This window comes from Pollicipes pollicipes, unplaced genomic scaffold (assembly GCF_011947565.3).
Source record: "Pollicipes pollicipes isolate AB1234 unplaced genomic scaffold, Ppol_2.1 Scaffold_3447;HRSCAF=4054_pilon_pilon_pilon, whole genome shotgun sequence".
Classification (NCBI taxonomy): domain Eukaryota; kingdom Metazoa; phylum Arthropoda; class Thecostraca; order Pollicipedomorpha; family Pollicipedidae; genus Pollicipes; species Pollicipes pollicipes.
In genome coordinates, this window is record NW_023596297.1 from 25439769 (window position 1) to 25547306 (window position 107538).

The following is a 107538-nucleotide window of genomic DNA, read 5'->3' on the forward strand; positions in this document are numbered from 1 at the left end:
GCTGGAAAAGCCGGCGGCTGGGGTGCCCGGCCGCCGACGGAAAGACTGCGTTCATACTCATATCGCACATGGGGTATCGAGGTGAGGTGCCTTGCCGTAGCCCAGATAGGTAGATGTTACGTACTGAGGTCGTTTGCACCAGATATTCCCCATGGATAGCACCACGGGTCGCAGGTAGATGCGATCAAGAATGGTGTCTCACGTTCTGAAGTCGCGTGTACCAAAAAGCTATTACGGTAATGCCATAGGTTACAACTGGGTGCCACCCCAACCGTTCCTCGCGAATAAACAGGGCGCCGAACCGGTTCATGTGGCCTTCGTCCGTCTGTCCATGCCCAAACAAGAACACGGGCCAAGTACGGTAATATATTGCGGCGCAGTTGGCAAGAGCTAAGCAACAGAGTCCTTGTCTCCAGGCCGCCATGTCGCGAGTCCCGGCTTCACTCAGCGTGTCGCGGCGAGAGGAAGACAAAAATAACCGCCGTCTTCTGCAGCGCGGCCGAGTATGTACAGGGTGCGGCAGTGCGGCTGAGCGTTGCGAGAGCGGTGCGTCCGTCTGTCTCTGTCTCCCGAGGACGGCGGACCGGCAGCCGGCCGGGCGGCGCTGGCCGCGCCCCTCCAGGGCGGACGGCCTCCAGCACAGCCTGGGTCACCGCTCCGTCCCGCCTCGCCGGTCACACGACCAATCCAAGCCATGGAATCGCGCCGGCCGATCGCGCGCGCAGCTCTTTGGAAGCGGAGGCAAATAATCATCTGCGGGGCACCTGAATGAGATGGGTAAAATGCTACCAGCAGCATTTCAATGTCGACGCGGTCCGCCTCCTCGCCTTGTACCACGTAACTCAAAACAAGCGACGAACACAAAATGCAGTGGACAGCAGGCGCTGCATGTGACCCGACACATGCATCTGATTTTGTAACCGCAATAAAGACCAGTAAACAAAACAGCACACCTCAAGACCACGGCATAAGTACATAAAGCCCTACGTAATATCTTAAAACATATGAACACGCCACGTATAAAACGAGAATGAAGGCGCATATTTCAAACAGCTCAGAAGTTCGTTTCACATCTCACAACCAAGTAAACGGTGATGGTGAACAAGCGGTGCACTAAAAACGTCGGATGAAAAACGCGACTTAATGAAGGATCAGGCTTTAGACGCGGGAACAATGGTGGCTAAAACACAACGGAACGTGGTGGACATCCAATGGAACCATCTCTGGAAACCTAGAGAACGACCATCTTTGCGAAGGCGTAACTACGGGAAATGTCTTAAAACACCCAACAATGTTTCGAATTATCTCCGAAGATACTGACGATTGGAAGAGATTCTTAGCCATCATTCCGTACAAAATGTTTTAATGCTATTTACCAACGTTTTTGGTTCATTAACTTGAAACCACTTGGAGCTGATATTCGAGCGTCTTTTTCTGAAACATTTCAAAAGTCTTAACACATTTCGCGCGGCAAACCTTCGTGCAAACGGTTAAAACTCTGCTCCATCGCCGTACCAGCGGAGACGCACGGCCAATGCCTGCATTGCATAATACCTGGAAAGATGCGGCCACCAGAGACAGCAACGCAATAACACAAAGAGGCGCGAGCAAAGCGACGCTAGCCATGACTAAGAGCGCCGCGGCGGCCGCAGCGGGCGCGGCCGTGCCGCCCCTCCCCCTGGCCAAGCGAGCTCAGTGGCGCGCCGGCCGACCTGACCCCGCCGCGTCCCGCGCCGCTTTGGCTTCATCATTGCAGGTGGGCCGGCTGGGCCCGTCTCTCGGATGCGGCGCGCGCCGCTGGCCGGGCCGCTATCACAGTGTGGTGCGCCGGGCGCCGGCCGCCCGGCGTCCCCCTGAGCTGGGCTGGGCGCCGGCGGCGCTACACGAACGGGCTGGTCTTGAGGTGCGTGGCCGGCACCAGCTCCCGGGACCGGCTGCAACAACGACCCACGGCGGCGGTCAGCACTCGACTCGCGCTCGCCGGCTGGGGCCGACGCACCGGCGCTCACGCCGCCGGAGCGCGAGCGACACCCGGTGACGGTCACAGCCACGTGGCCATGGGTTCAACAGAGCACGGACGACCACGCTCCTGCTGGTGACAACCAAAACACAAGTACATAGGCAGCGGTGACAAACATCGGCGTGCAATTCAAATTTACAGCTCGTTCAACCCCACCCAGACCACATTTTCTTCAAAATAAACTGTGAACCAGCGCAGCCTTAGACCACGCTATGCCAACCTACCGGCTGAAGACGGCAATCCGACTTCACCTCTCGATTGCAGTCAGTAATGAATAGGACGTGCCTGCGGAGCTAGAGCACGGTCCGTCTGCGCACGTGTGCACTCGTCTACGGTCATAGGTGACAGCCAGCGTTCAGATCAGGCAGGGCATGGAAATGCATGGTTCTATGTCATGCCGTAGCGACAAGGCGCCGACCAATCAGCACGGGACTAAAACCGTCACTGATGGTTTTATGGAGATCAAAATGCTTACCAAAGCCATTCGCGAAGCTTTGGATGATCGCGACAGCCTTGAATATGCGCAAATGCGTCACGTGCAGCCGGATCCACGGTTTGCCCACCCCCCATCAACCAATCTTAATATTACATTTCATGACAAGCGTAAATAGCAACACTAACTGCAAACTAGTGATGTCCCCTCACAAACCGAAGGCTCCCACGGTACACAATTAATGTCGATGCCCGCTGAGCTCGACTATCAATAAGCTCGACGACGGCAGCCCGGTCGGATGGTGAGTGGCAACGAATAGTAACTAGGTAAGTAATGAGTATCACAAGCACTCCTCAAGACACAAACATCGATGCAGTTTAATATGAAAACTCTATATGATGCTTCAAAAACCGCATTTGCTAGTGTACTCTATCAACAACTTCACAATGTTTTGAAAATGAGCAACATTTATTACGCTGAGATGCGTACCAATTTGCGACACGACAGGGTGATAGCTGCTGCTGCAGAAATTCCAAAGAGTTTTGCCCCTGTCCGTCCAATTTCCAAATTGGACTTGATACATTTTTTGAACTTCCAAAAGTTTGGAATCCGATCGGCACCTCTAGTATGGTCCCCCTCACCATTCCTACGAAGACAAAGTACCTACTGCCTGAACCGCCCCCGGCTCCCTACACCACCTTAGAGGCTCCCGGCTCGGCCTTGTCCTGAGACCGCACCTCCTATATTGTGATGGACGAGTTTACTCTTTCCGGCAGCACTTCTGGAACCATCTGCAGTTTCATGGCCAATTCACGGTTTTCCCCGTTCTAAGCATCCTAATGTGAGCAGAATGCCTCTTCTCCCCCTTCCCCCCCCCCCCCCCGCCGCTGAACAAGCCACCCTCGACATGCTTCGAGAGTCACCACGACGAATGCCGATTCGGTTGAAATGTTCTCATTCTCAACCATTCTACGGACGACGTTTCCAGTCGGCCCTATCACCTCTGTCCCTGCCATGAAGTACAGGGCGGCCGGCGGCCGATGGGACGCAGCCGGCCACCGCGCTATCGAGCGGACCGGGCGGCAGCGGGCGGCGGTAGGAGCGGCGGCCGACGCCCCAAGGCCGCCCGGCCGAGCCTAGCATCGGCGGGCCACACAGTAACTCACGACCAGCTCAATCAGAGGCCAGGCTCACCTCAGAGGCCGTGCACGTTCAGGTAGCTGGCAAACGGATGGCCAAACTGTCCATCATGACAAACCAACCTACAAAAATGGGAATAACAAATAGTGGGAGCGCTTCGGGAACTCTACTACCAAAACACATAGTGCGCACTTGCGACAGTTCAAATGTGGTTGCCACACGTGACTTACCCGCCAACTTCGCACGTCTACGACCTTTCATTCTGCGGTATCTTCAAGGTGTGAAAGTATGCATACATACATAAAGAAGTTGGCCGACGCTGGTTATTTTCAGCGCCCTTTCCGGACCGCGACCACAAGAAACCGACACCCGCGCTGCCCTGTCAGCTGCTTAAGCATGGCTTTCAGACCAGGCGGCCGGCGTGACTCAGCAGCCGCTGTTTTGCCCATTCGGTCCGGTCACGGCGCGTACCCCGCCCGAGGCCGCCGACCGGCAGAGGGTGGAGCGAGCAGCCGAGGACACCATGACACTACCCAGACGGACACCTCTGCACACCAGCAGCGGCAGGGCGGGCCTCGCCACAGACACCAGCGGCGCCAGGCCGGCGGCGTGGACAGGACGACACACAGAGGCCAGCAAGCAAGCGCTGCGAGCGTGCTGGGCGGCGCGGCGCGGCCATGCCAGCGGCGGGGCGAGCCATCGACATACCGTGCCCGCGGGGCCCGACCGCCAGCTCACTAGAGACGCTGCCGCCTAAAACAGAACACGGGCGCACCGTCAGGCGGGCGGACGGCGTCGCGCGAGACCAGGTGTCGCGGGCGCGAGCCGAGCCCGGTCAGTCCCCGGCCCGGCCCGAGGGGCGGGGCCTGCCGACCGGCGCCAGGTGTCGGCCTGAAAACCAGCAGGCCGGGCCCATGTGCGAGCTTGAAGGCAGACCCGGGCCCCCGCCTCGGTCTGAAGGTAACAGATGCTGGGTGGGGGAGACTCCTGCGCAGTCGAGCCAAGTTGAGACAGATGCTTTTGTTAGAGCGACTTCTAGCCCACTAAGTGTTAACTAGTGTTAAGTAGTGTTAACTACTTCTAAGCTACTTTGTCACAAGCATGCACCGCCACCGCAGTCCCCAACAACCAGCAGACTATTAGTGCACGTGCTTCTACCGAAGCCACTCATCGGGCACAGAACAGTTCACAAACAACCCAAACATGCACCACAACCAGCGCAAACAAGACTGATGAGCCAGCCAGTGCTCGCAGGACCTCACTGCATGCTGTGCTGGCAGTACGCAAACCTTCCAGCTACTTTGCCAGCTCCGCGGATGTCTCAGCATTCGCGCGGCACATCGGCTGCGGCAAAATCAAAAGCAAAGAGCGCCTACTGCAGTGAAGATGGCCGCCAACGAGCGCGCCACGGTCGCAGGGCTGGACGGGATACGGCCGTACCTCTTGGAGAGCGTGAGCGTGTGTGCCTGCCGCGCGGAGATCATCGGCTTCAGCTTGTCGGCGAAGCGCTGGTAGTTCTTCTCCAGCTCCTTCTGGTACTCGGCCTGGTCCGGCTTGATCAGGTTGCGGTTCTTGCGCAGCGCGTCAGTGCACCTGGGGAGCAACGAGCCGAGCATTAGTGGCACAAGTCGAGCGGTAGTGGGACAGATCGTCAGTGCACCTGGGGAGTAACGAGCCGAGTAGTAGTGGCACAGGTCATACAGTAGTGGCACAGGTCGTCGGTGCACCTGGGGAGCAACGAGCCGAGTATTAGTGGCACAGGTCGAACAGTAGTGGGAAAGATCGTCGGTGCACCTGGGGAGCAACGAGCCGAGAAGTAGTGGCACAAGTCATACAGTAGTGGCACAGGTCGTCGGTGCACCTCGGGAGCACCGAGCCGAGTAGTAGCGGTACAGGTCGAGCAGTAGTGGCACAGGTCGTGCAGTAGTGGCACAGGTCGTCGAAGTGCCTCGGGAGCACCGAGCCGAGTAGTAGTGGCACAGGTCGTGCAGTAGTGGCACAGGTCGTGCAGTAGTGGCACAGGTCGGCGGTGCACCTCGGGAGCAACGAGCCGAGTTGTCCTGGGAAAGCTCGCGGGCCGCTCCGAGGTGCGCTGGGACAACATCAGGCACGATAAATGCTTGGTATCGGGTCGCTTCAGCGTTGGGCGCTTCCGCAAGGTCAAGGGGCCGCGACATGTTCCGGTCACGTTCTGGCGCACATCCGAGCTAATAAGTACGCTGAGTGCAAATTAAGTCCGAGGTCTTTCCCATCGATTTTAGCGGAAGTAGACGCCTCTACTTTCTAGTCTTTACTTTTAGACATACTTCTTTGGTTAGTGCTGGCAATTTACGGCGTGCAATGTACATCGGGAAAGGGAGATGACAGCTCACGAGGTCCAGATGTCCTTCAGAAGAAAAAAAACTGAGCGGGGCTTATTTCCAAGACGCCATCATCGGCGCTTACGACACGTGCTTGCTGGGTGAAGAGCCTCTCAGTTTACTAGTACAGCGTCCATAAAGAGCCAGCTTTTCCTGCAGGTTTCTCCTATGCATTCATTTCCATTGGCTACAATACGGGCCCTAATGGAGCATGAATGGGCGGAGCAAGCCGTCAACCAAGTTAATCCAGCGTTACAAACACAAGCATAACTCATCCCTCTTTCAAACTGCTGCCGCATGGAAGACTTGGTATGTTCACTTTGAAACGTGCACGATATGCACCACAAATATAGGGCATTCGTAAGCCACACAGGCTCGCATCAGATACAACTATCAAGTGTAAAGTAAGAACGAATGCAAGCCAATTAAGAAGCATGTGACTGAATACAACCATTTGCAGAATCCTATCATGAATTTACTCACATCCTTACCATTCAATGGGTATAATTCACATCCAATGCAAAAACCATCACAGCTCGCCGGGGCGTAGTGACGAGTAAACAGTATGAGGACCCTACACCGCGTACATACCAGAGCTCTGGTCGGCGGGGCGTTTTGTTTACAGCGGCGGTACCCTTGACCCTAGCGCTCACACCATAACCGAACGAGCGGGCACCGAGACGGACGGCAACGTCATAGGTGAAACAGGTATATTATGATATTTTCATTTGACCTGAGATGCTGCTAATCCCCACAAGGTTCGAAACAAAATGAGCCACGGCGCCATTATCAGCGTGTCTGCTTTAGTCAAACTTAGATGCTTCTTTCAATCAAAACGACGCCGGCGGTCAGATCCAGCTCGTTGTAGTGCGACTCCATGCTCAAGTGGTAACGTCAAAATCCGAGAATCCTCATCATACTACGTCTCCACTAGTCCCGACATCGGAGAACAAAGCAGGACCGCCGCTGTCGGCGGCCGGCGCCGTTTCCGCGGTGTTTCCGCGCCATCGCGCGCCACCGCCCGCGCCACACAATCCGGCAGTTGGCGCGCCCATAAGCCGTAATCCAATCAATTAACGCTATCTCTCGGGAGCAGCGGGAAGTGATTGTCTGCAGGGTCTGACTGATGGCCGGCCGAGCGGGCGGGCGGGGCTGGCAGCCGGGGAGGGGAGTGGAGGGGCGCCGCACCAGCCAACCCCGGCGACCGGGCCGACCTCGCGGTCGTCGCGCGCCGGCGTGCAGACACGCCCAGAGGCCGGACGAACCGCCGAGCTCCGGCCGGAGCCGGCCGACGCGCATCCGGTGACCGTGAGCGGATGGCGGACGGGGCGGCGGGGCGCCGGGGCGGCGGGGCGGCGGGGCGCCGGGGCGGCGGGGCGCCGGGGCGCCGGGGAGCCGGGGAGCCGGGGAGCTGGGGAGCTGAGGAGCCGAGGAGCCGGGGAGCCGGGGCGCCGGGGCGCCGGGGCGGCGGGGCGGCAGGATTCGCGGGCCAGCAACAGCCGCTAACCGGACGGCATTTACAAGACGAGCGCGGCCGAAAATACATAAAAACAGCCGTCTGCGCCGCCTGGAGCCACTGAGCGGTCCTGGACACGCTGCACCGAGCGCCGTCAAGACTGGATAAGAGTATTGACACAGGCTTGAGGGTGTCCACAAACCTCGGAACGGAGCGTGCCAGCACGCGCCTGCGTTAACGCTTCTAAACGCCCCACTCACGGCCATCACTACTGACTTTTTGGAGAAGTCCTTGAAGCAGATGCGAAGCTTGTTCTGCAGGTCGGTCGGCTCCTGTCCGGAGAACAGGTCGGAGAGGAACACGTTGGCCACTTCCATCGGGCCCTGGTTGACGGTCGTGCCTGAGGGCGGCGTCAAGCTCGGTGAGATGGGCGTCTGTAGCAGACCGCCCGGCCCGCCTCGTTCCCGGCGCCGCGGGCGACCTCCGGCTGGCGCTGGTATCTGGTGTATGGAGCGTGAGTCGGCACGTGGACGGCGCAAAGAAAAACGGAGGCGCACATCATCAAAGCGGCTTTACCGCCCGCCGGACGGGTTGAAGGGACACACACTTGCTGTGCAAATATACGGACAATGTGCCGGTTTGTTATTTTCTCAAGCGATGACTTCAGCGCGGCGGCCTATACTGAGAGATGACAACCACGCACCCAAGCATCGCCCTCCTCCGCTTATGCTGTTTGTCATCTTAAGATAGTCCAGAGCTCCGCACGATTTCTTCCGCCTATTTCACTCCTACGTAAACTGCAAGCGAACAGGGGTGGAAGGGGAAAAAATTATCAAGCTTATTCCTTGTTTCCCTTTTGCTACCTTCTGACGCTCACCAGCGCACGGACCCGTTGATACTACCCGGAACTACGTTGAGGAGCGGAGGAGAACAGACATCACCCGCTCGCACGAGGTATCCGGACCGGTGAGCTCCGGCGGAGCGGTCGCCTGGTCAGATGACCCGGCCAGCGCCCTCACCGATGCAGCCCTGCAGCACCATCTGCAGGATCTTGGTGTCGGGAGGCGTCTGGGAGATGGCCGCCGCCAGTTCTGCCGTCTTCTTCCGAATGTCCTCGATGGCCACCTCGATCGGGGTCAAGGTCACCTGAAATCGGCCAGGTCAAAAGTCAAACGACACGTGGGGACGGCCACTGCGCAGTGTGGTCAGTGCCGACCCGAACGGACCAAGTTCACATTTCAGTGCGCGCGACCCCACTTCCTACAGTGCAAGAACTGAGGTTCTCATGAGCGAGGGCAGTGAGATAAGAGGACGCCCTCGTCCGGTGGCGCACCTCCTCGTCCGCCCACCCGTCTCGTCCACCCTTTGTCAGGCCTCGTGGCGGCGATTTTGCAGATTCAGGGCGGTAACTGACGGCAACTGAGCAGTTCCAGGCAGTAACTGACACCGGCCGAGCTGCGAGACACAGCACTTCTCCACGCCGTGCCCGCCGACGGCGCCGCCTGCCCAGCGTGAACGCAGGCCGCCGCCGGATCCGCGGCCACCGGGAATGTGCCTGACGTCGACATGGACCGACCGCCTGAGGCCCGCCCACGCCCCCCCCCCCCCCGGAGGAGAGGGGACCGGAAGCGACAGAGACGTCTCAGGGTCGCCGCCGACCGAGCAGAACGGCGTGGAGCGAACGGCAGGCGGGGGTGCATAAAGAGGAAAGAGCACGGACAGGCGGGAGACGGAGCGAGCAAGTCGTGGAAGAGCAGTGGGAGGCGCGGAACACCGCATTACGCAACCAAAAACAAATCGGCAGCTTCCACCCATGCCGCTCATCCATCGACCTCGCCAGCCCCGTAAACCGGCCGGCACTAAAAGGCACTCAGGCCCAATCGACTGGCCGGCCCCCGCGCTAGACTTAACAAGGCACAATGATTGTTAATGGTGCGGCTGACAAGCGTGACATCAGGCACGAGAGACGCGCCAGTCAGCTCATCTGCATCTGCCCGGGAACGGTGCTGGCGCTGCCGGCCGGCCGTCGGTTCGGCCAGGGGCGTCAGGTCCGGACCACGCGACCGCGCAAAGCTCGTGCCGTGGAGTCAAGTGGTATTCCCGAGAGACCAGGATCGCAAGGCCTGGAAGCGCGCCGACCAGCAGCACGGCAACGCCAAGCGACGCGCCCGCAGTACCCCCAGTTTGTCCTGAGAACCGCGCGAGGGCACACAACTCGAGCGGGCTGCGCGCGGCGCCAACGCTGAGGGGCGCGTGGCCCGCGCCAGGCCGCGGCCCGGCGCCGGGCCTGACACCGCCGCCGCCGCCACCACCCACCTCCTTCCGCGCCGTGACGGGCACGCGCGTCTTGACGTATGGCAGGCTGTTGGCCACGGTCAGGATGGTCTTGCGCTTGTGCTGTTCGTGCAGCTCGCCGTGCGCCCGGCCGTCCAGCGTGTACGGCGTGGCGAACATGAACGTGCCTGCCGGCGCGGAACGGGTCACCGCCAGCCGGGGTGTCACCGGGGCACGGGATGGTTCGGCAGACACCGCCGGCCGGGGCATCACTGGGGCTGGGGCCGGTCCGGCAGACACCGCCAGCCGGTGTGTCACTGGGGCTCGGGCCGGTCCGGCAGACACCACCAGCCGGGGCATCAGTGGGGCTCGGGCCGGTCCGGCAGACACCGCCAGCCGGTGTGTCACCGGGGCTCGGGCCGGTCCGGCAGACACCACCAGCCGGCGCATCAGTGGGGCTCGGGCCGGTCCGGCAGACACCACCAGCCGGGGCATCAGTGGGGCTCGGGCCGGTCCGGCAGACACCACCAGCCGGTGTGTCACTGGGGCTCGGGCCGGTCCGGCAGACACCACCAGCCGGGGCATCAGTGGGGCTCGGGCCGGTCCGGCAGACACCACCAGCCGGTGTGTCACTGGGGCTCGGGCCGGTCCGGCAGACACCACCAGCCGGGGCATCAGTGGGGCTCGGGCTGCTCCGGCAGACCCACCAGCCGGCGCATCAGTGGGGCTGGGCCGGTCCGGCAGACACCACCAGCCGGTGTGTCACTGGGGCTCGGGCCGGTCCGGCAGACACCACCAGCCGGGGCATCAGTGGGGCTCGGGCTGCTCCGGCAGACACCGCCAGTCACACGGCAGCCAGCTGCGCCTGGGACGAACTCGAAGGCACTCCACCAATTGTACACGTTAAGACAATCCGCTCGCTGTCGTGGACAATGTACAGCCCAGTAGCTACATCACAGTCTCAACATTGAGCACGTCTGCCCAGACAACCACCCGGAAGGGCCCAAGCCCGGCCCGCTTGGTCGCGCGTCGCGCTCCCACTCACGGACGTCGAAGTTGCGCTCGAAGGCCGTGGCGCGCGTGCGCCGCTCCCACATGTCGAAGTGCGGCTCCACGTAGGTGATCTGGATGTAGGCCATGTCCGGGTCCAGCTTGTGCGGCTCCACCTTGTTGGAGCCCCTGATGGTGTGCACGTTGGCCGCGCCGAACCGGTCCGAGTAGAAACTCTGCACGACGGCGCGCTACGTCAGCCGGCGGGCAAACAAATCATCATACACGCTCTTTAAGCAGGACAGGTGTTATACACGGATGTTAATTCATGGCAGTCGTCACGAGGGTTATTGCGTGCTGCATCTGTAACTTATACTGAGAGTGCCCGGGCGTTCACAGCATTCTGAGGGCTTCATTGAAGCGCTTGTGGAAACACAACATTCTGTGGAGCTCTCCGCATTACGCCCGACCCGCACGTGATGATTCCATCAGGCAAATCACGGCTTTCTCGAGACAAGAGATGTCCCATCAGACCGCGTTAAACACGAACATCGTTACGGGATGCTCAGGCATATTCTAACGGCAGGAAAAGTTCATCAGGAAGCTCTTGCGGAAACGACCACCCTTTATCACTTGCAGCACTGAGTTTGTTGATACAAGCTGAGATGGTTGTTTGCTCATTTAAAGCATAAGCCTTCCACCGGCTAAAAGTCCAAATATAGAGCCCGTCCAGTTTGAAAAGCAATAAACTTACGAGACGCACACATACTATCAATTAAACATACACAGTACACATTCAGGCAAAACGGCAAGGGCCGACAGAAGTCCTCTCAAGTTTGGGGGGGGGGGGGAGGGGTGGAAGGCGATGACCAGTTTCGGTTATTTCGTCCAGTCAGCGCGAAGCAGTTCCATTTTTAACTTGTTTAATTTCCGAGCCCCCTCCCGCCCCAGTTTCCGCGCCCTGTACGGCGACTCTCAAAGGCACGCTCCCGGGGCACCGGTGAACCGGAACACATCCGACTGGAGGGAATTTGTTTGCTGGGAAAAGTCGGGTGCGGGAGGAGCCCGGAGAAAACGATCGCAGGTAACGGACGCAGCAACCCCCTTTCACCAGAATGACCCATTGTCAATGGCTCTTGCGAAAGAATGGTGTGCCAACAGTTCTGGGCAAGATGTGCAGACAGACCTAACAGGAGCATCAGGCGAGCACAGCCAGCCCTCTGGTGTTAAACATTGTACAAAAATATGCAGGGCCCAGTACAACGTGCTTTGGCTATGTTTTAAATCAGCGAGACGTTCATATTCCAGTGCAAACGGCAGCGAAGCTGAGTGCTGCAACCCGGCCGGGTGAGAAATCGGTGCTGCAATCTTTTACGCCCGACGAGCTGTGAAACGGCACCGTCCCAAATAACGGCGCCGTGCTCAATCAATGACCTTACAGGGCACAGAACACAGTCCCATGATCGACTCGCGCCTGATGAGGCCCGACGGCGTTTTCACGCTTTGCATGAGACTACCCGGTGTCCTATTTGATTTCGAGATCGTCACGTCAATGTGATTGGCCCGCACGGGGTTGGTGCTCAGGAAGACGCCAAGGTCACGGACCTGCTGGCAGCATATCCGAATGGTGACCTCTAGTGTATGCGAGCAGTGAGCAGGTGACGTACGGGGGAGAGTGAGACGGGTTTGCGCTTATCTGGGTACAATTCCAGTCCTTCATAGTTCTCACACTTTCACGGGAGCAGACCATAATGATACGGAGAAGAGCAGTCTCTCGTGTTGCAACAGGATCCACGCCAAAATTAGCTGCGTCACGAAACACTTGGTCCATGGTCTCTACGTCACACAGTTCGGCTCCGTCCCCCTGACACCAGACGGCGGGCACAGCCCGGCACCCGGAGCCGGAACCGGAACCGGAGCCGGAACCGGAGCCAGGGCCGGGGCCGGATCCGGGGCCGGAGCCGGATCCGGAGCCCTGCCCGCCCGCCAAACACCGCACCTCCAGCCGGTTGGAGATCTCGGCCAGCTTGGTGAGCGCCGGCTCCTTGTAGAGGAACTCCTCGCCGTTCAGGTCGCCGAACTTGAAGCCGTAGAAGCCGACGCGGAAGTGCGAGCCGAACAGGCGCTTGCCGTCCGCCGAGATCACCTTGCTGAACGAGTCCTGCAGCTTCCTGCGGAGGGCACGCACGGGGCCGTGAGCTCGCGTCGACCTTCGCCGTCATGTACTGACGCATGTAAATCCCCGTATCAGTGGCGCGGGGAGTTCACGCAACAGATGACGAGACGCGGTCGGCCAAACATGAACAACGTGGAACGTGACTCTGTGACCGCCAGAAAAGCTTCCAGCAGACTGGGTCATATTACAGCCACGGGCGACCGCAAGCAGCCACTATCTTTCTAGGCAGCCCCTATAACACGGAGTATCGGATTCTCCCGTGACACAATCGCAAAGCGCGGCTCTCCTGCCGTGGAGGTATCCGGCGTAAAGCACGCCGTGACGGCCTCCAAAGGTCAGCCCGTAGGTCGTCACCCCGTCTTCCGTCAGGTCTGCCAAGGCCCGGCTCTCCGCGGGACGCCACGCTCACCCGTGGATGGCGCTCAGTTTGCGGTAGTCGCGCGCGTTCTCGAAGATCGGGATGAGCAGCTTGTACACGTCGTTGACCGCCTCGTGCATGAAGGCGTTGTCGAAGGCGTTGACGGCCTGCTCGAGCAGCGCCACCAGTCCGGGCTCGGTAAAGCTCTTGCCCGTGCAGATGCCCTCCTCGTCCGGACTCACCACGTCGTCGGAGACTGCGGGCGGCACCGACGCTTCGGTCACGGCCCCGTTCGGATGACGCGGCCACGGCATTAGCATTCACAGCACAGGTGGGGCCGCAGCAGGGACGCGGCGATACCGCCGCGAAGTGGACGCGTCGTTCTGGTCCGTGCTTCACAATAGGAACCGACGTTCGCCCCTGTCCTCCCCCTCACAGAACCTTCCACCCGAGCCTGCGCACGCCAGCGGCGCCACCCACCGGCGCTCTCCTCCAGCACGTTGGGCGAGATCTTCTCGAAGGCGGTGGCTCCCAGCGGCAGGTACGACTTGGGCTCCAGCATGCTGAGGTACTCGGAGACGAGCGCCGCGCTGTGGATGTAGCACATGCCTGCCTCGGCGTACTGGCCCCGCTGTGGACAGAGGAACATCACACTGCGGCAGGCGGGCGGTGGTTGGTGGCCGGCTCCGCGCGCCTCCGGAGGCCGTCACCTGGACCCTACCTCGGCGGAGCTCCCAGTCCCACCCGGGCCCATGTGGCCAGCGGTGCAGCCTACGGGAGAGTGCTGCTCCAAATCACACACATCTCATTCACGGCTGTCGCTGGCTGCAGTATGGGTGTTGTGCCGCGTTTTTGCCTTCTACCCCAAACTCTCAGTGCAAAGCTACCTCGATGTTGCAATACAATTGCGAGAGCCGAGCCTAGAAGGAAACAAACTTGAAAGAAGGCAACTCCGGACGATGAGCTCGTCACGCGCACAGCTTACTGCCCCACGTCTCTCCTCGAAACGGTGGGCGAAATTACGAGCGAGCCCAATACCTTCAGAGCTTCCGTTATGCAGCAACGAGCGAGGGTATCGAAGTGTAAAGGCCGCCAGCGAGCCGACAAAGGGGCGCCGCCGTCGGGGGTTATCAACACACGACGGAGAGCCTCATCAGCGCGCAGGCGGCCCGCTCTCCGCTCGAGGCGAGGCGAGCGATCGGAGCCCCGGCCGTTGGTTCCCGGAAGAGTCAATTTCGCGCTGGCAGCTAGATAACGAAGCTCGCTCGGCTGGCGCGCAGTGAGGAGTCAAGTTTCAGTCAGGCGTCAGCGCCGTCAGCGGAGCAGGGACTATCGCGTGTCACAAACTCAATATAGTTTCCTGATGGCCATGCGCACATCTTTACCAGGAACCCTCACCATCCTGTCAAACATCTGAGCGTGTAAAATAAGGTAATTGCTAAAAAATCCGAAGCCAGAGTAAAACCCAATCCGTGCCACTTCTCCATCCGGAGAAATGTAGTCGAGTGGGCAATACTGCAGCGCAGTCACGACCAGCCCAACGTGTGCTTTCGTCCCGACCACAAACAACCACATCAATTCTCCAACTGACAAAACTGTGAGACGAGCGCCCCGGCCCCGCATGCAACGGCTCGCGTGCACTCCAACGCTGGGCCTAGCCGCCCCCTCGCCGCGCCTGCCGCCCGGGCGCGCGGCGCGCGGAGGCGGCCCGCCGCCGCCGCCGCCGGTGGGACCCACGCACCTCCATGTGCTTCTTGGCCATGTTGTCCAGCCAGGTGAGCCGCAGGTCGGGCGAGTTCTGGTAGCCCTTGGCGATGCGGTACATCAGGTCCAGCAGCATCTCGTGGTCCTCCTGGAACTCCTTCATCTTGACCGTGTCGGAGAGGATCATGTGCAGGTTGAACACCAGGTCGCTGACCTGCCGGCCGCGGCGGGATCTCGTCAGGGCGCGTGACATGCTGGCTTCTGCGCTGGCGACGGGACGGACACTGTGACTCAGAGCACAACGTCGGTCCGCCGACGGCAGCTGACAGCCCTCACCTTTGAGCCGGACAACCGACGCGTGCAAAAGTCACGCGACCCGAAACATCCACCGCAATGCGAACCACCCGCGGCTGTGATTCTCATTCGGGTTGGGCCCGCCGACAAGCCTAACTAAATGCATAAAACCCTTCACGACGGTGACGCCACGCCAACACTAGACTGGAAGCGGCAGCCAGTGCGTGCTGCTGAGGAGCGGAGCGGAACACAGCCGCTACTCCCTAAACAAAAACGGCAAGTAGGAACTCGAGCCGGCGGCGTCTTATACAGATGCAGTGAGCTTAATTTCGTCCAAAGCAACATCTGAATCAGGAGCAGCACATTTTAGCGGTAAATGCAAACGTGTTTACGACATTTGACACTTGTTCATTCATTTGCGTGACCTGTTGCGTTCTTGCACACTACCATCCCACAACTACAATGGATCAGACCTGCACGAAAAAGTTCAACACAGAATGAATCTGAACCTGAAACGTGCGCACCTTTCCAAGCCCCGCGTCCTAGTTTCCAATTCACTACAAGACGTCAGTGTCTCAACATTACTTTGAACTGCTTAGTCGCTCTACGACACATAGCAGTAAGCCACCGCAAACACACGGGCCGCAAGCGAAGTCTGCGGGCTGCGTCGGTCACCTGCACGGGGAAGGTGGTCTCCTCCAGCTCGCGGTCCTCGGCGGCGTACTCGAGGATCGTCTTCAGCGAGCGACGCAGGTAGCCCTCGTTGAAGTCCTGGCTGGTGCCCACCAGCGAGCTGAGCGACATCGTCACCTGCATCTTCACCCGGGCGAAGTTCTGCGGCATGGGCATCCCGGTCCGTTCAGTGTGCACCACGTGACATGCATGTGTACGATGGCACCGCGGTGATGCGGTGCACGTGACATCCAACGCAGGCTGGGGTATCGACGCGGGCATGCATGTCATGTCAATGAATGGGTCAACACCTATTGCTCTGTGCACATGCCAGGCTGCTGACTGAAATACACCATCTTAGCATGACACAAAGGCATCCACCGGCCACCGCACAAGGCCACAAGCGCCGGTCCGTCGCCCGTGCACGCTGGCTTCGCGTGTCGCGCAGGCGCCTTCAGACCGGCCCGCCCCACCCGCACCGGGCAGCGGGCTCCGCCCGGCTCGGCCAGTCGCCGGCGCTCAGTTCGTACGTTGCCGATCTCGAAGTTCTGTCGCATGAGCAGGTAGAGCGAGGCGGACGCCTGGCTGCGCGTGCCCGACACGGCGCTGCTGCAGTGCTCCAGCAGGCGCAGGCACAGGTCGGCGCAGTGCTCCGCCTCCTCGACGAACAGCAGCGACGAGTACTGTCCGGCGGCGCGGGCGCGCGTTAGTTCGTGCGAGGCCGGCGTCAGCTCGACAACCGCCAGACAAGAGGTGAACGGAGTGTGGCTACAACGCGTCCCGATCGTGTCAAATGGAGCCATGCCGCTTCGACCCACTCTCGATTGTCCGCAGGCGTTTCTGAATCGTCCTCGCGGCGAAAAAACATACTCTCTACGCAGCGCTACGCGTCGACATGGGCCATCTGAGCGAAGAGTACGCGCGACGGTGATGGGGCAAAACGGCCACACAAAGCTGCGGGAGCGCCACACAGCGCCTGCCCCAGCGGTCTGCCTATGCCACTGGCCAGGTGACAGGAGTGCCCAGCTCCGCACTACGACGCGGGTGGCCGCCGCAGACAACTGCGCACTGGGAGGGGGTCGCCCACGGCCCGTGCCAACCTTTGTGACTAGGGAGCGCTGCGTGGCGAACATGTTGGCGATGACGGCCGTGCTCTGGTTGCAGGAGAGCGCGTGCAGCAGCACGCGGAACGCCATGCCCAGCAGGCCGTGGAGGCCATCCTGACTAGACAGCACCTGGACGAACAGGCGTCAGAACAGCCATCAGGCGTCAGAGCAGTCATTAGGCGTCAGAATACAGCCATCAGGTGTCGGAACAGCCGTCAGGCGTCAGAACAGCCCTCAGTACGGCAACTTGAAATCGTAACGAAAACAACAACTACATCGTCAGAGATGTCGGCGCTTCGACTCCATCAAACGCCTCGGTGATTTCAGCCGCCGCCATCCTTCCGGCGTCCCACCCTGCCCTCGGCGGCGGCCGCCGCCAGCGGCTGCGGACGCACCTGGATGACCGTCTCGAGCGCGCTCAGCACCACCATGCTGGCCTCGGCGGCCAGGCTGCGCTCGGCGGCCGGGTCGGCGGGCTCGGCGTCCGCTCGGCCCGGCCGCTCCGGGTCCAGCCGCCACTGCGGCGCCGTCTGCTCCTTGCGCCAGCGCAGCCGGTCGGGCGTGGCGGCGGCGGCCGGCGGCGGCGGCGTGGGCGCGGCCGGCGCCGGCGACGCCTGCAGCTGCGAGCGCCGCCGCATCAGCTCGCTCCGCGCCGAGCCCTGGCCCAGGATCATGTCCTCCAGCCGCGACTTGGCCTCGACGGCGCGCGTGGAGCCGCGCAGGCTCGGCTGGCTCGCCAGAGGTGACTGGCGCCGGCCCTGACGGCGGGGACGGCGCGTCAGTCCGGCGCCTAGCTACGGACGGCGGCCGAACGGGTCAGGTCAACTCAGCGCATCAGTACTCAGCGACAGCCGACAAAAAGCAATGCAGGGCCACCACGCAAAAGTGCTAGTGCCCGTGCCACTCGGTCAAAACCTTCATCCAAGGCTGAATTACACGTAGTCAGCGGCACGTCCAGAAACATCTGAATGATCATTCAATTTCCTCAGCAAGCACCAACGACAGAAGCGCCTCCGGTTTCATGAACATTACGACAGGACATAACACCCAATCGCGAAGCTTTCCGGCGCCGATGGCCCTGCCGCCTCCCGCGCAAGAGCAGTGGCCTTGCCGCGTTCGTGCAGGCCGCTGCAGGATCACTTCCGCCCAGTTCCAGGAAGAGGGTCCGGAAAACACAGGCCGCCGCGGTGGCTGGCCGGAAGTGTCCACTCCGCCGAGCCGCGCGCCGCCCACCTCATGGCCGACGGGCTGCCCACCTTGTACTCGAAGCAAGACACGGCCGTGTGCAGCAGCCGCAGCAGCAGCTGGATGCGCGACGGTCGATACTCGGCCCAGGTGGCACGCAGCACGTCCGCGCGCGTGTTTTTCAGCACCCACAGTACGCAGGTCAGCAGGTCGCGGCTCGTCTCCGGCCGAATACCCGACAGGCCGCTCTGGGGAGCAGCGGACGTCAAACAGGCCGATCTGGGGAGCACCGGACGTCAGACAGGCCGCTCTGGGGAGCACCGGACGCCAGACAGGCCGCTCTGAGAAGCACCGGATGTCGGACAGGCTCCTCTGGGGAGCACATGTCATACAGGCTGCTCTGGGGAGCACCGGACGTCAGACAGGTCGCTCCGAGGAGCACCGCGCGTCAGGCCGCTCAGGGGAGTACTGGGCGTAAGACAGACCACTTGGAGGAGCACAAAATGTGCGACACCCCGACGCACAAGTCAACAGGTCTGCATATCCGCGATGAAATACGCGGCCGCACAATGCAATTCGCTGCCTGTACCGAGACTTACTCAACAACTGTTGACTAAACCGCAACATCCTGCCTCAAAGAGTACATCCCCTAATATCGCCTGATCGCAACCAACTGTGATACATGCAATGTCTCTTGTCTAGGCAATGAGTGACAAAAGCAAGCTATCACACATGCCTGCTTCTGCTATCTGTAACAGCTATATGTACACGTGTACGAACTACAGTGTGGTGCAACTAACAAAAGCGGGCATTGGGTGACAATATAACGTGCAGACATCACAGCCAGATTGTGTCAGAATTTTAAAAAGTGCAGCTAAACCAAATTCATGACGATAAAATTGTGAAGAATGACCCGAAACAACAGATGCTCCAACCGTAAACCGGGGAGAACTTACGAAGTAGGACATGTCCGGAGTGATGGTACTCGACATATCCAGCTGCATGAAACGAGCATCACCCCTGAGCAGAGCCTCACAACGGTCCACGCGCTTAGCCACAATAACAGCTGGTCAGCGACGCGTTACCACAGCCCTGACCACCCACGCCCTGCTCGCCGCACCACTGTCCTGTGTAGCCCGACCTTCCCAAACACCACACAGCAGGGGCCGCCAGCCCGCCCGAGGCCACTGTCCAGCACACGGGGTGCAGACGGCGGCGCGTCGGCGCTCACCTGGGCATCGCGAGCGGCGTCGTCACCGGCCGCGTCCCGGCCCCCGTTCAGCAGCTGGGCGCCCAAGGTGCCGCCCTCCCGGGACAGGTAGCCGCCGCGACCTGTGCCGGCCCCGTTAGAGGTCAGAGCTCGCCGGTCGGCCCGGCGGCCGCGCGGCCCGGCAGATCACCGCGCGGACGGGAGTAGTGTGCGACAAGCCCGCTCACGAACACGCTCTGCCGAGGATGTACTCTAGTGCGGATCTGGTTCAAGAGCAAGCTGACTGCGCTGGCATTCAATAATGTGTCCAAATAGGAACCTGACAGCTCTCACGTCCTTCGCAAATGCATGTTGTGCTCTTCATCAATGTCCCGAACAGTATCTGCAGTTTGTCATGTCGTCAGCACGACCAGGCGCGAGGAGTTCGACGAGGAGTTCCAGGCTCGAGGAGCGCACGCAATCACGCACAGTTCCCGAGACAACGCGTCAGCTCGGCGGCCAGGGCAGCGTGTGAGACGATGCCCAAGGGCGGCGCTCTGCACTGGCGAGCGCGCCTCCCCGCATGCGCCTCTCGTCGTTTCTGTCGCTCTCTGCGCAGCCCGGCCGGCCGGACTCGGGCACGGCCGGGGCGAACGAGAGCCGGGCGGCCGGCCGCCGGCGCCCCACTCACCTTGCGCGCTCCAGTCGTGCACGTGCTCCAGGTTGTCCAGCACGACGGGCAGCAGTGGCAGGTAGAGCAGCGCCACGCGCGCCTTGGCCGTCGGATCCTGGAAGCGCGGGTCGGCGTCGTGCCAGGCCAGCAGGTTGCGCACCACGCTCACCGACTTGCTGTGCGTGCCCGAGTTGCTGGAACGACGACGATACCAGTCACGGACAGGGCGACGCTCGCTGGGACGACCACGAAGCAAGGGACTGCAGCACGTGGCGGCGGTCTCTGCCCGGCGGATGAAAGAGCAAACACCGCGTTCAAGTCAGGACGACGAGCGAGCCCCCAGCGGCGACTTCGCGTGCCGTTACTCTGTAACCAACAAACACATCGAACCCGGACTAGACACCCCACAGCCCGAGCACCCGGGCGCGTCGTTGCTCCACCCGCCGTCTGCAGACTGACCCGTCTTACTGAGGACCAGTCAGATCTGTCCGACCTGCGACGCCTGCGGACTGACCTGTCTGACACGCCGACAGGCCTGCCGCGCAGCACCAGGTCCAGCTCGCTGAATACCAGGCTAATCTGTCTGAACTGCGACACCTGTCGACCCACCTGTCTGACATGCCGACTGACCTGCCACGCAGCACCAGGTCCAGCTCGCTGAGCACGAGACTGGCCTGTCTGACACGCTGACTCACCTGCCGCGCAGCACCAGGCCGACCTGCCTGACACTCCGACTGACCTGCCGCGCATCAGCAGGTCCCGCTCGCTGAGCACGGGACTGGCCCGTCTGACACGCCGACTGACCTGCCGCGCAGCACCAGGTCCAGCTCGCTGAGCACCAGGCCGGCCAGGAAGTGCTGCTGCCGGAACTCGGCGCTCAGCTCGGCGAAGCGCGGCCGCTCGTTGGCCACCAGCGTGGACGACAGGTAGGACGACTGCGAGCTGGCCGAGCCCACCGACGGCGTCGGCGAGGCGGCCGGCTGAGCGCTGCTCAGCGGGGTGGCCAGCGGAAGGTTCAGCGAGAAGTAGTGCTCGTGCGAGCACACGATCCGCAGGAAGTCCAGCTGCGGCGGAGGCGCGGCGTCAAGAGGCGGCCTCACGTACGCAGTGACGCCATGCACACGAGCTCCAGAGACGCGAAACATTTACATTTGTATTTGCCTGAGACTGAGAGATGCAATCAACGCTGGCATTACTTTCTTCAGCAGGCTCAACTGCCAAGCAAACTGTAACAACCTGAGCACCAATACCACATCAATGCTGTCCTCCGACCGACTTACTAAGTTCTCACCTCACCAGATACCAGCTGCGTGTGCGAGCCGAGAGACTGGCGCACGTGATCTGGTTGGTGAAGGCCAGGGGGGCGCCCACCTTGAGGTGTGTCAGCTGCGCGTGCGAGCCGAGGCACTGTGCGCGCGCGTGCCCCGGCTGGTGACGGACGGGGGGATGGGCTGCCCACCTTGAGGTGTGTCAGCTGCGCGTGCCCCGGCTGGTGACGGACGGGGGGATGGGTCGCCCACCTTGAGGTGTGTCAGCTGCGCGTGCCCCGGCTGGTGACGGACGGGGGGATGGGTCGCCCACCTTGAGGTGTGTCAGCTGCGCGTGCCTCGGCTGGTGACAGACTGGGGGATGGGCTGCCCCCGTTGAGGTGTGTCAGCTGCGCGTGCCCCGGCTGGTGACAGACTGGGGGATGGGCTGCCCACCTTGAGGTGTGTCAGCTGCGCGTGCCCCGGCTGGTGAAAGACTGGGGGATGGGCTGCCCACCTTGAGGTGTGTCAGCTGCACGTGCCCCGGCTGTTGACGGACGGGGGGGGGGCTGCCCACCTTGAGGTGCGTCAGCTGCGCCGGGTCGGCGGCGAGCGCGCGGCGGGACGACATCTCGCGGCAGTAGAGCCGCACCAGGCCCAGCAGGAACGTGCGGTCCATCACCGACAGCAGATCGTTGATGAAGAAGGCCAGAGCCGCGTTCAGTCGACTCACGTCCTGAAGGCCGCCGTCCGGTCAGACGCCACCAGGCACGTCACAGGGCGTCGCCGAACACACAGGATCTGTGCCAGACGCAGGCCACCGCTGCCACCGATCAGTCAGCTGCTGTCGTGCAACACTACAGACACATTTCGCCCGGGTACGTGCTAGATAGACCTTACCACACGCCAGAGACACATACCACTCGGATACATGCTGTACAGACCTTGTCAGACATGAATGGGCATCAGTTGAGACGACTGCAAGGCATTAAAATCCCCATGAACTGCCTCAGTGACGAGTTTTCAATAGTTTTTAAGTTTTCAGCAAAAGTGGGACAGTATACATAGCACTGTGCACTAAAACAGGGGAGCAGCACCTAATATTGTAAAATGTCAATATTCCATTCAGTCTCATCACGGCCACATGTTTTCACTGCAACCAGCGTTGCACTACAAGGCAAAATGGACATACCAACACCCTAATAGCTAGGTTGATACGGGTGTGCAGTTCACGTAAGGACGAGACTGTTCAAGAGCAGCACACACAATTCTGACGAGCCCCAGCCGTGGCCTTCGGCAGGAGGCGGCAGCGGGGGCAGGGGTGGGGCCTGACGGCGGACGCGGCGCTGACCCCGGGTCGGATGGCGTCGGCGGCGGCCAGCGGGGCGGCCCCGGGCGAGCCGGGCCGCTCGGCGCACTGAGCCGCCCTGCAGCGCGGGTGGCGCGGCGGCAGCGTGGCGCTCCGCTTGGGGGAGCGCAGCGTGCGCGGAGGCGTCGGCGGGTCCGGGGTGGCGGCGCGCTCCTTCGGCAGGTCCGCCACAGGACAGGTCAGGGATCAGGGACACAGGACTGGTCACCGGACGGGAGCCTTATCTGGAGGCAGCCACGGACAGGGCAGGCACCGCGGTTGAACCGGTCATCGCTGCTCTCGCGAGTCCAATCGAACGCGCGCGGTTCGCAAAGCTCTGTCTATCCAGCAGCTGTGCGGCTAAAGCAGACATTGCTAGATCGCACCGTTTGCGTGCCTTATAAACAACGCAATTATGATGAAAAAGCAAAAGCGATTCCAGGTCTTCGATCCACACGATCCACATCTACACAACCTAAAACGCCGCGGCGCCGCACACAACCACCGACGTCACGGTAGGGCGACTGCGGGCACACACGGTCTGTCCCAGCTGGGGTTGCACGGTCGCCAAACGCCACCACTGCTCCGCGCCCGGCATACCAAACCACGGCGGCCGACTCAAGCACCGGTAGCGCTCGCTCCCAGCCGCAGGCACCGGTCGAAAGAGCCCCAGTCCGGGCGGTCGAACGCACTCACCCGCGTCACCTCGCGGTTGTCGCGTGTCTGCCGGCTGACAATGTCGTTGGTGATGCTGGTGACCAGCGTGGTGACGTCGTCGGCGAAGCGCTCGGGGAAGCGGTAGCGGCGCGGCGCCTCCATGCGGCCGCTCGACGCCAGGTGACACAGCATCGACTTGAACATCAGCTCGAAGAAGAACCTGCCGGACGCGGCGGCGGCTGAGCCACGCGGCGACGGGTCGGTCGATGCGCAGCCGCCACATGCGAGCGACACGCGACGCTGGCGGGGAACACGCCGCGGCTTCGGCCTTTCATACAGAAGAGAACGCGGCGCGCCGCGTCGTCCGCCCCTTATCAAGCACCAGCTACCACTGTACGTTGCTCACACCAGCGCACCCAGGCCGTTGTCCGGCACGTATTCCCACGTGGTTAGAACATCGATTGCCGCGCGGGGACCCGGTGCTGACACGAGCGCTCGGCGCCGTTGCTCACCAGGGGTTGAGCATCGCCAGCTCTCGCGAGCGGCCGCTGGACACCACCCACTGCAGCGCCAACTCCTCGTGCACCACCTTGCGGGTAGTGGCCGTGCGGCTGGACACCAGCAGCTCCTGACTCACGCCTGTGGCGGCGGGAGGCGAGGTGTCATCGGCGGCAGCGGTCGGAGCGAGCGGCGAGCCACACTGCGAGCGAGCGAGCCGGCCGCTACGCCGGACGCCGGCGTCACCGGCCGCAGCGGCCGGAGCGAGCGGCGAGCTACACTGCGAGCGAACGAGCGAGCCGGCCGCTACGCCGGACGCGAGCGTCACCGGCCGCCTTCACAGCCCACACATCACGCTCAGGGAGCACCCCGCCCCCAGCCATCCCGGCAGGCGCCGAGGGCGAGCGGCTTCGCAGCGGCAGCGGCGTGGAGCGGCGGATGTGGGCCGAGCCGCGGGCGTGCGCTCGACAGTACGCGTGACGGTTTCAGGCAGCGGCAGGCGGCGTGACGGCGACAGCAGGGCGAGCGCGGGGACACGGACTGGTGACGAGGGCGGGTCAACGTGTGGGGCGCCGCGGGTCGGGCGGGCATCTGGCGCACATGTGACGCGCCTATGCCGTTCCCATACACGCGCAGGCAGGCGGACGCGGAGAAAACGGATGCAGGACCACTGGACCGGGGCGAGCGAAAAGCCGTTCGCAGACACAAAGCGATAAGCCACAGACAACGCGACACGGCGACAATCAACACCAGCGATGCGACCAGCCAAACCGACGCGCCTCCCGCCAGGGCCGGCGGGCCGCATCGACTTCGCTCCGTACCTTCGTGCAGCTCTTCCAGCACTGAGTATGCGCCCAAGGGCAGTCACGGTTAGCCTCAACGACTGGTCGACAAGCCATCGTGTCACCGTTAGATAAGACCCGCTGCAGGCGACTGTCACTGAGCGCGGGCCGCGGTCACCAGTGGCATGTTGTCCTGATTTGCTCCCGGTGGCCGCTTTACGAAGGCTAAGCAAAAGAGGTCTAATTCTAACCGTTTGCTATCCACAAAACATACTGGAAAAATATCATGCCCGTCACATACAAAACCTAAGAAGCTGCTTAGATGTTTCACAGCACAAAAGGCCGGGAGAGCGCGCCAGTCCACCTCCCCACCCCCATCCGGGCGTGGACCGGTGCAGCCTCCACAGCACGGGACCGCCTGAGAGGACGCAGAGCTTCCCCTCATCGCCCTTCCTCCGTCGGTCGGCCCCAAGCTGAGCGGCGGCTACTGACCGGTGCGAAGGCTGGCAGTCCGATCCAGGGCGCGACTCAGGATCTGCCCAACCTCCGAGTCGGCGTCCAGCGGCGCCGCCATGTTCGGGTTACTCGTGCTCCTGGCCGGACGACGGAGAGACGGGTCAGGTCACAGTGGGACCCCACCGAGTCACTGACGGACGGAGGCACCCGAGACGGGTCACAGAGGTACCCGAGACGGGTGGCGGCGCGTCAGGAGGCAGGTGACGGCGAGTCAGAAGGCACGCGATGGCGCATCAGGAGGCAGGTGACGGCGAGTCAGGAGGCAGGTGACGGCGAGTCAGGAGGCAGGTGACGGCGAGTCAGGAGGTAGCTGACGGCGCGTCAGGAGCCAGGTGACAGCGAGTCAGGAGGCAGGTGACGGCGAGCCAGAAACCAGGTGCCGGCGAGTCATGAGGCGGGTGACGCCTATTCAGTTGGCACCGCGCATAACCTCGCAAGTTGTGCGTTATTACATAAAACATTCACGAGCTTCCCGTGACATAAAGACCTCCATCCTCACCTACACAACCCGACTCTGCCAACCGGCTATCAGACCCTGCTCCAATCCCCAGAGTCCAGAATCCCGCCAAATGCCTGGACGGGCTGCCGGCTCTCGGCGGCGGCCCCAATGGTACCCTCCGCCGGGTCGCGGCGAGGGCTGACGCAGACAGTCTGCGTCTCCGCCCCCGTCTCGGAGCGTCCCGGCCCGCGCGCGAGCGTCTCCCACCTGCTGAAGGTGCGGGCGCGCGGCAGCGAGGAGGCCCGGCCGACGTAGGCGGGGCTGTGCGGCGGCGAGAGGCCGCCCAGCACCGGCTCGGCCGCGCCCTGCGGCAGCGTGCACTGGTACCGCACGTACGTCATCAGCAGCGCGTTACGGCCGTGCTGATCGTTACGCGACTCCAGCAGGTCCTGCCGGCGGGGAGGGCGGATGTTAGCGGGACGCCCGCAGCCGGACGTCCGGCGCCACACACCAGCCAGGCCGCAGCCGTTGCGCGCAGCCGTTCACTGTTGTGAAGAACCCGCTTAGAAAGAATTGCAGAGCCACCAGAACAGCGACAGACCAGTTGGAAAGCGAAACGAAAAAGAATCGGTGTCTGTTCTGCTCGGCCTGCTTTCTATTCAATGAAACGTACGCCACCTCGTGGAAGCTGCTTATATTTTATAGCCAACATCAGTTTGTAAGCCACAGAGCAAGAGGCACAATCCAAAATTATCCTGGCCAGCGCCGCGGCTGCGGTGGGCGGCTCTGGGCGCCGAGCCGCGCCGGACGCGACCGGCCGTCCGGCGGAGACCGGCAGGCACGCACCGAGACCCGCTGCACCAGCTGTCCGATGGCCTGGAAGCACGGCTGGCCGGTGTTGATGACCTGGCCGGCGACGATCGGCGGCCGCACCAGCAGCTGCAGCAGCCGGTCCAGCAGCAGCGGCAGCAGGCGCACCAGCCGCTCCGGATCGCTCTCGCTCAGCTGCTGGATGCTGGGCGGCGGGAGGGGACGGGACGCGTCAACCCCGCGTCCACGCGCTCGACTAACGGCCAGTCAGCGCTGAACCCCGGACAGCTCTGCTGACGGGCTGAGCGGCGCGCCACTCTGGCACGCCGGGCGAGCTGGACCCGTCAGAGACCTGGCGCGTGGGGGCTCGCGGCGCGTGTGACGCGTAAGTGAGACTGTGAATAGTCCAGCGAATGGCAAGAGTTGAGCGCGACTGTGCTGACTGTTACAATAGATGCACTGTGACCAGTTGTCCCCCACACGTCAAACGTGCCACAGTGTGAACCGTCAAACCTTAGAGAACGCGCAAAACATGTACGCGACGAACGAAAAACTATTGTCTCCCTCTCCTCAGCAGGTGATACTGGGTAATCATGGTCTACCAATGGACCGGTCGTGCCTGAGCGCGGACCACCGGCCGGCTCTCCGGCACCCACCTGCGGTTCAGCTCCGCCTCGACGTTGTTCTCTCCGATGCGGGGCGGCACCACGCCACTCTCCACCACCCGACACATGGAAAGGAAGCTGTCGATGCCCTTGTCCTGAAACACACCACAGCACAGTCATGCATCCCGCAGTGCAAATATTAACAGGCGCAGCACGAATGACGGGCTTACGCGGCTGACAACTCATGTCACTTTCTCTCCTTTCAGAAACAGGCGATTTATCAGGAAAGGACTCGTTCAAGCCCTAAGCTGGTTATGTTAACTGGCATAATAAAACCGCTGATTTTTTAATGGAACAGATGACAGGCTCACACAGCATACGGCTAGCTTAAAAAACTAGGCTTTGTTTACGCATGTGTGTAGTGCAAGACCTAGTCACGAAGAAACTAGTATTAGCACAGCGACTAAACGTGATCAGAGCCCCTCGACGGGTTAACTGACACGGTAACAAGCCATCTATAACAACGTAGCAACTAAGACACCCAACCGAGTCACCCAGCATCACCGTATGGCAGCACAGCGCGAGAGACGTCTCCAAAAAATCCGTGTTGCCCCATTCAGTTCTAGCGAGGAGCATCGAAAGCAGCGAACGTCCAGCGAGTTCGTCCGCTGCCCCCTCACCACCTGTGCTGACGGCGGCAGGGCCCGCCCGGATCCCTTCACGACGACACATCCGCCGTGCCCCCGCCCGTCACTCACCTGGGCGTGCACGGACGTCTCGGCCGTGATCGAGACGGAGAAGAGCGGCCGGTGGTTGTCGACCCACTTGACGCCGGGCAAGTTGATGTCGGGCGTGATGTAGGGGTAGTTGGGCGGCGGCGGCTCCAGCAGCACCGGCAGGCACGCGTCGCCCGTGTTCAGGCGGCCGTCTCGGAACACCGGCAGCCACTGGAGCAGGACGGCGTCACACGGCGTCACACGGCTGACGTGACGCTGGGTCACAGAGCGGCCACTCGGCGGCAGGCAGCGGCGGCCAACGTCACAGGACGTAACGCTGGGTCACACAACGGCCACTCGGCGGCAGACAACAGCGCACGTCATCACACGCTGGGTCACAGAGCGGTTACCGGCACAGGACAGGGTCACGGCGCCACGCCCGGAGGCACTGGCACCGGGCACAACGTAACGTTACGTGGGGACGCACAGGTGGCCGCCTCCCCGGAACAAAAGACCAGCACCTACCAACATGCCACCTCCCCACACGGACAGCCATTGGCACAGCTCGGTGCACACAACGCCACATGACAGAAGCAAACGGCAGCCGAACATCACTGGCATGCTCTTATGAAATTGGGCAATCGTCGGTGGGTGCTTCCACGTCGCGGCAAGGAAAGACGAAGTGCAGGCAGCCAGACTCCGGACGTTACCGTGTATCCGATCGGGGTGGCGGCGCTGGTCTGCTCCTGCTTGCGCGGCTGGCAGCTGATGTGGAAGAAGGTGAACAGCAGGTGGTGCGCGTCCGTCAGGTTAGCCGGCAGCTTCAGCTTGATCTCGTCGTAGAAGTCCGGCATCCTGGGAGGCAGGGCGACCACCTTGTCAACCAGACGGCCACCAGTCTCACTCGCAGACCTGGCACAAAAATGGCCAGACAACTGGCGTCCACGCAGCACGGCAAAGGAGCCGATAACGTACCCTCGCGAGGATCCTGCCCAGCGTCTTGGAATCTACCGACAACGCGCCCCAAATTATCAGCCACTCCACCTCAGGATGGCGCTCCAACAACACGTTAGAATAAGGCAAGCGTGCACAACGGCGCAGTGTTCCGTCATCTCCCCTCGCGTCCGACGTCCCATCCACCGTTCGACTCCGCAAGAGCTCTTCCCAGAGCGGCGCCTCACTGGACTGCCGCGCCGAGCACACCACACCCATGTGAGCGCATGCTGGGTACAAGCGGCGCCTCACTGACTGTCGCATCGATCACACCACGCCCGTATGAGCGCGTGCTGGACGCGGACGGCGCCTCACTGACTTGTTGTGGTAGCTGACGGCCGTGTGCGCCTCGCTGACGAACTCTGGCATGGAGGAGCGGCCGAAGATAACCGGCATGGGCGCGCCCGCACCCTCGCCGTTCAGGAACTGCACGCGCACGGCGATGTTGCGGGCTGATATGCCTGCGGGCGCGGCACACCCGGGATTGGGGTGAACAGCACCAACCCATAGAGAACGGGGCGAAGCGGGAACGGACAGCTTGTCAGAGCTGCGCCAGGTCAGACGACAGACAGAGCATGTGGACCCGCATAGTTCACGCTGACGGAGCTGCTGACAGGCAACCACGCTGGTAGAAGGCATGCAATAGGAACATGTCAGGCAGGTACAAACGGTTTGAAAATCCCAATGAGTGCATCGGAACGCACGCTACAACTGAATCAACAGCAGCTCCAATTGCAGTTGAATAGGGACCCCGCCAGGGGTGCGTGTTTCAAGCCAGCTGCGACGGCGCGGGCCGCGTTACCTGGCTTGTTCGGGTAGTTGGTGAAGTTGACGCTCTTGGGCGACACGAACAGCACGCTGCGGTAGAGGAAGTGCGGCTCGTACACCGCCTGCGAGGGGAACTCGAGCAGCTCCTTGCAGGGCCGGCACTTGTCGTCTGGCGGACGGGCGGGGCGACGGTCAGCACGGCACGGTACACTGGGCACGAGGGGCGCCGCCAGCGCCGCACGGTCACGCCGACGCCGCCGGTTCGGCGGAAGACGGACGCGCAGCGTCCGCGCACACCAGCACGCCTGCCGCATACGGCAGGCAACACAGCGATGCGAACCGAAAAAGATGATAGGTTTGTAGAAGAGATGATGAAATTGAAATGAATGATACGAAGTGAGACTGAATGTAAGCACTAGCATCCTGACGCCAGAAATGAAACCGGGGAAAATCTACGAACGATTGGCAGTACAATATTATCAGCTATCGGCCTCCAGAATTACGGGAAGCCAACATGCAATGTTGTGATGCCTCAGGATTCAGGATCGTGCCAAGGATGGTGACAAAAGCGGACAAGCCACTCAGAGACAGAAGCAAGCCAGACGACCACCACTAGAAAAAACACACAAATAAAGAAAATGTCGAAGTCCCTACAAATAGCTCGCGATGGTAATTAGCTGATTAACAAAGGTGACGAAGCATCAAGCACCAGCTCAACGTCGCAAAACGGGCTGGCAGAACGCACAAACCCACGCACAAACGCAACCGAATACCCCTACAAATGACGGCCGAGTGAGCCAGGCGACTCACAGGTGTCTGGAAACAAAACCAAGCGGTCAGCGCGGCCGGCGGGCGCCGCCGACTACTCACAATCATCACCCTCCAGCGGAACGGCTGCGTGCAACGGAGCGCGCGGGCCGTGAGACAGTGGCGGCGCCGGCCGGTCGCCTCACATGCAGCGTCCTACGGCCAAATATAACGGCGTGTGTGACGGACGAGCCTTGGTCACGCGGCGGTGGTCAATAGCCCGCCCTCACCCGCTGCGGCCCCCCGGACGCGCCTGCCTTACCGGGATACGGCCTGATTTTGGCCAGCTCCGGCGTCAGGCAGTTCTTGACCTCGTCCGGACACGGCGATATGTCCAGCTTGAGCGTGCCGCCGATGCACTTGAGCTTCTTCAGCCCGCTGCTGGGCCGCTTCAGGTCCTGCAGGTGCTTGAACAGGTCCTCCTCCTTCAGCCGGTCGCTCTCCTGCAGGCGCGACGAAAGCGCGGCGTTACGCCTCTCCGACCCGTTCGGCGTTCTACAGACACGCTCGCACGCAGTCGCCCTTGAACACGCTCCAGATCACGGGCCGGGCCCATTCTCGCGCGACGCTCAACGCTGCCGGTGCGCGGGCGGGAGACGCACCACCTTGTCCACATATCGCGCGCGAGAGGCGAAGCGCGGCGGGCTCACCGCGCAGCGACGGCACCCCGCAGCCGGCGCACGCCCCGCTCATCCTGCTCTCACCTGCTTGAAGAAGCTGGCGACGGTGAGCGTGACGGGCCGGAACGTCTGCAGACTCTGGCCGAACTGCTCGGGCGTGAGCGTGCGCCGTTCACTGAAGCTGCGCCGCTCGAACGAGCCGCGCCGGCCCAGGCCGCCGCTGCCGCCGCCGCCCTCGCCCGCCGCCGGCCGCTTGCGGAACTGGTCGAAACTCGACTGGGAGGACTTGCGCTCTGCCGGCGCCAGAGACAACGTGCGTACGACGTACGTTGCAATTACGTCATGTATCTAATTTAACGATGTGTACTAGCCATTTGTCTCGTTCGCCGCAATTTGTCGGCGGCATTTTGGTTGTATGTTTGATTAGGTTAGAAGATGCTACTGCGGGCTGCAGCGTCAAACACGGCGTTGGATGGTTAGATGGTCAAACATGGTTACGTTAGAAATTAAATGGGATTATGTAGGTGGCACTTATTTTCAGCAAACGTGAACTACTTCTGTCGCCCTATGGATGCGTTCGCAAAAGATCAAGTCAGATCATTAGACACCTCAAGAAGGGCTGATGTTGAAAAACACTGTCGAACTACAAAGGGACAGTGCTGGACACAAATCCCGCTGAGTGCACGTTTGCGACTCGAGAGCAAATGTCGCGCGTGAATTTTTCAGGGAGTCACCAGAGATGTCCAAGGCTGCCGGAGCGCCCTGTCCGCACCCACCGAGACTGTTGGGGTTGCTGGACGTGTCTCTGTCGCCGGCCTCCCGCTCCAGACTGTTGATGCCGTCCACGATGTTGGTCAGGAAGATGGCCGTCCAGGCGAACGGCATGCGATACTGGCCGAGCCGCTCGCAGAAGCCGGCCGCCACGGCGTGTGCCTTCTCCCGGCTCTGCGGCGGATGGAGCGCGGCATTAGCGGCGTTAGCGGCGTCAGCGGCTCCGGCCACGACAGCCGTGCGCCACTCCAGCGGCACGTGGCCTGTCTGGCCCGCTCGTGTCCGCTGGGGTCCAGTCAGTGCGCGGCACGAGCGCCGACCGACCGGAAGTCGGGGAAGTCGATGTCCCGCTGATGGGTTGAGTCAGGCCCGTCGCACTGGCGTCGCAGCGGCATTCTCTCTACTGAGTGCAGCACATGCCGCGGTGGACCCAATGCCAGCCCATGTCAGTGGTTCATAATGAGGAAATAGTTCAGGGTAGGTACTGTAGTCAACTCTTTAGGCGACAGACCAGCGGTGCGACCTCCATTGTGACCCACCTTATCATTGATGTACGGCTCGGCGCACTCGTTGATGTCGCCCTGCATCACCTTCTCCAGCTTGATCACAAGGAATAGGTCCGCCGAGGGGTAGGTGATGTCAAAGATGCAGCTCTTGCTGAGTGTGCTGATGTCGACGTAGGGCACGTGGTCGCGCATCATGCTCTTCATCTGCTCCGAGTTCATGTCGAAATAGAAGTTCTCCGATATCTTCTTCTTCCGGCCGGCGTCGTACAGGGCCATCGAGGCGAAGATGGGCTCGATCGTCACCTCCAGCCTGCCAGGACGCCAGCCTCGTCACGACAGCCGACGACAGCCGCGTGACGCCACCTCACACTGCGGGCTTCTCGGTGACGTCACACCGCCACGCGTCTCCGCACCTCGGCGCCGGGCACCGTGACTGGCGCCGCCACGCGAGACGACACTGCACACGTGACTGGGTCCGCACAAAAGAGCGAGATGTTACAGAGAGATCCGGAGCCGCAAGACGCTACTGCGTCGCGGGCGAGATGCTGAACTGCCGTTAGACGTTGCTGCGGTCACGCTCCCAGACCAGGCAGGAGCTGAGCCTTCAGAGCGCAAACACAGTCACCTATCGTCCCAAAACGTACACCACAAGCTGCCCACGGGTTCAAGACAGCGGCTCGGCTCGCCACGCGGGTGGCGCTGGCGCCCGGGCCGGCCAGCCTGCGCCGCCCCAGGTCACCGCGAGCGCGTCTTACTTGAGCTGGAGACACTTGACGAGGATGCGGTGGCCACGGTGCTCGGCCGGCAGCGGCGGCGCGGCGCGGCGCTCTATCACGTCCTCCTCGTCTCGGGCGGGTACAGTGAGAACAGCGAGCCCTGGCCACAGACAGAAGTAGTACGTACGCGTGTGGTACAGCGAAAACAGCGATCCCTGACCACAGACGGAAGTAGTACGTACGGGTGTGGTACAGTGAGAACAGCGATCCCTGACTACAGACGGAAGTAGTACGTACGGGTGTGGTACAGTGAAAACAGCGATCCCTGACCACAGACGGAAGTAGTACGTACGGGTGTGGTACAGCGAGAACAGCGATCCCTGACCACAGACAGAAGTAGTACGTACAGGTGTGGTACAGCGAGAACAGCGATCCCTGACCACAGACGGAGGTAGTACGTACGGGTGTGGTGCAGCGAGAACAGCGATCCCTGACCACAGGCAGAAGTAGTACGTACAGGTGTGGTACAGCGAGAACAGCGATCCCTGACCACAGACGGAGGTAGTACGTACGGGTGTGGTACAGCGAGAACAGCGATCCCTGACCACAGGCAGAAGTAGTACGTACAGGTGTGGTACAGCGAGAACAGCGATCCCTGACCGCAGACGGAGGTAGTACGTACGGGTGTGGTACAGCGAGAACAGCGATCCCTGACCACAGACGGAAGTAGTACGTACGGGTGTGGTGCAGCGAGAACAGCGATCCCTGACCACAGACGGAAGTAGTACGTACGGGTGTGGTACAGCAAGAACAGTGTGCCCTGACCACAGACGGAAGAAGTGCGTAAGGGTGTGATACAGCACGAACAGCGGGCCCTGACCACAAACACGGGTGTGGCACAGCACATCAGAGCCATGGTCAGACACGGCATTTTCCGGTTGGCTTCCAATACACCCACCCACTCGATCCTGTGCCCAGACGTGACGCCCCCGCCCCATCGGGCATGTACTGGTCTTCACACCAGTTGACCTTGGCACAGGCTGGGCTAGTGCCACAGAACCACAAGGCCCGATGCTCTCACACAGATAAATCGGACTATGGGGACGCCTGGATCCGCGCCGCGACCGTGTCATTGTCATCACCCTGGCCTGACCCCGGCCGGCCCCAGCGACCAGCGGCGGCGGCGGTGGCCGGCCGGCGGGCGGGGCGTCTCACCAGGCGGCCCTGCTGACGGCGCGCCTCGTTCAGCCGGTCCAGCGTGTCCGTCGGCACGCGGTCCAGCAGCGACGGCAGCAGCGCATCGGCCGTCGAGTTCTTCAGGTCGAAGTGGGAGGCCCAGCTCCCGCGAGGCGTGTCGGCCATCAGCATGCTGCTGCGGGCCGAGCTGGACGGCGTCGACTGGGAGCGGCCGGGGGACGGAGTCAGCGGCCGGCCGGCCCTCAGGAGGGCGGTAGCCGGCCGAGGAGGTCGGTACCTGGGCTATCTCTGCTCAGGACTGTCGACACTGCGCCACCTGAGCTATATCATGACAGTGTTCTACGTGGGACTGTCGAAAACTGCGCTCCTTGAGCTATCTCGCGACAGTCCTCGGCATAGGACTGTCATCCGATAACTGAAACTTATCACGGCCAGCAGACAACTGAAACAGTACAAAGTGACTGACTGAGCAGTAAAAATGGCTTCAGCAGCGCCCCATTGTTCTACACGCGCTTGAATGGTTACCTTGCTGGCGCCATTAGAGATGGAAAATTCCACTACGCCGTCAACCTCGTACTCCTGATACAGCTCGGCAGATGTCTGCACTTGTGCTTCTAGCGAGCGCTGGTAGATGCCAGCACTGCCGAACTCCGAGTACCGCCGATGGGCGTACACCCAGTCGGACAAGTAGTGGCGCACGCACTCCTGTACATGCAGGTCTAGCGATCTGAGGTAGGAATGAGAAGGCCAAATCAGTATGCCATATATCATACATGTACATAAATCTGAGTCTGGCAGGGTCATGCAACTGGCAATGTCTCATTCGGCTTGAGCATTAGCACATTACCACGACCAGCGTTGTTTGCATTACCCAGCACGCAGCACGTCCATAGGGTGCAGCTACCACTGGCTACAGAAGCAAAGGGAAGAGGGAGAGGGAACAGCTGCTACTCCTCCTCGAACTTTGTCCACAATTAGCACCAAGCCGAAGATGTTACAAGAAAAGAAACAACTCAAACTACTTTGACCCTCACTTATAGCTTTCATCAGCTGGCCTCAGCTACTCCTTTGATGATTCAATGGTATCGGGTCCCTTCGATCACACAAACACTTGGTGGATTCGCGGAATGACACCATCTCATGTGGGGGGGGGGGGGGGGGGGAGGGGGAGCAGCGGGAAAACGGTGCAGCGTCGGCGGTGGTGGTGGCAGGGGGACGGGAGCACACTGACCCGATCTCGTGTTTGTCGGGCGCCAGCGGCCGGACGGTGCGGTATCGGCGCTGTATGATGCCCACGTCGATGTCGTCCGGCGGCGAGTCGAGCAGGTCGCGCAGCTCGTCCGAGGCCAGCTCCAGCTGGTGCGCCTCCAGGAATTCTTCGAAGTCAAGCGGCTCCACCACGTCGCTGCAGCATGTCTGCGACACAGCCGAGGAGTGTGATCGTCATCGAGCCGAACAAACATAGGGGATCGGCGCACGGGGTAGAGGTCATCGCAACACACGGCAAAGGGCGCCGGTCTAACGTATATGAGACGGAGTGGCGGTGACAAGAGGATGGTCCACAAGTCATTGTTCATGTCATATATCTGGGGCTGGGTCTATGACAGAGTTCACGAATAACAAACATGTTTATTTTGTCATCAGCACATCCAAACATCATGGTGCCTTCTGTATTCCCAGCCACAATCAGCCATGACAAATGTAGATGAGTGGATAGCTGCGCCCAGCTGAGCAGCTGCCCACGACGCCCGGTTGACAATAAGCGAGCGGTAACGGGCGGTACAGAGGAGGGGCACCGTCAGCGGACCCTCTGGAGGGTTGAGATGGAGGCCCATACCGAGGAGCTGGGCGACGTCTGCACGCCGGCGATGGTGCGCGCGTCGCGGGTCGTACTGAAAGACACGGTGGAGGAGGCGGCAGAGGCCGCCTGGCGCCGCCGCTCCACGGCGTCATGTCTGAAACAAACCCACAGGAGTTTGCTGCGAGCGGGGCTCCAGTCAGGGTGAAGCACTTGTACGAGGTCAGGCATGGTCTTGGGGGCAATGTCAGGAGCAGGTCATGCTCATCAGACTGCCATGGCATCATATGATTGTAGGGTTCAATAGTACTCATCCTATCTGTCTATTTGACATACATAACCAGGTTACACTGAGAGAAGGGAAAAACAAACAAGAAAACTCTTAGCCCAATTCAACCATGCTTTTGCACCACATTGCACCACATCCTTCTGAGTCTTGCTGCTTTCAGAAAGATGAGACTGCCATGAATCAGCTCACCACAGTAAAAATTGGCAGCAATCCTACACAAAGTTGCAAATGGTTGCAATAAATGTGCATAACAAATACAATTTTTATTCACACCAGCAAGTTTTAGATGATACACCAAGGTCATCATGGCTGTGTGGACATTTGATAACGGACAACAGCATGTTTCCAATGGACGTCAAAGGTGGTTTTGAGTGTCTAAGAGTTTTAGCATTTTAGAAGCATGGTGTAGGATCTCCAAAGAAAAAACTGTCCACAATTAGCAGTGGGTTCTAATAGTTTCTTGACATTTTGTCCAAAATGATCAAAACATATTTATGGAAAGATAAGCTAAGAGTGCAATGGTAAGCAGCATACACAACAAAACTGAAACAATTTAACAATTATTATGGTGTAGTATAGCCATGACTATTTGTCACAGCATATATCAGTATCTTACAGAGAACAGCTGTATTAAGGATATATGAGATGCTGTAATGGAACACCTGCATCTAGCACTCATGGCACATGTGATAAAACTTAAGTAGGATAAAGGACAGTGGTTTTCTAAAAAAAATACACAGATCATTTTCATTAGATGGCTGAACCTTCACTTTTGCTCACATGATTTCAGGCATCTTACAGGTAAGAGCAGGTAACCCTACTCTTATGGTATCAAAATCTAAGCATACAATGATGATTTTGGATGAAACCTGGACAGCCCATTAACCATGGCCTTCCCAAACACCAGGAGCTGCAAAAGAGGTGGAGCGGAACCAGGACATTGAATAATTTATCAAAGTATAACTTCTTTGCAGCACATGATGACTGGCTGATGACCTCAATGTCATTCCTTACAACATGTCAAAATTTTAACACTGAATCAGTATACAAAAGTCCATACACTGCAGATGACATTCATGTGATGTAAGTGCACTGGAACTGGTGCATGCATGCACCAAGTTTAACAATGAGTCTTTTTGGGATGATGATGGTGATTTGGGCTTTGGGGCGCACTGACCACGTAGGTCATGTGGTGAATCTATATGCACTGCTACCAGGGGTGTTCATGCACTTAACTGTGAGCACAGAAATTATTATGTACATGCATTGATATTGCTGCTGTGATTTTGCTGGGATAGTGGGATAGGCACTCCTGGTCACCCATTCATGGGTGGCAGTTGGAAAGTTGCTCCTACGGTGGACACGTTTGCCACAATCTGCATGTTTCAGGCTAGTTTGTAGGTTTTACTCAGTGATATAATTATTACATAACTTTCCAAATTAACAAAAATACAAGTATGGCATGGCAGCAGTGAAAAATTCATGAGCAGCATGCAGTGAAAGGAAAATGTGTATTAGTGCCATCAAACAATACACATTATTGTTAACTTGCAAAACATGTTATGACATTCTTGCCGTGAATTCAACTTTTGTTAAGCCAGCAATCGCAACATTGATATATGTTCTTTTTCTTCCTGATGCAACACACAACTTTATATACAATGAAATCAACCAACAGTGAACAATTTCAATCCTGACAGCTGCCCCACTACCGAAGGGGGGGGGGGTAGAATTGAAAAACAGCCATGAGTGGATATGCAAAACTCACTTGGGAAGTTTTTGAGCAAATGCTCTCCTCTCGTTGCCACCTATGCCTGAGTGGTACATCAGTCAATCACGTCGTAAGAAAATAGCGCTCAAATAGGGAATCACGGTGCGGCTGTCCAGTCTCACACCCCAAACGCAGAGCATTTGGTGGGTGCCAATCACATAACTTGCAAGAATGAACCGATACTTCTAATTCAGCTAGACATGTATCGCCAACGGCTAGAAACAAAGCCAATACATTCTCGGCCACTACCCATAACGATGCGACACCGCTGATAGCGTTATCGAATCCCCGCATCAGAGGCAGAATGCGAAGGGCGGACGTCGACAATTGCAGCGCATGCATCTAAATAACAACGGTGGTCTTAAAACACTGACATGTAAAGAGACGTCACTACTATTACGAGAATATCTCTTTGAGCGCTCAATTTGTGGAAATGTAAATGCACAGAATGCAATCAAAACGCTATATTTCCATGTTTATCACAAGTTTCGTGCTTTGAGCCATGTACACTCCGATTACAGCAGAGGTGAAAAAGGTGATATGGAATTTGCTGCTTGTAAATGAATCGTGAACGTCCCTCTGCGGTTGTGCAGGACATGCACGACGCGCAAGGCGTCATTTGCTTTCCCTTCATGCACGATGTTTCAGTTTTATCAACGCTTAAGCCACTGTCGCCAAGAAGGAAGCGGTGCATTGGCTTTAACATAAGTCCGGTTTTTATGCCGGTTGGTACAGAGCGGGGAAGTCACTGGAGCTGAAACTTCAATGCGCCGCGAACCGCATGACGCCGCTCGTGATGCTGAGGACAGGGGCGTCACTTTATGTATTTCCCGATGGGCTTTAGCCCCTCTTCACCCATGGTGGAGCGAGTCCATCAATACTGCACCGAGCCCTCTCTCGATTGTTGGTACACGAAGTCGTGGGTGTCGATTTCTGAACATGGTTTGGGAGGGGGGCAGATTCGAGGAAGTCGTCGTAAGGGGACGAGCCAAAACCTCTCCGGATTTGTTTCCTAATGTTTTGGTTATATATATAATATGTTTTGGTTATATTTATATATATATATATATATATATATATATATATATATATATAGGTGTGTGTGTGTGTGTGTGTGTGTGTGTGTGTGTGTGTGTGTTGTGTGTGTGTGTGTGTGTGTGTGTGTGTGTGTGTGTGTGTGTGTGTGTGTGTGTGTGTGTGTGTGTGTGTGTGTCTGTGTGTGTGTGTGTGTGTGTGTGCGATGCTTACAGGCTTTTTTCAAGCTCGTATGCGTAGCCACAGCAATCACGCATGGAAGCCTCGCATATTGCATCTGCTTCTCATAAATGGGCCTGTTGTGTGAAGCTGAAGGGATGCGGTCGCAGCCCTCGTTCCATACGAAACAAATATGGTTGTGTATTATTTGTCTATTATGTGCTTAGGATGTCTGTATTCGGGCATTCGTTTACAAGAATTGATTGTCCAGTGCAATGCCCGTGAAGTTAGCGATTTATTCAGCGATTTTTTTCAGCGACGAGCTCCGATTTCCCTAAAGTATGGTTACAAGGTCAATTGTGGCATGAAAACGCTAAAGACGACTCTTATTTTGCAACATCATGTGACCTTCAAGGTCAAAAGCTGAGTCAAAGAACGGCGAGCTCGATATCACCCAAAAATTACCGGCCGATTTTCAACTTGCAAATGTCAGAATATTCAACCATGATTCACGGACATCCCAGTGTACACAATATGTGTGGCTATCATAGCACATTTACACACAAGTTCTCACTACAACGAAATTTCACCGTTGAAACTTATGCATTTAGTGTCAATGTTAACGAATTCATGTAAAATACCGTTGATATTCATTCCAGCATAAGTTAGAAGTATGGTTTTCAACCTTTCCGCAAATACGCCGAGGCAGATGCTCTCCTGTTGAGAATCTTCTTTCCACGTTATCTTCAATGAAAACGGAATGCAAGGCAGCCATACAACTGGGGGACATTCTTCTAAGCTGTTGTGCCTCTGAAGGGAAAGCAACTCTCACCCGTTTCACTTCTAGCATGTGAAAATGAAGCACCCGTCATTTCAATGTCATGCTAAATGCGGGTTGATTGTCGCTGGTTGCTGGGTTGCTGGTTGAGCTGGGTTTTCAGTTATCTTAACTTACGTACGGATACTCGATGCTCAATGAGCGTACCGACGCAGGGACGCAGACAGCCTTGGTAACTGTGGGGTGGGACACAGGGCTGACCAAGCCCTACCCCTGGGAAAAGGCCCCACCCAAAATAAAAGAAGTCATCGGATACGGCCCACTTGATTTCGAAGGGAGCCCTGCTCTTCTTAAAAGCCAGAAGTCACCGATAGATACAATGCTGTTTGTATTTTTAATTAAATTAACAACAGGAAACACGCCGGTGTCATCCATTCTACAATGATTCGGTGGACTCTTTCTAAGCCAATAGCACTCAGGGGCTGAACCGGATTTTTTTTCTGGGTTGTACAGGGCATCGTGCACGTGGATCTTAGATCAAAATAAGGCAATGAATTTGCATTCACATCAAGCTGCTTTGGTCTCAGAATGCTGAACCTTGCTCAGAATGAAGTAAGGGAAGAATAGCATAGCCCAGTTTTAGTCACGTGCGCCCGCAAATCGTACAACAAAAACCCCGACGCCAAGCGTTCCCGTCTCCAGAGGCCGTGCCGCGTTGGTTCCGTGTCTAACACTAGGCGGTGGCCACGGACGGACGAAAACGGCAACGTTTACGAAGCAAGTACCTTTGAACGCGTAAGGATGTCAATTGGAACGCTTGGAAGGTGTTCCGAAAGTATTTGCCATCTCTGCAATTATTCGATTTATGATATAAACGGATTAGCATTATAGGACCCTCGATCCGTTGCAAGAACTGGATGGTAGAACTACACAAGTAAACGTGAAATCTGTATATTCGTGCTGCTGTCGCTGTTGATCTCTTCATAGGATAAGCTCAAATATTAATAGCGGGTTCCCACCTTGTCCCTGCTTAGGAAATGACCCCCCATGGCTTAGATCGGCACAGAGCCGACCGTTGATCTTTGACCGAAATAGAGGCCCGCACTGTCCAAGGGTGTCCCTAATCGGTGCAAGGGGCCCCTTAACTGACATTTGATGGTCCGGCCCTGCATTTATGCCCCCCCCCCCCCAATCGGGCACTTGATCATCGGTCCTGGGGACCCTTCGGATCCTCTGTGGGCTCCTCGAACGCCGTCCCAAGTCGACGCTGGTCTCATTGTCAATACTGGACCCATATTAGGCACTGTGGTCCCCTTGACCGACACAGGAGCCACTTATTGACTTAGGGAGCTCGACTAATGTAAAGCGCGGATCGCAGCCCTTTCTCTGCTTGGTAAATGAGCCCTATGTTCCAGACCTGATACCGGAGTATAATGTGGAGACGAATTTTCGTGTGTCACGATGGTTAAAATTACCACGGTAGTGAGTTTCGTAAAACATGACTGGTTAGGTTGAACGGGAAAAACAGACGTCAAATATACTAAAAAATTGATAACCTCTTGAATTTGCTCCAATTTCCCCCCAGTGATGTTATGGATCTGTAGTCCCCTCCCCACAAACAGAATAGACAGACCTCGTCTCATCCGTTTGCTTGCTTTGTCTCGGCGAAAGACATTGCCGTCGGGCATCATCATGATTTTGTTGACGTCGATCGTCGAAGCCAGATTTCGTTAATGGGTGTAGAGTCGATGTTATGTGGTTTCAAACGTTGTTGGACGTAAACGGCTTCAGGAGCACAGTTGTGTTGATTTGCGTGACTGACAATGTCTGCCATGAAAATCCCATCCGACTGCCGCAAGGTGGGGTGCAGGTGCATCACTCCCGTTAGGCATGTTCGACACGGCTAGTGTTGGTGGTCATGGTCGGACGATTACCGCTATCGATGTCGTCGGCTGGGGTTGATCGTCAGGTTTTGCAACTGTTTGATTGGATATGCATGTTGAAGTGGAGGTTGACACATTGCAACGGTTCCTCCGAATGTAGACGGCTTGTAGCTTGCTTTGTTTTCATTTTCCGATAAAACGTCGTAGCCAAGCAACACAGCTTGCCGCGGTTTGTGTAACTTAAAATCGCTGAATAATGACAAAATATGTCTACAATAGCACAAAACTAGACTACTTTTGGCCATAGCTTTAAATCGCGTGATTAAAAACACGAAAAGTACGGGCAAAAAAACAACAAGAGAACTCAAGTAAACGCGGAACAACCGCGCAGTTTTAAAAGTGCGACTGACGTAGTCAGGCGCACTTAACTGGAAGTGGTATCGCAGTCTTCATTTTCCTTGGTTCTTCTAGCTGTGAAGCAGCAAGTAGAAGCCTTCTTCAAATCTTATATAATTTCGAGCTGTTATTCGTTATGTCCTACATGAACTTGGGCCCCAGAAGGTTGGGGGAGGCAAACTCGGCTTTTTGTGGGGTTGAACATGGGGGGGGGGGCAAACTCGCCATTGAGGGGCCGATTGAACATTGGGGGGCAGTGGCCCACCCAAAAGAATACAAATCGACACCCGTGCACTAAATGCCTAGACGCATCACCGTAAGTAGCATGTTCAGTTGGCACCAAACAGCATCCTGAATGTGGCTAATGTTACTGTCATGCCAACTCAATCATTTGTTTGGACAGTTTGCAAATGTTTGGCAAGCTTTCACATGATACCCGGGTTGGGATAAAGAACAATTGACGGCCATATGCGGCAACTTTTGAAAGTACCGATTGACCCTGAAAAGTTGGCCCACGTCCCCCTCAACGGCGACAATTGCATTTATCGCACAATCGTCACTGCCAGTTGAATGGAGAACACGATCAGCGCCAGCAGAAGCCATCAGTGAGTCTGCACCAATAGGTACCTCGCCTCACCAATTGGTGTGGCAATAGGAACCGGTTTTAGCAAACGAGAAAGCACCAGTTTTGTTTGTATATAAAGGTACGCGATGGTAGTGTAACTGCAAATGTTGCAAAGGCTCTCGTCCGTATGAGGGGAATCCGAGGGGGAACAGAGTTTTGGGGCTAGGTTACGTCGACCTTGTCAGCTTAGTCCCCTAACCGATTTAACAAAGGGAGATCCGTAGCTGCAGGACAGCCAGCATATCGGAAATATTCCCACAGGCATCACGGCTGTTAGGTCATGGGGGCAATCACGGATTAATAATAACCTTGCCCATTTGTTTGGGCGCTGCATTGCGATTGTAGTGTCCATGGGTATCACTGGTTTCATGGGTTGGAAGGGTTTTGGTACCGGGCGTTGGCATCCGTTTAGACTGAGATTTGAGACCGAGTTCAATATCCTACGATAACCGCATGACAAAGTCCAGGATACATTAATGTTGCGAACTTAGTTCGGGAAACATCTATTGGACACGGCTGATAAAAACTTGTATTTCACGCTTCCATTGTCAGGGATTTCGCATTTTGTCAAGAGCCAAATATTCGGAATAAAATACCAACGTCGCTAAAAAACATAACGACATTCGCATGAGCGATGCATCGCGAACAAAGTATTTGCAACCTTTGCATTGTAAGTGATTTCACATTGCGTTTCACAAAGCTACGGAAAATTTGTTGCCGCCAATGAAAGACTACTGTGTTGACAACGGCAACAACTTTGCCGTCCACGCATAACAACACTGCCATAACGACTTGACAGATCCAACAGATCAGTAACCCCGCGATATGACAGCGACAGACGGATTAGAGCAGCAGTAACTTGGCGGCAGACGTGGTCAAGACCTATCGTTTGTTTCGGGGCGACGAGACACGAGGGCAGCGGCAGCTCTCGCTGGTGTACGGTGACGGCGCTCCGCAGCTCGGGCGCAGCCCTCCTCGGCCGAGGGTTGGGACCGTGCCGTCATGCGGCGCCGGGGGGCGCGCGGAGGCCGTCAGCCGTGCAGGGGCGGCGGCCGGCGGCGCGGCCCCGGCCCGGCCGGGACCGCGCGGCGCCGGCGACACTAGCCTCAGCAGCCCGTCGACTTGCTGCTGGCGCCCGACGACTTGGTGATGAACATGAACGTGAATTGCTGCGGACAGGGATCAGGCTGTCGGTGAATTGGTGGCGCAATGGCCCCGGGGGCCAAAATGTCGTATTTACGGCCGTACCCATTTGTCGTCAGTCCTTGACAGTAGTAGAGAGTAAAAAGACCGACGAGGCTCATCACGATGATAAAAACGACATCACGAATCCCACAGAAACACCTCAATAAAATCCGCGACAAAATTAGCACGGTCGGACCACATCCATCAGCTGACCGGACCGTGAACTGAACCCTGTCCGGCCGTCGCGCCGCAGCGCCGGCCAGTCGGCCGACTCCGGACCGGGGGACCCACCTCCGCCACGGTCGGGTGGATGCCCACGGCGCCGTCCAGATCAGCCTTGGTGGCGCCCAGCCGCATGGCCACGGCGTAGCCCTGCGTGACCTCGCCGGCGTGCGGCGCCACCAGGTGGAAGCCCACCACGCGCTCCTGCTGGCCGGTGGCAGGGCTCAGTTCTGGGCCGGCCGGTCGGCCGCCAGACGGCTCGGCCGACCCGCGGAGGAACGGCGGCGTCGCGGCAGGCAGATATCTCTACGTTCTCACACGCCCCGTGCAGCTGCTGGCCGCACGTCAGCCGCTCTGGATTACGCTCTTACCACGCCTAGCCCGACATTACACCCGTATAGTATGGTGTGATCGATGAGGAGCATCGATCCATTCCGACCCCAAACGCCACCAAACATACACGGGTTTCGCATCGATGTTGTGCTGTCGTACGAGCTAAATCTGAGCATATGAAGGACTACAGTCATCACGGTCCAGACTTTAAAGGCTGATCGCGTGTGCAGCAGACGGCCCTCCACTCCGCCCGTCGTCCGGGCCCGCGCCTACCTCTGCCCCGCCCGGCGCCGTCCGTGACTCACCTGCTGGCTCTTGACGCACACCAGCTTGCCGTAGGAGGCGTTCTCGTCACGCTGCGGCACCGTGTGCTCGAGCGGCGTGAAGTACTGGTGGTACACCTCGACGTCGTGCTCGCCGTAGCGCTCGACCGCCGCCTCCTCCGAGAGACCCACGCAGCCGTACTCGACCGGCGTGAACACCGTGGTCGGTACGTTGGTGTAGTCGGTGAGCGCGGTGGCGCCGGTCACCAGCCGCTGAGGGGGTGGGGGCTCAGTGTCCGACCAGTCGTGACGGCGCGGTGAGGCGACGGCCTGGCTGGTTCAAACAGGGGCCCGCAAAGGAAGGGAGGCATGGACAGTAGCTAGCGAGGTGCGCTCCTACGCTTGCAATGCCACAGTCCAATGGTGCAAGAAAGCATTCATCCATGCTCACAAACACGCATTCCCCTGGTGCCAATGCCGGCGCACGCGGATCATTGGACGGAAAAGCTAGACTGGGGGCAACGACGGTCACCGCTGCCGGAGGCCCCGCGCCACCGCACTAACGGCGGCGGCTACACCATTGGCTGCGAGTTCGGAGGTAGGGCTTGCCAATTAGACGTCGCCGACCCCGGCGAGCTAGCCGACTTTGCCAATAAAGGGCGGGGGTAGGCCGCTGTTGGACATTGCATGGCACCAACTGCATACTGCCTTTATCGTTCCTCATATTTTGGAGACATTTCTGGAAGCTAGTGGCCAGAACTCGAGACAAATAGAGCACCAGTAACAGAGGCCGTAGACGCTTTGACAAGTCCCTCAGCAAAGTGTCCTTTGGCGGCTTACGATCCGCACAAAACTAAGCAGAACATCAGACATTATAGAGCTGAAGTCTATTTCGGCCATGATAAAATCACATGCTCTGAGTTTTTTTAAAATCAGTACAACATATCTGACCTCGTGGCCTTAGCTTATATGACTTTAATGGGTTAGGTTGCATTACATTAAGTCAGGTAGGAGTACATCCAATGTGATCACGAACATCAACGATCCGGCCTGGCTCGACTCGTCATTTAACACCGACCCTGTACGCACCACACCGTATCGGCTGTCCACGGCCGCGCCTGGCGGCGTGCTCACCCTGGCCAGCAGACGGCCGGCCTGTATGGCCACCGGCGTCAGCTCCGGCCGGCCACTCAGCATGTCGCCGACGGCGTACACATGCGGCACGCTCGACTGCTCCGCCTCGTCGCACAGCACCTTGCCGTCCCTGCCGGGGTACGGCACGGCACGCTCGAGCCGCCGCGTGCCAGCGTGCACACGCCTCCCCACTCGCAGCGCTCGGCGAATGATCGCCGCGCGCTGGACGCCGTTACATGCTGGACGGCGACACAGCGCTGTGCACTCCCCAGACCGCAGCGGCGATCATTTCCCAACGTCCGCGGGGGGGGGGGGGGGGGGAGTAAAACATCTGAAACCCAACAGCCACCCGAGACGCCGCACGGTTTGCTGGTTCGTATGAGCCCGCGATCCACCGGCGCGCCAGTCGACGCCCCGCCGAGCGCAGCGGGCGACCCCGTCCCTGCACGAACCGCCGCGCCGGCCGCGTTGGCGGCCCGTCTGGCGGCGCGCGCCTCTCACTTGGCCGCCAACTGGACGCCCAGCTTGTCGAGGCCGATGTTGGCCGTGCAGGCGGTGCGTCCGATGGCGAACAGCACCGTGTCGTACTCCTCGTGCAGCGTCTCGCCATCGGCGGTCTGAGCCGCCACCTGACGCCAGCGGGAGCCGGACTGCATTTTTCAACCGGATTGTACGGTGCGGGGCGGATGTTGCAGACAAATCATGCCATCAACCATGTCTGCTCTAACGTGCTATATGCGGAGACCTTCCTTCCAAATTATACATCATAGCTTTCCACGAATAGTATCTTTTAGTGGTAAAGACTACATGAAGGTACCATCCGTGAACGCAGAATCGTAAGTGTCTGCACTGCATGACGGTCAGGTCGGGCCGGGCCCCTCATGTTGAGAACGAGAGAAGTAGTGTCCTATTCATTTTGGGCGTGGGTGACGCATCTCCAAGTTGAGCTTCAGACCCTCCCCCAACTTTGAGAAAAACGGGGGGCAAGTCCGAGGAGAAACTCGCTTATTAGTGTAGTTTGTGAATGCGGTTCTCCGTTGTTTTATGTTCAGCCTCCTCCCTCGTCCCCAATCATTTGCGAAACTACACCCTTGTTGATAGCTGTCTCGCTGCTCAAGTGAAATCCGTCCGGCCTGGCTCACAATACATCGACCGTCCTCGGCATTCTCAAAGCTCGCTCCGGGTAAGGAGAGGGCGGCCGGCCGGTGGGCGCGCTCACCTGGATCTGTCCGTCCGGGTCGGGCCGCTCCAGCTGCGTCGGCACGCACGGGCGCAGCAGGCGCACGCCCCGCCGCACCAGGTGCTCGCCCACCAGCTCGGCCATCTGCTGGTCGAAGCCGCGCAGCAGAATGGAGCGCACCATGACGGTGACGTCGAGGCCGAGGCCGCGCAGGAACCCGGCGCACTCGAGCGCGATGTAGCTGGCGCCGACGACCAGCGTGCGGCCGGGCGAGCTGGGCAGTGAGAAGAGGTCGTCGCTGGTGATGCCGAGCTCGGCCGCGCCCGGGATGTCCGGCAGCCGCGGCCGGCCGCCCGTCGCCAGCACCACGTGCTTCGCCGTGATCAGACGCTCGCGAGACTTCTTGTCGACCGTCTGCGGCGGCGGAAGAGGAAGGGGAGGGGGGGGGGGGAGGGGCGCTCACGTCACCGTTTGACCGTGTACGCAGCGCATGCGCGGGATTTGGTGAATGCAAGTCTTGTGAGACCCTGACGGAATTCACCTTAGTGCGTGCGTGGACGGAGGCTCCGTCCCGATGCGAGTTCCTGTCACGAACGGGTTCCTTAAGTGAGTGATGAACGTGGTCGTCGTCATAGCCAACGTTTGACATCATACCTCAGCCAGGACACCGGCATGTACAAGAACATTGAGCTTAAGTGAAGAATAACTTCAAGTGATGAAGTGAGACACCTTCACAAAGCTCTGGCGCATATTATTTTTGGAATCATTACAAAATGTTCCAGGACTGTATGAGTGTCTTGTAGGAGTGCCTTAAGTTGAAGGTACGAAAACCATGGTCTAACTTGTGAAATGAGACACTTCCGCAAGTGTCAAGCGAATGTTATTTTTTAGCCATCACAAGACGTTGCGTAAATGTCGTAGTGCCTTGGGCTGAAGTTACGAAAATCATAGTCTAAATTGTGAACCGAAACGCCTCCACATCGCCAAGCGCGTGTTATCTTTGAATGATTGCAAGATGCTTCGAAAATATTGAGAGGAACTTCATTTTGCTTCAAGTGGATTTCAGAGCAGCTTGCTTGAGCTGGGAAATATCCATTGCCACGCGAATGATAGGAAATATCTATCTAACAACTATCATAAGTGTATCTAACGATTGTTTTAATATCATAACTATCCCACATAACATTACTTATTATCAAGAGACACGAGACGACACATTCGGAAGATTTAAAAACTCATTACGAAAGGGTGCTTTGGAATGCTGGCTGTTACTTGGGCACATATTTTATCTTAATCGAACGTTGCCGGAGGTGAGAGAAAAGGCATAAAGGCGTTTTAGTTGTATGGCTGGACAGGTGAGCGTCTCTACAGAATTCGATATATATATATATATATATATATATATATATATATATATATATATATATATATATTCAAGTGTTTTCATTCAAAACTAAGCTCGCGTAGTCGAGATCAGCAAAATTTCTGCGGGCAAAATAATTCTGACAATCAGCCCCTTCGCGTTTGCCACCAATCACTACAAACATTTTATCATCACATGTGTTTCAATTCCCGCGGTTCCCGCTCTCCCGCCAGGGCAAGAGGCAGGCAACGTCAAATGGCCTCAGTAGCTGAGTGCGCCGTAAACCCACGACTCGCACACTTAGTGCATACTGCGACTGCAGCAGGCCTACCCGAAGCGTGTGGGCGTCCACGAACTCGGCGTATGCGTTCAGGTACGTGACACGCCGCTCGCGCAGCTGCACCTTGTAGCCCCCAGTTGAGTGACGCGATGTGCGCGTGAATGGCCTCCACCATCTTCTCCCAATTGTGCTGGTCTGGAAACGGCATCACGGATGGTGGTTTTGTCAGTGGCTGCTGCTTCGTCTTGACCAATCGAGATCATTTAATTATGCGGATATCCGAGGCTAGGGGAAGGCGCATGCTGTGAAGCTGCTCCACTGCGAGAAACGCAACAAGTGTTGTATAAACATGCGAATCTTTCGTTGATTCAATAGCTTATGAAGTTAACAAGCAACGAAGGAATAATCTTGGAAACGAATGGGCGGAATGGAGAGGGCATTGAATTTCGTTTCAAAAGCTGTTTACACGAAGAGCCCCGGGTGTAAAGGACTGCTCGCTCCTGAGTTGGCACCACCTAAACAACGCTGCTTATTGACACGGCCGTCTGTTTTGCGCTGCTGCCAGGCGATGTCAAGCGCGCACAACTCACGGGCATCGACCGACCATCCGAACTTCTCGGCGTCGCCCATCGCCTCGCCTAGCAGGCTGGCCTGGTGCATCAGCTTCTTGGGGATGCAGCCGACGTTGACACACGTGCCACCTAGCCCCCAAGTGGTCCCCTATGACGGGCACGGGGGAGGGAGGATGAGGAACATGGGGAAGAAGGGGGCGCCAGAACAACACCGCGGCTAAAATATTTTCCTCTGTAGGCAACGCTGGCAACTGCACTAAGCAGCGTCACATGTAGAAGCCAGAGACAGTCTCTCACAAGGCTCAAGTACAGCCGCACCCGCTGCCGCGGTCAAGCTGACCCCCCGGGCCGTCCCGGCGGCCGGAGGACAGCGCGCCCACCTGCGGTGAGGGCTTGACGAAGTCGCAGAGGGCGACGCGCGCGCCCAGCCGGGCCGCCTCCTTGCTGCAGGCCAGTCCGCCCGAGCCGCCGCCGATCACCACCAGGTCGTAGTCGTACTGGGCGTCGCCGGCGCCGGCGTTCAGCAACGCCTGCAGCCGGCCGTCCGCCTGCGCCTGCCAGGCGCACACGCCGTGCAGTCAGCACACTGATCGGACACACAGCGGTGCCACGACACCGCTTAGGCTGGGTTGGATGGGCTCGCAGCGGAGCGTTTTTAGTTTGCTCCTAGTCTGTCGAAATTAGCCTGCGTCTGTCAGGCGGGCTTGTCTCGCCGAAACGTGCCAGCCGCGGCTGGTGAGGTGGTGACATCACAGCGAGCGGTCACACTGCGCTCGGAGCGTACGGATGGTCCACGGTGCGAGTGAGCCGTGCTGGGTCTGCCGTCTGTCGGGCCCACCAAGTGCATGACGCGAGTCTACAAAGCAGATATGCTGTCAACTGGAGACCCTTTGTCTTGCCGTTTATTTATAAATTTATTTATTTGTGTGTGTTTAGGGGGGGGGGGGGGTTGAAGCTGTGGCTAATTGTTTTGCGTCAGGTAGGCTACAATAGACCTGCCTGAACTTCTTTAGAGACGGCCGACAAGAATCAAACGGACGGTGATCACCGAAAAGCGTCATGCAAGCGTTCGACTTACCGGAATAAAGGTTAGCGTTGGCCGGCCCCACACTTCGCACACTACCGGGACCGGTGTAGCAGTGACCCTGGTCAATTCACTCAGTCCCCAGGCCGTTCTCGTGCTGATCGATTCTGACAGGACTTTTGAAAAAGTCATCGCGGCCGTTGTTACATTTTAAGCTTCAGATTCAATGTAATCAAGTCAAAACATAGCGGATTTTCAATCCCCTCCCGCCGTTCTCAAACGGTGACAGGCTAGGCGCCGGCGTTCCAGTAACGCCCCACCCGCCGGGCAGCGGTGTAATGCGGCGCAGTCTGCCCCACACTAGAGCCGCTCCGCGAGCTGCCAGCGTGACCTCAGTCCCCAATGAAACCAGCTCGAGTACCAGTTCAAGACAGAAGCTCCGTGAAATACCACACGTGCATGCCTGCCGCGTATGACTCTGGCACGAATACCGCACTGTGTCATATTTTCACTGACTGTACCAGATGGCACCGAAGTTCCATCAAACACCAGCTGCAACACCGTCAAACACCAGCACCAGCAGGCATCAGCTGCAACTTGCGTAGGGATTTAGCTGTCAGCATACCTGACACTGCCGGTCAAGGCCAGAGACGACCCTGCCCGTCCTCACCTGGATTGTTGTGTCGCAGCCGCCCAGATGTCGGCCGTTGATGAACACGCTGGGGACCGACTTCTGGCCCGTCCGCTCCAGCAGCACACTCTGGATGGCAGCACCATTCTCTGTCGGCAGTGACACCTTGCAGTGCTATGGGTCTGTGCGGCCTCCTATTTATGATGGCCAGGTTCCCTCCGAGCGCTCTACCAGAATCTTCTAAATGGACTTAGTAACAACAGTTTTGCTCCCTAGTTCCGCACCCAAATGGATCCGTGGTTCCCGTAACCAAGGCAGAGACAAGACCACATTACCAAGTCGTGAGCCGAACCGAAACGAGCAAAACCGCAACATTTCGGTTGTTCTTTGTTGTTTTTATGAGCCATTTAATATCAAAATTTCGTCATAGTGGTGCAAATCAAATTATCAACGCACTTATTCGTGGGGATGGAGTCAGCTGCCAAGCAAACGGGACAGTGCGCAACGCAAGAAAACTCACGTCCCGACCACGACGCAAGGGCCCGGGGGGATCAACTCCCCCAAAGGGTATCGGCCATGAGCGGCCGTTTCGTGTGTTGTGCGCACGCAGCAGGAGCAGAACGCACGCGTACAACGGTAGTGCATTATGCAGCGCAATGACCGGGACACGCGACATTTCGTGACTAAAAGATTATGATCACCTTCTGCTACCGACAGTGACACAGCCAGGAGGTGGCATGCCCCCCCCCCCCCCCTCCTCCAGGCTTTCATATTTACTCGTTACGATGGTTTACAAATCACATCAAGGGACCGCTGACCGGTAAACCACGATGTTATGCTCTGTCTAAGCATCAGCATAGCCTTGAAATGTCGAGAATCCGGATCAATGTCATTCACAGCGCCACACTGTTGAGGGCAAACGTAGACATGTCGACGTCTCTTCGAGGTGAAGTGTGACATTAGGACTTGAGAAGCTGGTCGAGATGATCTAAGGCAGACAGGCTTTCGTGCTAATCTATTGCGACGGTCATAACGATCCATGAGCGACCAAATAACTATATCCTACATTTTGCTCTCATCTCTTGATCAAACGTCGACTTCTCGAGTTCGCGTATTTTGAGGGAGTACACGTCTCGCCGTGAGCTTTTAACAAGCGTGACAAAACATTTTTGAAACTTATCGTCGTAGATGTCCCACATATTGCTGCAGATATTGTTCAGTTTATGGGCTCCGTTCAAGAAGCATTTGTGCCAGTTCAAGCGGTTCTATTTCTAATAGACAACTCTTGGTAACGTGCTCCACTTACCGACAACGTCTAGCTCGAGTGCTTCGTATGGTATATTATGGTTTCTGAACAATTCCTTCACCTGCGAAAGAAGACAAAAACTAAATTTCCAGTGGCCTTAAAATGTAATTCAAATATAAAAACTCCATGCCGTCAAAAGCTCAGAACAGGTCACGGGCTGAGAGACACCCTAGGCGCCATCGAAGTTACCGTGGCCGACTGTGCACTACCAAGTCATGACACGACCACAAGCCAACCGTCAGATCATGTCACCGAGGCAGCTCAAGATCCCTTGACCAATTCGCCGTAAAGGTCAGGTGCCTGTCGGAACACACAGTCCAGCTGTGGGCATCGCGTGGGCCTTACAGGAATGGCAGGAAAGAATCCGGCGGTCTGGTACCACACAGTGCGAAAAAAGACGCTTGTAGTTGTGGCGAGGTCAAGGAATGAGATATGATAAGTGTGAGGGCTGCCTACCTGTTCACAAAATGGACAATATGATTTGCTGAACACCGCCACCCTGTTTTCTTTGATGAAGTTATCAGTCACATTCTCCTGGCCCGGAGTCTGGAGCCGGTGTCATCCCGACCGGTTTGTTCACGCCAAGCTCGACTGAAAGAGACAGACTCGTCAACATCGCGTGCCAGAAATGCAAGCTGAAACGTCAGATGGAGGAGAGTCTCACTATTTCATCCTTTAGTAGCAGCAGTTTAGAAATTAGTTTTGGAATCCATCTTTTCGTCGAGTAGATGTTGGGTCTCTTCCATCGTTTTCTCGGTATCTCATTTACATGTTTCCAGGACCCATTTGCAAGTTTCAAAACCCCACGGATGTCATAAACCGTCAAAATCCACGCCCAACCATCTCCGGGGGCATGACCCAAAAAGCTTCGTCCCGCAGGCAACTTTATTAATCTATCATCATTAGGACCGTGGACTCCCACGCTAGGACACAACCTCGTATCAGGTATGAAAACCTGGCAGCGGCCATCCATATATTACGTTGTGCATGGGGCGGGCAGGGAGTTTGATGGAGCTTAAACGAAGCATCACAATGTGAAGTGGGCAGCGTTTAAACAGCGTAAATTTACGCTGTGGGCCCAAACGGGCGTTACCTTTCAGAGACGTCAGATCTATTCATATTTTTGTGACAGGCTTTGCCATGGGAACGTTCATCCGGCATAACCGGTGCGCAACTGGAGGGCTGAAAATGGCAAAAAATGCGTAACGTAACTTATTAGCAACCCCCGTGCGTCAAAATTTCCGCGCCCCACCCCGCATCAACGCCGCGCCGAGGGAACGCAGGCTTCATTACATGGCATGCAAATGTTGTCTAACCGGTTGAAATGCTGCCCGGTTCGCAAAGGTAACCAACAATAGTATATTTGGGTCGAGTTGTAGATCGCGTTTGTCCCTGTGCTGGATAAAACATTCCAAACTCCGAACCACTGCACTGCACAAATTGACGAAAGACCACCATTATGAACGGTAGAGGCTTGACAGCGCGGAATCTTCTCCCGTCCCTCCCCTCTTACACACATGCTACTTTGGAAAAATTTGACATCAAGGGCACATACAGGAATTTAGAAGATAAGACGCCGCATTTTTGTTGAAAACCTAGTTAATTCCTCTTAATTAGATTCCGTGTATGGCATAAGCCAATGCATGTTCTCGATTTATTCGATTTTACGTGTCTAGGTCGAATTTCAGTTTTAAACATGTCTTCACAAAAACATGAATGTACGCAATGTTTCCAATAACGGGGGGAGGGGGCGTACCAGTGCACTACGTGAATGTCTACTTCGCATCGCACTATGGCGTTGTATGGAAGGAAACGGAGGAAAAACAAAATCTTTCAAGTGCAATTCTTCATCAGCTCCAAAAAGAATATTTCAATCTAGTGTTCAAGTTCATGTGCTTGAGAACGCAACAAACGATCCAAGACCCGGCGAAGCTGCACACGCGTGTTGTGTGATGTAAACAACGCCTGCCGACGATTCAGACGCCCCTCGGTCATTTGCGACGAAGCTCCACAGTTTTCGAAATATATATTTTCAGAACATAAGCACAGCAATCAATTGTCGCAGTCTGATGGAAAAGTAAATGCAAAATTGTTTTAGTACCTACTTGGAAAAGACATATTTCGTGTTAACTTTCTTTGCCAGAGCGATTGTTTGATTAGCTAAGTAATGTCTTGTAGGCGCAAGTAGAGCCGGAAAACTAAAACGCGGTAAGATTTTTGGAAACAAAGTGTAGAAATATAACGCAGCGAGCGTGTCAACTAACGCTTAAGTGTCAGAAAGTAACTAATTTTGGAACGGATACATGTCTTTAATGATCAATTACATGGCTTTGTTTCGTCGCAGTCTTGTAGCACGGAATACCTTATGATTGATGCGCTGCAAAGCAAAGTAGCTGTACTTTAACATGAATCTTATGTCAATTATTGCGCACATAGGGCGCTGTTGATGCGAGGTCTGTGTTGTGTGCTGTGAGGGTTCAGTGAGGGGGTACGTGGGGATGGTGAATGTGGGCTGAGATTCTATATTTAATAATGACGTTCATCATTGTCGAAAATTTTATCGTGAAGTGCTTTTAGTGCTAACGCCTTAACTAGCGTGTGTGGGTGTGTGTGCACGGTTAGCTATGGCAAAGCTTGCTGTCTGCTCATCGCAAATGGTTGACGTCAGAATGTGAATTCACCTTGAGCGCGCTATGTTTCATCTTGCAGCTTATAATATGTCACTAAATGGAATCTGATCATGGTGCTGTAGCTGAGGTCCATGGTCATCAGTTACTTCTTTCAGTAATTCTCCAGTGCAATGCAATCAGCTTCCATTTTGGGTAATATGGGCCATAGGATACAGCCATGCACTAAATTACATAGGTGTATTTCATTTCCCTTTCCTGTATTTTTGTGTCACAACCAGTGATTTTATTTCCACTGATGCACAAATTTTTGATGGCTCTAGTGCATTAAACCTTAAGTCATTTCAATTTTGCTTCCCACAGAGGTCCACAATAGTGGGGCAATGATACCCAGATTCCCCAGATTTGGTTGTCCTAGTATTGGCAATGTTTCAAGGGTGCATGGAAGTGTCATGCTTAATACTCACTGTGCCTTGTCAGTGTTCCAATTTTTGGCCAGTTGGGTGGCAGGCATGTCAATATTTTGTTGTGCTATACATGTGGGGTGAGGCTCACTGCCTGTTGTCCATCCCCTTGCCTAAAATCAGCCAATCAGCATCAAGCTGGGCAGCTGGAAACCCTGTATGTAAGCACCTTAGGCTTAACAAATGGGCTGGGCAGGTCAGATGTCTGGACTGGCATCAAAGGGCAATGGATTGGTGCCAACAAATTGAGTTTGGGGGCTGCCAGAGAGCCATGATTCCTGTAGATGAATCCATATTTATATGCTGCATACCCTACTGGATGCATTTTGAGATGTTGTGCATTGTATGTCTCATTGTGTTATCTCTCTTCCAGGTTTGACAGCACCTGCAGTCTGCCATAGTTTAATTGGACTGTATACCCTTATAAACTGTCATGCCTGAAAGTAAGTAATTTCTTCTGGGATCAATAGACTATATTTTCCATATTAACATTGATATTTTATTAAATCAAGATATAGAAGGCTGTGGCAATCATGTGAGGTCTCACACATGGACTGCCATTACAAATCTTGTTAGTCTGACAGGCCTGAACCCATAATTTTGAGCCCAGCATTGGCAAATGCCTCAGTCATTTGCACTCTCCCTGATCACTAAATAATTTTTGTTTGCTCATATTAGGAGTGCTTCATTTCATCCAGGTCATTGATCAGCTGGTTGTGGTATTTTTCCCCTTGCTGCTCAAAGAACAGCATTCCACGCATAAGTTTGGCCTGCCAAAGAGTTTTTAGTATGCAGACATTTGTAGTGCATTGCTCTGATCGATTTGAGTTAGTTTTTAGGTCCATTAGAACAGCTTTAGATCATAGCACATTGAGCCAGAGTGTTTCTGTCCATTAGAACAGCTTTAGATCATAGCACATTGAGCCAGAGTGTTTCTGTGACCAGTCCCTTTGTTTCCACAGAGGAGGAGCCATTTGCGAACCCGGCAGCACCGCCGGGTGCCGCACAACATAACGTCGAATCTACGTGAGAGCTGGGGATACATTGCCTTTTTTCTTATTCATGCTAAGTACACTGACACTTGGTAGAACGAAGTCTTTTGTTAGCTCTGGCAATTTTTTTCATTGCTTGGATCATGTTGTGGTAAAGTTGGATTTGTGCACTGCACTTTTTCATGTGCTTCAATTGTTATAACTATCTTGTACCTGATTTTTTAAATTCAGGTGACTGTGGACACATAGATTGTGTTCCTTTAGAAACATGAGAGCTGATAACATGCAACACATGTGTCCCAAGATTCAGCTGAAGTCTTATTAACCTAAATCTTATATGTAAGCTTCTGAGTCCCAGCATGACAATGCCAAGAAAGCATGCCATGTGTCGGAAACGTGATGGCACGTCCTGCTGGTGCAGCCATGCCTGCTCACCCGCCTCCTGCCTATCCTGTCTGTATCTGGTGTGGTCGCGTCCGGCCTCTATCTGATGTTTGCGACCTGCGAGGGTGCGTCGGTGCCGCGCGCGATGTGGCGCCCTGCCGTGACGCAACGTCTGTCGGCAGGCCGGCCCGGCTCACCAATGCCGACTTCCGCAAGCTGCTGATGACGCCGCGGGCCGGGCCGGCGACGGCACCGCCCGCCGCCACGCCGGCCGCCGCCCGGCCCGACACCTCGGGCAAGATCGACAAGGCCGAAGAGCGACGCAAGAAGAAGAGGTGAGTGTGCCAGTGGCCGGGGCGGCTGGCGTAGGCCTGTATGGACGCGGTTGGCGCATGACGACCGGTGATATGCCGGCTGTTGGTATGGGCTGGTAGAGCGTCTTGGGGTATATCAGAGATGGGGCCGCATTTCTTAAGTGTGCGTCTGTGTATCAAATCTGGAGGATATGTTCGCGATGGCATAGGGCGTAGGCGACAATCGTTTCTAGGTGTATGCAGGTGATGACGGTTTGATGAGGCTGATAACCGGTTAATTAATTATGCTCCATCCGCACCAAAAAGATGGCTTGTTTTCCCGACCACAGACCTCGTTGTCATTCAGCACCTTCCATTTTCCACTTGCGTCACGTGATACGAAGCGCTGCCACTGCAGTCAGCTGGCACTCAGCCCGCGAGCGGCCCCTGGGCTTGCCCGTCCGATCACCGGCCCACCTCCCCCCAGCTACTACGCCAAGCTGAAGCGCGCCGAGGACGACATTATGGCGGAGCTGGCCAAGAAGTACCGCGACCGCGCCAAGGAGCGTCGCGACGGCGACGAGGGCGCGGGCGTGCCGGACTTCCCGCACCAGACCGAGGACGCCATGGCCACGGCCAGCGCCTACCGTGCCGTCGCGCCCGACCTCAAGTCGTGAGTGGGCGCGTCCCTGGCGCTGCCCGCCGGGCATGTCGGTGTCGTGTCCTGCCTGCAGTGTTAGGCGGCAGGTTGTGAGCGACTCGAGCTGTGAGTCGTGGGATAGCTTTTTTCTCTCGCAGCATACACAGTTGGCAGCAACTTTGTTGGTCCGTTGTTGTTGCCGTTTTCTTTCTGTTCAGGCAGCTGACCGCCAGGGCAGTTTTTTTTCTCGGCTATTGCTTGTTGCAAAAATGAATAACTTATCGAGATGTCAATGGGATTCAGGGCTTGTGGTGTCGGCACCTGTCGCGCCTGCACTTACCATTGGTGTCAGTCTCCGCCCTGTACTCGAGTTAGCTGGTCCAGCCAGTACAGTCGCCCTGTAGCAGTGTTGTCTGCTGACTGGACTGTGACATTCAGCTGAGTGACGGTGACCCGTCGGCAGGGGCCTGGACGCGGCCGAGCGTCGACGTCAGCAAATCCAGGAGTCCAAGTTCCTCGGTGGTGACATGGAGCACACTCACTTGGTGAAGGGTCTCGACTACGCTCTGCTACAAAAGGTGTGCACCGCTCCTGCCCACCGCGCTGGACGGCCAGCGGACCGTCGGCGTCCGCCCTGACTACCTCAGGTGGACTGCGTTAAGCTAGATCTAGCTGTATTGGGCTCAGCCGGACTGATGGGTGGCTGGGTGGCCCGGCCCCTCCAGCGGGCTCGGCTCCAGGGCGGCTCTGGGTCGGCTCTGGGTCTGTCGCGCTACAGTCCAGCGCCGGCCCTTCGTATTGAGCTGCTGCCCGAGATCGAGCGTACTATGTATGCCACAGTCAGTTTGGGCGAGCCGCCTACTGGGCATTTCCGCGCGTAAGCCGCGTGACACGGAGTCGCCGCCCACAGGACTGTGCCGGCGCCGGCCGTGTCGATCCGGCCGTGGCTGATGGGACTGTGGCTGGTGACGTGTGTCACCTCTCACCAGGCCCACAGGGGGCTGACGGCCGAGCCCGTGACCTGACCTGCGCCGTTCCGAACCGCATGACCGGTGCTGTGCTGAACCGCCTGACCTGTGCCGCCCTGAAACGCCTGACTTGTGCCGTCTGCCCCGGCCCGTCGCAAGCCTCACCTATCTGGTCCGGGAACCAGGCTGGGTCTCTCGTCCGGGGACCAGGCTGTGTACGGTCCGTGGACCAGGCTGCGTCTGTGGTCCGAGCCCGGGCCGAGTCTGTGGTCCGTGGACTAGGCTGGGTCTGTGGTCCGTGGACCAGGCTGGGTCTGTGGTCCGGGGACTAGGCTGGGCCTGTGGTCCGGGGACCAGGCTGGGTCGGTGGTCCAGGGACCAGGCTGTGTCTGTGGTCCGTGGACCAGGCTGGGTCTGTGGTCCGGGGACTAGGCTGGGCCGGTGGTCCGGGACCAGGCTGGGTCGGTGGTCCAGGACCAGGCTGGGTCTCTCGTCGGGGACCAGGCTGGGTCTGTGGTCCGAGGACTAGGCTGGGCCGGTGGTCCAGGACCAGGCTGGGTCTGTGGTCCGTGCACCAGGCTGGGTCTGTGGTCCATGCCTCTGGCTGGGTCTGTGGTCGGGATGGCGTTAGCAGTGCCGGTGGGGAGCAGACCACCATCGTCGGGCGTCGTGAGGTTCGTATTGAGATGTGCGGGGCGGCGCGCGGCTGGGACAACAACGTGGCAGACCTGACGGCCGGATGGAGAGAGGGCTGCGGTTGAGGTTCCGCGTCTGCGGCCAGGTGAGGTCCGAGATCCAGGCCATGGAGCTGGAGCACGAGGACGAGATGGAGCAGCTGGCCGACGGCGTCGACAACAAGAAGAAGGAAGAGGCCAAAGAGGAGGAGATCCTCTTCAAGACCAAGATGGGCAAGAACGTGCACAGGTCAGCCACTGTTCCTCTTTCTCTTTCGAGCTTATCAACTTCAATCGGCACCAGTATTTAAGGCTGCCGATACGTTGGTGGGGATTGTCATTTGCGGTGTTTGCTTGGCCATTTCTAACTATATTGGTGATGGCACCATTGTCAAAAATATCCAGCGCTGTTAAGAACACAAGCACATTTGGCGTGACTGATGTTGAAGGCCCGGACGTCGTGCGTGGCGGCACGTTGGGACGTCACTGGGAGTGCCTGGGTGGGTCTGGCTCGTCGCTGGCGATCGACCGTGTCCCTGTCCCGCTGCTGGGGCCCGGTCCCGTTCCGATCGCCGCCGCCCGGTCGCAGGGTACTGTTTCGGGACAAGCCGCCGCTGCGCAACGAGCTGTTCCTGCCGGGCCGCACCGCCTACCGGATCGACCTGGACGAGGAGTACGTCGACTTCGACATCCCGACCACGGTGGTGCGCAGCAAGGCCGACTGTCCGCAGGTGGAGGTGAGCTGACGCCCTCTGTGGTGTACACCCTATCGAGGAGGGGGGGGGGGGGGAGGGGGGACGCAGCAAGGCCGACTGTCCGCAGGTGGAGGTGAGCTGACACCCTCTAGTCTGCGCCCTATGGAGGGGGGGGGGGGGGGGGGGGGAGAGGGATGGAGACGCAGCAAAGCCGACTGTCCGCAGGTGGAGGTGAGCTGACACCCTCTGTAGTCTGCACCCGATCGGGGGATGGGGGGAGGGGACGCAGCAAGACCGACTGCCCGCAGATGGGCTGGCGCCGTGCCGGTACGGGCAGGGTTGCGTCGCCCCGCGGCGGCTGACCGCGGCCCTGTTCACCGCAGTCAGTCACGACGTACCCGGGACTGCCGCGGTGCTCTAAAATTGCTTTCTCCTCGGGTGAGCAGATGCTAAAAAAGAAATGAACTCTGCAGATAAGGCGCACGGAGGATGTTTTTTGTGGTCCATAACACAGAGCACATCCGTTATTGCACTTTTATTTTGCTTCGGCATGAGTACATTCAAATGTAGTGGAGTACATGCCGCTGAATTTTGAAAAGCAAATGCCATGCTGCTTGAGCTATTTGTGGAAGATGTAAAAAAGTTCCAAGGCAATGTGTGAATCTTTTTAATTTTCCCATTATTTTCATGAGTATTGCCGCGCTAGACAGCCCCTTTCCTCCACGCGATAAGGCCGTGGTAAACCAAGACATTGGTGATTTCACGTCGTACCTGACAACCCTGAGGGACGATATCGTAGCCTGGTTACTCGACATAGTGTACACTTGAAGTATTTGTAGAAATGCCCGTCTTGAAACAGTTCAAGCATGGATTTACGAATTTCCCACGCTCTCGTTAAGAGCTTTGCAAGACGACCCCCCAAAACCGAAAATTTGTACCAACAGTCCTGCGCGACACGTTAAACACTGTGGGGTTGTAAATGATCATTAAGTATGCTTAAACAACACAGCAAGTACCACTTGCTGTAGTTGCGTCGCTTTTGACTTTCGGCAATGCCCCCACCACATTAACGCCTCTCTTCTCGTCCTCTTCAGACAGCTACAACGCTGACCACCAACGACATCGTCATCAACAAGCTTACGCAGATCCTGTCGTACCTGCGTCAAGGCCGTACCGGCCGCCGCCTCAAGAAGAAAGACAAGCAGCGGGCCGCCGAGGAGAAGAAGATGGCCGGCGAGGACATCTACGGCGAGGTCGGCGAGTACGTCCCGGGCCCGGCTAACAAGGACCGCGCCCGCGACGGCGACAAGCCCAGGTGAGCCCGGCGGAACTGTCGGCGAGGTCGGCGAGTACGTCCCGGGCCCGGCTAACAAGGACCGCGCCCGCGACGGCGACAAATCCAGGTGAGCCCGGCGGAACTGTCGGCGAGGTCGGCAAGTACGTCCCGGTCCCGGCCAACAAGGACCGCGCCCGGGACGGCGACAAATCCAGGTGAGCCCGGCGGAACTGTCGGCGAGGTCGGCGAGTACGTCCCGGTCCCGGCTAACAAGGATCGCGCCCGGGACGGCGACAAGTCCAGGTGAGCCCGGCGGAACTGTCGGCGGGTCAGAGGGCAGGGCGGTACCAAGTCGGCGGGGTCAGAGGGCGGGACAGTGTCAAGTTCAGGTGAGTTCGGCAGGACTGTCGGCGAGGTCAGCAGGGGGGGGGGGGGGGGGGGCGACGAGGCCTTATGTCTTGAAGTCGAGGCCATCAGCTTTGAGCTCTTTTTACTCACATGTGTTTTGGGTCCCAACTGATTTATGGATAAGATGTTGAGGCTCTGCGTTGAGGGCTTATGTTGGCGACTGGTAACTGCTGAGTCTTTGATTCTTTGTCCGGTTACGAGGGCTTACCGGCGCGCTTGGGCGACGAGGTTGCGCCCGTGGCCCGCTTGGCCCCATCCCCTCCCCCAGCCCTGATCGCTATCCCTCCCCAGCCCTGACATTCATCCCTCCCCCAACGTACAGGAGGGGGGGGGGGGGACAGGGAGCGTCGACTGTCGCTTCCACTCACCTGATCGCCCTCCTTCCCCAACCGACAAGAGAGTGGACAGTGAGCATGGAATGTCGGTTCCTCCCTCGGGTGGCCGCCCTCCTACCTCAGCCGACAGGAGGGGACAGTGAGTATCGAGCATCGTTTCCTCCCACGGCTGACCGTCCTCCTTCTCCAGCCGACAGGAGGGGGAGCGGGAGCGCCGGCCGCGCTCCTACTTTGACCGGCCGGAGGAGGAGACCCGCCGCGACCGGGACAAGCGCCACGACCGCGAGCGTGAGAGGTGAGGCGCCGCACAGCCGCCACCAGGGCCCGGTTCTTTCCGGACTCTTCGAGTAAAAGGTGGCTTGGGCCAGCGTCGGCCGCGAGCTAATAAACAATGTAGCGCAGGCTGTTTCCACATGCTGATGCCGCTGAATTAATTACTTGGAGAGTGTTGACTGTTCTTTGCTGCAGGCGAATAACCACACATCGAAGGATGCTGAGGCTGGGATACACTGTCCTTGTTCATTCAAATCTGTTTTCAACCCGATTGTTTGGGAAAAGCACAAAGTGCTTGCAGTGTGCCAAATATCAGCACGGAATGTGCCCAGAGGTTGACGTCAGTCTGGTATATACGGCTCAGAGTGCACAGCGCTGGGGCATTCTGTGATGGGTGCACAGCTGTGGTGTGTCCACGGTGCGCTCCTGACCGTCCCTGACACACGGCAGGGGACGGGAGAAGGAACGCGACAGGGAGCGGGAGAAGGAGCAGGAGGAGCGCGACCGCGAGCAGGCCGAGCGGGACAAGCGCGACAAGGAGAGGTGAGCGGGCTGGGCTCGGCCGGGGCGGCAGCTGGCGGCCGGCGCTCCCCCGCGCGGCCTCCGCTGCGTCCGGCAGATGGCAGACGTCTGGTAGGCGGCGCTTGACTGCGCCGGACGCGTGAACAGGAGGCTGGGGACGACCAGGGTTGAGCTGATGACGGCAACGGCCCGCTGCCAGTGAGTCGCGGACAGACGAGGGCTGAGGCACTGGAGCTGAAAAACAGTAGTAACAATGTTTCTAGTGCTTTAACACAGAAAAACACCAGAAACAATGCTTGTAGTGTTTTTCTAATACACTAGTAACGCTATGCATCACTGCATATGCAAACCATTATGAATATATTAAAGTGGCCAGAATACAGAACACTGGCGCAGCACATATGAGGCGGGCCCTAGATGACGTCGGGGGTCGGACTTGGTGACGCCTGGAGCTAGTGTGCCTCAGCCATGCCGTCGGTGACCCGTGCATGCGCGGCTGTCAGGTCTGCAGGTCTCTGGCGCCGAGTTCGTTTTCACTGCGATGAATCCCTGACCGGCAGTGGTTCGCCACAGTCTGTCTTTCCGTGTGAGGCCGTGTTGTGTGCGCGGTGATGATGGCTGGTGGCAGCGCAGGCTGCGGCACTCCGCTGTCTGTTCTGGCCAGAATGTGAGAGATGAGTGCTTTGGGACGGCTCTCATCTTCCGCAGCGGGCATCAATATTGCAGGCGGGTTCACGCAGCCTATCTCTGCTCCTAAATTACATCCGATCGACAAAGCGCGGGCATGGGCCCGAGGTCGGTCGAGTGTCGAGAAATGGGGGATCAGTTGGTGGCAGTTTGCCACGATTGGCGTGGGTGTGAATGTAGGCGAGCCCGCTTTAACGGAATGAACTTTCGGAGCCTAAACACCGCAATGGTCATGACTGAGCACCGCTGACTTAACGTGGGGGCTCGAAGAGATTTGGCTCAGTCAGAAATCTCCCGGCTGTGATGCATTGTGTTACCCTTTATACTGCATTTGCGCGGAATATTTCGGCTTCGAGCCCATTAAGTGCCCCCCAGATTTGTTTGTTGTGTTTGGACGCTCGGCCGATCGGTGGCAGTTCTGGACTCGGTTTTGACCGTACAGCCTGTCCCGCTCTTAAACTGTATCAACCACCGCGGAGCGCGATGTTGGACATAGGGTTTTCTGGTCACGTGGTCTGGCGCATGGCGCGGTTTGTTTACGTGGCTGATGGTATCCACGTGCTTTGCGACTTGCGGTTGCTTCCCGGAGCACGATCTCATCACCTTTCGTTCCTCCGTGCCCCCCCCCCCCCCCCCGCTGCAGTCGCGCTCCACCGCGTCACCGCTCTGGTGCACGATGAGACATCTTCAGGCCGATGGCACCGGAGTAAGGGAGTGGCTCCTGGGGTGCCGGCCTTCTTGGGATGCATCCTGGCGGTAGATGACAATGTGAATGTCAAGCTGAACTGATGGGCTCTCAGTTTGGGTTGAGTATTTTGCGTGGGTATGCATCATTGTAACACTCTGAGCGTTGTGGTGTTGGTATTGTGCCAAGACACATTTCTTTAGTCTCGTCCATTTTGACCCGTTCCTCCAATTTCACTTTGGTTTAATCCATTATATGCGTGAGGATCTTCTAAAACGCGCGAATCTGCGTTCTGAGCCCAAACTTCCCCGAGGTAATTTGTTGTCACGAATGGAATAATTGTTCAGACTGTCGTCCCGTCTGATGTATGTACACAACGTGTGTACCAATTAATTCTCGGGCCGTCGCCAGGTGTGAGTTCTGAAAAAGCGGGATAATGCTTGGCTATCACGTACGCATATGTCACAATCCGAATTCTCCCCTCGGAGTTGCTGGAGTTCTAACCTGGGTCTTCTTGATTGTAAGCCCAGTGCTATATAAATTGAGCTGTTGGCAAAGCACTGGTATCGCAATCAAGAGGACCGTGGTTCGAATCCCGGCCATTCCAGGAAAATGATCATGGTTGTGGCACATACATGGCTGAAAGTCACGTATCATTCAGTCCTTCTCAGGACTCCATAACGCCTGACGACGGCCGTGGAGTCGAATGACCGAAATGTTGTGTACATGCTAACACAATAAACAAGGACGCTGGTCCAAATAATTGTTCCGTCCGTCCGTGATACTGCTGCCCCGTTTCAATCCTTCGACAAAACCGTAATGTATCGTGTTCATGTCGTGCCATTGCCGTGCGTTATGCCTTCTGGCTGTGAATGGCCCCTTGGCTTGCGACAGGTTCGAGCGGGAGAAGGGCCGCGAGTCGAACTGGCTGAGCGTGGACGCCGCCGCCGCTGCCAGCAAGCGCAGGTGAGCGTCACACTCCTCTCGGCCCGTCACAGCAGGCGAGCGGCGTCACGGCCGTCTGTGACCCGTTACGGCTGGGACATGGCCACAGCACGGTCAGCGGGCCGACCGAGGTCTCCCAATGCGCGTCGTCGTTCGCAGCGAAGCGTGCTGTAACGCGTAGGCCATGCGCTGTTTATGTTGGGAGGCACGGGGATAATGGCACCGGTCGACTGCGACAAGTAGGCAGCTAATGTGGCTGCGAACTGTGCGGTACGATCAGCTAATGCTCCGATCAGGTGTCGCGCGGCGATCGCAATGCTCTTACCAGCCGGTGTGCGGCACTCTGCCGTGATTGCACGTGGCCACCGCCGTCTCGCTCGGGGTCATGGGGCCCAGCTTTCAAGACGGCGCTGGCCGGGTGGCCGCCCGCCCGCCGGGGGCCGTGACCCGGCCTGGTGCGGACCGCCGGCCGATGGGGCCGGGCGGCCGGGCCCTGACGCCCCTCCCCCCCCCCCCCCCCATGCTGCAGTAAGGACATGGGCACGGCGCTGAACGGCTACGCCGAGTGCTACCCGGGCCTGGAGGAGATGGCCGACGCCATAGACGACTCGGACGACGAGGCCGACTACTCCAAGATGGACATGGTGAGCAGCGGCCGCTCGTCTGGCCAGGGCGGGTCGGTCGCCGGCCGGCGCGGTGCTCGTGGCGCGCGCGCTCCCCACGGCGGCGTCGAAATGGAGGCGCTTGAAAATGCCTTGAATGTTCTCACTTCCGGGCAGCAGCTATTCAGATGCAGGCTATCTGTCGGCGATTTGTTGCAGGCCTGTGTGTCTGAGCCTGTTTATTGGCCATGAACGAGAGTAGGTGGGGTTTGGTGCGCAGCTGGTTGTCTCCATGGCCTGTGTGGGCGCGGTCATACTGGCTTCGTCTCTCTGTGCGCTCGAAATAGCTTTAGTGATCTTATCCCTGGTTGAGATCGACTGCACATGGTCCCCTGATGACTGGGTTCTCTCACCTCTGTTTCTCAGTGGGCGGTCGTGTTGTGTCAGTCGGCATAGGGACAGCGTGGCTTTCGTGGTGGGATGGTCGTGTGACTGAAAGTGATCAAGTTTTGGTTTATGTTTGGTCAGTGCTAGGTTTGTCGGGACACTCAAGGGCGCTTCAAAAAGATAGTGCTAGTTCCAGTAGGCGGAGACAGCAGTTCTGGCGTTCGTCGCGTGTGCAAAGCAACATGCATAAATATCTACCGAGTTGATATTTTGACCGTTTTCACATGCAATCGCCTTGCACCAAAACCGCTGACTTCGAGCGCTTCATTCTCCTTGGTGTGAACTTGGTGTTAGCTGCAGGGAAAATTGTCCGATATTACCCGACACTAAATGTGATTTTGAGCGTCATATGGGCAGAAGTGGTGTCACTGCTGCCAGTACTGCACAGGGGAGGAACTTAATGTGTTACCTTCAAGAAACATGGTGGGGTCTCAGGGTAGATTTTTCATGCACCGAAATGGGTTTCCATGTGCCTGTCAATATGAGCCTGTGTGTATAAAAGTGAGGTGGGTCGGATTGTAAGCTACAGTGGCTGAAGTAACTCAATGAAGCCCTACGAAACCTCACGGTATTCAGGTTAGGTCAACTGGATCAATTTGACTGCCGCCCCCTAGTTTATCAATGAAAGATGCTGTAGGCGGTAACCTGCGTCGTGAGGTAGGATGAAAGCTTAGAGTGGTCCTCCATGTTAGCATGTGGTTCAGGTCAACAAGCAGCTTCATGTTCTGTATCAGCATGGTTGGCTCGACAGTGAAGGAAAACCCCGGATACTACACCTTGATCCGGGGCATCATGTCCTAACTGGTCGTCGCCTCCGCGCTTGCTCCAAGGGGGGGGGGGACATTAAATATCGTTCAGCGTCTGCAGCGGTATGTTTATCTTGCTCCGACGGGCTTTGGTTCAGATGATAACGCTCATGTGTGATAGGCTCAGCCAGCTTCGGGCGGCATCAACCGCTGCTTACCGCGGCACTGTCCAGCAAAAGGTTGAACGATGCGTTCAAGGCCTTTAAGGTCACGGAACACCATCTCGTCAACGGAAGATCGGCCGTGATGGGCGCGTCTGGTGTTCATGTGCCAACCAAGACGAGCCTAGCTGAGATATCCTAAGTGCTCGGAGCGAGAGCAATCAGCGAAACTTCGTTTGCTTAGCATAGCGGGCAGCATTCTAATGAAGGCACGCGCTGGCACCAGGTTGAAGCAGTGGAGGCTTTAGCACCTGAAACCGGCCTCCATACTTCCAAACGTTGTCGTTGTGCATGGTCCAACGTTCTCGTTCTATTTTTAATAGCTTTCGTGAGGATAACACACGTATAGTTAAGTGTGCTTTGCTAACTAAAAAATGTTGGCCCCCTTTGCGAAGCACTGTGCATGACACAAGCCTATTGGAAAACCTCACAGGAAGCTGTTTTGTATAAACACCGTGCGTGAGAATCTGTCCCGGTGTATTTACGTTGGAATGGCCGAACCGGCCTCGACATCCACACGGGATTGCAGTCGTCTTGTGTTGCGCCGGTGTGGAGTAAGCGTTTGTCGCACGGCAACGGAGGCGCTTGACGCGTCGGTGGCGTCGGCAGGGCAACAAGAAGGGCCCGATCGGGCGCTGGGACTTCGACACGCAGGAGGAGTACAGCAACTACATGAACCAGAAGGAGGCGCTACCCAAGGCGGCCTTCCAGTACGGCGTCAAGATGGCCGACGGCCGCAAGACGCGCCGCATCCCCAAGGAGAAGAACGAGAAGGCCGAGCTGGACCGCGAGTGGCAGAAAATATCGGCCATCATCGCCAAACGCAAGTCGGCCGGCGAGGACGGGTGAGTTTGGGTCGGGATGCCTTGGATGTGCCGCCTGCAGGCTCCGCTCTTCGGCGCGGTATCATGTGTGATTGTCTATGAACACATGTGATGCATAGGGTGATTTGAGGATACCAGACAGGTGCTGAATTCTCGCCTGATGTCGGTGCCATTGCGTCCACCAGCCCCGTAGAGCCGTGGGCGCAACAGCGCCGTGGCCGCAGAGTCTGCGACATGCCGGGCGCGCAGCTCTTAAACCGTTTTGTCCGAGTTTAGGGGTGGGGTGGGGAGGGGGGCTGCGTCGCCGGACCTTCCCACCCACGGCCGCTGTGATGACGTCACGCGGCCCGGCGGCCGGCCGGCACCTGGCCGGCACCGGCCCGGCTGCCGCCCTCGTGGAGATCCTGCGGGGACATCGCTCACAATCAGCCGAGAGCCGCGCCCGAGCTGGACGGCCGGCCGCCCGCCCATTAGGTCGGCGTTTGCAGTCGCTGGGCGTGCGCGGCGGCGCCGCCGGCTTGGTCGGCGCCGCCGCCCCACTTAGGGCACGGCGGCTGGACGCCCCCGGCCGGTCGGGCGGCGGGACGGAGGTGGATGCCCGGGGGCGTGACGGCCGCCCGACAGACCGGCCTGACTGTCACTGAGTATCAGTGCTGACTATCCTGGCCGCAGCAGCTGTGGGGCTGACTGGTGATGACTGACAGCGAGTGCGTTATCCAGAGCGGTGCGTTTGGAGGTCACCGGCCACCGCGCACAGACAACTAAGACTCACTGCATGACAATATGAATGCATAACTATATGTAAATATCTATACTTGTATGAACAACAATGTAGACATGCATTTATATTTGGGCATATATATATATATATATATATATATATATATAAAGACGGTCGTCTTTGTGATTAATGGCCGGCTTTAATTATCGTCTATGGGTGACCGGACGAGGAGCATTCAGGTTAGCGGCCCACAGCTGTCAGTGACCGAGCTAGGTCAGCTGACCACGGCTGGCTGTTATTGGCTGGGCCAGGTAACCAGTTGGAGATGCGACCGACGTATTAAAACACGATGAGGCAGAACAACTGGATAGCAATGGGGCTGACCCAACCTGAAAGGTTAACTGTAAGGGATAATTTAAAATTAGCGAAGTGGTAGTTGTAGACGAAATACGTTGCTACTGCCCCTTTTCAATAATTCATTTGGCACTTTGTCGCCTGGTAGTTTACCTCCATAACTCTCACGTGATCGTATAAATCGTACTCTATGATGACATAAAAAGTTGCTTGTTTCTTATGTGCCCGAAACGTTTCGTGGCCTGGTTACCGCCTGTGTCTTATCTCAGAACGCTGAGAACGCCGAGAGCCCTTTTGCAGACGCAGACACAAAGAGGAACAAACGCACACACAGACATAAACTTCACAATACATGTGCAGACTGCGTGTAACAAGAGTGTGCACCAAACTTCAAGGCCTTCGTGCTTTGCCTTGGCAGGCTTCGTAAATGTTTCCACGGAATAGTGTAAATGACTCATAAACGGATGGAGAATGCAGGTTATGACTCGGTGCATACGGTGATGTAAATGATGATGACACGGTGATGCTCTAGTTGATGTGTGAACGGAATAGTGTCGGCGACGAATAATCGGGCGGTAAATGCGGGTAATAACTTGGTGCACACGGTAATATAAAGTTCGCCACTGCCGTGGGCACAGTTTCGACGACAGTGTGCCGACAGTCCCAAATGTCCCGGCGATTCATTGCACAGCCGTACATTCAGCCAATACGTGATGGCCACACAGTTGGCAGCTGGTACGTTGGTCGACGTTTTGAAGCTGGATTCAGGCCTCCGTTGGCCCTGACTGCTGACATGTGTCGTGACGTGAAAAAAAAACCTTTTGGGAACGGGCAGGTCTATCTGCGCTGCCCGCGTGCGTGCCCCACGTGGCAGCTGTAATCCCACACATGAAACGATGTAATTCGCGATGCCCCTTGCACTTCCTTAACGAGACGTGCCGATTTGGCGTCGCTCCGGTCTGCGGTTGCCGGAATGTGGGCACAGTTCCGAACAGCTGTCCGCCCGCTTTGGCGCGGATCACGTGTTTAGGTCACCAATGTAAAACCAATTGGTTGGAAACACAGTTTGCAACACGAGCCACGCGCTGTACGCTGACCGCACCGCGCTCCTACAGCTTGTCAAAGGAATTCCGTGTGCATAAGCAAAGTATTAAGCAAGGTACGCCGTAAAGTATTGCCATGGGTCAGGCATCAAAACTTCCATGTCAAAAGCCAAACTGTCAAATATTCGCGTGTCAAAGCTTCGAGCGAGCCGCTGTTTGACCTGCACACGGACCAAGGGGCGAAAGACGAGAATGAAACAGGTAAGACAGGCAGACAGGCACGCCCACATCAGTTAGGTATATAGACCAAGTGACCGCCCACTTCGGCGGGCGACTGTTTCGAAAATATAGTACTTTTCGTCTTAAATTAGTAATGACAATATTGTTATTGTCTATATTTGGTGGCGCAACAGCCGTGTTTTTTTAGTTTCCGTTGTCCTTATTTCTCCATTTTCTCCCATCCATGTATCCTAATTGGACCTCATTCATGCCATTCTAGTATGATTTTTGCGTGACTGTTAGATTTTCCTATTTTGCCGCATTATTCTTTGAAAAATGCCGCCTTGTATCACCCGCTTGACGCCTCGTGGCGGTTTAATCCTTCGTTATCTTAGAGGGAATTGTCTGCATAATTTTCCTGCTTGGCACCATGAGGTGAATCGCTAACAGCTTCGACGGAAATAGGCCAGCGGGCGCTGGCCGTCCTTCCCATGCCCTTCATCTCTCATGCTCAAAGTAGGATGTCCCACGGATTATGACATGGACTTCACAGAGGCAGACTTACACACACGAAGGATGGCATGCTGATAACATGATACAAATTAAAAGCACCGAAAACAAACAATTTCTATCTTGATTGGTCCTGTGTGTAGCCACGTGGCCCGTAAAATCGCATACGTGACGCCTCGCAATTTCTCTATAATTTCCCTCTCAAGAAGCGATAATTTTGCGTTGCTTCGACCCGCAGTTTCTGAGATGTAGCCAGTGCTTGGAGCAGCTGCGCACCGGTTTTGGTACGCTTTGCGTTTTCAGGCCACTCATGCAAGTTGTAGCGGGCTAGAAACGCTCTTAGCGACACGAGCCATGCGCTGTCAGCTGACGGCATCGGCACGAAATTTGCCATAGTAGGCCATGCCGTGCGCACCTGCACCTTGTCAGAATTACAGCGTCGGGCGTCCCGCTGTTTGATTTGCACACGGGCTAAAAGGCAAAAGGCTGCAAACAGATCAGCAAACAGACTTGAGCTTCGTGGAAATTTCGAGTGTGTTTATAAGCATGTCCCAAGGGTGCCTTGATATCCTCGACTTTTTTCGTCCTCGTGTAGCGAAGGTCGGTTATTTTCCGCTCAAGGACTTATGGTGCTTGAAATTTGTCGGTCTTTTGGCTGGTAAAGCAAAATATTTAAATCGACGAAAAGAGGAATTTAGAGTGCCTCATGCTTTGGTGACTGGCCAAGCTGTTTGAAAGACACGTATATTTCGGGTGAATATTGGTTATGGTTGGATGTATTTTATGCAGTTTTTACAGTCCAGTCTCGCGTCTGGGGATAAAGCGCGTTGTATCCGGGGGTAGTTGCGAAAAGTGGCGTAGGTCGGTTCTCGGTTCATTATTAAGGTGCCTATGGTTCGGACAGTGTTCATATCAGTGAACGGTTGGTAGGTTATATTCGCTGACAACGTGTTGTTGTTTTCAGGACTTCATTTGCTCTAGCTGCTAAGGCGTGCCACTTGATGTATAGCAATCAAATCTGATCGAAGTTTGATTTATGACTTCGTTGTCTTTCCCAATAGCTCAGTTGCTTAGAACGCTTGCCTTCCGATCCGCCCACCCGTGGCCGGGTGGGTTCACGGCGCTTTAGGGGCTCTGCGCTCTTGACTGGGATAACCAGCGGCCGGTGGGAGCGGCCGCGCTCAAGGTCACGTGACGTCAGCGGGTGGGGCGGACCTTGCCGAGCACCGCGGCACGTTAAAGTTTAAAGTAACCCGCAACTGCTAGGCCGTGGCTATTTGCGTTTTGAAGTTGCTGCGAAAGCACGACGTTGAAAGTGGTGATAGCAAGTGATGGTCATTGACGGAGAGCGTACAGAAATAGCAGTCGTACCTGGGGAGTTATGGATATCGCATTGTAATACGTATGCTACGAGTCGACATCAGTTTTCACCTTACTGTATAAGGAATGTCTAACATCTATAGGTGGTAGTTCCACATTGATCTAATCACGTCGTAATCCGGCTTGAAATGCAGGGAAGACGCTGGACGTGCTCGGTTAGTATAGGCAAAATATCGCTCAGCGGTGTTTTGAGTTTGTAGTCTGTAGCATCGCACTGTAGCAATGCAGACCTATGAAGGTGAGGGAACTTAAGTATGGTAGGAAAGTTAAGAATATGGGGCTAGTAGTGGAAGTATGTACGAAGAACATCTTTCATCCTGAAAGAAAAGTGTTAGGATAGGGATAAGAAAGTTTTCCCCTCGTATTCAACAATGGAGGGAAACGTGCCCCCCTCTCCTAGGTGGCGCAGCTCTGGTTGTATTCATATTAATTTATTTCAAATCCATCCATGCATTGGTTATCACGAACCCAGTCAGGTGTTGGAGCACACTCAAAGTGACGTCATTGATAGCAGCACGATAAAAAGACACATTCAACAGCAAGCATCTCAAGATTACAGATTGTTCTGCTTTGGCATAGCTTTGGTGCCCGAATCTCATTGATTTGCTTGCCGCACAGCACGCAATGAGGCCGCGCGACCCGTGTCCCAGTGATGGCATCGAGCAAGTCATTCCACGCGCACGCGGCCGGATAAGGGAAGGTTTCTGCGGGGCTGAGAGGCGGCGTCTGTTACGCGGCACCTCGCCGGCGGTGGACGTCCTCGTTGCTGGCCGTGACACCTGAGAGGGAGACCTTTAAAGACGGGCGGACTGTCGTGGCCACCTAACGCAGCAAACACCTAGAGGCAGTTTCAATTAAAGGGAAGCCTTGAAGTGAATGCACGCTCGCTGGCCTGACTTGCTAAAACCTTAGAAAAACAGCCGTGCCACGTCGAGTGAAAACTATAGGGCTCGCTAGCGCTGTTCCGCGATTGTTTGTAATGAAAGTGGCGGTGATTTCCTGAAAGCGTTTGACACGGTCCGTATCTTAACGCTGTTGGCTTGCAGGTAGACCAGTAATTAAATGTAACTAACTTTAACGCGGCCAGTATATCGTCGAGTAACGTTGATGTCGTTTCGACTCAGTGCAAAGTATGAACGATAGACAAACAGCGAGTGTTCGCTTGAAATAAAAAACCACTTGTCCCTCACCAATGGCCCGCTTCATCCCAACAAAAGGAACCCCATTTCTAGCTGGCAGTAAGCCCATTGGCCGCAGGACCGAGCGAAGTTGCCATATCAAAGCCCACTCCCTGCTTGGTCGGCATTTCGCTCATAAGTAGCTGTGTGGTGCTAACAACGCTTCATGTCATTACGCAACAAAACGGTACGTGAATCAGCTAATTTTAGCCATGGCACTGTCGTTTTCAAAAAGGTAGTAGAGTTTGAACGTCTCTTATTGCCGGCCGTTCGCTCTCTGCACCACGATCTGTCTGAAAAGCTTTGATGTCCATCGTGAACTCCTCAGGAGGCTGGCACGCGAAGGTCATGGCGGTGAACATGGCGTCGCAGTATTGGTGGCTTAGCGTCACTGTGGGGTGAGCCGATGACCTCCTCACACAAACATCGAGACCTCTGCTCTGCATTTGATGGGAATGAAAATCTGCGTTGGGAGATGGCAGTTTTCCCATCGTGTCATGAAAAATTAAGTTTGAGATAAGTTTCGGTGGCACCGATTTTTTAAAATGTAGTCTGAGCTGCTATCCACTACTGAGAGACTGAGTTACTATCTATCGCCTAGTTCCTGGAGACCAAAGCCGTCTTTTCAAGCTCACTCTTTCCATGACGCCTCATGTTATAAGACGTCACCCATGAACGGGCGACAATAAGTGCCCTTTCTTGGACTTGTCTTGGACTTGTTTAGTTTGAAAGACGTTTCCACGTGTGCCTCTTCATTCCGCGGTGTTTGCAATCCATTTTGTATAGCCTGAGGAATAGGCTGACTGACTTTTCTTTCAAGTGATGTCATGTTTGATCGGTGAAAGAAGAATGGACGTTGTCATGTATTACGAGCTACTGTTCTACATGGCAAGTTTTCGGACTAAAAATGGCAGGTTTTCGGGGAATAAAATGGTAACGTGCGTTTATTTTAAGCGGCAACGTGCGTTCATTTTAAGCGGCAACGTGCGTTCATTTTAAGTGGCAACGTGCGTTCATTTTAAGCGGCAACGTCCGTTCATTTTAAGTGGCAACGTGCGTTCATTTTAAGTGGCAACGTGCGTTCATTTTAAGCGCTTGTCATGCCATTTTGTAGAAATTTAGGATCGCTCTCACTTGTGAGTCCGGTAACTTTGTTCACCAGAAATTGCTCCAAATTCTTAAGGCGTTCTATCCGTGCCGCTTCATCAGTCAGACGCTCGCTACTCTCCCGCCGCCGATGCCGTCCTAACCTCGTTCGTCCCGCAATGCATGAAGCGAGAGCGGTCGCTGTCTCGCTGCAGACCGCAGGGGCAGACGAGTGCGGCGTGGGACCGCGCTGCGAGCGGCGCGAGCCCGGCTGCGGTCCACAGGAGCCGCCCCCACCGTCCAGCCATCCGCGCGTCGTCGCGGCCGACCGCCCCATGCATCTCATACATCTGAGCGTGGTGTTTGTCCGCTGTCACATTCGTTATGTATGGACGTTGGCATGTATCGCCGCCGGCCCCGTGGGGCGTCGTTGCCCCGCCCGAGCTCGCGAGGGTGCCGCACCGCCCTGAGCCGCGCGGGGGCGCAGCCGTGCTATCCTCGCACGCACCCGCTGAACGGTCTGAGCCGCGCGGGGGTGCAGCCGTGCTGTCCTCACGTGCGCCCGCTGACCGCCCGGAGCCGCGCTGGGGCGCAGCCGTGTTATCCTCACGTGCGCCTGCAGACCGCCCTGAGCCGCGCGGGGGCGCAGCCGCGCTATCCTCGCGCGCGCCTGCAGACCGCCCTGAGCCGTGCGGAGGCGCAGCCGTGGTGTCCTCACATGCGCCTGCAGACCGCCCTGAGCCGTGCGGGGGCGCAGCCGCGCTATCCTCGCGCGCGCCCGCTGACCGCCCGGAGCCGCGCGGGGGCGAAGCCGTGTTATCCTCACGCGCGGTCGCTGAACGGTCTGATTCGCACGGGGGCGCGGCCGTGCTATCCTCGTGCTATCCTCGTGCGGCCGCTGGTCGGTCTGAGTCGCTTTCAGCGTCGCATGCCGGTGCGGGCGCCGGTGTCTCTCGAAACCGTTCTCCCGCCTACGTTAACGGCTGGCTCCCCAACCAGCTTCTCGCTGGCGTTCTTTCCTAATGTCGCACGCTCACCGTGCCGCGTTCGCTGCCGCCCGCTGGTTCCTGGCCACGTACAGCCCACATTCGCACCGCTTATCGTCTCGGCCGCTCACACCCCGCTCACCGCCACCGGTGACGGCGGTGCGTGCGTCCTGTGGAAAACGGCGCTGATTGCACAGTTCCGGTCTGATGTCTTCATGCCCCGCGCCGTAATGTCGGAGGGTCATTCGCCACGCGGCCGCCGAGGCCCCGAGCGTCGCTAGTGGCCGTATCCATTGCCTGGGACGAATCAACGAGCCATCGTAAACGGCGCTGCCAGCGGCCGACCGCGCCTCCTGTGTACAATTGCCATCGTGTCGGTGCGCCGATGCATTCGTTATGCACTGTCTGATGTCCGAACGCGATGGCGGCGGCGCGCAGCTGCGGCGCATTGTCGGCCGCCGCTGCGGCTCCCAGGGCGACGCGCGGCACGCCCGACGCTCCCAATTACGGCACGCCCGTGTCGATCACCGGTGGCGGCAGCCCACTCCCCTGTCCGGACGCCCGGGGGTCCCCGCCTGCGCCCAATCCCCTGTGTGGACGCCCGGGGGTCCTCGCCTGCGCCCACTCTTCTGTCTGGACGCCCGAGGGTCCTCGCCTGCGCCCACCTCCCTGTGTGGATGTCGGCGATCTCTGCGACCACCGCGCGATCGTCCAGTGGACGCCGGACCCGTTCGGCCTGCCCTTTCCCCCACCCCTACCTGTGTGCATGCCCGGCGAGCTCTCGTGGAAAGTGCGATTGACGCACGCCGCGTTTCGCGATGGCGTCGATGGAATGACGTCGGGTCGAATCTAGTCAAGGGTACGCCGTGTGCGGGCTCGCGCTCCTTAGTTTTCTCGTTAGCTCAAGCTGGTGTAGAGGCGCGATGATTGGAACCCGGAATGGACTCCGTGCCGACTTCACGCGCCAAAGCTGCCGGATCGGCGCCGATTGATTGATAACCGTGAGCTCATCGACCAGGCTGGTGAAAGGAACTGACGCGATGTATGTCATCCATTTCCATTGCGTGCGCGCCCCGAAGCAAGCTCTGTTGCCTTAATAGTGACTGTTGCTCGATGTGGAGGTTAGCGTTGTTCCGCTTTCAATGGCCGCCTTTTGTGTCATGTAGGGACGCTATTTGCCCCTGCAGTGCGCATGTATCACTGTCTTTTTTCGTTTCAGTGGAGACAAGGCCAAGCGGACAAAGACCCAGTGACTGACGCGGACCTGGTCCAAGCGGCAGAACGGACTTCATGGTCTCGGGACGCGGTACTTGTGAGTCGTGTCCGCCGTGCTGGCTGGGTCTGCCAGTCTGCCGATGTCACGGTCTGGTGTGCCAGTCTGGTGACGTCACGGTCTAGTCTGTCAGTCTGGTGACGTCACGGTCTGGTCGGGATGACATCCCCTCTCGGCCGGGCCCGCTTCGCACCTGGCGCGCTTACTGGGCGTAGCTCTCGGACGGGCGCGGCCCTGACCGCGGCCAAGCGAATGAAGTGTGTTGAAGTGTGCGAGCGCGCTGGTCCAGTGCAGGGGTGGCGCGGCTCGGGAACTCTCGTGCTGCTGAAGTGAATGGCTCCTTGTCTAATGCTGTACATACACCTGTTTAATGTGTGCGTGTGTATGTATTCGTATCGTCTGTTCAGATGACGAATGTGAGATCAGGTGTGATGACGTTCGGATCAAGAGTCGGTGCATGTAATAAAGTATGTGCCTCATTGTGGCCAGATTGAAACGAGTTTGTTGCCCACTCCGAGGATGAGCCATGGTCGGGTGGTGCATTTGGGGATCGTGTTCGGTGATCGATCGGTGATTGTGATCACCAACGCGCGTGATCCCGACAGGGACGGTCTAGAAAATGCAAAGACAGTGCTGCCAGGACTCACTCTCGTCATCTGACCTGATGATCAGCCGGGCACTGCCCGAACGTCACTATCACAGTCACAGCCGGGCACTGCCCGAGCGTCACTATCACAGTCACAGCCGGGCGCCGCCCGAGCGTCACTATCACAGTCACAGCCGCGCGTTGCCCGAGCGTCACTATCACAGTCACGGCCGGGCACCACCCGAGCGTCACAGTCACAGACGGACACTGCCCGAACGTCACAGTCACAGTCACAGCCGGGCGCCGCCCGAGCGTGGCAGTCACAGCCGCGCGTTGCCCGAGCGTCACAGTCACAGCCACGGCTGGGCACCACCCGAGCGTCACAGTCACAGACGGGCGCTGCCCGAGTGTCACAGTCACAGTCAGCCGCGCCGCCCGAGCGTCACGCAGGGGGTGCCGGTAGTGTAGTGGTTAACGCGTTTGCGTTAACCACTGCGCGTCTGGGAATCAAGAGATACGGGGTTCGATTCCCCGCGGTGCCCGCCCCTCCTGCCAGGGTGAGAGGCAGGCGATGTCATATAGCCTCAGTAGCAGAATGCGTCGTAAAGCCCCAGTGACCCCCCCCCCCCCCCCTTCTCCTCCCGAGCGTCACAGCCGGGCGCCGCCCGAGCATCATTGTCTCGCCGCTTGAGCCCAGTAGAATGAGCTCGGGCGCCGTGTTGGTGACGGCCTGGCGCCGGATCGGGGAGAGCCCCTGAGCGAGACCTCTGTGGGGGGAGGGGTAAGCCAACAGGCCCGTTACAGCTGAAGCGCGCTACTGTGCCATGGGTGCCGACACTTCACACGCTGCCGTTCACGACTGCATGGAACACGGGTGACGATGGCACCGATGGCATGAATGAGACAGTGGCTGCACTGGTGTGTATTCATCATGCACATTGAGATCAACATATGCGGTCGGTTGGCAGGGACGACCGCGTGGGTACAGTCTGGCGCAGCTGGGCAGAAAACGAAACCCATCTCTAGCCGTCGTCACTCAACGAGGGGCACACCAAATATCCACAAGTTTTTTTATTATTTTGGTTTTGCAGTCCTTAACGCAATAAATGCTGACGCGGTGGAGTGGGCACAAAATATCAAGTGTCTGTCGTTACATACGCTTTTATCTGGCCAATTATTAGTTTGCTGCCCACATTTTTTCGCCTAATCCGACCTAAATAATGCAGTACATCCCGTGTCTCACACATGATCTTCATGGCACATCACAACATGCTGCATGACATATATACATATTATATATATATGCTGACAAAAAGGGCTCCGCAAAAATATGGTTTGACATGCCCTGCCCGTACCTTATGCAAGTGGGGCGGATTTGTCACTCTGTACACGCAGCAAGGGACAGTTAATGCGAAGAAAGTAAGCAATCATCTAGGCAACAAACGATATTCTGTACCAATTGCTAACAGTAGGGCAGCCCCATTAACATTGCGTCCACTTGCAAACAGGGGCCCGCACTGTCACCGGTCGCCGTGTTCGCTCGGCCACGTCTCGCGTCACGTTAGTATCGCTTGTCAGGATTGTCGGCTTCACGACCCCCGGTTCGCCTCGGCGGGGTCACGTGGTCGCGGGGTCACAGCGCCGCGGGGTGACGCCGCCGGCCGCCGGCGCGCCGCGCTCTGCGTCGGCCGGCGGGTGCGGCGGCGCGCCACGAGACGATCCGGCAGGAGCCGCTTCTGGCGGCGCGGTCATGACAGCCAGGCAGCGGTGCCTGCGGCGCAGACTCAGTGGCCGCCAGTCTCCGGCTGCGACTCGCCGACGGCAGCGACTTGGGCGGCGAGCTGGTGGAGCGTAGCCAGCTACAGCGCGCGCTTCAGCCGGATCTGGTAGCGCTTGTAGCCGCGCGACGAGCCGCGCGCGTGGGAGCGGCCGAGCCGTATGCTGCTGGCGCGAACCTGGCGCGGGTAGAGCTGACGGCCGAGCCGCAGGAAGCTGGCACGGTCGGAGCGCTCGATCCAGGGCTCGTCGGCATCGTCCCAGACGGGCCGGCCCCGGCCCAGGCGCACGAACGGCGCGCGCCTGGCGGCCGGCGGGCTGAGAGAGAGGAGCGGCCCGGCCCGGCTCTGACCGAGCGTCGCCAGCAGCGCCGTCAGGCTCAGCCACAGAAGCCGCCACCTCATGCCGGACAGCCTGTGGACAGCGGGCCGCGCCGGTCAACACCGGCGGACGCCGGCGGCCCGGTTAGCCAGCCCGGCTCAGGCGGACAGCACGGTATAAAATCGTTACCTACTGATGTTTTGGCCACTTACGCGAGGCAAACTGCCCAGCTGATTTGTGTATTAAAAACCTAGCCTACATTTAGAGCTATAATAGATGCATGCATTCTTGCATTGGAATAAAACACCGGAACGCCGCCGGTCCTAAATGATTTCCCACCCTAGCATCGCTGTACGTTGGTTTCCTGCACGCGAACTGTATTAAGTTCTGTGCGTTCTGCAAGCACTACGTTACTAGTACGAGTGCTACGTTCGCGAGTGCTGGCGCTCGGGGTGAGGGAACAGAAACAGTGTCCTCAGCGAGACCTGCAGCGGCCAGCGCAGTCCTCGGGGGGGGGGGGGGGGCATCAGAGGCTGCGCGCTGCCGATTCATCATTGCGCCTCTGCACTGCTGGGATTCGGCCCGGCGCCCGACTGTCTCGGCGAATTTCCCCGCAGCCGCCGGCCCGCTCCGTTCATCATGTGCAGGCTTAGCGCCCAAATGCAATATTTATTCCCCAGTTAGCGGGCGGTGGAGCCGTGCTCTCGCCGGCTGAAGTGAGCCCGAGGCTGGCGCTGCTGCTACCTGTTGGGGGCGATCGACGGGTGTTTTCCGCGACGCGGTTATGTGGTCCCGGAGGTTCCTTGTCATCACGCGAGGCGCATGCAAGAGCTCCGTAACATGTGTGCATCGGTAAATCACCCACAGCTTGGTTCGGATAGGCTGGAGGTCTCACAGCTAAAACCGACCATTTCGGAGCTGTGGCATTGAGAAGACGAAGGAGAGTGGGACATTGCTGTGGCGGTGCTGGCTTAGTTCGGCCGCCGAGGCTAACCCAGAACCGACAGGGATACACCAGGGTTAGCGGGCTCCTGGACAGGTTTGGCGGCCGGTCGGACCGGCTGACTGTGGACGACCCGAGTTTAGGCGCTCCCTGCAAGACAAGGCGTGGAGAGCGGGCAGCATGAAGCCGGAAGTGGGGTCCAAATGATGAATGGCTTAGCGTCCGGAAACTGTTGTCCAAAACCTCGCGCGGGCAGCTCGAAGCACATCTCGATCACCTACAGTTTCCTTTCTGATGCTTTTCCACATGGTTATTGGCTACGATGGCTGAAGGGCCCGAAATTCATGAAAGCACAGTTAGGGGCTTTGGCCACCATTCACTTCCAATGACAGCATGACGTTATCTGATGACCTATTGTGGCATTGACTAACCCAGGAGACATGTACCCCGGCCGCATCGGCAATGACTAGTTCTATGTAGTTCTATGTTCTACATAGGACGCTTAGTAACAATATCTGCTTTGGGTAATTTTCTAAACAAAGCTTGTCCTGTATTGGTCAAGAATGGTCTTCACCGCCTCCGGGTCATTTACTTCCACTCGCGTCCTCGGCCAGGGATGGTGTGCACCTATCCCGCCATGCGCACCCAAACTGAGCTACAGCCACGAGGCAAAAACCAGTGGATAGCGCAGCGCGTAAGGAATTTTTATATTTCCAGTTTGATATATAGATGTTTGCCGGTGGCCGTCCTGCTTGGGTCAGCTGTGATGTCTGAGATGGGTCAGAACTCGACAAAATCTTCCGGAGAGGGGGACGGCTCCGTCATGCCCATACAAGCTGAAAGCCGTATTGAAAATCAGATTAATTGCAAGACAGTAACATACGGCTGATGTAAGGTCAACAAGCCCATCATGGACCATCGACCAAAAAGACCTTAGGTAAGGCCTAAGTTTACCTTGAAAAGGTCACCGACCGTTCACTGACCTATCACAAGTGAGCTCTGTGCCCGTTTACTGCTATTCCACGTTAACCTTGTGGCCAACGTTATTACAGGCTTGCCATGGGCAATGCAAAAGATGGGATTTGTGTTGTAAATAACTGCAAACCATCCGAAATAGTGTCATAGCTCAATGGCCAAACGAGACATAGGACGATTTTTGCAACACCTGTGCTGCAATGAATTTAGTATAAAATGTTAAATAATACTGCACCCCTTCCCGCTGTTTTCCCCTAGTCTCTGAACTTCTGTTCTTGTGGGAGGCATTCACCTTTGCTCGGCGAATGTTGAAGCCAGCATTGGTAGGCTCTTGTATCCAAGTGAAAGGATTCATCGGGCCATTTTGATGTTAGCACCAGTAGCTACTAATAGCTAGCTAATAGCTAAAATATACTTTTTGGATTGATCTACGCCATGTAATATTGCTCACTTCATGCCTCAAGTTATTCGATATCTCATTACATATCTACCAAGATATAAATAAACAAGACAAGAAGACAATCACGAGGTCCAATGGCTAAAAAGGTAATGGCTTCGCCTGGCGTTTTGTTATTTTTTTGCGTTAACTCCAGAGGCAATACCGTCATATATTTGTAATTGCGGGTTTAAACCCATGATCTTCGCGAGACGCCCGCCTTTTGCAAATATCAAAATATACCAAATCTCAGCATGTCTTGAACAAGATATTAGAAGTAGCCGCAGCGGGCCATTTTCTCCCCGTGCCTGTTCAATATCATCTTCTGTTCCTTCGGCACTGCGGTGTGTAAGCCCCATTCCTATGTGCGTTGTGAGTTCATGAAGGGTAAGCTACACGCCCAAGCCACCCAAGTCCACGTCACAAATGCCCCATGAAAACGGCCTCTGGCGACGGGCGTGCTTCTGACATGTTTTACGTAAATACGCGCCCGGGTGGCCGGTTGAATACCCCTCGTTCGGGTGCGGGGTCAGTTTGACCCCTTCCTTAAAATCCTAATACTAAGAGAGATATAGACAACGAATTCACCAAGTAGTTCAGCCTTCATGTGAACTTACTTGTGTCAACGTTTGAGGCACATAGGTTTCTTCCACCTTCGGGTTAAACAAGGTCAAATAAGGTCAAACTCAATAGTTTGCTTAAAGTGTCCCAGACTTTCTCCTGCAACCGCCTTGAACTTAGACACTAGATAACTGTTCTAAGAAAAAGGTCACTGGTATTCATTTTAGGTCGGTGACATTGTTTAGGTCAGAGACATTTTCACTTTTAGACAGTCATAGGGACCAAAAGTGTATAGACTGTTTTTGGTTTTTCTAACTTATATAGGCGTTAAGTACTACGCTAGGCGTCGCGTTTCTAAAACAAGTTGATCTGGGTCATTTTGGGCCAGTAGCATTTTCTCACCTTTAGGATCTGCATGGACGATGTCTATCGCGGTCTCTCTTATCAAGAAATTTGAAATGGTCATCAAAGTGTAACGTATATAGAAAGCTCTCCAGTCAAAAGGCAGGTTGACCTTGACCCCGGCCTGACCCTCATATCTGACCCTAGGCCAACGCAATATGTTTTAAGTTAACTCCAATGATTTTATTGCATAAGAAATTATCTCAGAGACTAGGAGAGATCCCAGAGTCAGCAGGTTGCTAGGCTTCGTCTAACACTGCTGACCCAACAGTTCGAACGATTCGCTAGAAATCGTGTTCGCTGACAGCCACGTCCTGGCTCTGATCCGCCATAGGTCAGTGATCTTAACAGATACATCCAATTTCCCTTCACAAAAGATCCGCTATTCGATTGTCTACGGCTATGCAAAGTTCGGCGCCATTACACCGTGCCGTGGAGAATTATTTCGTAAAAAACCTTCTGGGATCAAACTGGTACCACGCGGATGCGTGTAAGGTTAACCTTGTTGGTGGTCCGCAGGTCGCGTTCATATCATGTTAAATCAACACAATCTTTGGGTTACCCTGAGTCGGTTCGGGCCCCGTGTCGTGCCCTGCGCCCCGTCTCCCTCCCACTCGGTCCTCTCTCACCTGTAGCGTGCAGGCAGCGGGTCTGTCACGGAGCGGCGCTGGTCGGGCGGCAGAGGTCAGTGCCGCTGCTGGAGAACAGTCTGCGCGCCGCTGCGTGCCGTCGGCGGTTTTGTAGCGCGGCGTGGGGTGTGCGCGCGCGGTTTAGACACCACCGGAGGGCCTCGGTCATCGTCACATCCCACACCGCAGTAGATCAGGTGTGCAGACAGTCACATGCACAGCAAGCACGTGTTCATCATGTGGTCAATGTAAGCGTCGGCTTCGTCGGAATTACCTCTCTGCCTCACCTGTGCCAGATTGCATTATAATAATAGATGGGACATCCGGTGAACCCAGGTAATGAAGTAATCTATGATGCAAAGCAACAATTTAAAAATGTTCGCTTGGTTTTATCATCGTAATTGAGTTGACGCGTGTTTTAGGTATTCGTCTTTATCATTAGATACGCTCCAACGAAGTTATAGGCTTATCTGAGTATAAATCATTCACGGAGCAATACGTTTCGTACAATATCTCGAAAGAACACCACACCACGAGACGTTCAAATGTAAAGCAACCAAGAGTGGACAGCAATATACAACTCAAGAAGTCACTCTTCAATTTAAGATTGCCCATTCAAAGGACTGTTGCACAATTATGCGGTGTGGAATTTTGGCATGAGTTTTTGAGCTGAGATAGCCATTTTCGATATTATTCTCTGCAATGCTCAGTTATGCCTTCAGCATAACTTTAAACCTTTTGTTCCTGAACTACGCGCACGGAACTTGTGCAGACTATTTCGCGCTGCCTAATTTGAAGACGACCAGGATATATGACGTCATAGCGACGTCACACAAATTCCCCCTCCTCAACGGTCACATTATGTTCAAGGTCAAGAGATACATGCCCGGCCATTGACTTATTCGTGTCTGGCGTAAGTTGGCATGAATTGTCGCATTAACAGACACCAGTTGGCTTTCAACCAGCTTTGCGCGGCAAATGAGAGTCTCGATCACGAACAGCGTGTTGTGGCACATGTTTCAGGCCCAGTCCCAGACCCGAAACCAGCCACAGCGCTAGTCCCAGTTCCAGGCATAGGCCCAGGCCCAGGGTCACCAGCAGTCCCAGCTCCATGCCCAGCCACATACCCAGGCCCAGGCTCAGGCCCAGGCCCAGGCCCAGCCGCAGCCGCAGCCGCAGACGCGGCCGCAACCTCAGCCCAGCCCTGTGGTGCGCTACCTAGCGCCGCACTGATGACGTCACGCGTGCAACCGACGGCGATGTAGCCAAGGGGGACTTGGGTTCAGGGGCGCGGAAACTGTGTTCAAGCTGGAGGAGCTCCAAAATGCCAAAACAGACCTTGTAAGATAAGAAAGTAAGCTTCTGCAGGCCAGAATGAGCCATCTACAAGTCAGAATAGCGATAAACTTTCCAAGTGAATGATAAACCTGCTATCGATCATTATGGGTCTGTACGTCATAATGGGCCATCTACAGGCCAGAACGACCCCTCGCAAGACCAGAATGACCATTCTAAAGGTTAGGATGAACCCTCTTGAGGCTCAGAACTGCTCTCTTGTGGTCAGGAGGGACCTTGAATAGCCCAGAATAAGCCCACAACAGGCCAGAATGGGCTTTTGCATATGATCCGTCCAGTTTTCAAGTTGGCGGGGGGAGAGGGTTAAGCTACTCCCGCCACCCCCACCCTCCCCGGTTTTCGCGTCCTTGTTTAGGTTTCATTCCACTTCCCTGGAGGTGGCTTATGCCCCGGGAGCCAAATGTAAAGCAACTTCCGTTTTGTTCATTTGGAGAGAACTGGCAATGAACCAGTACTGAAGCTCACGCATGGCAGGTTCCAGCCTGGTTTTGAAGTCGGCGAGGCGTTGCACCACACACAGTAGTCCGATCTAAGCTTTGGTAGAATATAAAAGTGTTGCAAAGAAGTGTTATATGCCTTCCCTTGCCTGGATGTTGTTGTGCTCATAGTACTTGCTAAGCCTTTTCACAATGCTTGCAACTGATCACAGTACTTGCAACTGATCACAATACTTGTAAGCGTGGGTTTTGTGTGGTTTCTGATCGCAATACTTGGAAGCGAGGGTTTCGTGTGTTCTCTGATCGCACCGCCCACATTAAGCGGACATTTTTGCGTGTTCTGTGATCCCTCCACGCTTATTCAGTGGGTATTTGTGCGCATTTTCTGATTCCACCATTCCCGTTAGGTGGATGACTTTGCGTGCCCTGCGATCCCACATTACGCCGACCGGCTCATTGCATAATGTCGTCTGCGCCCTTCTTGCCAGACAGCATTGTAGACGGTTTAACACGTCGTACAGTACTCCGACCCAGTCGCGCAGGCCAAGCTGACCCCGTTTGGCAAGGTGCCAGCTGATCTTTCTTCGACAGTGGGAGAAAACAATGTGTCCACCCAGGTCTTAACCAAGTACCACTTTATTGCAAATCCAATACCCTTCCATCAGGCCACGTTATTAGCGGGCTCTGTGCGCAGAACAATGCTCTCTTTGATCGCCTGCTATTGGCCAGGTGATCAGCGAGAGCATCAGGCCGTTCAATGTTTGAAAGTTTTTTTGTGATATCAATGAACGAGCCAGCTTGAAACCACAGAGCGAGCTGTAACCGCTCTTCTTTTACACGTTGGGCTCTTCCTGTTGTAATCCTAGAAATTAACAACCTTAAAATTCTTCCTTTGTAAGTTACAAATGCGATATGTGTGTGTGTTCGCATCTCAGAGCTAGACAACGTCGTGCCAGCTGACTCAGCAGCAAGTACGCCTGAAGGAAGCCTACAGTAGTGGTGGATTTTGGCACACACCGGACATTTTAGAGCGCTTTTATAGCGCTGAAAAAACAGCTCACCAAAAAGCTGAAAACTCACCTGTAAAACTGAAATGATTGGACCGTAATCCCCTGGTATTGATGTTGTAAGCGTTCAATTCACGATGCTAATGAACTGTGCATAACAAAGGCAATCGACGCGGCGAGAGGAATGATTATCCGTCAGGTTTATTCACACTTGGGGGCCAAACAGACGTGCCTTTTTGAGAAGTTGCGCGTAACAAAGCCTAACCAAGGAGAGAAGGCTTGCGCCGAACATAACCTACTGCGTAATCAGGAGGAAGGCTGTTGCAAATGAGCAAAAATATACAGTGTGCGTTTTTATGGGCGGCCTCTAAGATGACATAGCCGGCTGCTGCCTTTCCTCATGTTCTTTCGCTGCCAGACAAGGCTCACTAGCCGTCGCTTGGTTGTCACCCAGCGCTGGCTATACCAACTTTGACTGCGATGACTTGAAAAAAGAGTACCAGAGGTCATTGCGTTTCGATTCGCATGTCTTCCGCTGGCTCAGTTCGCTGTTTATGCACAGCTCGTCTTCATTTGAAAATGCATGCGTTTGATTTTGCTCTTAAGACAAGCTGTACACTCTGTCTTGATTTTGGTTGTGTTGCATGCCGGGAATTCTGCGGTCCTTTTCAGTTCGTTTTTAAATCATATGTCAGGGGAAGCAAAGCGCCGCAGATCTTGGAGTTAGCAGGCATGCTTCTGGAACATGCACTGCATTCTACGTACAGCCGACATGAAAGCTTGGAATTCGTCGCGTTCTCAAAATAGTTGCGATTTTGTGCGACCATACAGGGCCATTCAAGTCCCGCGGGACCATCCAAGCACTCCGCCCGTTGTGCATCGGCGGTTCGCAGGGGCTGGATGCTGGCCGCCAGGGCCCGGTTGGCCGTAGCAGCTCGCTTTGATCTGACTTCCGTGACACGCGCGTGATGGCTATGATAAAACAAATGTCTACGCGCAGCAGGGTGACAACCCCTGCCTGCCGGTAGGGGACGAAGAGTATAATTTCCCCCCCCCCCCCCATTTTTGGGAGGCCCCTTTTTCCAAAACTAAAGGCTTGGTAGCCGCTGGTACTCAGGTAAAGAGGACACCCCATTACTGAGCTAGAAAGGTTAAATTAGGATCAGAAGACCCCTTTCTACAACAGCAGTCCGTTTTCCGGACCATAAGGCCACTTATATGCATAAGGTAGCGCATGCTCTAAATCAGAAGGCGCAATGCTGTGCTAAGGAGCGCATTTTGCTGGCACGGGAGGCCCCGGTTATAAGCCGGAGGCCCTGTTCTGGGTAAGGAGGCACCTTCTATATTCAGGAGGTCCCACATACATGACACACACATACACACACACACACACACACACACACACACACACACACACACACACACACACACACACACACACACACACACACACACACACACACACACACCACACCACACACACACACACACACATACATATATATGTATATATATGTATATATATATATATATATATATATATATATATATATATATATATATACATCTGGAACAATAGGCTCCTTTCATATATCAGATAGGTACTGTGGTATGTGCTTGATTGGTTTGTGCGGTCCTCACCTCATAGATTCGAGGTGAGCCATACGGACGAAATTCAAGCCAGCAAAAGTGGCATACGATTGGTATTCTGTACCTGGCACCTGAAGTACTAGTTATGCGGTAAATATTATGTATTTGGTGTAAGAAGAATATGCTTCAGATCCTATTTTTTCGAGGTTATGAGTTCAAAATACTTGTACTGAATTAAGAACCTTCAATATACCAGGAGGTTTTCGCTAAACGATGTTAGAGCGCTAAACACGATCGTAATGGCGGTACTTAGTATTTTGAGCTACGTTCACGCTCGAGGATGACTATTGACTCTTGGTAATAAGTAGGCACAGCGCGAAATACTGAGTACCGCGAATATGATAGTTGCTTAGCACTATGGCGTCGTTAAACTTATACCTCCTGGTAAAACAAAGGTATGTAACTTAGCGAAGTAATCTGAACCTATCATGCCGCAAATATTATGCAAGTGCTATTGCAATGTTGAGCGAAAACTTCAAGAAACTACGTGTATTCGAGACATTGCAACCGTCATTAACGAAAACGTAACTATCCTCCTTTGACTTAACGTAAGGTTTGGCATCGACACGGTACGCGCATCACAAAATACCCTGCCATTTTCATTAAGTGTGCAAATGAGTATTCATGCTATCCGCAAGTGACTGCTGTACACAATTTATTGCGCGCTAGCTATGTAGTGATTTGCCAATATTCGACGGAGGGTAATTACCGGAAACATGAAAGTCTTTCTTTGCCATACATATTTCGTGTTTATTGCATTCATATGATCCCTAACTCAATGTATATATGTGCCATGAAGCATGAACCGACTCAAATAAGTTTAAAACTTATTGACAATGGTAGCCTGCGTAGGTTAATTCAAGGTAACCGGCTCAGTGCGGTTTTAGAATGACTATCGCATGCCGGTTTTTGCTTGGATTTGGCATTGGATTCACCCTGGAACCATGAGAGATCTGCGACTCCTGAGAGTAGCCTTAAAATCCAACTAATTCCGACGAGCGGCAGTGTTGCATTCTGTCCAACGATGATTCAGTCTGTACAAAAATCCATCAGTGTAAAGTGAATTATTCCAGTGTATTTTACAGTGAAGTATGAAATGTACAGCTAACTGAGTCACGAACATTTTGATGTCTAGCCTTGAAATTAAGGCAAGCGTTGCGTTATCTTCTTGCGCTGACAGTGAAATGTCGTGTTGCGCGGCCACCCTGCATTTATATGTTAGTGTTCATCTGAATGGCACTGAAAATGTTTGTTTACATGAAGGGATTGCGCTGCAAACCTGTAGATGAGAACTGTGCCGTCGCCACCTAAGTCCGAAGGATTGGTAAGTATCGCTCTTCCTTACGTGGGTCAGGCACAGCTGCTATCACTACCATGATGGACTATAGACCAGCCTCCAGGCACAGCTGCTATCGCTGCCATGATGGACGATGAACCAGCCTCCAGGCACAGCTGCTATCACTACCATGATAGACTATGAATCAGCCTCCAGGCACAGCTGCTATCACTACCATGATGGACTATAGACCAGCCTCCAGGCACAGCTGCTATCACTACCATGATAGACTATGAATCAGCCTCCAGGCACAGCTGCTATCACTACCATGATGGACTATAGACCAGCCTCCAGTCACAGCTGCTATCGCTGCCATGATGGACCATGCGCCAGCCTTCGGGCACAGTTGCTATCGCTACAATGATGGATTATGGACCAGCCCCCAGGCTGCCAGCTGCTACCGCTACCATGATGGACTATAGACCAGCTTCCAGGCTGCCATCGCTACCATGATGGACGATGAACCAGCCTCCAGACACAGCTGCTATCGCTACCATGATGAACTATGGACCAGTCTCCAGGCTGCCAGCTCATTCGGAGTATGTCACGTTTTTCGGTGGCGCAATGCATACGATAAACAATGTTACTCGTACACACGCGTGTATTCACATTTCATAGTATACAACTGTTTGTGAGTCACTGCTTTCACAACCGTGCTGACAAATGTATATCAGTATCGCTAGGTGGCAAGAAATGGACACATGAACACCCTCACCAAACCATATACACAGGCTGCCTTTGACTGTTTGAGCCATATCACAGACACCTGGGCATACCCAGATTCACATGCTGGCCAACAAGCAGCGACCAGATGTGTGGCGGAGAGCACAAGGTAAACAAATGATTGTGCTCCGTGTGACGAATGGGCGTTGACTAGTGCAGTAACTACGAACGGCCGATATGATGGTGTGGAGTGTCCGCACCAAACACTACAACCACACACCCAACGTCCATATGTTTCCGCAAAACGGGCCGACTTGCCGCGCGTGACTGAGAGGAAGTACCCGCCTCACAGTTGGTAACAATAAGAGGCATCCATGAGGTGACATCGGTTCGAGGTGACCAGACCGCGCTCAGTGCAGTGTCCGCTGCTGTCAACTGGCGCAGCGTTCAGCCGCCACCGACGGGGCTGAATGTGTTGTAGCCGGCCGGCAGCGGCAGGGCCTTGACCAGCCTGTACGTGTCGTCCCGGGGCGCCTCGAACAGCGCTTCGATCTGCTGCAGCGAGAGGCCGCGCGTCTCGGGCACGGCCAGCACCACCACCAGCAGCAGCGCGGACACGATGCCGGCGTGCACCAGGAACACGCCGCCCAAGCCCAGCGCCGCCAGCATGGCCGGGAACAGCTGCACGCTCAGCAGCGACGCGACGTTGTAGTAGAAGACGAGCGCGGCGCCGGCGGCATCGCTCAGCCGCGGCGGCACCATCTCGCCGATCAGGCACCACGACACGGAACCCACGCCCATGCAGAAAAAGAATACAGCCAGCACCAGCGCCGCCAGCGGCAACCACGCGTACGCCGCCAGCGCCGGCACGTAGAAGTAGGCGGCCACGGCCAGGTAGCTGATCACCATGCCGCAGGCGGAGACGATGAGCAGCGTGCGCCGGCCGGCTCGGTCGAGCAGCACCGACACGACGGCTACGGTGACGATGCGCACCACGCAGAGCAGCACGCTGACGAGTGTGGCGTCCAGCGCCGTGCCCAGCTCGCGCAGGAACACCAGCGAGTAGCTGATGACGGCCGTGTAGCCGCAGAACGAGACACCCGACAGGAGCGCGGCCGACAGCAGCAGCGGCCGGTAGTGGCGCCGCTGGCCCAGCAGGCTCCACGGCGACTTCCGCGCCACGACGGCCGTGTCGGTCGGCTCGGTGGGCAGCTCGATGCCGAAGAAGAGGGCCGAGCGCTCGGCCTCGGCCAGCTGGCCGGTTCTCAGCAGCCAGACGGGGTCGGACGGCACCAGCGTCAGCGCCAGCATGGCCGGCACGGCGAACACAGCCGCGCCCACCAGCGATACCCACCACCATGGCAGCGCCAGGCCCAGCACCAGGCTCACGATCACGTACAGCATGTAGATGATGTCGGGCAGCATGGCCAGGAGGCCGCGGTACTCCGGCGACGCAATGCTGCTGATGTAGAACACGTGCAGCACGAAGGCGGGACCGGCGCAGAAGCCAACCAACAGGCGTCCTAGAAAGAGGGTCAGACACGGGTCAGATGAAGGCACAGAGTTGGGCGAAATATTGACTGCTTTACCTCAGTGTGGTGCTGGTTAACATGCGCCCGGGTGGCCGGTTGGATGCCCTTCGCTCGTGGGGGTTGACCCCCCTGGGATCTCAGGAACTAAGAGAACTAGAGACGTCTAAAGTGCCCCACAGCCTAGACACCTGTTCTAAAGCAAAACGTCACACACTCATTTAAGGTCAGTGACCGTGTCTGACCTTTCGTAGGTCATGGTTACCAAAATCATACAAGACTGCTTTTAGTTTTGCATTTGAATAAGCGACAAAGATTACGCAAGGCAGTATGTTCCTAAAAACAAAACGTTGACATGGATCATTTTAGGTCAGTGGTCTATTCTGACCTCAAAGAAGCTCATGGCAAAAGTATAATGAGGTTCCTGTTTTCAACAAATTTAAAATGAGGACCAGAAACTACCCCATACAGGAAGCCCTAAAATAGTAAAACATTTTGGGTTTGACCTTGGTCTAACCCTGATCCCTGACCCTAGGTCAATGGAATTTGTTTATTCAAGTGTTGCGTTGCCCATGACGGTATTTTAGAAATGTACACCAGATGAAACGATTCCCCAACAATTGACTTCGCTGAATTTATGGCCTGACTTTGATCTGCCCTGGATCAGCAACCTTACAAGGCACATCCAAATTGATGATATTAAACAATTTACTATTCAATTTTCTGCAGCTATAAAAGAAAATTGGCGCGGCTTCGCCGCGCCGTTCGCAAACTATTCCGGAAACATCTTCGTGGGAGGCAAATTTACCCCCACCCGAGCGCGTGTTACGTGTTAACATTTGCCGGTGACAAATGCACAACTACGTAACACAATGGATATTCTCTTTCGTATCCGAATGACATAAGTTAACTTACTAAATGTTTGAAGTACATCAGCAGTTATATTTCGAGGAGCGCGGGCAAACGTCTGATGGCTTTGAAACAAGCCGCAGAACGGTGTCACCAACTGTTCAACTGCGTCCGGACCTGGTGCGACGAGAAGCTGACCTGCTAGCAGAACCTCGTAGCAGTTGGCCACGCTGGTGATGACGAAGCCAACGACGGCGGGAATACAGAACCAGAGCATGGTGTTCTTGGCTCCGAGGCGGCGAGAGAACTCCCCGGCCGCGGCAGATCCGACCACTGTCCCGATGAAGTTGGACGTCACTGCGAAAACAAGACATTCTGGGTAAGATATTCATTTGAAGCAAGTCGTGCAGGATGCTTTGGCTCGATTTTTCGCCATTGTAATGCATTGCGTCTCCAGGCATTACACTTAAACTAGGTAACGACAACAGACGGAGCTAATAAAAGACACGCGGACTGGGGAATGCTGAGTTATTGGATTGTATTACTGTGTCGGGACAATTGGACTCACCACACACATTTAGCTGAAGTTAAGCGTGACGAACAGCTCCGTTGATGGAATACGACAACAATCTAGAAAAATCTTCTGGCAGAAGTTGTTTCACCTTTCGCTTTCTTCCCCATTGGCCATTCATTATCTTCCACACTGAGCTGCACTCACCTATCTAGACCTCTTGGCATTGCCACGCAGCTGCACTCGCCGCTCCAGACCTGGTGACACTGCTATGGAGCTGCACTCAACGATCCAGAACTTCTGGCACTCCTATGGAGCTACACTCACCGATCCAGACCTCCTGGCTCTCGGTAAGCACGAAGCCGCCGATGCCGCGGGACAGCTGGTCCACGCAGAGGCCGCCGACGCCGATGCCGACGGCCCAGCCTCCGACGGCCATCGACGCTCCGAGGGTGGCCAGCAGCTGCCGAACCAGGCGTCAGCCATCAGCCCCCGCCACCCGTTGTCAGCGAGCAGTCATCGGCCACTCCGCTAGACGACACAGGCTCACCACTTGGCCAACTGTATAGTTTAGCGTAATGCGCGAGGATATACCTGAGAATAGACGCCTTATTATTCACATGCTCTTTTAAGCGCGTGTTACGTATATCGCAACTAAAAAACCAAAGCTTGTACATTGCACTTGATAAAGCTGAGATTGCACACAACTCAACAAATTTACTTTATATGCACTTGCTACTGAATTAGTGAAGCGAGAGACGATTGCTGCACAGCAGATAAGATTGTGATGTTGCATTGCAGACATTAGTGGAAAGTGCACAGGAACGTGCTTTGATCACCTCTGACGACACACTGGTCGGCATTGATGCTCACCTGCGCCCACAAACGGGGCTTCACCGCCCCGGAGGTGCCCTGCGCTTCGACTTCGCTTGCCAGGCCCATTGCTGCGCTGTCTTCTGACCTGAGGACCTACCAACGGCTCTGCTAGCAGGCCAGCACCCCTCGCGGCCCTACGTGCCCCTCACGACAGATGATTAGCTAGTGTCTGCTATTTTGCGGCACGCGCCGCGTTATATACGCCCGGCGCCCGTCCCCGCCGGTCGCCGGTTAGCCAGCACGCGTCATTGTTTGACAGGACGGCGGTGGAGACGAGCACCGCCGATCCGGTTCTAGCTGGTGACATCTGACACCGTCGGCGCCACTGATCGGAGGGCGGACGCTCCTGGAAAACCTGCGCCCCGCTTCAGATCCCAGCAACATGCCGGCCATCGCATGGGGGACTGTGTGGGAAATCAGTTGCGCGCTTATTTTATATCCACGTGATCCACACTCAGTTGCCTCTCAGAGACTGGCACACATTAGAAGGAAAAAATGGCGTTACGCAGACATTACCCATGAATATTTCTTGCATAAGGCATTAAGGCCTAGTCATATCTCCTTACAGAAATAGCTTGATCCGGGATCTTGAGTACCCTGAATTTATCTCTTCTTCACTATTTCATCAAGCTTAACATTTGCCATCACCGAAGCAGGACAGGTCTTCAGGTTTTTCGAAACAACTCACCGACCGTCCAACGCATAATGACGAAAATTTGTCAGCTATTGTGTCCCTTAATTTTGTATGCCCGACCTATAAATTTCAAGTCACTTCTATGTCAAAGCGCTGATTTTTGTAACAAGGTTCTCAACAAATTTGTTCGGCGAAGGCTTAGAAAATCTGCGTGACAGGCCTGCTTTTGTGCATGGCTGTTTCTACGAGACCTCTGATGGTCAGAAGTAGTAGTATATTGAAAATTATTAATGACTGTGACCTTTGCAAGGTCATTCGAGGTGAAGGCCGCATCAAAGATAACTCTTAATTGCTGCCAATTTGGTCCACAAAGCAGTTATATATCATGGGCCAGCGTAGATGATGTGCCGTTGGAATGTGTCGTTTAGGGTCAAGGTTAGGTCAGCCCAAGTCGCATCTTTAAATAATTTAAAGGACTATAAGCAGCCATTTCATAGTGTGTGCGTACGACCGTGATCCACAAAGACCTGAAGCTTTATGCAGCCCATTATGAAGACCATGAAACAGCATCTGATAGTGTTTCGTATGGCTGTGATCCACGAAGGTCTGAAACCCAATGTCACCCATTATACAGCATGGTGACTTAATGTTGCCATGCTGTCCACAAGACTTTATTACCTAAGCCCATAGTGGCTGCATAACTGGTTGCTACTAGATCTAGAGGTTATTCCTTGGCAATAGTTAGTAGCATTCTTTTACTCATACCAGTTTTAATCTGCGGAGCCTGGTAAAACGAACCGGCAAAATTGAGTTTGACCTGGTTTAAACAAACCTGAAATTTCAACCCAAAAAATGCACACGATTTAAGTAAGCGTTCTAGATTGCGTATACGGCTGCAGGCTGCAAAACTTGCACATTACCTATGCTGAGCCGTTCTTCAGTTGTGCTCTAACACCTCACGGGTAAAATCGATACCGGATGAATGCTCACGAGAAGGGACAAAATCGGCGTAACTGTTGAGTTTAACTATAAACTGACTGCAACATTTTTTAAGGAAAAAATTGCCTATATTTCTTATGTATTTATCAAACCAAGTCGAAATGTAGACGCAGGCAACTGTGAACTATTCACTCCAATAACATGGTTCGATTCATGAAAGTTGCCAACATGTGATGGGGCATGTGGTGACAAGATGCTCTCTGCTACAAAGACTATCTGATGCCACTTTGCATTGCTCTGGTGTGTTTATTTTTCCTTGGTAAGAGGAGAAAATCAGCATCCTAAACGTTATTCTAACCAGCCAACGTTTAGCTGCCATAGGTAGAACCAGCCAGTAAAATTGTCATGCATCTACGGTACTCACCACGGACATTTCTAGGACGTCGGAAGTGTAGCTGATGACCGGGTCACGTCGCGTCGGGCCGGTTCGCTGAAGCCGCATGGTTTTTGGTTAGCTCAGGAGAGCAAGCTCGGACCGTGGCCTTTCGCCTAATCGAAGTAACACAGGATCAGATGAGCTACATTGATGGCGGTAAACCCTTCAGAAAATGAAGGGTTCACCGCATTGTTCTCGAATGCGAGGGAGTATCCGCCGTGCCAAAAGAAAGGCCTCAAAGGGTGGCTGCTTCAAACACCTTTTCAAAATTAATCATTTTCGTGCATGGCCACAGTGCGCATGTTGAGCATCCATGTGCATGGGTGGTGGACCACGATTCCAACGGCCTTTTTTCCGACGCCTCTGTTAACACGCGCTCGGGTGGTGGGTCAAATTGACCCCCAAAGGTTTTTCCAGAACGGTTTCCGAACGGCGCGGCACAGCCGCGCCAAATTTTGCACAGCTCTAGAAAATTGAATAGCTGATCGTTTGACATCACAAATTTAGATGTATATTGTAAGGTCGCTGACCTATGGCAGGTCAAAGTCAGGCCATGGTTTCAGCGAGGGCAATTTCTATCGAATCCTTCAATCTGATCTAACAACGGAGTGTTAAACGAGGCCATGCATCTCTGGGATGCTTTCTTAGGCAACACAACAGTTAAATGAGCATATTAATTGACCTAAGGTAAGGTATGAAGGTCACACCAAGGTCAAAACCAACCTGTTTTGTTACTCTAGGGCTTGCTGCATGAGATAGTTTCTGGTGCTCATTTAGAATTTATTGATAGCAGGAACTGCATTATACATCATCCATGGACTTCTTAGAGGTCGGAATAGGTCACCGACCTAAAATGACCCCGGTCAACACTTTGTTTTAGAAACATACTGCCTAGTGCAATCTTTGTCGCTTCGTCAAATGCAAAACTCAAAGCAATCTTGTATTATTTTGGTCACCTTGACCGTCAAAAGATCATACAAGGTCACTGACCTTAAATGAGCATGTAACCTTTTGCTTAGAAACGGTTATCTAGGTGCTGGGGGCACTTTGAAGATCAACCTGAAACTCGACCTTGTTTGACCTTTTTTGACCCGAAGGTCATGACCTAAGAACATAAAAATTTGACCTAAGTAAATTCACGTACAGGTCAACACACCCTGCAAATTTAGTATCTCTAGCTTTCTTGGTTCCCGAGATCTCATGGGGGTCAAATTGACCCCACCCGGGAGAAGGTTATCTAGCCGGCCACCCATGCGCGTGTTAAGTTATTTTATATGGTGCGACATGTGCAAAGAGAATACACGATGGGATAATTAACTGTGATGTTGTTTATAATGTGTTTGATGCTCAATGTTGTTTGTAACTGTGATGTGTTAGTTACCGTGCAAACCTAGTGAATATGAACGCTTAGCTACTATGCTGTGAAAAAACTCATAGCGTCTCCTTTCGTGTCACAGCTTGTGGTCTGCAAGCCACTGCACGAGCAGTTTCCTTAGCACAAAAAGAACAAGCAAGCGTAACCAGACACACGCAAGTTACAAAAAGAAAGACTGGCCTTTTAAAAGTCAATATTTCCACGCGTCGACATCAGATTAGTGTCAAAGTTCACAGAAATTACGGAAGCGGACAGTTACTTATCAGCTGTCATTCACAATAGTCTGTGTCCGTCGCCTAATGTATACTTCTCATGAGATCTCATGAGATAGACAGTTTTTGGTGCACAATTAGCCTGTACGCGAGCTGGGAACGAGCACAAAGCTGACAAACTGAAACGCGTTCCAACAATAACACACCACACGTCTTGTTTGGTGCGTGAGACTAACGACGTAGCACTGGTAACAACGATCAGCACGAGCAGTTTCCATAGCGAAAAAGGACAAGCAAGTGTAGCCAGAAGCCTAAAGGGACCCACGCACGCTCCAGGATTATGTCAGGGCTGTCTCTCATAAGCACTTAGCAAAGACGCTGACTGGTTTGGTGTGCTCGCGCCTTTTCAGTGGAAGCGCTGAGGTGTGTACTCACTCGTTGAACACCGAATGCAGCTCTGCTCGCAGCGGACCTCCATGTTTCTACCAATCATGTCATTTATAAAATGTGGGATACAAAAGACGCTGACCCCGTTTCCGCTGGCGAGAGAAGGTACTGGAGCAGTCATAATAACTGTGGTACTTGCATCGTCTCGCACTGCGAATTCGGATCAGACGCACCCCAGCGTTCTTAACACCAGGTACCCGGAGAAGAATGGCACGTACTCGGTGACCCGCACCGGCCGGATACATCCGGATCAGTCCAGCGACGCGGGGCCGACTGCTCATCAGCTGTTCGGCAGACGGCGGCGGACCGCGCCGTGTTTACGGTGAGCGGCGCGTGCGCGGATAAGTGGCGCCCTTTGCGGCGCCCCGCAAAACTGGCCGCTACCAGATTTGGAGACGGGAGCAACCACCCCGCCAGACGGAGGGGTGACACTAGAGGCGTGTGCCGCCGTCGCGCCGAAGAGGGAGGAGGGGGGCTGGATGGGAAACGGAAGCTAGCTGACTCCCGTAGCTGTCAGGACTGCTGGCTGTCGCACTGCCGTCGAACACGCCTCGGCGTCACGATGCGACCAATCCGACGCACTCAGGTTCGTTGCTGCTGATGCGGGATTTAAGGCACGTGTTGTTTGCTTTCCTGCCGTGCACTATGATAAGACGAATGTAAAACTGCCTGGAGGACCGTTCGAGCCCTCCGGTGCCCACGCACGGAATCCCAAAATGTGCGTGACATTTGGAACGTGCGTGAAAAATGTAAAATATGCGTGTTTCTGTCATATGAATACGTTCCTCCGACTATGTGCATATGTTCTATCAATTCGCGGAGCCAGAGCGAGTGAGGCTAGTTACGGAAGACATGTAGGCATGCACTATGATCTCCACGGGGTAGAGAGATAATACGGACGCACCTTATAATTGACAACCTACGTGTGCTCAGAATCAGTCACGGCTCGAGACCACGTGAGTCTCTAGCTTAAGCGTAGCTTCGCTTAGGGTGCTCCTCACTTAAAGACCAGGGTCGTTTGCTGATATTGGAACTGGCACAGTAACAGTCAGGGAAACATTCATACATTTCTTCATGCTGCTTACATTCTGTGTTGATTAAGGCTTTTAAGGAATCATGTCACACGTGTGAATACAATGCATGTGAATCATCTACAGTTTGATGGTACCATCCGAAATCGATGTCAACGAAATAGCGTTCACGCCCTGCTTTGCCCAAAAGCTATGAGTTTCAAAAAACAAAACCAACCCGGATTATGTTTGTTATACTGGGCCAAAAATATTTTCATAGATATGAGGCATGTCAACCAAGGTCATGAAAGGCTAAATATTATGTTCTGGAGGTTTATCGATTAGTGACATGCCATCTAGTAAGACCTTGTTTGGCCTATACTCCTAATGATATTGCGCATAATTGCACCTCATGTAGCATGGCAAAGTACAGAAAGGAGTACGGGGGCGATCACCTGAAATGTGTGCTACATGGCAAACTGTGCGCTATCGTCTGATGCATGAGGGCGAAGTGCAATCAACGGCTGTCTATCGTCTGCTCCAAAGCTAGTCGAGACCAACCTCAGGGTGACAGTCAAGACCCCATTCTCCGGCGAGGAATCGCGAAAATTTTACAAGCTCCATGTGCTATCATTGATCATGCGGAGGCCTGTTGCAGCCACCTTGTGGTGCTGCATAAATATGGCTTTGCACAAAGGCTCACAAAACAGCGAATGTAATGGGTAAGGCATGCAGCCATCCCTTTCATGTGTACAAACGTGTTTCCCGTGTTTTGCGGTGCAATCCACGACAACGTTGCGAGGCGTCCGCCGTGCCACCCATCGTCGTCGCTTCACATAGGCACGCCGACCTTAGACTCATAGATCAGCTGATGTAATCGTAAACCGCCCCGAACATTCCTGAAGATCTGGACTTGTCTGGATTTATCCTGATAGGGACAGTTCAGTGTCGTCGTGCGGCGCCACGCTTCGGCCATTTATGTACGCATCTTCCCCGCGGAGGATCCGCTCATCAGATGGCGTGACGTGGTTGATGGCGGGCTGCACAATTTAGGGCAAATCTGCGTGGCTTTCTCCCGGTGGCTTTTTATTTACGCGCCTCATAGAACTTGCCAAGTAAAATAACTGCACAAATTGAGAGTGCATCACTAGCAATGCAACGGACCGGAAGACATGGGAGCCACATAGCCAAATGTAGCATCCACATTACTTTACAATACTTTCGAGAACGACACCCACCTAGATGCAGGGTCCAACCAGAGATGGTAGGAGTTTTACCTTGCTTTACTTTGCGGCACGCGTGTTGGTGTGCAGGGGGGGGGGGGGGCATACGAGGAGAGGTTGGCTATGTGTGTGCGCACTGCACGCGCATGACGTGTGCACACATAGGAATGTACTCGAAAAATCTTCAAGAGAGAGCAGTCTGGCATGTTTCACCGTCTCGAGGGCAGACGGTGAAACAAGATGGTCCTTGGCGCGGCAAGATGGTCCTTGCGGCCGCTCACCTATCTCCTCGGTTTGTCAATGGTAGAAAACATGAATGCGACGGAGATGACACTCGATAAAAATGCTGGTAAGCTGGATGTACGTGGTCTGACTTCGATCTCACGCAGTGTCCGTCTCAGCTGCCACAGTAAGAGGTAGGCGACGCCGCATGGTCTGTGCTGCTAGTGCTTCGTAGTGACAATGGCGAGTAGAGTAAACACATGCAATTAGTTGTTCTACATGCAGGAAATTATGTGTGCCGCGGCACGCCAAAACTGATTTTCACTGACAACTTTGATGTTGTGCCCCTTCCCCAACTACAAAATCGTACATATGCTCCTGGCCAGCCGCCACTTTGTTCGGAGTTACCATTCGCGCTGTCAGTTGCGCTGTTCAATTTTAGTCTTTCCATGTTTAGTCCGACTCATTTGAATGGATGGGTTTCTGGGATGAGTGCTCACGCTAAGCAGTGCTTATTGTGTGAGGTCTGACCCCTACCATGTGATATTGCAATTCCAGGTCAACGGTACATTTGGCGGCGAAGTTTAGGGTCCCACAATGCTAGTAGACACGGCCCGTCCTGCCATCTGACGTCACCCAACCTTTCGTATGGCCGCTACCTCAGGTCGCAAACCAACCCCGAAGGCAAATAGGAAACGCCTTAAGCGACTAGATCCCACCCTGTCATTGGCGGCGGTTTGGAAGACAGGTGATCTAATCGATTGAGCGATCGGGACAGGTTGAGACGGAAGAGCCTGTGCGTACAGCCTGGTCCGGACTGATGACTGCTGTGATGATGCACGCTTCACAGGCATCTCGGCCGCTTCCCCCGGACGCTGTATTATGCGGGGATGCAAATTAAGCCGTAGGCGAGCGCCAAAACAGCTCATATGTGGCTCAGGCTGTCAAGAACTTGATGTTCAAGTTGGCAACTGGTGTATTTTTTGCAAAGTTGGTTATTGCACCATACAAACATTTGAACTGAAGTGCGGCACCAAAAACATGAATTGGTATGGTAGTAAACAATTTCGCAATGTCACTTTAAAACTAGAACATGTATGGCGTGCATTTTTTAGAAAAACACCATATTTAACTGAATACTGCACAACGATTCTAGCCTTTAGTGTTGGTACACCGCATGCAAGCTGGCCAAGCCAAGCAGAGACATTCCGCGAAAGAGAAGCTGACAGGCTGGTCTTCAAAGGTCAAAGGTCTAAACCTTAAAAGATCACCACAGGTGACCATACAATTGCTGAACCCGATCCTTTGACAGCTGATCGATCGTGCTCTGTCGAACGCGCTGGACGCGGTCAACGCGGCGTCATCAGCGGACGCGCGGCATGCGTATCGAACGTCGCGCAGGCAGATCGCCAACGGTTGGGGCGCAACGCGGCTTGGTGCGTCGGTCTCAGGTGCGAGGCGGCGTGTTGCATCGGTCTCAAGTATGACACCGCGCGTTGCGTCGGTCTCAGGCGCAACGCGGTGTGTTGCGTCGGTCTCAAGCGTGACACCGCGTGTTGCGTCGGTCTCAGGCGCAACGCGGCGTGTTGCATCGGTCTCAGGCGCGACGCGACGTGTTGCGTCGGTCTCAGGCGCGACATTGCGCGTTGCGTCGATCTCAGGCGCGACACTGCGTGTTGCACTGGTCTCAAGCGCGACACTGCGTGTTGCGTCGTTCTCAGGCGCAACGCGGCGTGTTGTGTCGTTCTCAGGCGCGACACTGCGTGTTGCATTGGTCTCAAGCGCGACACTGCGTGTTGCGTCGTTCTCAGGCGCAACGCGGCGTGTTGCGTCGTTCTCAGGCGCAACGCGGCGCGTTGCGTCGGTCTCAGGCGCGATACTGCGTATTGCGTCGGTTTCAGACGCGACACTGCACGCAATGGTCCAGCAGCCTCCGTGGGGACGCAGCACCGACCTGCCCGGCCGGACGATAACCAGCAGCTGGCAATCAGCCGTCAGCGCAGCAGTCCGCTGGCAATGCGGCACGCGTGCGCACATCTGTATCGGCTGACGCGCCAGAACTCCGTCCACAAGGTCGAAAAAACTTCCCAAAGCTTCATAATACGCTGTTCACTCATTACGCCTGTCGTTGAATTGCACTCTTCTTTGCTGGAAACTGCATGCTTTTAATGTATCAGCGACTGTATTGTATTAGTGTGCAGACATAACAGTGATGTTTAATACGTCAGCAACCTTAATATGTGTATCTGCGGCTGTAATGTATCAGTGACTGTAACGGTGAAGCTGGTGGAAAACCTGGCGCGTGGGCCGAGCCAGGCTGGTCGTTCAAACTGGAAATGTTTTCATAGTTCAAGTTATAACTACTCGGCCACAGGCCAAGTGAACCAATAAGAGCATGATTTGACTCTAAAATTATCACAGACAACTTTTTGGCAATGCCAAGCATGTTTGAATGGTTGTCAACGATACTGATCTCTGTAGTGTTGCTTTGCTGACATAGGGGCGAATCCGTTCTCCCGGTGGTCACATCAATATGATGAGTGCCGCACAACTCCCAAGAGGCATGCTGCAGCCACCGTGTCTTCGAAACCGTATACGAATGCTATCGGCCTTCTTGACAAGGAGAGGAACCCAAAACCATTCCCATGGATAAGTGCCATGGGCGTAGAAACACGAGGGCTAGAGAGACCATGGACACAACTTATTGGCAATGGTACCATTAATGCTACGTTGATGCATGGAAATGACTGGTTTCAAAATCGATTGCTCCTCCCATTTTCCAAATTGTTACCACGCCCATGAGACCGCGTGAAGCGTTGTATCGCTCGATGTTATTTCAATGCTGACCTTTCTTTAGGCACTAATTGTCCAAATCATCTTGTAGTTCAGGCGTCGTGCTTGCGAGATCAGTGTCTACGCGACCAGCGGCGTGTCCAGAACTTTTCGAGATCACACATCATTACAAGAGCATGTCAAACAGCCATATGACAACGAACGACCCATACACCTAATATATTTGCAATGGTCTGCCTCGTGCAAAGGTCAGCTCTGTGCACGCCTTTCTTCTACATATCCGTGGTAAAACTCAGGTGCTCTTACTTGCATCCGCATTTCCCCGTACCAGCCGGCGCTTCCAGCAAATTTTGCAATTGTGCCAGCAGTAAATGCGAGCACGCAAAAGGTGGGAACGTCACGCGGTCCGTCGATTTTACTGGTAGCCACCATACATCTGTCCATGTGGGCCCTGGTTGCATATCTGGTCATTTACTTCAGACAGATGGCAGGTTGGGCTACTGCTTGAAATATACGCAGAGCCCAAGATGCCGTGCACGTTGCGTTACGCTCGAGATGCGGGCACGTTCGACACGTTCAAAGAGTATTCCACATTCGTATGAGCTTTTGAGCCGAGATAGCCATTGTGAAGATCATTCGGTGCAGTTCACACCCCTGCCCTCCTAAATACTAAATCCCCTAGTTCCTGAGTTAGACGCCCCCGAAGATCCGCAGACTATTCCGTGGGTGCTATCCCAAAGTCATCCAGGCACCCATCACGCCATTATAATGCCACTTAAATCCTTATTTTCTATTGGCCATGAGGTGCGCAAGGTTAATCAAAATATAAGTTTCGAGTTTTTCATATCTGGCTTTCGTGAGCACAATTTCCAGATCAAACGGCTGACAATTGGCTTTCAATGAATGTTGCGCAGGCTATGCAAGATTCTACCACGAACAACGTTTTGTGCTATATAATGCAAAAAGCTACACATTCTTCCCAGTGGTTACGGAAGCATGAGACGCAATCGAATAACATAAGATTAGCGCCTCTGACGAAGTATGTGAGCACAAGCAAGCACCTTAAACTCACGGATAAATAGGAAAGACCGCCACGAGAAAGGGCCAAAACAAGAGCACCCTAGCAATATTTGGTTCACCACACATCCAGTACCCTCCCGAGCCACCTCTCGGGAGATTAAAGACCTACAAGTGAGTGCTGTCATACAAACGTTCCATAACGTAATAGAGCAATTACGTACTGAGAAGCATAGTTACTAAAAATATAAATATTGTCGTCTAGAGCAGGTTTTCCCACTTAAAAATATACCAAAAATTGTAAGTGAGCTTATTGCATCACATTTGATGTTTGCTTCACTATCTGCAAGTGTGGAACATTCCATTTAAAGGAAGCGTTTCACGTTTGCATGAGGTTCTGAGCTGTGATAGCTGTTTTGAAGATCATTCGGTGCAGTTCACAGCCCTGTCCTTAAGACTTGAAACCCTTGTCTCCGAGTTAGAGTTAGACGCCCGCGAAGTCGTGAAGACTGTTTCGTGCAGACTATTTCGTGGTCACCCAGGTATGCATGACGCAATACAAATGTCACTGAAATCCTGCCCCTCATTGGCCACGCGACGTTAAGACCAAGACAACATAATTGCAGAGTTATTCGTGTCCGGCGTGCAATAGGACGATTTCTGGAACCAACGGACTTCAATTGACTCTCGACCAATGCCATGCAGTCAGTGAGAATTTCCAACACAATTCAAGTTTGTGCTACATAATACAGGCAGTTGAACATTGGAACTGTTATTACGGAAATAAAACTTGCGACCTGAGAACTTAAGAACAGCACCATAAGCGAGCATGTGAACGCAAGTCAACATTATAAGATCACGGCTTAATATGCAAGGACACGCAGGAGGAACGGCCAAAACACGCGCGAACGTTATGTGGGTTACGGAAACGCCACAACCGTTAGCACGACGCTTCTCGAGAAGTTAAAGTAAAACAAGTGAGTCAGTCCGTCCGGTAGGCTGGCAATTTCGTAGGCCAGTTTCGCAATCCCTTAGACGTCATACAAGCCTTCTATGACGCACTCAAGCAATGACGTATTGAGGAACATGTTTACTAAATAGTGAATGTGTTCTAGAGCCGCCTTTCGCAGTTACAAGTGTACCAATATTTACAAATGAGCCTATTCCATCATATCTGGTCCTTGCGCTAATTAATCAAATGTGGTGCGTTCTCTTTAAAACCACTGGCAAGTTTAAAGCATCCACGTACGCATAACAAATGTTGTGCTTGCGATGCCGTAATTGCATACTTGCTTGTCCTGCAAGAGAACAAAAACAAGCCTTTGAAGCCAATATGTTAATTTCTGCAGGATCCCTATGTCGCAGAAAAGTTGGGTATTAAATATCGGCACATAAAAATTCATAACGCCCTCCACATCGCAGGAGATGTTTATCATGTACTTATTTAAAAGTTTTCGGTACTTTTTCTTCGAGAAACAATACATTTGATTTCGCACTAAGGCGACCTGATAGTAATGCGGATATTTGCAGTAATGAAATAACAGCTCGACACGTAGTCGTATTGAAGCCAGAAAGGCTGTCACTTTCGTATGTCTTCGTACATACGAAATTGATCAGCGATTTTACGCCATCCTTTTTGCTGTTAATTAAGATGATACGATACATGAACCGCAGCCTAAACTCATCGCTTTTAAGAATATTCGCGTTGATGATGTCACATCCTCAGGGTAACATGAAAGAGGAATACTTTATCTATCTTACGTGTCATTCGCCCAATCTTCTGTGGAGGTACAGCATTCAGTAATGCTGTTGATGCCATCGAAAACATATTTTTAGACATGATGCTAAGCACTTGGTCCTTTGTGGTGTCTGATTACTGCTGATGCCGTTCAAAACGCACCGTGTTAGCCGGCAAACGGGCCGTCGCTGCCGGTGCGGCAGCGGCGTCTCTGCGACGGTGTGAGCGGCCCCTCTGCCGATTGGTCCTCACCGTCTGGGGCCCATACGTGGGCCACGTGGGTTTATGGGGCACGCGGGCGGAGACGCACGGTCCTTGCCAATCAGTCCACGTTCAGGCTCCGACGGCGCGGCTCGACGCGAGTCGCGTCAGCCTTTACGATGACGACGACGACTTCGGAGTGTACGACGCCGCCCATCCAATGCCTCTCTTACCTTTACCTTGCAACTCTTTGGCTTGTAGAGACTTTTCCTTTTCAACGTCGGTTTTCGAATCAGGTCGATGGTCCTCCGGAAAACTAACGATCTCTTTCACACGAACGCACCGCTTGCATTGACATAGTCATTAACGGTCCTGTCCCAGCCATCCATCGAGTATTGGGATGTTGTAGACTGAACAAGTAAACCGACGCGCCTGGGAGTGCGGCGAGTCGACTCAGAGTGAAATCATGTGGATCAAGCATCCATAAATGTTTGTATTCACGGCAGATGTGTGAAAATCCCACAGCTTCAGCCATCTGACCCGGTACCTCTGTGGAAACTGGAACCCTGGCATTATGTGGAAAATGGAACCGCTGGATTCTGTGGAAACTGGAACCACTGCATCCTGTGGAAACTAGAACCACTGCATCCTGTGGAAACTGGAACCACTGTATCCTGTGGAGCAGACTTACCATCGCCAGTCGTCTTTGGCTAGTTTTATGCCATTGATGCGTTTTTGTTCTGTTTTAACAGCAAAGCAACACAAAGGATGACTTGCCGTGCGCTTGGCCTGGTGTCGCTGGATTCCATGAGAACGTGTAAATCGATCACATCGGAGTCAATTAATGACAATACCACGTCGACCACACGCCGAGAAGTGTTTTAACAGCAGCAACAGCGCAAGTGAGGCTTCCAGTGCCGGGTACCTGATCGAAGATCACTGGCTTCTATGGGATCAGGTGAATTGACTCAATGAGCCAGTTGGTTCCGGGAATATCAAACAGGTTTTCCCATTGCTATTTCCACCCGAGTCCCCTTTCAGCGATGTCCAGAATGTGTAGTTCTTACAGCGGCCTGTGGTGGCGCTGCTTACGTCATAGCCGCTGGGAGCCTGGAACGGGTGGTTCGAACTCTGCAACCATTACAATTATGATTTACTTCTAAACCATACCTTTATGCAGTTAAAACGCTTCACTTTTCCTCAGACAAGCTTTACTCAATGACTACATTGTGGAATTTGCATCGCCTTTGAACAGCTATGCTACATGACAAAGTGAACTAAACGGCACCCTGGCCGCATAATCAGACTCGCCCATTTCGAGCAAGACTGCAGGCAAAGTACACTAAACGTTTATGTGACCACGCACACCCACACTCGCCGATTAAGAGCAAGGTTGCTGGCAAAGTGAATTAAACGATAATGCCACCACATAACCAGACTCATCGGTTAAGAGTGAGGCTGCTGGCAGAACGAAATAAACGGCTCCATAACCACGCACCAAACCCGCTGATTAATCGGAGTGTTCCACATTTATATTTTTTTTAGTGAAATAGGGATCTTGAAAACCTTTCGGTGCTGTTCACCACCCTGCCCTTCTTAAGAACTAGGCTCGCTTTTCAGAGAGACGCACGGTAAGCATTGTGTGAGGGTCTTGGACGCTATACGGACGCTTCGCAAGCATTGTGTAAGCATTATGTGCAAGCAAGCCTGATTGGACGAGTGGGAAGACGCTTGCCT

The 107538-nt window shown here is 55.2% G+C and overlaps 4 protein-coding genes and 1 pseudogene across 4 annotated transcripts in view; 2 read left to right on the forward strand and 3 right to left on the reverse strand.

The window, feature by feature from the left end:
- Positions 1-1804: 1804 nt before the first annotated feature.
- On the reverse strand, positions 1805-38072 carry LOC119092344 (dedicator of cytokinesis protein 7-like). Its single transcript, XM_037215308.1, is given in 42 exon segments — positions 1805-1934; positions 5034-5186; positions 7686-7809; positions 8429-8555; positions 9726-9871; positions 10729-10909; positions 12673-12844; positions 13259-13463; positions 13688-13838; positions 14949-15125; positions 15881-16039; positions 16408-16560; positions 16978-17112; positions 17379-17741; positions 18240-18416; positions 19125-19166; positions 19400-19500; positions 20049-20224; positions 20835-21094; positions 21855-22013; positions 23322-23502; positions 23795-23921; positions 24602-24622; positions 25055-25155; positions 25785-25966; positions 26364-26532; positions 26984-27087; positions 27691-27879; positions 28359-28503; positions 28961-29102; positions 29444-29578; positions 30479-30659; positions 30921-31129; positions 31613-31781; positions 32147-32423; positions 32869-32956; positions 32959-32989; positions 34045-34227; positions 34552-34753; positions 35258-35442; positions 35864-35981; positions 37882-38072. Coding segments are annotated over 42 exon segments (6414 nt in total). The 5' UTR covers positions 37941-38072; the 3' UTR covers positions 1805-1879.
- A 5780-nt stretch (positions 38073-43852) lies between these two features.
- On the reverse strand, positions 43853-54955 carry LOC119092345 (thioredoxin reductase SEP1-like; annotated as a pseudogene).
- Positions 54717-77194, forward strand: LOC119092076 (protein Red). The gene is made up of 15 exons (XM_037215042.1): positions 54717-54741; positions 55718-55787; positions 56307-56370; positions 56903-57055; positions 57501-57686; positions 58117-58231; positions 59403-59545; positions 59885-60032; positions 61085-61305; positions 62200-62304; positions 62733-62825; positions 65071-65142; positions 65651-65765; positions 67747-67982; positions 76658-77194. The coding sequence occupies exons 2-15, from the start codon at positions 55778-55780 to the stop codon at positions 76689-76691; spliced, it is 1695 nt and encodes a 564-aa protein (XP_037070937.1). The 5' UTR covers positions 54717-54741; positions 55718-55777; the 3' UTR covers positions 76692-77194.
- Positions 77195-79156: 1962 nt separating this feature from the next.
- Positions 79157-95560, reverse strand: LOC119092346 (facilitated trehalose transporter Tret1-like). The gene is made up of 8 exons (XM_037215310.1): positions 95552-95560; positions 93006-93141; positions 92366-92524; positions 91083-91312; positions 90955-91043; positions 90331-90855; positions 80362-80383; positions 79157-79267 (listed from the first exon to the last, which is right to left on the reverse strand). The coding sequence occupies exons 1-8, from the start codon at positions 95558-95560 to the stop codon at positions 79157-79159; spliced, it is 1281 nt and encodes a 426-aa protein (XP_037071205.1).
- Positions 95561-104561: 9001 nt separating this feature from the next.
- LOC119092347 (thioredoxin reductase SEP1-like) overlaps positions 104562-107538 on the forward strand; it is a 10842-nt gene continuing 7865 nt past the window's right edge. Inside the window, 1 exon segment of the mRNA XM_037215311.1 lies at positions 104562-104570. Coding sequence (XP_037071206.1) covers positions 104562-104570 — 9 coding nt within the window.

Coding starts and splice junctions, on each gene's coding strand:
- LOC119092076 (XM_037215042.1), top strand. Junction 57,056..57,500: donor GAGCGACGCAAGAAGAAGAG/GTGAGTGTGCCA, acceptor ACCTCCCCCCAG/CTACTACGCCAAGCTGAAGC. Junction 62,826..65,070: donor GACAAGCGCGACAAGGAGAG/GTGAGCGGGCTG, acceptor GGCTTGCGACAG/GTTCGAGCGGGAGAAGGGCC.
- LOC119092346 (XM_037215310.1), bottom strand. Junction 91,044..91,082: donor CCATGCTGGCGCTGACGCTG/GTGCCGTCCGAC, acceptor AGAACCGGCCAG/CTGGCCGAGGCCGAGCGCTC. Junction 80,384..90,330: donor CTGCAGCAGATCGAAGCGCT/GTTCGAGGCGCC, acceptor GTTCTGGGTTAG/CCTCGGCGGCCGAACTAAGC.